A 144,179-nucleotide genomic window follows, 5' to 3' on the forward strand; every position below is an offset into this window, starting at 1 on the left:
CACCACAAAAAGGACTTTGACAAGTGACAAAGGGTGCAGTTAGTTAATTTTTTATTACTCAATGAATTTATTACATTTATCACAATCCAGTTTTATAGGATTTCCATCCCACACCTACAGCGCATCCTCCCACCCCCCAAACTGCCTCCTTTGGAAACCATAAGTTTTTCAAAGTCTGTGAGTCAGTGTCTGTTCTGCAAAGAAGTTCATTGTGTCCTTTTTTCAGATTCCGCATATCAGTGATAGCATTTGATGTTGGTGTCTCATTGTCTGACTGACTTCACTTAGCATGATAATTTCTAGGTCCATCCATGTTTATAAAAATGCTGGTATTTCTTTCCTTTTAATGGCTGAGTAATATTCCATTGTGTATGTGTACCATATCTTCTTGATCCACTCCTCTGTCGATGGACATTTAGGTTGTTTCCATGTCTTGGCTATTGCAAATAGTGCTGCAGTGAACATTGGAGTACATGTGTCTTTTGAGTCATGGTTTTCTCTGGATAGATGCCCAGGAGTGGGATTGCTGGATCAAATAGTAGTTCTATGTTTAGTTTTCTGAGGAATCTCCATACTGTTTTCCACAGTGGTTGCACCAATTCACAGTCCCACCAACAGTGTCATAGGGTTCCTTTTTCTCCACACCCTCTCCAGAAGTTATTGTTTGTAAACTTTTTGATGATGGCCATTCTGGCTGGTGTGAGGTGGTACTTCATGGTGGTTTTAAGGGTGCAATTAGAAAGTTGCTCAGGGTTTTTATGACCATTCTCATACTCCCACCTCAATGTTCTAGTCTGAATAAAAATAATTTCTTCTCATGACAGAGCTGGGAAGTAAGACAAATACAGAGGTACTAGAGGAATGGAAACCTGAAAGCTGCAAGGCAAGAGAAGGACCCTTTTTCATGATTCAAAGCCATCTGATGTCTGATAGACAAGTGGTGGCCACAGGAGGGGATGAAATGACATGCCCATGGTCTGATAAGACCATGTGTTTTGGTGTGCCTTGGTATTCCCAGGTCTAGGGTAAAAATAGGGAGATTGATTATGTTATTTTGGCTCCTTCCAGCTCTGCCATTCTTTGGGGTCTATACATTATTGGCTGCAAACTGCAGGGGTCTTTCTTTTTTTAATTTTTTAATTTTTATTTCCCCAATATGATTTTTTTCCTACTGTACAGCATGATGACCCAGTTACACATACATGCAAACATTCTTTTTTCTCACATTATCATGCTCCATCTTAAGTGACTAGACATAGTTCCCAGTGCTACACAGCAGGATCTCATTGCTAATCCATTACAAAGGCAATAGTTTGCATCTATTCACCCCAAGCTCCCAATCTTTCCCACTCCCTCCTCCTTGGCAACCATGAGTCTATTCTCCAAGTTCATGATTTTCTTTTCTGTGGAAAGGTTCATTTTTGCCATATATTAGATTTCAGATGTAAGTGATATCATATGGTATTTGTCTTTCTCTTTATGACTTACTTCACTCAGTATGAGAGTCTCTAGTTCCATCCATGTTGCTGCAAATGGCATAATTTTGTTCTTTTTATGGCTGAGTAGTATTCCATTGTGTATGTATACCACCTCTTCCTAATCCAATCATCTGTCAATGGACATTTAGGTTGTTTCCATGTCTTGGCTATTGTGATTAGTGTGCAGGGACCTTTCAACCTTCTGATTAGTCTAGGACCTCCCTGAACAAAGCAACTATTTCTTAAAACAACTGAGTCTTCTAACCTCCTGAGTTTTACAAACCCTAAACCCAACCCTACAGGGCTGCTTGGTGATTATCCAGATTAGAGAAAGAGGTGTCACTCTCCATTGTGCAGCAGTTTTAAGGTAAGATAGAACAGCTAAGATTCTTAATAACTTCCTCAGGTCCTTGGTAGAATGAAGTGGGGAGTGAACAAGTGAACACTTGCAAGCTTGCTAAAAAAAATCGGCCTCTATTGAACACAGTCCTGAGAAGCAGACATCCAGGTGTGCAATTCTTGGCTTCCACTGGCTATTTCTCCCATTGCTGGGGTTTTCATAATCTTCTTTTAATTTTTAAAATTTTTAACTTAATTTTATTGGAATATGTTTGACTTACAATATTGTATTAGTTTTAGGTATACAGCTGTCTTTATTGCAGGTCAAATACCGGACTTTCACCTTTTCACTGCTTCTTCACTGGTGACGCAAAGAGGACAACAGCTTATAGTAGCTGTACTGAAATGGCAGGTGAAAGTGCTTAATGGTTAAAGGCTGGAGAGCACTGTGGATGATGGACTAAATGTGAAGATCTTTTATGTTCTAAAAATATCTGACTTACAGATCTTCATTCCCTTCCACGGTAAACTGGTTTGGCTAACCCCTAACCATGAACCCATCTTGTATGTATGTCACTTTCCTTGGTTGCATCTGAGGCTCTTCTACTAAGAGCTTTCCACTGACTAAGTTGACTAAATTAACTGAGGCTTTTTGTTTCTGGGAGAGGGACCAGATTAGAGCAAACAGCAATGTAGGAGGCACTCAAAAAATATTTCACCCATGAAGTTGGCCTTTTTCCTTCACCAAGACATCTTATGTCTCAGGCTGGCATGGGTGAGTGGCTTCAGCCGCAGCCCAGAGTTTGCCAGGTAAGCTAAGAATGTTCAGCCTAGGTTCTAGGCTGCTTTAGTATATCTTCCTGAGGTATATGTGTCCCACGTGTGTCTCAGCAAGCACCTCATGAATGGATAACCAACTAATTATCCAACACATGCCTTGCCACCCACCAGCGGGGGTCTCAAAGAGCCATGCCCTGCCCTGCCACCCAGGACTTTTTTCACCTTACCTAATTATCCTATGGTCTGTAGCATCTGCCATTACCAGAATTCAAAATTGAATTTCCCTGGAATTTTTAATGATCTAGTTGAGTTGCCTGAACATAGAGTACATAGAAAATTGTCTGGAACTAAACATACCAAACCACTTACGGCATTAATCCTTGGGGTATTGATTGGAGAACTAAGGGGAAATCTTTCCCATTCTAGTTTATACATGTTGGTATTGGTTGAAAATTTGTCAACAAATATGCTTGTCTTTTGTAATTGAAATCATTTCAAGTAACTTAATCTGTGAATGTAAATTTGGTGCCAATTTAAATTGGTTGACGAAGGAGGGCAGGCTTAGGCCATAAGACACCTGAATGGGAGACATGCCAAGAGTACTTAGATTCCTGAGCCAGGGATGGGTGTGGTCATCCTGAAGCAAAGCAATGAGGGCTCTGCCCAGGCTGGGTAGGGGCTAGGAGTTGCAGCTGACCCCAGTGCCCACCAATGGACTTGTTTCACCATCTCACCCCACTCACACCATTCTCAGAAACAAAAGCTCAAAGGGGTGAGTGGTTTAGGCAGAGTTAGAATGGGGTGAGTTGTGAACAGGGAAAATGAGGAAGTCTATTTCCTGTCCCCTTTCTCCTATCTCAGAACCTATCCTTAAGTTATATTAGACTCAAAGGCCTTAGGGATCAGGAAACTCTTTAGATGCTCTCTTTTATTCACAAGGCAGCCTAGCTTTTACCCACCCCTCCCACCCTGTCCACCCCACCGCCCTTAAAATCTTTTGCAGAATGAAGTAGTAAGTCTCCTTTGGGGCATTAGCCAGTGGCTGTGCAGTTAATTCATTTGAAACGTTGGGGGAAAGCAGATTTGTTTTCATACTTCATCAAAGTAACCATGCCAGCATACGATCCCTAAAGGCATGCCCAGGTGATGGATGGGAAATGAATAAGAATCTTTGTATGTACAGACTATAGCACCTTTCACATAAATTTAATTCAGAGACTTCATCAACAGCTTGTTGTTTAGCTGTATTGCATTTGGGCTTGGGGTAGGTGAATATCCACCAGGACACCAAGATAGCTGGTGACTTCTGATGACTTGTTCAGTGTATGTCCATGGCACGCCAGAAGAGGGCAGAACAGGATGCCAAGAAAGAGATCAACTGCTTACTTCCTTGGGCCTAGTTATCCTAGGCCATTGCAGAGACAGATGATTGACCAGATCCTGAAGGATTAAGGGGCCTCTAGTCTGGTCCATGAGGTGACTGAACCAAATAAGTCATTTCTCTGAGTCTCTGTTTCAAATGTGCAGCTCATTCCCAGGACCAGTGCAAGTTTTGGCAAAGAGAATCAATTTGAATTCTGGCTTCAATTAGACTGGCCTTTTGGCCTTTAAGCACATTTGCTAAGGAGCAAGATTGGCCAAACCCATTGACTGGTAGCTTAATTGCTTTTTGTCCCTGGGGACTTATCTTAATTTAGGAATATAAGAAGACAGCACGATGATTGCATGAGGTTAAACAAGTAAAAATGGCTTCTCGCAGAAGACCTGCCCTCACTAGTCTGAAGGAAACATACACATATCTAATACCTTCTATTTTTCCAAGGACTTCCAGATATATTATTTCTTTTGAATCTCACAACATCCCCATGAACTAGGTAAAGAAAAAACAAATAGTCCCATTTGACCAAAGAGGAAACCTGATTTGTCCCAGACAAGTTAATGACAGAGCTTGGACTATATCACAGGTCTTCTGACTCCCAGAATTATGTTCTTTGGACTATGCCGTATATAATATGTCATATTTCCTATTTTTCCCCAAACATTTATTGAATACCTACCACATTCCAAGCACCATTCAAAGAACTAGGGATAGGGCAGTGAACACAACAGTCTTTCCTCTCATGGAACTTAGATTCTAGTGGTAGAGAGAATAAACAAGTATAAATACAGTATTCTTTTTCAAGTGATGTTGGATGCCACAAAATTTTGTTAAAAAAGATGAAAAGTATGATGAGTGTGATTTCAATAAGGTAATCATAGAAAGCATTGTCCATTAAGGTCACATTTGAATAGAGACATGAAAAAAAGGGAGGGAGCATGTGGAGGTAAATTCTTCCAGACCAAGGGAACAACAGCATGTGCAAGGACTAAGGCAAGAGTATACATGGTGTGTCTAAGGAACAGCATGGTGAGTTCATATTTTATAGTGATAGCCACATGCATCCTATTGTATTTGAAGGCAGACAGCAGTTCCACCTTAGTCTGTTGTCCATGCTCTCTCAAAACTTGATGAGATTAGAGGTAAGATGATGCAGGGGTCTTCAGTGAATTGCTCAGTCAAAGCAGAACTGAGCTATAAACAGCAGAGCAGGGCTCTAAGTCTGGTATCTCAGTGGCATCATCAATCAAGGACTGAAATGGACTGGACTAACACATACATCAATTAAATTCAGGTTTAAAATAAAGGTTGTGTACTCTGAAGTTCGGTGTTAGTTTGGGTTTGATCACTTTATAAAATACACAACATTGGTTCCAGTTTTAATCAGTTCACTATTTATAAAGGAAAAATAACAACAAACTTTGGTACAGGTCACAGTTCAGTGAATATATTTGGCTTCAGTTGGTGAAGTATGGATTAACCAAAGAGTATGGCTAGTCCCGGCATTTGGCTCCTGGTTTGGTTCCATTCAAATTCCAGTATTCAATATCAATCAGGGTCCCCTTCTGTAAGCAGAGGTAGACCATCTTGAAGCACTGATGGTTTTAGTGATGCAAAACTTTTTAAAAATTGATTCAGTGGATAGTTTTTCCTCTGACCAATGTTTTGAAACAAAACCTAAGAGGCTGAAATTTCAGTTAAGAGCAGTGTGACTTAATGGTTTGTGTTTGCTTATTTCATTTCATGTTTTGAAGGAACTTGTTTCTAACTACCCAGCCAGACAAAACCCAGGAAGCACACACTCCAACTCTGATTGCTGAATATGTTTGCCCCCCACCCTTGTGTGTGCTCCAGTAGCTGCCTCATCCATCACATGTCTGTCGAACCAAGCATCAAAGCTGGGAACCTGTTCCCTCAAGTGGGAAATAAATTCCTAGAATTAAGAATTCCAAATAGTCCAGTGCCTTGCAAAGTCTGCAGTGAAAATGTTATTTTTGTCTCCTTGGATAATTTCACATCATTTGAGGATAATAGAATGTGAATCTGGTTTTGATTCCACTTGCCATTTATGGCTTTTGTGGCCTCGGGCAGTTTGCTTACCCCCTCTGAGCCTCAGTTTCTTCATTTGTAAATTGGAGTTAATAATAGAGCCTGCCTCCCAGGACTGTAGTGAGGATCAGAAGAGATCACGTATGTACAGTTTCTGCCACATAGTAGGTACACAGTGACAGTGCTTACGATAAAGATGAGATTTTTTTTTTTTTTTGCTAAAAGGAATAGATTAGCAATTTCCTGATTTGAAAATGACGTGTTATCTGGCTCTTCAGAATGCTAATGATGCCTAGAGTTAATGGCCACATTTGATGTTTACTCCAAGGATGATGAGCTAAAGAGGAAATACGCCTTTACAAATTCCAGTTACTTGATTTCTCATAAATAGACAATCCAGATTCTTTCAGCACCCCTACTGCAAACAAAAATCCACTGTAGAGACCATTTATCTGGTTTGGCTGCTTCTGTGAACCTGATTAACAGGGTATTTGCCAGATCTCTTTGCCATATGTGCCATCCTTGCATTGATTCTTTGGCTCAGAGATCTCATTGGAAAGAAGCGGAAAAGAAACTCCAACTATTGCCCATCTGGCAGTACCTCCTTGACACTGTGATAAAAAGTGACTTCTAAACACATGCCCGGGATTGCCAGGCTATATGAAATATCTAGCTGATCTCACAGCATACAGACTAACCAAAGAGTTACTTTAATGAGTAACACCTTAGAAAGAATGTAGACAACAGCCTACTCCAAATTGTTCTATTGCAGTCAGGTCGGTGAATGGTATTTTAGACCTCTGGGTAAAAGTCTATTGACTGGTTAATATTCAACATATTAAATCATCTGGAAACTAAGTTTATCTCTATAAGGGACAGGAAGGACAGGTTAGAATAGCAGTTGCCCACTGGAGTTAATGTCACCATTGCCTACAACTGACTTTGAATAAACTCAATTTTCTCTTTCCCAAGATAGATAATACCACACTGATGAGTGTCATAATTGAGTTAGCACTCACTGGCATAAATACAGGATGGAATTTTAAAATCATTTAACCTAATATCACAAAGGCATTATTTTAAAAAGTTAGTCTGAAAAAACTGTTACGTGGGAGATCTGGCAGCTCTTAGCAGATACTTGTTCTCGTTGTAACCTTTCACAGTCAGAAGATTTGGGTCAGAGAATTTGGAAACTAATTGGTCGATACATGATCCTAAACTGATCCATAGATTGGCAAATTCAAGCCTCTCTCCCTTGTGGGAGGAGAAAGTTGGATAAATATATTATTCACATAAGCATGATTTACTTCCTTGTAAGGTCTGAAGACTAAGTCCATTTAGAAAGTATAAGTCAGGAAATTCTTAAGAGTGTAGACTAAATAATCAAAAGTTGGGGCCTTTCCTTTCTGTTGAGGTGATATAACTAACCAACTGAGCTCGTCCAAAAAAATAGTCTGTGTAGCTTTTTCAATCAGTGCCAAAGATGAAGAGAGAAAATGCAAGATCATGGAGCAGGCTAGAAATGATAGTGCCACATAAAGACCTAATTAACTGCTAATGATTCATCTGTTTCATAATGGAAAGGGGTCAGAATATATTGAAATGAAGTGCAGAAGCTATTGAGGACACTTGGTGCCAACAGCCAGTGTTTGAATTTAGCAGTAACTATGTACCTGAAATAGGGAGAAAGGAAGTTCTAGTCCCAGCTCTGCCACTAACCATCTGTGCAAACTTAGAGAGGGTGCTTTCTTCTCTGGGGAGTGTTACCCAGTCTGTGAAATAAGAAGTTGAACTAAATGATCTTTAAGGTCCCTTCTAGCCTTGAAATTCTATGAATCTATTTATTGGCACCATGAAAAATGAACAAGGTATGAAAACTCTTTTGGGGGGGTCTGTAGGTGGGGTGTTTGGGTAGATGATTAAGGATGGATATCATTTTCATCAGCCATTAAGCTTGACCTGCTTTTTCATTCATACATGCCAGAACCTTTGATAAGTGCTTTGGACAGTGTGCCAATACTACTATGAATCATTGAGTTATTCTCATTGCTGTGTTTATGCCAACTACTATTTCCCATATCTATAATCAGAGTGCACATCCCATCTGGTATTAGTAGCCCATGACTTAAATCAAATAGTAAGGTTAAAATGACCACCAAAGTGATTTATATTGTTAATCTGGGAGGAATCTTGGAAGAAACCTAGAAATTTAGACATAGTGCATACTTCTTTACCTTTCTAAAATGTACAAAAGCTGACATTTCTTTAACTCTACAGCCAGTGTTTTAGAGCCATAGATGAGAAAATGATGATGCTTTCTCCATACCTTTAAAGTGCTTTCAACTCAATCTTATATCTCTTAGCTAAAATCTTTGCCAGTAGAGAAGAATGAATGGTGTGATCAGTTGCCAAAATATTTACATTTGACTTTAGAATTTGGGGTTGGATTTTTGTTTGAAGAGGTATTCCTAACACTTGGGGATTTCATTCCATAAGCCAAACATTGAAGTTGCACTGCAAAGGGAAGACACAGGAAGCATTGGGAAGTTTAGCCGACTCTCCTTTCTCCCTCTACATACTAAAGATGACATCTCTCAGAATGATGTGTAACAACCAGTCCGAGAGGAACCCCAGCCCTTTGGGCTACCTTTTCTTACCACATCCACCAGGAGGTTTGGCTATAATTAACCATTGTTTCCAAAGGTCTTTGTTTCCAACTCCAGTGGGAAAATCTATAAATTGGACTGGAAAAACAAGGGAAATTGGACTAGTAATAAAAGGCAGTGAAAGTGAGTTATTCTGATGATCCATCTGTCCATAATGAAGAATTTACTAAATTTCCATGTCATAGTGTGATGAGGTGAAAATCATTAATGCATATATGTTAACAATCTTTTTCCTCTCTCAGTGCATCAAGGAAAAGTTGAGTTTTATTTTTTCAGATTCTCACCATTCTAACCTCTCCCTCCTATGTCTAACAAAATTGATTGCTTTTTGTGATACACAATTGAGAAGAGAGAGCAAGAATATGTGAGAGGCAGAGGAAAAGGATTTAGGCTGCATTCTAATATACATAATAAAGTGCTTAGAGAGAAGGAAATATTGAGAAAAGAGAATTGTTCTGCCTGGAGGCCCAGGAAAAGTTAGGAGTGGAGGGCGGCGTGGGGGATAAGGATGGAAAATAGAGACACTGGAGACCTGTGGAATATTATGAAAAAAAAGACATACAGGAGAAAAAGGGGCATTTGATGAGTTGTTCTGAATCCCCTTCATGGTTTTTGGTTAGTACAAGAATTTGAATCATTTTGAAATTACTTTTGGTTGTTAGACTATGTCTTTGACCAAGACCTACTCTAATACTGGACAATGAGGGTCCTTACTGTATAAAAGCTTCACTAATTTCACAAAATCATCTTTCTGTGAGGTTGAACTCCTTGTCCCTGTACATGTACAATGATATTTCACAGCAGATCTGCCAAATTGACTTTTCCAGGTAGCTAACCTCCAAAGCCCTGCTGGAGGCCTAGGCCCTGGTGAGATGTGGTCTGGTAGCAATAACACTATCCCTCATCCCTGACATTTGGTTAGAAATTTTAACTTTCCCCAGTGGTTTGACATCAGTTTTCTCTTCTTCCATCCTCATGGCATCCCCATTGGGTAGGTAGGACCAGGATGTATCTCTGTTGTCCTTTGCCACAAGTAATTGGCAGAGACCACAAATCCTTAGGCTCCTAATCTCAGTGTTCCATGAGAGACTCCTCAGAGAATTCAACGATGAACTATCTGTGATCCAAAGGATCACTTGATACAGAGGATACTTGAGAGAAAATAAGGTTTATGTTAACTGTCCATTCTTCTAGGTTCTCTGTGCCAGGTCTCTATATTAAGGCAGATGAACAGAAAGCAACTTACCTTAACCATGCTATCTTAGCTTTCTGAGAGAAAAAGACTCTTACTGCCTTAAGATTTGACATTTTACACACACACCCGTTTTTTTGAAGGGGAAGAAAAGACATTTCCATTTGAAGATTATATCTGTATCTTTTGTAAAACCACATTGTCCATTATAATAAATACTACCTATTATACAAGGAATTACATGACTAATTCCTCCTAGAATTCAATGGCAGGGGAAAAAATCTGTCTGGGCTGATGAACCCACAGGCTTTTTTTTTTTTTTTACTTGACAGAGAACCATGCAACTCAATTTTGTTGTTTTTTTTTTTCCATTTTTACCTTAACCGCCAAGAAACAGTAAAATTTAGTGGTCAAAGACAGTGATTTATCATAGGACTGTCTAATCTTTCTATCTCTGTTTTCTATAATTTTTTTCTGGTTTTAATTTTTTTGCAGTTTTAGAGCACATGGACTCTGATTATTTTCTTTTTTTAATGATTTTTATATTTTCCATTGTAGTTGGTTTACAGTGTTCTGTCAGTTTTCAACTGTACAGCAAAGTGACCCAGACATACATACATATATACATTCTTTTTCTCACATTACCCTCCATCATGCTCCATCATAAGTGACTAGATATAGTTCCAAGTGCTATACAGCAAGATCTCATTGCTTAGCCATTCCAAAGGCAATAGTTTGCATCTATTAACCCCAGATTCCCAGTCCATCCCCCTCCCTCCTCCTCCCCCTCCCTCTCCCCCTCCCCTTTGGTAATCACAAGTCTGTTCTCCAAGTCCATGAGTTTCTTTTCTGTGGGAAGGTTCATTTGTGCCCTATATTAGATTCCAGATATAAGTGATATCATATGGTATTCCTTTCTCTTTCTGACCTAGCTCACTTGGTATGAGAGTCTCTAATTCCATCCATGTTGCTGTAAATGGCATCATTTTGTTCATTTTTATGGCTGAGTAGTATTCCATTGTGTAAATACACCACATCTTCTTAATCCATTCATCTGTCGATGGACATTTAGGTTGTTTCCATGTCTTGGCTATTGTGAATAGTACTGCAGTGAACATAGGGGTGCTTTTTCTTTTTCAATGAAAGTTTTGTCTGGATATATGACCAGGAGTGGGATTGCTGGGTCCTGTGGTAGTTCCATATTTAGTTTTCTGAGGTATCTCAATACTGTTTTCATAGTGGTTGTACCAATTGACATTCCCACCAACAGTGTAGGAGGGTTCCCTTTTCTCCACACCCTCTCTAGCATTTGTTATCTGTTGACTTGTTCATGATGACCATTCTGATAGGTGTGAGGTGGTACCTGATGGTAGTTTTGATTTACTCAAATTTACTGGAGTTCCCGTCGTGGCGCAGTGGTTAACTAATCCGACTAGGAACCATGAGGTTTTGGGTTCGGTCCCTGCCCTTGCTCGGTGGGTTGACGATCCGGCGTTGCCGTGAGCTGTAGTGTAGGTTGCAGACGCGGCTCGGATCCCGCGTTGCTGTGGCTCTGGCGTAGGCCGGTGGCTACAGCTCCGATTAGACCCCTAGCCTGGGAACCTCCATATGCCGCGGGAGCGGCCCAAGAAATAGCAACAACAACAAAAGACAAAAGACAAAAATAAACAAACAAATAAATAAATAAAATAAAAAAAATTTTACTAATTACTCGAATAATCAGTAATGTTGAGCATTTTTTCATGTGCTTGTTGGCCATCTGTATATCTTTTTTGGAGGAATGTCTATTCAGGTCTCTTCCCCATTTTTCAATTGGGTTGTTGGTTTTTTGGCTGTTGATCTGTTTTTAATTTGAACTGATATGTTTTTATGTGTTCTTAAAATCTGAAAACTGCTTAAGTCTATTTCAAGGATACACATTAGGGAATCATAGAACCAAAGGCTCTTAGAGTGGAAAGATATTATAAAAGATCATTTATTCCAATCCCCCCAATACAATCCTAGAAATATTATCTGCTCTCTCCCCACCACATGGTCATTCAGACTGTATTTGAAGACCCCCAATAACAGAGAACTCACTATCTTTGAGGCCCAAACATTCATTTTTGGACTGCTCTGATTTCTAGAAAATTCTTCCTTATATTGACTTTAAATCTTTAGCTAATTTGCTTCATATTGTATTGCCCGAGACCACATAAAACAAAGTGAAACCCTGCTCCCCATTGTATCCTTTTGCGTATATCAAGAAAGCTCTCATGACCCCACTCCTAGTCCTTTAGTCTCCACTTTTCTTGGCTAAGTATAATTCCTAAAGTTGCCTCCTTTCAATGCCTTAAGAGAAAACCCTAGTAAACAATAAACTGGATTCTTTTCAGTGCATAAATAGGGAACACTTTTGCTATCAAAGGTCAATGGCCATCAAGAAAAAAACTGTTAACCAACAATGGCATAATAAAAATATGACTTAATTTATCTCTTGGAGATTTTATGGGGGAATATAAAAACACCACTGCTTTTCACATGAAAAACAAGATATTTAATCTCAACTTAATAAATACAACAAGGAGTTCCCTTGTGGCACAGCGGGTTAGGGATCCAGTGTTGTCATTGCAGCGGCTCAGGTCGCTTCTGTGGCCCAGGATTTTCCACAGGCCACAAGTGCAACCAAAAAAAAGCCCACAACAAGTACAAAATATATTTTGGCTTTTATAATGGTTAATTAAATTATATATATTTATATAGAGATACAGATAGAGAAAGGTAATGAGAGAAAGACAAATGAATGGGAACATGAGAAAAACATTAGATAAAAAAGGAAAAGAGGAGTTCCCACCATGGCAGAGCTGGTTAAGCATCTGACTGTAGTGGCTCAGATTGTTGCAGAGGTACAAGTTCAATCTCCAGTCTGGCACAGAGGGTTAAAGGATCCAGCATTGCCACAGCTGTGGCTCAGATTCAATCCCTGGCCCAGGAACTTTCATATGCCGTGGGTGTGACCATAAAAAAAAAGAAAATAGATGAAAATGTACAGAGGAAAGATACATACACAGAGAGGCATAGAAACACATTTATTCATTCAACAAATATTTACTGAGTGCCTTTTATATATGTCAGGCACTGTGCAGAGTACAAAAATGAATCAAACATGGTTCCTACCCTCAAGAAGCTTGTAGCATTTACTTTTTTCCTCTCCAGATTAGTGTATAGTAAGACACCAAGACAAGTATACAAATAGCTATAAAACAAGTTAATATTATATAACCATTAACAAAGTATAGGTAAAATTATCACAGGAATTCAGAAATAGGGGCATATCACTAGAGGGACCGAGGAAGGCTTTATGGAGGAAGTGATACTTGACTAGGCTTTGAAGGATTGGTAACATTTGGACCTATGGTGATAGCAGGCTGGGGGAGATTTCAGGTAGAGGGAAAAGCATGAATAAAGGTATGGAATCAGAAAAGGTCAGGGGAAAGAGCAAGCAATAGAATTGTGCTAGAAAATAAACTATAGAAGGATAGAGAAAATTACAAGATCTGAACTCTAATCCCAGAAAAGTACACGAAAATATAGACAGATATAAAAAGGGAAAAAATTTACTTCTCTGGATTAATATAACCACTTTATGACACCCTTTGGGAATACTGTCACTAAAAATCATTAGTGTTGCATTTTATAGGCGGAAATAAGGCTGTTTCATGTTAATGTTTTTTCTTTGAGGTCAGTGACCAAGTTATCCCAAGTCTGACCAATGAGACAGGTTCTGCAGGCTCATAACCATCCCAACAAATTAAATCTGACCCTAGATCGCTCCTGGACCACAGGATACCCAAAAGAACAAGAGGTCTTCCCTCTTGATCATACCAAATATGCCCCAATTAAGAAAATATACTGCTACTTACAAAGAACCTACCTCCATCCGCTAGGTCCCTAGAGGATTCTAAGCAATTGCTTGGGACAACTGCCTTTCCTTTGAACTCTCATTCCATAATGCCATGGTTATGAGAAATTCACCTGGGACTACTACCCATAATGGGTTCGATCACCCCAAAGTAGCTGGAACCAGTGCAGGGACAAAGTGCCTCCCTGACCAGCCTATTCCCACAGAACCGCACTCACAACTCAGATTTCATGGCTCTGGAAAGGTGGTGTCAACAGTAGTCAGAGTCAGTTCTTATCTTGCTTTGGAGCATGCGAGCTTGGTTCTCCTCTGACTCCCCTCCCTATATACTGGAGCTCTTATTTGGATGATGGACACAGCGAAAATATTCCTAAGATGTCCTCTGAAGTCAGGCCTCTTCTCAAGGATTTCTGAGACTTTAAAATGTTGTAGGAGTTCCCACTGTAGCTCAGCAGGTTAAGAACCTGACACAGTATCCATGAGGATGCAGGTTCAATCCCTAGCCTCACTCAGTGGATTAAGGATCCTGCGTTGCCTCAAGCTGAAGCATAGGCCGCAAATGCGGCCTGGAAACTTCCATACGCCACAGGTGTGACTCTAAAGAAAGAAACAAAAATTTAAAAATAAATAGTTCTAAAATTGGAACTAAGGCCATGTGCTAGCAACTACAAATGAATCCATAAGGCTGGGTAGAAATGGAGGTTCATTTTCCATCCACTAGAGCCAAATCAACTAAGGAACAGGTATGACTATGGATGAGATCCTGTCTGCATGATAAAGATGATTTAGTGATCAAGGAATCCGCAATCTCTTTTTTTTTTAATCTCTCTCTATCGACTGTGATGTCAGTGCAGTCTCCTAGCTCAAAACATCCCAAACCAAAGTATTCCTGCCAAGTTTATGCCTATAAATATAGTGATCTTTCCCCGGGATCTCTAAGAAGTGTTCCTAAGGGCCTGGGGTTATTCTTGATAACTCAGACCTCTTTTTGATTTGGTAAAACAGTTCCTCTTTTACTAACTAGATGGTGACTTTAAGAAGATAACTTCTCCTCTCTGGACCCTAATATACTTTTTCTCCACATTTCAATAGGGTCGATGGTCTCTAAGGCCCTGCCAGCTCTGAGTCTACATACAGGCCCATTCATTTGCTTGGAATTAAGTCACCTTTGAAAAAGCTTTAGTAGCTTCTGCTTGCAGTGAGCCAACGTGAGAATATAGAGTAATGGTCACCTCTGTTCTCAGTGTCTCTTTGAAAGAGATCCACTGTTGCTTGGCCTGCAGCATATCCAAACTAGAAAGGAGATGGGATAGCAGGATTGACCTGTGCACACTACTATATATAAAAGAGATAGGTTACAAGGACCTACTGTACAGCACAGGGAAATCTACTCAATACTGTGTAATAACCTATATGGGAAAAGTATCTGAAAAGGAATGGATCTATGTATATGTATAAGTGATTTACTTTGCTGTACACCTGAACCTAACACAACTTTGTAAGTCAACTCTACTCCAATAAAATTTAAAAAATAAAAATTTTTAAAAAAGAGTTTTTAGAAACCCATCCAGAGAAACACAAACAACACACAAATAACAAATGTATTATGTGTTTTTTAAAGATAACTTGTGTCCATGTCTGTGGTCTACCTGTCAATCATCTTGACCTGAAAGACGGCATGAACTAGAAAAGTGGTGAGAGAGAATTGTATTGCACAGATTCCATTATTTTAATGAGCTCGAAGCAACCAGCCAGGTGGGAAATGTGCTTGATTAGGTCAACCAGCTTTGGCTGGAGAAGAAGTTAAAATTAAAGGGCCAATTCATCGTGGTCTTTTGTCTAATTAATGCTTACTTGATTCAACTGAGTTTTCAAGTTACATTCAATTGTTTGATGTCACATAGATGTGACCACCCAGTATACGAAATATTACTATTTGGCTGTTTGCCACCTCCCACTCCTTGCAAGTTGATTCCACTTGGATTAAGGACAAGAATGTGATGAGATGAGTAGCTTGGTAATAAAGTTGTTTATACTAAGTCTAAGACAAGGTAGGCAGAATGGGAGTCCTTGGAACAACACTTTTTGGTAGAGTAGCTTTATGTAGTAAACCAAGTTACACATGAGGCAGATAGCCATCTGCTATCTCCTCCTGCTTAGCTATGCCAAGTGAAATAAGGAACAAGTGGGTCACTGAAAGCTGCCCACAATCTAAACAGAGTCAGCTTCTCGCCACCAAAAATATGAGTAACACTGCCAGCCATAAAATAAAATAAGAGTAAAGTGGACTAATTTGAGAATCGGGCTGACTTCAGGTATTCTTTGGCTGGATGGATGTTATAATAACATGCAATAATCTACTAAGTGAGCCCAAACAGGAAGGATAATATAGAATAAAGGATTTAAAGGGATTTTGAGCAGTTTTAATTTCCTTTGTGCCTTTCTGTGTTTTCTAAATTTTCTACAGTGAACATGTATTGCTGTTGAGGTCAGTAAGAACAAAATCTAAAGGAATTTAAATAATCCCCCATAGGATGACCACCTGAAGTAAGCAGAACCCAACTTAAAGTTCATTAACATCTGGCTTTCTTTTTCTAATAATCCAGTTTGAGAAGAGGCAAATCACAAGAAAACAAGCAGATATAAGGAGTGTGATGAAATTAATTGAAATATCCATTTGAAAACCTTGTTTAAATTATTTTCTAAATATTTTGTTCTGCACAAGGAATATAAGTTACTTAGGAAAACGTCGTCTTGAAAAAAACGTTTTGGTCTCCCTTAACCACCAACCCAAGCTAGTGTGTGAATTATTAGCAACAGGCAAATAGAGAAATGATCAGTTGTATCTAAGAATAAGGCTATACACTCCATTAAATAAATGAAATGGTACATGAAATTAGAGAGTGTTTTTCTCTTCCACAAATAATTAAAACACTACGGCAAATTGAGGAAAGGTTAGTTTGGGTCGATGCAGAAGGCCTTCAGGAAAAGGAATCCAACAAAGGATAGAGTGGTTGTAAAGAGAGGTTCATGATAGACTCAAAGGAAGATGTGATCATGATCAAGACAGGACTAGTAAGTTATGCAAGACTTGGTTGACATGCTGAACAAGAGAAATCTCAGAGAGGGAACTAGGAGAGAGGATTAGACACAGAGCTAGCAGCCACACTCAGTGGATCTGACGGCTCACTAAAAGACTGGTCAGTCTTCGCTTTGCAGGCCCAGCCCAAGGGGCTATACAGTTCCTTGGGCTAAAGCACTGCACTATATCTGGGAGAATCCTGATCCATGGAGCTTCCAACTGCAGCCTCTCCCCAATAATCCTTCCATAGTCATAGCAGAGGACAGAGCCACCTCGTCTGGAGAAGTGAAGTTACCCTTTGAGTTGGTCCCTTTTATGGAAACTTCCCTCCAGCTTTGCCTCTTTCTAGAAGTCTTTAAAAGCTCAGCTTTTGACTGAGACCTTGCCCCAAGTAAAGGATGATATGTCATGTCTCCTCCTCCTCTGCCATATCTAGAAAAAGGAATTAGAAACTCAGTTCAAGGAGGTTGAGAGGCAACTTGAGCCTTTTCTGCATCCTCTTCAATGGCTTTAGCGTAGTTAATAGACCCCCTCGAGGCTGAAAGAAGTTAGCTTCTGTGAAGGGAGAATAGTCCAAGGGCGCCTTGACTGAAGATTGAGGGAACACTGCTGGGAAGAGCTTTTGACTCTCAGCTCAGATTCAGGGTGAGTTGATAATGGAAAATTAAATATTAGTGCGAAAGGTATCAAATTATACCTTAGGCATTTCTTTCTTTAAAAGGGCTTGTTCTAAAAGAATTAACTGCTTTACTGGCTGATATGTTTGGGTTCAGCTGTTTTAATAAAGAGATTATTTTTTATAATAAAAGAGAGGAAAAGCTTGCTTAACTATTTTAAACATGCCTGTGTCTTAAGCCTTATTGCTTTGGTCCATGTGACTGTGGCAAGCCACTGCCAATAACCCCTTGAAAGTAGAATCTGGAAAACTAAAAGCATAAAGTAAAAACAAATGTTCAAAGGGATTTATTTTAAGGGCAAAGGTAAGGGCTTGAAAGGGAGGGTGGGCAGGGGAAGGGAGGGAAAGTACCAAACTTTAAGAGAATTGCTCAATTCAATCTATGACTTCTGCATCTTTTACCCTGGCAATATCTCTTGCATCTCTTCCATCATGTTCAGAATGTGACCCTGAGACCCAATGGGAGACTCACCTAGCAAGGACAATTCAGTTATGTTGCCTAGATTCTCCTTACTTAGACAAGAAAAGAGACCATGACAATTTTGGAACGATTTCGAGTAACAAGCAATAGTGAAACAAACTTCGTCCTAGGCCTCAGTTAACCACACAATTAACCAGACTCTTCGTCCCCCCTCCTCTTCTGTATGCATTCCAGCCAACTGAGGTCACAGTGGACCGGGATTCAGATGTATGTTTGCTACAAGATCTTTTTTTTTCCTGGCACTAATCTCATAGTATCTAAGTTATAAATTATGCTCATTAAATACTTTCAAGAGATTCAAGCAAAATGAAAAAGAAAACAAAGCACCTCCTACTTTTTTTTTCTGTGTGAAAAATCAAGGCCTTCTTATCTTAGTCCAAGGAGGGCCTGCTCTTTTGGAATGACTAAACTTGGAGGTGGTTTGTCTGCCCTTCCTTCACATGCGTGGTAGTTTACATTCAAATGGCCTTTTGGTGATAGCTACTATGTTGGCAGCAAAGCTTATTAGTTACTTCCCAGGGGTTGCTTTACACTGGAATTAGGCTTGAAGAACCCTAGAGATTGGTCATCCTCAGAAGTACAGTCATTCACTCATTTCTTGCCCAGGCAGAACACTTTGTTGAACTGGAGTGAGCTTTTCCATTGCTTCCAAGAGAAGATTCCAATCTTGGAACCCTTTGCTCCTAGGTGGGAAGAAGAGAAAATAGTAAGTGTACCTTCTCTATCCTAGGCCACAGGATTTCAATATAAATGATTCCAAGTCCTGAAACACCATGCTACTTCATGGACAGCTTACAAATTGCTAAACTTTCCTGGATCATTGAATAAATAAACATTATTGTACTTGTCAGGACTGCATAATTACAATTGCATACTATTGCTATTTACAAAGTTTTTACAGATTTAACTAAAAAAGGGGGGATATTAATATATAGATAATTCTCAACTTACTAATGAGATGTGTCCTAAATATTTGCAGGTCAGTGATTTGGAGTTTGGAACACCTTGTTGCATGGAAACTGCATTACATGCATGGTGGTCAGGTTTCTAGGCCTGTCTACAAAGGCTGATTTAACCCACATGAAGCAGAGTTTTATTAGGGCTCTGGCAAAGATCCTAGGTCCTGAGAGCAGAAGCAAAAGCATGTTTTCTTCTCATTCTTTGCATTCAAGGAAAAGCCGATGCAAAAAAAAATTCAAGTCAGAGTTTCCGTTGTGGCTCAGCAGGTTAAGAACCTGACATAGTGTCCCTGAGGCTGTGGGTTTGATCCCTGGCCTCGCTCAGGACATTAAGGATCCAGCATTGCCACAAGCTGCAGCTTAGGATTGCAGATGCAGCTCAGAGCCCGTGTTGCTGTGGCTGTGGCTGTGCCCAGAGGCTGCAGCTCCGATTTGACCCCTAGCCTGGGAACCTCCATATGCCCCAAGTGCAGCTCGAAAAAGAAAAACAAAAGTTTTCAACTCGGAGAATCTAAACTGCCTTTCCTACTCTCATACTTGTTTTTGCCCTTTTCCCATCTCATAGGGATCTGTTGCTCTTGCGTTGTCCCAAGCCCTCCACAGTGACCCTCCATTTTTCAAAACTGCCAACTTCCTCCCTTCTCCAAGTACCCCTCAAAATGAACCTTCCCAGTCTTCCTGGACATGTAACTCAGTTCCCCTTCATTACGATATGAGTGATGAATTACCCCTTACCCTCCAAAAGGTATCTTTGTGGTGGAAAGAGGAGGCTTTCCCTACAGAGAGAGCCTCCTGTTTCAACCCCAAATGAACCCCAGTTGGTAAAAGTCTAGGGAAGGTAACCAGATAAAGTAATAACCTCTTGGAAGTTTTAGGAAGCGACAGACATTGGAGGACAGGGGGAAGGAGCTACTAGGTAGACAGCAGGGCACAGCCTGAAAGGCAAGCCCTGCAGTCTGTTTGCCAAAGCTGTACCCCCTTTCATAGCATTTTTCCTTCCACCCTGTCTGACATCACAGCGCTCTCTAAAGGTTTTGGCTTTCTGCTTCCACGGTTGAGGCAGGGCATGAGAGGCATTCTTAGGTCTTGCGGGTCTTTTATAAGTTGGGTCTATATCACTAAGAGTCATTCTGAAAATTCATAGAAAGTTGGAAACATTCTGGAATAGGTGATGTTTCTGGGTGACATCAACATAGGGCATTTAAGGAGAGGCCCATGCGATGTCTGGGAGCTCTTGAATTTAGGTCAAGCCTCCTGAAATGTGTTAAGGGTGCTTTTTTTTGAGGATTTTTGTGATCTGCCTAGCCTGGCAAAGCCCTTGTGGTCCCTTTACATGTTGATTAAAGTTCACGTGCAAATGAGGCCAGGATCCAAGGTCAAATCTACTTTGAGGCCAGTTGGCTTCAGTTTGTTCCATATCCCATGGAATCTTGCCCTCTGTCAAGGGGATCCAGATGAGTAAGGGTAAACGGCCTCACCCACATGCATCTGCGATGCCAGGACAGTGTTCCCAAGCACACAGCCAGTGATGATGCAGTGTCTTCTGCTGCAAACTCCAACACATTTTTTAGGAATGGATAGTTTCTTGTACAGAACCCCCAGTGCCTGTGCCACCCTGCCAAAGGCAAATCCTTTAAGAGCTTCCAAACTCTTTCCTGCGTAAGAAAGAGTCAGAGAGACAAAGACCGAGGCAGAGACTGAGACTGACTGTGTGCTGTGTCTCTTGGATGTTTCCTTCCCCACAGGAAAGAATATCCTGGAGATTGGATGAATGAATATGTGTCCCAGCTGTTTATCTGCTTGTATTAGTCGATAGAAAAGAAGAGCCCAGTGCCAGGTGACAGGGTGGCAGAGGATGGTACAGGGGGCTCAGGGAAGCCACATGCTCAGTACAGAAGCTTTCTGAGGCATAATTGTTATGAATCATAGAGGGTACCTATGCTAGTTGCAGAAATGAAGATACACTGGGTTTCCTTGGGAGAAAAGCAGTCCTAGAGAGTTGACGAAGTCAACAGAGGTTAGTGGGAATATGGGAAGTATGTGGGTGCTTTTGATAGTTGCTGCTAGATTTGCGATTATTCTGGAACATGCCAAAAAAGAGGAGGGAGCATGAGTGTGTAGAGATGCCCTAATGTTTACTTTAGAATCTTTTGATTTCCAAGGATATGTGCAGGGAGCAATGGTACTTAGGGTCAGTATCTCCATGAAAGAGAGAATAAGAAAGCATGGTAAAGAAGAAAAGAGATACCGACAGGAGCCCAGTAGCGCAATGGATTCCTCAGAGATAAATACAAGAGAATTCTTGATAATTAGGCTATTGTTGCCGCTTCAGAATGATACCATTCTAGTAGGGGTGGAGGGATGAGGGAAATTGTTCTGAATTCAAGCCAGGTACTCAAGGAGTTGCCAGTTGTATTTTGGTTGGCAGTGCCAAACTCAGAAGCAATCAGGCAGGGCCTCCATAGGAAATGACTAAGCATCCCCTCAAAGATGATCTTGCCAATAGATCCTGAGGGAAAAAGAGATTGTCTCGACATTGCTGTGTGGCTTAGATAGATGTGAGTCTCTAAAGACCGGAGGTGGTTCAGCATGGTGGCCCAGGTGCTCAACAATGAAAGAGACAAGTGCACCTGCCTGATAACTGGATAACAAGGCCAGCCTTGTTAACATTCAAATATGTTATCAGAGCAGGAGGCAAGGATCTCTCTCAGGCCAGGGCAGCCAACCTCCCTCCAATGCAGCTTGCTCTGCAACAGGCATCCCTGCAAGGGTTTTGCACAACTCAGTGGAGTTTGGAAATTTGCCAACTCCATCACACTCTGCCAGCAGAGTGTAGGCTGAGACTGGTGCCCATGCCAAAGGGAGCCCCAGCTTTGAAAATTTGGCAAGCTCCTGGGCTCTGTTTTTCTGCTGGCCATTACCTTTTGGCTTGTTTCTCACTAGCTGCCTTTCTGCTCTTCTTCTTTGGAAGGCTGAGATCTCCGCTGGTTGCAGACCATGGCCCACTTGCCTGCAGGGCAGGAGAGACACAAAAATTAGTGAGGAGAGTGTGGCAGAAAGAGGTCATGGGAAGGTGCTTAATTAAGTGTGATCTCGTCTTTGTCTACTGGTGGGGGCACGGGAAGGGGCTTCGTGAAGCCTTTTTTCCCAACCAGCCAAAAGGTCTCTTCTGTGCCTTTACCCTTACTATAGAAAATATGGAAAATCACAAGTGTACTATACCCAACTTTCCTAAAGAAGCCCATCTGGTCAATAGGGTGCAAATATTCTGTTTGGATCAGAAACTGTCCCGGCTTTCCCCCTTGTCACCACTCCCTGGAGTCTTCCTTCCTGCATGGCTTCTTTGCCACTTATACCTAAGGCTCAGACAAGCTCCATAGGCTGCCACAGCAGCCAGATGAAAAGTGAACAGCATTTCAAGCTGTCATCCAGATGTTTTGTCTACCCGCTGCCATGCAGCTCCATCTTTGGGAATGTGTGTCTGTTTCACTTCATAGGAACCAAACATCTGCATGCTCAATTGCAGATTTTGTTTGTCATCAATGCCTTGAGCTTTTGGCATTAAGCCACCCATTGTCTTTTGTATCTGGAGTACTTATGTTCAGAGTCTACCTCCTCCCAACCCTCCACCTTCCATCGGCTCTCACAAAACCCAAAAAGAGAATAGAAATGGAAAGTACCCTGTGCAACTTTGTTCTTAAGCCCAAGACATCCTGGCCGCTTTGAGAAGTCTACACTTCTGCAGTGTTCTTTTCTTCCTGCCCAGGGATGCTTACAGGTAGAGACCCCAGAGAGGCCTCCATCTGTAGCCCAGTTAGTTGAGTATCAAGAACCAAGATTCTGAGAAGAGAAAGGGAATGTAAACTCAAGCTCATTGCCCCAGAGCCTGAGTGATGACCTCAGAAGAGCCAGATTTTCTGCCTCTGCCCTGCCCTCTCCTCTTTCCAATCAACCCTCCTCAACGGTGTGTTTCTCTCTCTGCCTTTCAATTCTCTTTTGTCCGTCCTCTCGATTTCTCTAATCCGTACAGGGGAAATGTGTTTACAAAGACTGAGAAAAGTAACAGGATGTGTTTCCAACTCATTAATCTGAAATATGGCCTCACACTATCTAGGCAGATCTCATTTGGAACAGTTTTAAATTGCTTAACTTAGAAATTTCAATTAGGTTTGCCCCCTTTAAGTATCAAATCTATCATTCTCTATTTTACATCACATATATCCATCCCTTAACAAGAATGACAACAACCATAATAATTAGCACATTTAATTGGAGAATCTCAAAACATTTTGCAAACATTTGGTTCAGGGCTCTGAACAAGCCCTTCAGGAAGCAAGTAGATTGAGAATACCACAAGAACCAAACTTCCATGAACAGGAAACCAGCCCACCCTAAACCTCAGATAACTGGACTATTTTGAGCCACTCTTTTCAGGAAATTATACTCATATCACTCATTTCTACATTTATCCCACACTTCTTATACCAAAGTTGGGAATACAGTCATGGCTCCATCCTTAAGGAGCTCATAGTATAGTTAAGTAAAAACAACTGTCAGGCCATGTCTTAGGTCCTAAACAGAAGCCCAAGTGGTCTGCCTCTGAAATGCTCCCTTTTCCTCACCACACCTAATACAATGTCTCGTATAGAACAGGTGCTCAGTAAAGACAGACTGTTCCATTAAGTGAAACTCTCAACCCTTGAATACTTGGAATACTCAAGTTGTCGTTGGACCTCATTTTGGTAAAACCTATTCTCAAAACTTGACCTCAAGCCCCAGCCATATTTGACTGCTTGTCTTGAGAGCTAGAGGCTATCAGGACAGCATGCCAATCCCCAAGGGAGCTTTGCCAATGCCAGGGTTATCCTGATATTTGGGTGAGTCCTGGGACATACCAGGATGCCAAAAATAATGGTTGCAAAATAGGATGGGAGTATTATGGACTCAGGCAAGTTTCCAAATCAAAGAGTAGACACGGGAGCTCCAGGGGCTCTCTGAGGTTTTGGAGCCCATCCAGGAGAATTCTTAGAATCCTAGCTCTCTGTTTACCCGACCTACTTCCAAAATTCTGCTGAAGGGAGAGAGGAGAGAAACAAGTATGCAACAACTAAAACCTAAAGCAAACTCTTTGACTCACTCTCTATCCCTAGGCAGTCCCAGAGACCCATCCCCCAAATAATAGCACCTTACTTTGGCCTTACTTGACATCTCCTGTCTTATTTAATCCTCACAAAAACTCTGGAAAGTAGGTTTATTATTAACTCATTGCACAAATGGGGCCCCTGAGGTTCATGGTGATAAAATGACTTGTCAATAGGCAGGCATAGCTGGGACTTGAACCTAACTCTACTGGACTCCAAATTTTATTTATTTTTTGCTATGACTTAGCTATATTTTATTGAGGCATAATTGACATACAACATTATACTAGTTTTAGGTATACAACAAAATGATTTGAAATTTGTATATATTGTGAAATGATCACCACAATAAGCCTAGTTAACACCTTAGACTCCGAATTTTAAATGTTCTTCCCTCGGAGTTCCTGCTGTGGGGCAAAGGATCGGCAGTGTCTTGGGAGCGTTGGAATGCAGGTTCAATTCCCAGCCCACCACTGTGGGTTAAGGATCTGGCATTTTGCTGCAGTTGTGGATTAGGTCACGACTGTGGCTCAGATCTGACCCTGGACACAGGAACTCCAGATGCTGTGGGGCAACCAAAAAAGGAGAAAAAATATTCTTTCTTATATACCACATAGCTTTTCCAACACACCGGAATCAAGGGGCAGGTCTACAGGCCAAAAAGCAACTGTTGGGACTTTTAAAGCTTGTGATCAATGAGCTTCCTGATAATCACAGGCCAAAAGAGGCCTCTATGCTGAGAAATGAAAGCACAGAGAGGATGAAGTTACCTGTCCAATGTCACACATTGAGTCATTGATGGGACAAGAATTGCAGATCAGACCTTCTGACCTTCATGACTATCAGTACGACCTCATTACTTCTTAGCTCAACTTCGTGCTTACTTAGTTGCTGGTATGTAAATGTCCACCTCGATAAGCAATGAGATCCTGCTGTACAGCACAGGGAACTATATCCAATCACTTGTGATGGAACAGAATGGGGGATAATGTGTGAAAAAGAATGTATATATGTATATGGCTGGATCCCTTTACTGTACAGCAGAAATTGGCAGAACACTGTAAATCAACTATAATGAAAACAAACAAACAAATAAATAAATGTCCACCTCTGGTAAGGACAACATAAACAGGTTGAGAACAACCATTTAGGAAAAAAACTTCTCAGAATGTAATTCTACCTAAGAGGCCCTGGCAGATATATGTGACAAGCCTAGATGTATACAAAGTCTCAGCAAGGAGTTTCAGATTTGTCCAGAAAACAGTAACTTACACAGGACTCATTCCCCATGTCAGAGAAGAGGTAATAAAATGACTTATCAGCAGGCCACTAGGAGAAAATATTGAAAAAAAGCAGAACTGGCCAGTTAAGCACTGATGGTTTGCTGCTAGTATCGTACAAGAGCAGGTTGGAGTGGGCAGCTGGATAGCCACCCAGAGAATGTGAGCTCTAAAGCGTCCTCGTTTTGGTCTCTTTCTTTGTATCCCCCACCCAGCCAATTAGTCAACTGCTCGGTGTTCTCTTCTCTCAGCCAATCCAGTCAACATCTTTGATTCCACTGAGGGAAACAACTTAAAGTGTCATCATTCCAATGAAGGAGATGGGATGAGAGAAAAGAGTATTGTTGCTGGATCCAAGCCTTGAGCTTAAGAGAAGAGGCTCTGATGAACGAATTCTAAACATCAGCCAGCTGGAAGGAGAGGATGTTTCTAACCATCAGTTTTGAAATCACACCTGGCTAGCCATCAAATGTGGTCCTTCTGACCTATGCACTAGAGGGATTCTTGCTTTCCAGCAGCAGGAAGTGGATGAGGGGTGGAGATGTTGAATTAGAATTTCTAAAGTGTGCTGATGGAGTTCCCATCATGGCTCAGCAGTAGCAAATCTGACTAGGAACCACGAGGTTGCAGGTTCAATCCCTGGCCCCACTCAGTGGGTTAAGGATCTGGCATTGCCATAAGCTGTGATGTAGGATGCAGATGCAGCTCCGATCCCACATTGCTGTGGCTGTGGTGTAGGCCAGTGGCTACATCTCCCATTTGATCCCTAGCCTAGAAACCTCCGTATACCACGGGTGCAGCCCTAAAAAGACCAAAAAAAAAAAAAAAAGTCTGCTGGTAATATCGTCTTACTGGGGATACTTGCATGCCGTCAAGGGAGAAGGAATCCTCTGTCGCCCAGTCCCTACTATATAATATCCAATACCTGCTTCTGGTGGGGAGGTGGGGGTATAGAGTCCTTTCTTTGAGTCTTACTTTCTGTTCTTACCCTTCTTCTCATTGGCCCTTCCTTTCCTCTGGGGCGCCCTCTATTCTTCTCTCTCAGTATCTCCCTCTCAATCTCTCTTGCTCAGGAGGTGCCTACAGCCCCAATAACCAAGGCCTGATGTGACCTTAGGGGAAGCCTCCCCCTGCCTCTTCCTTCAAATTCCCTGCGGTAGGAGAAACTGTGAAGCTGCAAAGGGCCCTTTTGTAGTCCTGCTTTTGTGTGTTAACCACCCAAAGATGTGATTGCTCCTGACTGGTATTTGGGGGAGGAGGACAATAAAAACCATGGAGGTGGGGGCGTATTTTTCTTTTTCAGTTTCAAAAATGGCACCTCTTCAGCTCTTAAATGAGGAAATCTGTGTCTAGTAATACAGGGAGTCAAATGCTTCAGGAAACCAAGCCACCTTTGTCCCCTGCTGAGAAATGACTGAATATATAGAGAGATCACAAAAGCCTTGGGTGATCTGATTCATTGCCCAAAGAATATTGCCACCCTCATCAGAGGTGAGAAAGGAACTTCTGTCCCCTAATAAGTGACCCATCCCCTCTGCTAGAAGATATTAAGGATCTATTAGAAGAGACAAACTAGGACTAGTCATAAAAGGAATTAGTTGATCAACTAGAATCAGGCCTTCCAATCTTTGACTTCTGAAATCCCTTTATAAGTAAATCACCCCATTTAAGGAAGGCATACCAGTGACAGAAACAAATTGCCTATCACTCAGTGCCCAGATCTTGCTTTGCCCAAGAATAATCACTGAGGAAATAATTTTCATGCACAATGGTATCATAGAAAGAGTACTAAGTGAAAATTTAGGTTTCCTGGGTTATGGCTTGATTCTATTATCAATTGGCTAGGTAACCCTGATCAAATTAACTTCACCTTTTTGAGCCTTGGCTCTTCATCTGGAAATGAAGGAGTTAAATTATCGACTCTCTAGGGTCTCTTAAAATGGGGACAGCTAGGGGCCCTGGGGTCATCCAGAGGAAGATGAAAAGAATCCAGTGGACATAGCAAAAAAAAAAAAGAAAGAAAGAAAGAAAGAAAAATGAAAATGACTCTAATCCTGAATCCCAGATCAAGTGATAATCCCAGCAGAGAAAAGGCACTACAAAATGTTTGTCTTTCATCAGAACTGACTTTATTCCTCCTGGTCCTTGGGGAAAGCTATAAAGCGTCTCTGTAAACATGGGGTCAGTGTTGTGAATGCAAAGTCAGAAAGGGAGGCCACCAAGCAGATGGACAGAAAACCCCAAATCGCCAATACTGTACCTTACTGAACAATGCCTGGCACTGCTAAGTACTAAATGAAATGGAAGTTAGAAAATGAAAATAATAGGGCAGCTCACTGAAATGCCAAATTCTGGGCATTTTTTAGGACAGAAAAAAAAATGCAACTCCTAGTCTAAAATGCGCAGAGGGACTTTTAACAATCCTCACTGTAGCCATGTTTTAAGGAAATGAAAACTGAGGCAAAGGGGAATAATCTTTTGGGAACCACCAACAGAGCTGGAAATTCTGTCCAAATGATAGCTCCATGTCTCAGACACTCAGAAACTCTCTCGGCAGACCGTGAGCTCTCTAGAAGCAGGTGTGTCCAAGTGGTTGGACTCAAAAAACAAAAGGACCTTATACTTTGAGCTCTGTCCTTCCTCTAAGCTCCACTTCATAGCCCTCCCTCAGGGTTCGGAGGATTGTCACTGTGCTGTGACTGACATGAATGCGATAAGCTGCGAAAGAAAGAGAGGCATGACTTTGGATCCTTTCAGATAAAATCTGTGAGAAAATATTAATGTAATAAATGCTCCTACTTCTAAATGAACTAGACCTTAAGCAAAATCCCTGGGAGAGCGAGCTTTCTGTTTCACAGGAGGAGGCGGGCAGTGATGACCTTCCTCTCCAGGCCCAAATAAAGCATTGGTTCTATAGCACCTATCAGCCTCCTAGACACTATCTCGGAGGAAAGGCCATGCAATAGAAAGGTGTTAATTTAACTCGAAGGTTGAAATGAAGAAACTAGCAACCACCACTTTCCTCTCAGCTGAAACGTGACCTCCTCTGAGGGAAGTTAGGCTTCAGCAGCCACCCTCACAGACCGTAGCTGGGGCTGAACTCTCAAGGTTTACATATCCTACTGACGAGACAAAAAGGGGAGTTCCCATCGTAGCTCAGTGGTAACAAACCAGATTAGTATCTATGAGGATGTGGGTTCAATCCCTGGCCTTGCTCAGTGGGTTAAGGATCTGGTGTGGTCGTGAGCAGTGTTTGTGGATCACAGATGAAGCTCGAATCTGGCGTTGCTGTGGCTGTGGTGTAGGCCTGCAGCTATAGCTCCAATTCGACCCTAACCTGGGAACCTCCATATGCCACGGGTTTGGGCCTAGAAAGACCAAAAAAAAAAAAAAAAGAGAGAGAGACAAAAAGGTGTCACTTAAACTCATAAAACTATCTTTTGATATTTCTGTACTTAAAACCTCAAGGAGAAATGTCCTAAAACTTCTGCCAACATTTTCGGGTGACTGTCCTTTGGGTGGGTGTCTCTAGCTATGTGTACACACATGAATGTATTATTTTCCAACTAATGATCCCAATCAGTTGGGATAAGAGCTTTACATGGCAAACTATGACTAAAACTTCTATTTAGAAATTAAGTGTAAATCTTTGCTGAAGAACAATCATTTAACTGAGGTCGGATCCTTGACTGTCCAGAAAAGTGTCATCCTATGAAGTAAGACCTCGTTCAAGTTGAGTGTTCAATAAAAGCCCTAGACATTCTCACACACACTTGAGAAAGTAATTCTTTTAGAATCAGAGTACAATCTGAGTAGGACAGCAGGGCTGAAAAGAACTGCAAGAAATTTCTGCTGGATGTTCTCATAATGACTTTTCGTCTCTTGACAACATAGTATTGTTTTCTGCGTCTCCCTCGTTAACTGATGGTTACCCATAATTTCTGCTCCAAAAGGGTTGTTCTATTCTTAAAAGTCACATGCTCACCTTGTGTGTCCCTAGCCATCCCTAGGTGTGCCATTCCACTAGCATCTGGTCATCGTCGTGAGGGAACCTTTCAGTAGAAGAACCTTACTGATGGGGAACACACAGCTCAAAAAAGAGAGAGAGTTCATTCCAACCACCATCCAGTTATGTGGCAAAAAAGATCACTCCAGGGCTGGATCACTAGTCACTTCCATTCCAGAATCAGTGGATTCAACTAAGCATAAAGGAGGTAGTGACGAAATTGATTTTTTAAAAATAGACCAATGAGTACCCTAGTCTCATATCCAACAGAAGGTTAGAGGCTACCTCTTTACAGATCTTCAATCAGTTGCACTGCTTAATGTCATATTCCGGTCACAATGATTAGCTTCCAGAAAAGCACTCTAACCAGTTCCTCTTGGGCAGAGACCACATACACAGGCTGCTTTTTATCCTTCGCAATGCCTTCCTTGCATAGTCAGTGCTTAATAAACACCTGCCATGCATGATTCACTCCATTTTCTCCCTCCTAGTTGATCACTGGATGAGGTGCTACCTGAATTTGAAAAATCACTTTCGGCTCTCAGCTCTATATTTCCAATGTGAAATGTGTGGCATTTCCCTGGTGCAGCCAGCATATGCCTTTAGTGTTCCACAAGCTTACATCAGTCCAGAGTACTATGCCAAATCTGCATTGTGGTTCCATGATCAATTTCACTTCATCCTGGGTTGCACTTCAAGAACAAAGTTATATGCATGCAGCAGTTCCTGTATGACTACTTTCATGGCCTCTGCCATGTCTGGGGAGTTCGAAGACTTTCCCAGATGTCAGAAAATTTATTCTGACAACAGCCTCTAATTTCCGTGCTGCCTCCTTAATCATGGCAGCACAGGCTAGATTGACTAAGACTGGACCCATTGTGCAAGCTTGTTTCTGCTTATGAGTGATGAGGAGTGGGGTCAGACAGGGCGCCACCCACTGTGACATAGGCCACCATATCATCAGGGACTACTTTGCGTACATTGCTGAAGTTTGAGAAGAGCTTGTCTTGCTTAGTAGCTGCCAGATCCAGGGCTGCAAAGGGACTAAGTGAGTTTTTTAATATAAAATCCATGAAAACTGTGTATAGAATCTATTGTTCGCTATGCTTTTTTAATACTAGCTTGAACAAATTGCTTGGCTCAGCCGTGATATAGGTAAAGCACATTGTGATTCTGACATTGCCTTAGTAGTGGCAGAAAATAACAAGAAAGGGTTGCCAGTAGCAGACAAATGGCATAATAGCTTGTACAGTTTTCTTTTCAAGGAAGTGGGGAGGAAATGGTATCTTTGATACCATGCCTGTTTTGACAGAAGCTAAGGGTTTTATATACAGGCAAGTTGAAATTAATTATTTCAGAATTCCAAGCTCCTTAGATTGAGGGATTATTGGTAGCTAAATTCGAGGGGGCTATTTGATGAAGCCAGAACTCCTGGGGTCCTAACTAGTTTAAAAGAGGACCAGAGGAGCAAACAAAAACTGGCTGGGAAGCAACTGGCTCTGGGTGTGTCTCCGCAAACTAGTTGAAAAACTAAAAATGTCAGTCCCTTATCTATTTCTTTTTCAACATGAGACCCCCAAACCCACCAGGCTGGCCAATTTTTTCCTTTACCAAAAGGATATTTTTTAGTTGTTTTGATCAAATTGTCTGGCTGTTTCAGTGTCACCTAACTACAGCTTCATTTCTGGAACAAGAAAGGTACATCTTCAATCCAACATCACCCCCTACTGGTTTAGCATTAGGGACCAAAAAAATATGTGTTAAATTTCCTTCATCTTCTCAAATTATCTTTTATTTTTTCTTTGAAACATTAAAATATCTCTCTGCTCTCTCCCCTCTCTTGAGGAAGAATCACTTTCCCAATAGTAGGAGATTACCATCCTATCCATTCCTCTAGAAGTACTCACGTAACCCTGTTGATTCCATCCGAGAAGCTGTGTTCACACTGTCTCCAAACAAGCAGTATATGGGCATGGTGAGGCCCACCACTCCAGCAACAACTGGCCCTATAGAATAGCAGGCAAATGGGATTACAGTCAACAGGTGTGCATCCAATGCTATGAGAGGAACACGGCCAAGGGAAGGAATGTAGCTGCGTAAAAGAATAAAGTTGCCACCAAATAGCTCTGAGAATCTGAAGAAAATCTTATAATGAGTAATGAATTCTTTGCCCTACAAGAAAGAAAATTTGTAACGAAGCAGAAACGACTAACCTTCTGATTTATACCTTTGTTCCAAGTAACAGTTACATCCAAGATGCTTATATCTGTCAACAGGGACAAATAAGCATTCAACCCAATCAGAAAAGCCTGGGCAGAGACTCAAGACCCAAACATGTTTGTTGCAGGGAAAAAATATGACTCTTTTTAATGCCTTAGGGTTGGAAGGAGGGATCTCAGAGGGCTATCTGTCTCCCAAATTGTATCTTTTAAGAGAATTATTACTAAGACAGTTGGAAAATCTGAGAAGTAGAGTTAACGTTCAATCATTTGTGTTAGGGACATGGAAGAGTAGTACATAAAGATAACCTGAGAATATTTTCTGTCTGCCTTTGGAATGGCTTTTGTTTTTTTTGGGGGGGGGGTTAATTTTTTTATAGTTGTTATTTCCCCAATACAATTTTTTAGGCTTTTGTTCTTACATTTAATATGGCCATGTTAAGTGTTCAGAGAATGAACATTACTTGAAAACATTACAGCACCCACACTGAAAGATAGTTCAGGAGGATCTAGAAATTTCTCCACCTTCACCTTTTTGGTCTCTGTTCTGTTTCTATGTGAAAATTGTTCAGCATTATCTTTTTGCTGTTTGCTGGGTTAGAGAAAATAATTGTCTTTGCTTTGAAAAGTTCTTTTAGAACATTAATTTTTAAGAATAAAAATAATAACTACAAAGGTTATGTTTCTCGTGTTAACTCATTTTTAACCCATTAAGAAGCATTTGTTGAGCACTGGACTAGGCACTAAGGGGAGAAAAAAAATAAATGTAGCACAGGGTCTCAGTTCTCCAGGAGTTTATAGTATAACTGAAGAGAAAAGACTACCAAACCAGAAGCAATTAGGCAACAACCCAAGACAATGTATGGTTGAGGCAAGATAAATGGTACAGGCGCAAGTGTTGTAATAATTTAGAAAATTTGGGAGGGTGCTTATTAAGACCTGTTTCAGTCAAAAAAACATCCAATGGAGAAGGTAAGATTAGGTTTGGATCTTGATGGGTGGGTAGGATTTGAGTAGGAGACAAGGGATATGAATCAAAGGTTTGTGGTTGGGAATTAACATGGAATTTTGGGAAGCTCTTGGAGAAAGCCATCTGCCTAGTTCAGGTGGCTAGGAAGAACCTGGAGACAAGGTTAGTGGTAGGATTGTACAAAATGGAAGACTGAAACACTAGAGAATTTTGAGCAGGGAATTACATGATGAAATTCTTTTTATTTTCCTTTTTTCTCAATCAGTGGTAGAATGCATTGAAAGGGGAGAAAGTAAAACCAGGGAAATCTGTTAAGTAGCTGTTGCAGTAATTCAAGCACAAGGTTGTAAGTATTGGAAAGGAGGTGATGATGGATGGGGGGGCAGCAAAAAGGAGTGATAAAAGAGAGACATGGAAGGAGAACCAAAAGACATGTTGGCTGTGTAATTGACAACCATGATGAAATTGTCATGGGCTTAAGAGCTAGCTTTTGCTGGTTTTTTGAGAAAGATGACTTGACGTTTTAGATATGCAGAATTTGAAGGAACAGTGAATCACCCAAGAAGAAATGTGCTGAGGGGGGTTGATGATATGAAACTGAAGCACAAATAAGAGGCAAAGGCTTTCCTTTAAAAGACTGAAATCTGCTATGTAGTAAGCATTCAGGATACAAATGTGAGTAAAGTCTGGTTCCTGCCATCAAGGAGCTTATAGTCTAATGAAAGGACAGGCAAGCAAACACAAATTATGATGATGATTATGAGAAGCATAGATATAAAGAAGCAAGAGTGGAAGCAAGAAGATGCTATTGCATATGCACAATGTGGTATGTGGAATGACTGGCCAACAGGGACCTGCTGTACAGAACAGGGAACTCTACCCAATATTCTGTGATAATATGTATGGGAAAAGAATCTGAAAAGAATGGATGAGCATGTGTAACTGAATCACTTTGTTGTACAGCAGAAATTTTCACAGTGTTTAAATCAACTAGACTTCAACAGAACTTTTTAAAATGAAAAAGTAAAAATGTACTTTTAAAAAGATGTTTTGCAGTAATCCAGGCAAGAGATGGTGGCCTAGACTTGAGTAATGAGATGCAAGAAGAGACAAGACAGAATCAAGAAATACTGAAAGGGTTTGCATTTCTCTAATAATCAGGGATGTTGAGCATTTTTTCATGTGCTTGGTGGCCATCTCTATATCTTCCTTGGAGAAATGTCTATTCAGGTCTTTTGCCCATTTTTTCCATTGGGTTGTTAGTTTTTTTGCTGTTGAGTTGTATAAGTTGTTTCGATATTTTAGAGATTAAGCCCTTGTCCGTTGCATCATTTGAAACTATTTTCTCCCATTCTGTAAGTTGTCTTTTTGTTTTCTTTTTGGTTTCCTTTGCTGTGCAAAAGCTTGTCAGTTTGATTAGGTCCCATTGGTTTATTTTTGCTCTTATGTCTGTTGCTTTGGGAGACTGACCTGAGAAAACATTTGCAAGGTTGATGTCAGAGAATGTTTTGCCTATGTTCTCTTCCAGGAGTTTGATGGTGTCTTGTCTTATATTTAGGCCCTTCAGCCATTTTGAGTTTATTTTTGTGCATGGTGTGAGGGTGTGTTGCAGTTTCACTGATTTGCGTGTAGCTGTCCAGGCTTCCCAGAAATTCTTGCTGAATATACTGTCTTTTTCCATTTTATGTTCTTGCCTCCTTTGTCAAAGATTAATTGACCACAGGTGTTGGGTTTATTTCTGCATTCTCTATTCTGTTCCATTGGTCTGTCTGTCTGTTTTGGTACCAGTACCACACTGTTTTGATGACTGTGGCTTTGTAATATTGCTTGAAGTGTGGGAGAGTTATGCTTCCTGCTTGGTTTTTGTTTTTCAGAATTCTTTTGTGGTTCCATATAAATTTTTGGATTGTTTGTTCTAGTTCTGTGAAAAATGTCCTGGGTAATTTGACAGGGATTGCATTGAATCTGTAGATTGCTTTGGATAATATGGCCATTTTTACAATATTAATTTTTCCAATCCAGGAGCATGGAATATCTTTCCATTTCTTTACATCTTTTTTAGTTTCCTTGATTAATGTTTTATAGTTCTCGGCATATAGGTCCTTTGCCTCCTTGGTCAGGTGTATTCCCACATACTTGATTTTGGGGGGTGCAGTTTTAAAAGGTATTGTGTTTTTTTATTCCTTTTCTCAAGTTTCTTTGTTAGTATACAGAAATGTGACTGATTTCTGAATGTTAATCTTGTATCCTGCTAATTTGCTGAATTTATTGATCAGTCCAAGTAGTTTTTGGGTTGAGTCTTTACCACCTCATACAAGTCAGAATGGCCATCATTAATAAGTCCACAAATAACAAGTACTGTAGGGGGTGTGGAGAAAAGGGAACCCTCCTGCACTTTTTGGTGGGAATGTAAGCTGGTGCAACCACTGTGGAGAACAGTATGGAGGTACCTTAGAAAACTATACATAGATCTATCATATGACCCAGCAACCTCACTCTTGGGCATATATCTGGACAAAACTTTCCTTAAAAAAAAAAAAAAACGCATGCACCCGCATGTTCATTGCAGCTCTATTCACAATAGCCAAGACATGGAAACAACCCAAATGTCCATCGACAGATGATTGGATTAGGAAGAGGTGGTATAGATACACAATGGAATACTACTCAGTTGTAAAAAAAAAAAGAATAAAATAATGCCATTTGCAGCAACATGGATGGAACTAGAGACTCTCATACTGAGTGAAGTAAGTCAGAAAGAGAAAGACAAATACCATATGATATCACTTACATCTGGTATCTAATATACAGCACAAATGAACCTTTCCACAGAAAAGAACATCATGGACTTGGAGAAAAGACTTGTGGCTGCCCGGGTGGAGAAGGGAGTGGGAGGGATCGGGAGTGTGGGGTTATCCCATGCAAATTATGCTCTTGGAATGGATTTACAATGATATCCTGCCGTGTAGCACTGAGAACTATGTGTAGTTACATATAACAGAGCATGATAATGGGAGAAAAAAGTATGTATACATGTATGCGTAACTGGGTCCCCATGCTGTATAGCGGGAAAAAAAAATTGTGTTGGGGAAATAACAATAAAAAAATTTAAAAAGAAATACTGAAAGGGTAAAATGTTCAAGACGTAGTAATTGGTTGAATGGTGAAGGTCAGCATGAGAGAGGAGTCAAGGAGGATAACCCCCAAACTAAATGGAATAACTAGGTGAATGGTCATAACAGCAACTGAAATAGAAAATAAGTATAGGTAGAGCATCAGAAACCAATGTTGTATAACCAAACAAGCATGGCATATACTGAAGCCTCAATCTATTTGGCAAAAATACTGGTTTAGAAAAATATTGACTCATGAGTATCAGTGCCAAAAATGAGAGCGACATTTATAACTATAGCGGGTTAAGAACCTGACTAGCGTCCATGAGGATGTGGGTTTGATCTCTGGCCTCACTCAGTGGGTTAAGGATCTGGCATTGCCGTGAGCTGTGGTGTAGGGTGCAGATGCAGCTCGGATCTGGCATTGCTGTGGCTGTGGCGTAGGCTGGCAGTTGTAGCTCCTATTCGACCCCTAGCCTGGGAACCTCCAAATGCCACAGGCGTGGCCCTGAAAAGAAACAAAAAATGAGGGCCACATTTATAATAAGAAAGCAGATGTCACAACAGAAGAGAGAATATAGGAAAAATACTGGTTGAAATGACCTAACTTAGTAATTGCAAATATAAGGGGATGCTTTCAAATATATTTTAATCAAGGTAAAACGCAATTCTGATCTTAGTGTCTTAAAATGACATTGATGGGAGAAACAATGTTTCAGAAAGAGACCCATAGATAAATTCTTCAGGACTAATGCTTTGTTAGTGTGAATATGCATACTTGGTGTGTGTATAATTTTGTATTTTTAGTTAAATTTTTTAAAAATAATGAATGAATAATGAATAACAACCAGTGCTATTATAAAATATAGGCATCAGATTTTAGTGCCAGCATGTGCCTTTGTGTTTATAATTATAACATTACCGGATGAAACCAGATGATATCTAGCACAGTGTGCCAGTAGGTGATTCACAATAATTTGAATATATTAAAAAAGTGGTAGAATTGAACCATAACATGGCACATTGTAATATACTTAAGTTGATTTTAAAGGAATGTGTAAGGTAGCAAGGTCCACATATGATCCATCATGCCAGGATACAAATTAACTGGGTAAAAATAAGAAACTATAAAAACATACAAATTCTGCGTCTAATACTTTTGATATTAGTGATATATTTTCAGTAGAACAGCATTGTTTGTCAAAACATTAAAAGTTGTCAGTTTGAATTTCATTGTTTTTATTTTTTGATGCTTTGTTCATTGATTAAAAGAATATGTATTTAACATACAAAACTCTAAGTACAGGAAGAGGAGGCAGGTTATGTGGGCAGAAAAATCATTCAGTTTTGAATGTGTAAAATCTGAGGTCCATGTGGAACATTTAAGTGGAAATGTCGGCAGCAAGTCTGATATATAGGAGTGAAGCTTAAGGGAGAAGACAGGTGCTGAAGTTGTAGAGTTGCAGGTCACCAGCGCACAAGTGGTAGTTAAACTATAGACACAAATGAGATTGCCTAGAAGAATATATAAGAGGAGAGAAACAACGGATGAGGGACAGTACCATGGGGCATATCAATATTTAAGGACCAGATAAAGACAGAAGGAATTATCAGACAATAGTAGAAAAATGAAAGCTTCGTTAGAGTGAGTTGAGAAATGAATTCCAGGGTCGGGACCTACCGAGAGCCAGGAGACCACAACTCAGAGCTTTGTAGAAAATGTGGGAGCAACCTCAGTTAGAGAACAGGGATTGCTAGGAGAGCCAGTACATGAAATGGAGAGGAAGCATTCAGAGAGTGAAGAGCAGGTCATAAAAGCCAGTTGAGGGAGAATTGTCAAGAATACCAAATGCTGAATAGATAAGGGCAGACTAGGACTGAGAAAAGTGGTGTGGGCCGAAGCCAGATTGCAAAGGGGCTGAAGAGGGAGTGGATAGTGAAGAAATGGCATACTGTCCGTCATTCTTCTCTGACATTTGGTAGAAAAGGGATGAAAAGGATGGGGAAGAAAAGGAGCCTAGAAGAGCAAAGCAAAGATAAAGAGGAGGAGGGTGGGGAGGGAGCAAGAGAGGCTAGTAGGTGAAAGATCTATGAAGATACCTGTGAATGTGTGAACATAGGTGGAAAGGGTGCAGTGAAGGGGAGTCCTGAAAATGTTCCAGCAAGTGAGGAGGAGTGTGGGAGAAAAACTATGCCAGGAGTTGAGATTTTAATGAATCGAATTAATTATCCTAAATACAACATACACAGGCTGATCCCGTCTCATAGTCAAACGTGGAAATGATGGCTATAACAAGAAAGATAGACTGGAAAGGTTCGGGACCTAGAACAGGGGCTGGGAAGAGAGTAAACTTAGTCACAAAGGAAGGATGCAGCACTTACACACCTGGATATTCCAGCTGCCAAGAATCAAGGGAGAGCTACCCTCTTCCTCCCGTTTTTAGCCTTCCCTTGAGGTGTGTGGGAACATCTTCTCTTGCGTTAGCTGGTGGTTGTTACCTGAGTGCAGGCCTATTGGAATCCGGACTGGCATCTCTGGCATGTGCTGCATCTTGAAGGTACCCACAGAGCTCAAGATGTCTAGGGACATGTTTGCAGTCTCAGTTGTGTGCCTCCTGCCATTCCTCTTTGGGAGGACTGAGGCCACCATGTAAGCATCGCCAGTGGTCTCTTCCTGGAAATCAAGGGAAAGAGAATTAGGAAGCAAATAACGTGTGTGTGTGTGTGTGTGTGTGTGTGTGTGTGTGTGTGTGTGTGTTCACAGAGCTTAAAGGATAAGATGGAGAGTAGATGTTCTTCTTGTAAAGTGAGGAAGCCCAAGAGAGGCTGTGATTGCTTCACAGGCCTGGCTGCACATTGAGATAACTTAAGAAGCTTCATTTAAAAAAAAAAAAATACTAATTCTAGGTCCCATACCCATAGATTCTGTAGTTACTTTGCAGGTTCCTGGTTGGCCCTAGAGAATGATCAGGCTCCAAGTAATTCCCAGGGCAAAGGAAAAGGGAGATTTCTGAGACTGACTGGGGATTTTGGTGGGGGATGAGCAGGCTTTCCCAGCAAGCATTTCTCTAGATGATGTCTGATAAATGAGCTAGGGCAGCCTTAAGGCAAGTATAGGTAAAGGAAGGAAGTCAAAGATTCTGTTCCTTCTGCTTCACCTTGCAAATATGATTGAATTAGTTTTGCAGTCTCCTTGGGTGTGAGAACTTGGCCTTTGCCCACCAGCTCCCTCCTCCTCTCCCAGTGCCAGTGCTCTAAGGAGCAGCAGTACCAGGCTGTGCAGGGGCCAGTTAGAACGGGACACTTGTACATAAAGTCAAGTCTGTGCTCCTCATCTTCCCCACAGAAGGGTGCTCACTCTTTTAGGTGACTAGTAAGGGGAAGTTTTTCCAGTAAATCCAAAAGATAAGTAAGGGGAATGGACTTCTATGAAGTGTGCCTGTCAGGATCTGCTAGTGCACGTTTAGATCCAGTTAATATCTGTGTTCTCCTAAAGAACTACACTCAGAAGGCCATAGTTAAGGGCATAAAACTCTGAAGTCACACAGCCTTGTTTAGAATCCCAGATGCACCATTTACAAACTGTGTGTCCTTAGTCACATAACTTATCCTCTCTGTGCTTCAGTATCCTCATCTGTAAAATAGGGATAGTGACAGCACCTACCTCATGGAGTTTTCTAAGGACTAAGTAACTTGATATACATATATCACAGCACTTAAAACCTGCCTAGTGGATGATGAATACAAGTCATTGCCGCCATCATCATCATCATCATCATCATCATCATCATCATCATCATCGCCAAACTGACATATACCTTGAAATAAGCCATAGGACTGCGGCTATGACTCAGCCCCAGAGAAAATTTAGCAATCAGCAATAGACTCCCTCATCATGACTTTCTATATAGCCCATCACTGTGATCCTTTGCACCTATGGGACTTTGTACCACAGGATGCTTCCATCCAGAGCCTCCCTTACCTGGTGCAATTTGAGAAAAGGACCCCCTGCCCTCAAATAAGCATGCATGCCTATGCAGAGGGAGGCATCAGCACAATGCAAATACTGTATGGGAGGAGGAAACTCACTGGTTGGCCATTATCAGAGACTGGCAGTTGACCCTTCAGCTTTCAGTCACCCAGGAGTCCCCAAGGATGTGGATGAGAAGATTAGAAGGGCAGGGAGCCTGGGCACTGCTTGGCCTCCGTATGACACTGCTGTGGGGAATTGTGGGTTGCATAAACCAGCGTAAGGACACAGAAAGGAGTCTGATTGAGATGGAGTGGTAGCTGGAGAACTGAAACTGAAGACAAATCACCAACTTCATAATTCTGCAAGTAGCTTTCTCACTTCTATTTCAGATTACCAAGTGCCTGGGGAGGTGATTCCAATTTTACAGGTAAGGAAAATGAAAACACAAACAGGTCTGGTGACTCGCTGCTGGTTCAATTTTTATTTCCTTTGCACTGTGCTGTTTTTATTAAACAGCACTGAAACATTAGATTCCGTTTTGGGATTCCTAGAGCCCTACTCTATCCTGAAATCAGCCCACTCACTTCATCCTGCGGCCATAAAGTACCAAAATACTTGACAGCCTCATTCCCAAGACCCCCCAACAATTATCTGAACAGTATCAGCTGGATTGATTAAACCAGTGGCTGTGTTGCTGCCCACACTGAATCATCTTTGATTTTAGTTTCAACTGAATTAGCTTTCAGTGATTTGTTTTTCTCTTCAGGCTGCTTGAGTTCAACAAGTTAAGACAGGTAAGTCTGATTCCATGGATTTTTCCTCCACCATGGTTTCCATGTGTGCTTCTTGATTAGTTTGCAGTTCCTGCTGATTGACAGGTATCATGTCTATTTCTGAGCCCTATTTAGGCAGCTTGGCGTAGCCCTGAGGCTCTCTGCTTGACCTGAAAGGGCCCTGTCTAATCTGAGATAAACACACTACCCTGTGTGTGATTTGAGAGTTGGAACGTTTCAGACTACTGTGAAGGATCCAATGAATGGAGCTACTCATTCTCCAGCTCTACCTTGGTTCCTGGGACAGAGGAGCTGTCTAAAGTGTGGGATGCCTGGGGCATCTTTCTCCATCAATAAGACAAGTATCCATGTTGCAGACAACATGGAAGTGTCCCTGCACAGCTGTGAAATTTTTAGTCATTTTCTGCCTAGACAAGACAACACGTACAAGCAAGCATGGCACTGAAATGAGTGAATGTAGTTATCTGTTTTCTACTCATCTTCTGCAACCTTTGATAGGAAGAGTGGAAATTGATAGGCTGGAGGGGTGAGGGAATGTGAGAGAAGCAGCTTGCAACCTCACAAGTAATCACTTCCTGAAACCTCAGACCAACAGGTGGGCTTTAAGTTACCCTGTGGCAATCCCAAAGAGCCTTGGGTCCAATGGCTCTTTGACATGTGTAATGCCAGAGTTCCCTCCTGTTTAAAAACAGTACCTGAAGGAGGAAACCAAGTTTTAACAGCATGTATTAGATGTACGCAAACTTTACCAAGACAAACTCTGTAGTAGTCATCAGCTATGGGCAAAACACCAATACTTCTGTAGCCCCTGGAGGGCCTTGCGTGTTATTGCCTGCACTATGAGTACTTAGACACTGAAGTGCAATAATGGGTTTTGGCCCCAACCTCTTCTTAGTCCCAGTTCTAGAAAAGAGCTCAAAAGATATCTGACCAGCAGTCTCTTGCCAGGTTGAGATTGTTATCTTGGAAAGTGTGAACTTACATGCATTCTCTCAAGTCCTTCAGTTCCAGTGGGAAACCAGTGGAAGTGGTGTCCTATTTAAGTGTTAATTCCTAAATGATGGCATCCAATAAAATTGCCTCCTTTCTTCAGTTTTGGAGTACACATAGATGTGCCTCATCTAAAAATTCCTCTCTGGACTATATTGCTCTGCTAAGTTATGTACCTTGTAGACATCATGACTGCCAATGATGGCATCAAACAGTGTGTACAGATCATTGAGAAGATCCACCACCTCAATGGGCTCCCTCATGGCCGAGATGGTGGTAAAGCCCACAATGTCGCTGAAGTACAAGGTGACCAAATCAAAGCCCTCAGGTTTGACTCTGCAGCCTGTTTTGAGGGATTCAGCAACTGATCTGAAAAGCAGACAGTTACTCCTCCAAGGACACAGACCTCCCTCCATGACACACAAAACATCTGCTAGAATACAACCTCTCCAAAAATCACTGCCAAGTAAAATGATAAGGAAGAAAATGTCAGCTGGATGAAAACATTTATTCTACAAATAGATATTGAGTGCTTACAGTGGGCCAGGCACTGTGCCAGGTGCTAAAAGGTCTGTACCTTGGTGGAGTTTTTTCAACTCTCTTTCTCAGCTTTCCCACCTCCGTCATCACCTGGTGGGGGTGAGGGGGGAGTGGAATGTTCCCAAGCGGTTTCCTTTGCCTGAGACTAGTTTTCCCAGTTATCTCCTAGAAGATCAGGTTACAACATGATAAGCTGCCTTAGAAAATTTGGAAATTGTAGCAGCACACAAGGCTTTCACTTAAGTGATGAAGGTAGAGGGAACCTAGAAGAACAACCTTGCTACTTTCCTCTAGGACCTCAAAGACCTGCCACCTTTTAATCGGTCAACTTCTAGGAAAAGTCATGAAGTGACACATAGAAAAACTGAGGCATCAAAAACTTAAATAACGAGCATGATCCGCAAGCAGTGGAAAATTAGGAAGTGTGCTCTGCTCCCTTGGTTTTCCAATTCTTCTTTGATTTGAAGGTGTGATTCAAATCTACTGGGAGTAGAGAGGGTACAGGACAGGGGGAGGGAGCAGTTAGTTGACCAGTAATTTTTTTTCCATTTTTAATAGAACACACTGATACAAGCATTCGCACTCCTCAGGTGTTCACACATACGGTGGTAGCATCTATGTTAGAAGCTTTTCCGCTTTCTGTTTTTCAATTTCCAGCTCTTCAGTCCGCTCCCAGATCAAATCTTCCAAGTTGCTAGAATATTGCTCCAGCATCCGAAACATAGAATCAATAATATTAGTCTTCTTCCCTTTATTGAAAGTTTTAAACTGAAAGTAAAACAGAGAAGAGAAGCCAGGGAATTCTTATTTCTTAAACTTAGAGGTCATGGAGCAGGACCCCCTTATCAAAAATCCCTTCCTCCAAAATGCCAGGGCAGGAGAGAGGAACCCAGGTATAAAGAGGAAAAGTCATCACCCATCCTTATGGTCACCTGGCCCATTCACAGGGCTTTTTTTCCCCAAGTAGTTCTTCCTCTACCCTTCTGGTTCTTTCAAGTCTGAGCTAAGGTGCTCTCCGGGCAGGATCCTTCAGTTCTGAGATGCTAGCATACAAATAGTGGCCCCGTCAAGGGCAACAGAATTGGGTCTTAAGCTCAGGCCAGCTATGAGTGGGGGTAAGGGGAAGAAGTCAGTTCTCTTATTTTTCTAGATCATCAACCTACAAAGTAATCCTTCTTTTAAGATTTTGATTTTTTTTCCATTATAGTTGATTTACAGTGTTCTGTCAGTTTCTACTGTACAGCAAAGTGACTCAGTCACACACACACACATATATATATATATATATATATTCTTTTTCTCAAATTATCCTCCATCCTTATTTTCTAATGCTATCATGTTGCCAGTTCGTGGACAGTGGGAGGTTTCTTGCCCTCTTAAATATGACACAAGATCTACATGATAAGATCTACCCCTATTTCTTACCAGGGGGTCTAGGAATAGTGGTGTGTCATAGCACTTGGCCTTTGTGTCAGTCAGGGTCATGTAGAAATTCAACTGGTCTTGCCCCTAATCCTTTAGAGGTAGCTGCGTGCCACAGATTTTCAATATACCCTCCCAGAACCCTGTTCCTCTACAGAGACAAGGAGCTTGGCATCATGAGGGGTAGCCCCTCCTTACTGCTGAATTCAGCATCCAAAAGGCTGGGTTGACACCCAGGAGAAGACTGGTAGTAATTTTGCTCAGCAGACAATTAGGAATCTATCCCACTAAATGCTTTTACATAGATGGGCCACACGTGTTCCACGAGGCACTTAATGCCCCAGGGCTAACACTAGGAGTTTCCTTCTGAGCCTTGTCCACATCTACATGGCCACCAAGGTCCTGCAAGTAATCTTGGTAGCCAGCTTACATGCTTTGGGCTCTCACTATTTCCTAACCCAGGGAACCTCCCTCTCCTCCTCTTCCCATCTAAGTTGTATTGGCTGCAGGGAGGTGGGAGGCTACCTTTGTCTTTCCAACAGTCCAAACTTCCACCGAAGCGTTTCAGTGAGGGCAGCCCTAGCAACGTCTTGTCTGAAGGCTGTATGATGTGCACTCCTTCTATCTATCACCAGCTTCTCTGCTGCCTTCTGAAATAACATCTCTAGCATCAACATGAGGGCAAATGCTTTTTCTCCTGCATCGTGGTAAGTTTTCAGAAATTTGACCTTCACGGTCCTTTGCCTTTTCCATACTATCGAACACCTGTTTGAGTGTCCTCGAGAAACTCAGCCGGGCTAATGGAAGCATTGTTAGCTGGGGATACGGATGACTTCATATGCAGGGCCCCTCAGGCTTTCAATCCAACTCTTTCTTTTTTCCGCCTCAGATACCTGCCACTCAGAAAGCATCTCTGCACTGTACCCCAGCCAGTCTCAAGAGCCTCTCCGCCAGAGATGACACCACGCTCCCAGACAGCACCCTCAGTTTCAGTCTCTTGTAGTTTTAACAAAGTCCTCAACTGCATACTCCAATGTAGGAACCACACCCTAGCTGCCTTTGCAGGGCTCTCTCCGTCCGCTCTTCATTCACCCCTTTTAATCTCCAATTCTAGGGAGTCAACCTCTTTAGAAATTCAGTATCTTAAGGAGAGAACTTATCGCTTTTCACATACTCTATTGCCTCAAGGAGCTCCCTAGGAACTAAGGAATCCCCTGCTTTTGTACTCCACATTTGCACTTCTTTCCCTCTTGGACACCCTTTCAAACACCCCATCATTTTCCTGAACCCTCCCCCAAAAAAACAACATGGCATCACTTAAATGGGATACACATCAGAGTTCTCTGGAATTTCCAAAGCAGATGGGGCTCTATGAGGAGTCCCATCCATTCCAAGACACATCTATTCCATTTTCTAATGGTCTTAATGTCATTGCCTTGCAAATGCCTCATGGTTCAATTCCATCTTTGAAAGATCAGTTAGGTCAGATCCTGGATGGTCTGGAATAGAGGTTTGGATCCAAAAGAGCACCAAAACCAACTCTTGTGCTCTTGGAGGATATACGGGGGATGCTCCAGCATCTAAGGTTTTCAAGCAGCCTATTCTATGCTTTTTTCCCAAGACAAATGCATTTTTTCATGCAAGGGGTGCTTTCCACAATAAGACGACAACCCAAGGAGATAGATTTGGGTAGGCTGGCTTCAGGATGGCTTCTGGGCAGTGCTAAGATTCACAGAGTACTTTTTTTTTTTTTTTTTCCTTTTTAGGCCGCACCTGTGGCATGGAAGCTCCTGGGCCAGGGATTGCATCCAAGCTGCAACTGCAGCCTGTGGAACACCTGCAGCACTGCCAAATCTTTAACCCAATGCACTGGGCTGGGGAGTGAACCAAGTTGTCACAGAGACAACACCAGATCCTTAACCCATTGCACCACAGCAGGAACTCCTCACAGAGTCCTTCTTACCTGGTTAAATATCTCATCAAATGTGGGTTGCTGTTCTGCAGCCTCAGCCCAGCACTGCTTCATCAGCTGGAGACGCTCTGAAGGGGCGTGCTCAGGAGGAACCACAGTTCTATAGACGGGAAGAGGCTTCTTAACTCTTTCTATGATTTCTGTCCAGAAACAAGAAGAGAAAGGTCTACAACTTTTGGGGAAAGCACCAACATTTGACAAAGATAACTGAGTTTTAGCCAAGTATGGCACTGGTCAGGAGAAATTGCAGAAAGGCCATCTCTTTTGCTTTCTCCTTAGGTAGACCTGAATATAAATTGTATCTGAGCAAAGCCTGCATCAGTCAATTCAGGAAGAAAAGAGAAACTAATCAATTGAGTTATTTGGTATTTTTTAAGCACGGCTTTATTCTGCTTTTGCTAGATTTTAGATACAGCCTAATTTCAGTTCTAATGCTACATCTCCAATGATCTGGCTCCCATCACCCACCCCCAAATCCTAAGCCTCTCGATTCCCACAGTAGACACAGCTAGCCCCTACTGAAGACCCAGGCCCAGCCCAGGTCAAGGCTATGGGCCCTGCCCGGCCCCTAGGGGAAGGGAAAAAAATACTCCAGCAAATAGTTTAGGGCCTCATTGGTATCCTCCTGGCTTCTGGTGCTTCTGGTACTTGTACTCCATGTTCAGTGGACTATTCACTGCATAATACACTTAGGGCTGAGCACTCTGCATGGACTCTCTGCTTCCAGCCTAGCCTTCTCCATATCACTCTGAAAACATGAATTTGGCCACTGTCACTTTCTTGCTTAAAATCCCCTTCATGGATTTTTCTTACCCACAAGATAAACTTCAAGCCCTGACTATCTCTTCAGCTCATTCTTTCTCCCTCGACCCCTGTCCACACCCCTGATTCTAACATCCTCATCATCCTCATCATATGCCAAACCTTACTTCCACCACCAGGGTGCCTTTCCCACCCATGCATTGGCTGTAACATGCCAACAGTATTGCTTTATATGATAATAAGGGTGCCCTTGCCTCCACGAAAGAATTTCAGTTGTTGCCTCTGACTTCTCAGCTCCTTTGACACTGCACCTTCTGCTCTGTTAACTCAGATTGGCCCATGCCAATAATGATTTCTCCATCATATCTCTCACCCTGCCCCTAGTGCAGTAGATTCCATGGAAATTGGCCCCTTGGAGTACAACTGCCACATCCACTCTCTGGTAGAGTCTCTTTCTCAGAACACCATCAAGTTCCTTTGCTCCATTCTCAGAATACCCATGAGTTAAATAGGTCCCATCTCTGCTTAGGCCCAGCTTGCTTCATGTCCTTGAGGAGCTCACAGTTCAATTGAGGAGACCAACAATGACCAGCACTCAAAGTGCTCTAGCTGATATATGCACTGGAGAGCACAGAGGGGACACCTGATAAACACTAAAAAGGTCAGCGAAGGTTTCCCAGAGGATGTGACATGAGTTGGATGCGGCAAAGTGGAGAGAAGTCAGGGGCACTCCATGTACTGTGTACAACATACGTAGAGGCACAGAGGTGGGAGAGACTGTGGTGCTTTCAGGGCACTGCCAGTCATGTGGCTTAGCTGGAGTATGGAGAGTGACAGAAGATAAACCTAGAGATGTGGCTTGGGCCTGGATCATGAAGAGCCTATGTTATGTGAGGAGACTGGGCTTCATTTAACTTAAGAAGAGGAGGAGTTTGGGGGGCTTTAGGGAGAGGCATGAAACAGTACTCTGAGTAGGGCAAAAGACAACTAAGTATTTAAGGTTCGGTTTGGTTTGATTTGGCTCTTTTAAAATCTTTTATTTTGGAGTTCCCGTCGTGACACAGTGGTTAACGAATCCGACTAGGAACCATAAGGTTGCGGGTTCCATCCCTGGCCTTGCTCAGAGGGTTAAGGATCTGGCGTTGCCGTGAGCTGTGGTGTAGGTCGCAGATGCGGCTCGGATCCCGCGTTGCTGTGGCTCTGGTGTAGGCCAGCAGCTACAGCTCCGATTTTGACCCCTAGCCTGGGAACCTCCATATGCCGTGGGAGCCGCCCTAGAAAAGGCAAAAAGACAAAAAAAAAAAAAAAATACGAATCAAAAAAATAAAATCTTTTATTTTGACATATAGACTTCTAGAGAAGTTGGAAAAAGAGCACACTAATTGCCTATATATCTTTCACTTGGCTTCCCCCTAATGTTAGTAACCTATAAAACCGCAATACAAAGGAGGTTAATGTTGGTACAATACTATTACTAACCTAGAGTCTTTATTTGCATTTCATCCGTCCTCCCCCTCAAGTCCTTTTTCTGTTTCACGATCCAATTCGAGATCCCGTGTGGCATTTCATTGTCATGCCTCAGTCTGCTCCAGTCTGTGATAGTTCTTCATTCCTTCCCTGTCTTTCACAACTTTCAGACTCTTGATGAGTACGGCTCAGTTACTTTGTGGAATGCCCCGCCATTTGGGTGTGTCCGATGTTTTCTCATGGTTAAACTGAGGTCATACATTTTTTTTTGGCAAGAATACCACCAGAGTGGTGTCGTGCCCCAGTCAGTGCATCATGGCAGGCAATACGTGATGCTGATGTACCTTGACCACTGGGTTAAGGTTGTAAGGTGATGTCTGCAGGATCCTCTGCTAATAAAGATAGAATTTTTCCATTGATAATTAGTTAATATCTAGGTAAGTTTATATCTTTTTTTTTTTTTTTTTTTTTTGGCTGTGCCCATAGCATACAGAAGTTCCTGGGCCAGGGATCCAACCCAAGCCACGGCAATGACCTGAGCCACATCGGTGACAATGCCAGATCCTTAACCCACTAGACCACCAGGGAATTCCAGGTTCATACTTTTAGCATATGCAAACATCCTGTTCCCCTCAAATTCTGGCCTGATAGCCAAAGATTTTGATGGGAGATAAGGCTAGAAAACTATGGCGTCTCCCCGAAAAGAATAGGAAGACTTCGACATACAGCAGCATCATGAGGGGGGACTGAAATATCTGGCAGGGGTGGGTCTCAAAGGAGTGGGGGGGGGTGCCGCAAAGAAAAAGGGACTAACACAAGTCCTGTGGGCCCTTGGTTTATGTCACAGTTTGGAAAAGGGCCAGCTTCTTGGGTGGGGGAAATTTCTTCCAAATGCCTAAAGCTGTCTGGCTCCCAGCCCCACCTGCTCACAACCGGCAGGCAGTTAGCACAAACAGAACCATGTTCACTCTTCTGGCCAATCGCAACAGCCTGGGTTGGCCTGATGAGCTGGGTCATGGTGGACTCCTGGTGCCCTCTTCTAACTTCCCACTTACCTTTGGCAGGCAGATCCATCATGCAGAAGGGGGTGCCCCGGACCATCACTTCTTACAAGATGATGGCAAAGCTATGGACATCTCCTGCAAAAGAGCCTAACCTGCTGCCCCTCGGGGCTCTCAACAGTTCAGGGGCCATCCACAGCAACTCTGAAAAGAAAGCATTGTGTAATGAATACAGGGAGGATTAACTGACAGCATTTGCAATGCCCTCAAGGGCTCCAAGGGTGCTGTTTCATTGACTGCTTTATATTTTTATTAAGACAGACTGGCATGCTAGCGCCGCCCCCTCTTCTCCCCAGGGTCTGAATCTATGAATCTAAGGAATTACTCACAGAGAAAGTATACTACTTTCCCCACCCCAGGACCATGCAGGCAGACACAGCAGAGGAGTGGGGAAGGCCAGAGAGGCTCGAAATAGAAAAACTGTCTGGTGCTGGCTTTCTTGCTCTCTTGAGCCTGCAAGTAGCAAGCAGTTGGCAGGTTTCCAAGGAAAGGCGAGTGCACTGTCAGATTGGTTGCCATGGATTTGCTGTGTGCTGAGATCTATATGTGTCTGATAATTTGACTGTGCCGGGCTCGGGGGTTCACAAGTTGCTTTCTCTTGGTCTTATCTAAGAGGATTAGAGGATCCCCAAGTCTCCTCTGCTCCTTGCAGAGCAAAAGGGTACAAAAGTTCCTTCAATTCAGTTCTGCAAATATTTATTGAGGGTTTACTATGTACCAGGCACTGTGCTAGGGACAGAGGCGGTGCCAGAGATGAATTAGACCTTGTCTTTGCCCTTGCAGAGTTCACAGACCAGTGAACTAAACATGTGTACCCCTAACTACAATACAACATAGTCGTGAGGCTCACTGTATAGCATAAGGACATGAATCCATTAAAAACCAATACTGAGCCCCCACTGTGTGCTCTGCTGCATTTCAGACCCCAACAGGGGGAAAATAATATTATCTCTTTTTAGAGTGGTATAGCAGTCAGAGACTCAGAAATTTAGGGAAAGGGCCCCGTAAGCAATATATAAAGACATACCAATTAGTAATAGAAATTGAGTAGGCAAAGGTTGGAGGGAGCGTTTTGTATTCAACCATATGAGATTGCCATTTCTGTAGATCCATGTCATTCCATGAGGGTCAAATTAATAAGAAAAAAAAAACTGATCTGGTGCAATAATCCAGGAAGGCTTCCTGGAAAAGTTAAATCTTAAAGGAGCTTGTTAAGAAGGTCAAGGATGCAGTTTCCTAGAGCTGAGAGGGTAAGGGCTTTGCAGGGGAAAAGAACAGTACGTGCCAAAGAACAAGAGGTAGAAAGGAGCAAATTGTGGATGGGGGTAGTGGTAAGCAGATTAGCTTGGCTGAAGAGAAGGGCTCTGTTAAGGAATAATGAGAAATGAGAAATGGGGTTGATGAAGTGGGGGGAGGGAGGGTGGCTGGAAGAATGAGGGCAGAAGGTGAGAGGCCCCCGAGAGCCAAATGAAGGCATTTGGAGTGAATACAAAAGGCGGTAGGGGTGCTGGAACTGGAGAGGGATTTGATGAAAGCCGTGTTCAGGAAGATTAATCTGGCAACCTGCACAAACTGGATTGAAGAAGGAGAGAGGCTGGAAGCAGGGAGAGCAGCTAGGAAGTTATTACAGTAAGAGCCAGAGGAGAGGGGAAAGGGGCCTGAATGGGGGTGGGGACGACAGCAGCCGGATGGGGAAGCGGATACATGGAGGAGGAAGTGACAGGGCTGGGGAGAGACCCAAAGTACTCCTGCCAGGGGAGAGAGTTGGAGCAAACAACAGGTTGACGTCCAGCTAGGGAGGCTGGAGAAGAGTGTCTGGCGAGGACAAGGGTGGCAGCGGGAAAGTACTGGCTAAGTTTTCATCTTGTCGGATTTGGGGTGTTGCGAAGGGAGCCCAAAGGATAAGATCCTATGAAGCAGGAAGGCGGATAAAAGGTCAGAGACTAGTTTGGCTTGTTAGTGAAACCCAAGAAAGGGAAACATACTCTGGAAATTCTTACTTGGAAGTAATGCTGATCAAAATGATGGACCAGGGAATTCTAGCCTCACCCCCACCCCCACCCCATCACATACTCATCTCTCTTTGTCCTCCAGGTGTCCCCAGCCTTTGTCTCCCAACTCCCCCACCCTCTGTCAAAGTCTCTGAGAGCACTCACTACAGTGGTCTTGCCCTTCTGTCTCCTTGCCTAAGAGAATTGATATTTGTAAACAAAACGTAAAAGACTGAATAATACTTTAATCAAAGGAAGACATTTCTGACTGTGGGATTTCAGGCATATGGTTTGTGGAGGGAGAGCAGGGGGGTATTTGGGAGCAGGAAAATGGTATGCAGCTGCCACTTCCTGGCATCCTCTCTCCCTACACATTTAAAAGCACAAGGAGGGAAAAGAGGACAGGACTCTCTGGTAAAAAGCTGGGTGATTAAATGCAATCATTACCAAATAGTATTTTCAGAGAGCACTTACATGTATGTTGTTAATGGCTAAAATGAGGCTTTATCTGCACTATACTTATGTAATTGAGAGTGGGCAGTAATGAATACACTTACAACCCGCCCCCATTTCCCCATCCCCACTCCAGAGCCAAGTAAGAGCCACTACCTACCATTAGACTTGAACTCTCAGGGAAAAAAAAAAACTAGAAAAATCACTTTGCCTTGTTTTGTGTCTGCTGGAGCCAGGACTAACTCCAAGCCCTGCTATGGTGATAAAATCAACCTCAGAGAGCCAGTGTAGTATGGCGCAAAAGAACACAGAGTACAAGAGACCTGGGTTCACAATCTCAACTTGGTCACTAATCAGCCCACCTTTCTAAACCTGTTTCCCCATCTGTAAAACGGAAATTGAACCAAATGATTTCCAAGAGTCTTCCAATTATAAGATTCTTTTAGCCCTGTCATCTAAGGTAGGAAGCAGCAAATTTATTTTATTTCAGCCATTCATTGATTCAACAAACATTTATTCTGCCAGGTACTAGGAAAGGCAGTGAGAGAGGCAAACCTGTTTCTTGCCTTCATAGAGCTTATAGTTTAGGGAGGGAGAGAAGACAGATAACTAAACATATGATACCAACAAAGTGCAGTATTACGGCAACGTGCAAAGCCTTAAAGGATCATAAAGAGGAGAATCTAGCCAAGCCTAGGGGGTCATGGAAAGCCTCTTGAATCAGTGGCATTGAAGTTGATGGAGCCCTGCAGAAGGAGTAGCATTTAGCCAGACTCAGATAAGTGGGTAACAGAGAGGGAAGAGAAAGAAGAGCATCTCGAGCAGTGGACATAGCATGTGTGAAGTTATGGAAGTAAGAGAGAGCCTGATGCAAATAAACAACTGGCAGGTGGAGCAGAGAGATGGGGGCGGGAGGGGGGTGGTCGTGGCCCAGACCACGAAGGGCTTGTAAGCCATGTAAAGGAGTTTGAACTTGATCCTGAGAGCAATGGGAAGCCATTCAGTGAATTTTGGCACAGCCACAACAACCATCAGATTTGCAGTTTAGAAAACTCCCTCTGGCTGCGATGTGTGAAGAAAAGATTGAGCATCTTGATTGCCCTTGCGGTTCAGAGAATGAAATGAAATGGTAAGAGGGAGAACCAGAGAAAGAGAGACAGAGTCTACTTAAAAAAAAATTAAAAAAAAAAAAACCACTACACCTATCCTTTCCTCACTCTAAGACCAGAGTTTCTCAAGCTTGAAAGCTGCCAACCTGTGAATTAAATAGAATTCTGGGAAGGTGGACATTGTGTTTTATCTCTTATAGATGAGTAATTTTGACAGGAAGCTAAGTACTTCCCACCCTGCAGCTGTTGTCTCAACATCCCAGTGCTAACACCAGGCAACTACTCTAAGCTTTCAAACTGAAATAAACCCGATAATAAACATATGACTAAGTCGGCAACAAGAACGGGTCCACAGGGAAGAAGAAAGAGAGACAGAGAGAGAGAGTCAGAGAGAAAAACAATATTACGTACTTCTATTGTCATTATCAGGAGTTTTAAATCCTTCAAAGCACAGATGGGCAGAGGAAAACAAAATTGTTATTAAATGTTTTCACTGAGCTAGTCTTCAGAAGATCTGAACTGAATTCCTGAAGCGGCGTGCTGCTAAGCAGCTCCAGGCAAATCTGGAGCCTCAGTTATCTCAACTGTAAAATGAACAGGTTGGACCAGATGTCTCCCGAAAGTTTCCCACAAGTATTGTCAAGTGCAAAGATAATGTCACTGATAACCGGACTGTCCATCTCTATCTGGGCATGGGTGCCTCTCTGTGTCTTTCATCTTCACTTCTCCTAGATAGTAACGTCAGCAGTTTTAAAACTTCTAACACCAAAGATTCTTTTAAGAATGTATGTTGTCATTTTGCATCTCTCCCTCTCCTTGTCTCCTTTGGATTGTCTGTTTCTCTGTGTCTTTCCATCATTCTGTCTCTTCTTCCCCTTTGCAATACTGGTTAAAGCTTTTAATGTGCAAATTTCCTATATGTATTTAACCCCATTCATTATCTCTCCTTCCTACTCCTTCTCTCTCTTCCTCTCTCCGTTACATCAGTCCATTCCCTCTGAGTTCTCACCCACTCGCGTGTCCCATCTCAAATTCCTCCTATTTCTTTGATCTGCTATGACCCCTACAGGCATTGTTTGGTGCTGCCACTGGGGCACTGAACATAAGACACAAACACAAAATGGACATTAGAGGCATGCCTACTGATCTACTAGAAGGCCATAGTTCTGTCTGAAACCATCCCACACAACCCATGGAGCATTTAGTTGCTGCGGGGGGTGGGTGGGGGCTCCTTGCTTCTTTCTCTCTGACGGAGACAGTGAGGGGAGGCTCTAGTGACATCCTATTCCAGAATGGGCTTTGTGGGAGTCCAGCTACCAAATTACCTTCCATTCAATCTGACAAGTATTTATTGAGCACCTACTGTGTGCCTAGCACTCAGCAAGTTCGTCCAGGGACACCTGGGGTCTCCAAACAATATAACCTAATCCTGCCACAGCAGGAACTCAACATTATTGCACAGGCTTTGTTCAGAAGGCTTGGCTGTGCTGAGATTACAGCCTGCAGACTTCATTCAACTCCTTTGGCTTGGAAATGAGGCTGATTTTCAACAAAAGTGGGGAGTTGAATCAGCCTGAGGCTTTAATTCAGGGCCTGTTCTCATTTGAACTTTGGCGTTACCTCGTGTGCATCAAAAGGGTACAATACATTGCTTACCTTCCGCAGAAGGTTCCTCTTGGGGGAGTCTTAGCATTTCCAAGATGTCATTAAAGCCATAATCTGTCACTTTTAGTACAAAACGCCCATCTACCACACAGTTCCGAGACTTCAGCCTCCCATGAGCAAACTCTCTGTGGTGTAAGTACTTCATGCCCTGCAGATGATACAAACAACTTTATTTAGCAACTTATTTAACTATTTTGTGCTTTTAGAGCCACTTTCTGAGATTGTTAATGGCATGAGCTATTATGCTCCAGAATTCAGCCTTTTTCTCTTAGATGCAGGCAAAGCAAAATTTTGACAACAAGAATTATTTCCAGGTCCCTGGAAGCTTTGATGAAGAATTTTGTACCTTGTAGGTATAGAGCATTGTGTGTTATCTGGAGATTTGTTGACATTTCAAACACAGGATAGATAAATATATATATCCAACTATATATATATATATATATATATATATAGTTTCCATTTCAAACACAGGATGGAGATATAGATAGATAGATAGATAGATAGATAGATAGATACACACACATGTATATATCCAACTATATATACATAATTGCCAAGAACTGGAAGATTCTGATTTTCCCCTAAAAGGTCTAGCCCAACTCCCATTCACTACTGGCAAGGATGAAAACTGGTAGAGCCTTTGGGGTGGGTAATTTGGAAACAGCTATCAAAATCGAAAGTATGCATACCCTGGGACTAAGAGATTCTACTTCTCCCCCAAAGAAATGTTTGCATACATGCACAAGGAGAAATATACAAGAATGCTCATTGCAGTTCTGCTTTATATTATGTAATTGGATCTATAATAAATATCTACCAAGAAGGGATGCCCAAATTGTGATACCTCCAAACTATGGAATATTCTGTTAAAAATAATAAGATAGATCTACATGGTCAGATAGGGAACCATATCTAAGCCATCAAGTAAGTGAAAAAGAGTGAGTTGCAGAACTGTGTGACAGCATGTATTTTAAACAACAAAATCTATCTATAATGAATGTAAATACACATAAAATACATTGCAAGGCTAATTAACAAATTGTTAGTGGTGATTAATTTGGGGGGAGGATAGAAAGGAGGATTGAGTAATTGTCAGTATTTTTCCCATATATATTTATATCATTTGATTTTTAATATGAGTGAGTACATTGTTTTTACAATTAGAAATATTTTATTTTATTGTGCATATAAAACATTAAAGTTATATAAATGTGCAAATTTTATTTTTAATTTTTATTTATAATTAAAAATAGGCAATAAAAAAGAAAGCTAAAAGGAAGAAAGCTGGAAGCAAGAAAGCAGAATACTACTGACTTCTGCATCTGCTTGGCAACCTTACATGACATTCAAATGTGTGATCTACCAGGACTTTATCAGATGGACTTAATCATGCACATATAAATACATCCATATTCTAATGCAGTCATCTCAGGACTGTTTACGTTGAGTCCTTTTAAGTATCTGGCTCTATCTTGCAGTGTGACACCCCTTTGTATTTGTATGCTTTACATCTGGCAACCTAGGGATGTTTGTAGTCCCCAGTACTTACAAGCAGAGTCTATAGTGGGTGAGATTTCTCCCAAGCTGTCTAATGCTTGGGTTTCATTCATCGTGGGCCTGAGAGGACTGTCATTTAGAGGTTTCTCCCTTAACTCACAGGACTTTGCTTACAGAGTGAGTGGAAAGAGTATTAGAATATGAATCAGGAGATTCAGATTTTCTTATCAGCTCTACCACTTAACGGCTGGCTGATAAATATTTATTGAATACCAACTATGTGTGGCAGACACTATATAAGAAAAGGTATCTCATTTAGCTTCTCTGAGCCTCTGTAAAAGGAAGCTAATCACACTTCTGTTATGGAAAACTGGAATAAGATAGTGTCTATAAAGCTGCCTTGAAGAGGGTTAGGCCACAATGCAAAGGTCAAGATTGTGATCAGTATATTAGAAGCTCAACCAGTCATTGATTTTCCAGATTGGCCCACTAAAATGAACATAGACACAATTTTCGTATCTCTCCACAGAGTTCATGAACTCCGCTGAAGCTCACCCATGGACCCATCTGTGAACCAACCCCCTTGGCTATTAATAGTCCTTGCCTCCGAGAATAAAGGCGCTGCCCGATGGACCCAGTGGTCTTTTGGCTTTCTGGTCATGCTGAGTTCCGCATCTATACCAATGATATACAAAGATCCATCACCTAGTTCTAGATTGAACCACCTTTTAGAAGGCGAAAGCCAGGAGATGGCTTTCAGCACCGAAGAGCCTGGGGAGGAGCACTTTCCCACATCCAGAGAGCAGAGAAATGGGATGGAAGAAAGGATTGCTTAAGGCAGAAGAGTGCTCAATGGCTATAGGAAGTAAAGACAAATGTGCCCCTCAAAATGGGCATTGAGGACAGAAAACAAATCCTTTCTGTATCAGGACCTTATAATAGATATGGACGAAGGGGCTGTTGAGAAGAGGTGGGGGCAGACACAGGGAAGAAAAGTGGAGGAGTGAGAGGATCACAATGATCCAAAGAAAATAAAACATCCCAAAATATTGAAGTTCTAATCTACAGGGAAAACCCATTTCCTATCTTTCCATTAACCTTGATGAGATCCAACAGGAGCGATGACTTAAACATCCTATCTAGTTTCACATCCTAATTTGTCATTTATGTCTTCCATGCTCCTTCCGGAACAGAATTCTGTCACAATGGCAAACTTCCCTAAGTCGTAGAAGAAGCCCGATAAAGAGTTAATATTCTCAAGACGAAGGTCCTTCATCTGGAAACAGAGGGAGAGAAGAGAGTCACAGCTGTCCTATCTCAATTGGAGCTAAGACCTTTTCCTGATTCTTTAGGGACTCTGAGGAGTAGAGCTCAGTGACCCAGGAAGACTGAAGAGGTTAGTACAGTAGGAGGTAGAGTAGATTGTCTTTCTGTAAATATTCATCTATGCAGAAGCTATTAAAATAAATAACTTACATAAACATCAGGCCAAAGTCTACTAAATTTGCTTCAGAAGAAACATTTAGAATTTTGACATTTTACCTTTGCTTCCATTCATTTTTTTCACTAGTGTGAGAAGCATTTAGTGTGTGCCAACAATGTCCAAGACATTGAACTGAATGCTAGTGATACAGAGATAGACAAAATGAAATCAATATCATAAAGGAGCTCACATTGAAAAAGGGGTGATAGACAAGCTGTATTTCCCTGTGAAATGGATTCTAATGGAAGGGAGAATGGGACACTGGTGGAGCTCAGATGGTAAGAATCTAATTAAGCCTGGGGGACCAGAGAAGGCTTCCCTGAGGAGGTAATGTCTGGACCAACATGAAGGGCAAGTAAGAGTTGACCATGTGGGTGTGACATGGTGGGAGGGGCTTAGACTGAGAGTATGCTATGCTGAAGAAACTGCAACAGGTTTAGGGTGGCTAGAACACAGTGCAAGGGGAAAAAAATATGAGACATGAGACCGAAGAGATAGACAGCAGCGACATCCTATGCGAACATAAGAAGCTTGCTGTGGAATTTTAATTTAATATTATGGGCACTCAATAATTGCTATCTATTATTACTACTGTTTAATGGGGGGTATGAGAGAAAAGAGCTCCATGATCACTTCTAGTTTTCTACTTGGATTCCTGGATAGATTGCGGTGATATACATCAATAAAAGGAATTCGGGGACGGTTTAGTTGTGGATATGTTGGTGTCCCACCCATATCCCCTTTTCCATGCATCCCCTCAGCTTCTGTGAATGTTGGCTGATTACTCACAGTTGCTCTGTTCTGGGGAAAATTGTCCTAGAGCCCAAGCCAAGTGGGATCCATCTTACCTGAAAGGTGGGGGCTCACCCACAGACCTCAGCCAATGATTGACTGACTAAGAATGGTGCAAAAGTTCAACTCCCTAGCCTCAAGGTGGAACTCATGGTATAACTTGTGCTCCAGCATTTCTCCCATAAGATCATAATGAAGCTAGTCTTAAGCTAAGATCACATACTTGCTGAGCTTTTACTTCTGACTTATCCTACATCCCTCACTCCCTTTCTCTTGAGAGCATTCTCTCAATGAGTAATTTGAACAAGAATCTCTGTCTTAGGCTCAGCTTTTAGAGAATCTGACCTAAGACAGTGGGAAAGCAAATTTTGGGTGGTAGGGAAGGCTGATTAATTCAGGTTGAGACATTAAGAATGAGATGCCTGTGAAACATCTTACAAAGATAGTTGGATACTCAGGGTTTGAGGCTCAGGAGAGAAGTGTGTTAAATAGACTTGAGAATTGTAAGAATGTGAACGGTAAGATGAAATTAATAGGAGTGAATGAGATGACCTAAGGAAAGCATAAAGAATAATAAGAAAAAGGGGGAAGTATCAACATTTAAAAGATGGGAAAGGAAAGAACATCCTGCGTGAAGACTTAGAAATGAGGCCAGAGAAATGGAGAAAGGCTTATTTATAACAATATTATGAACACCATGGGAAGAATTTCAGAAAAATAAGATAAATGCCAGAAGGGATTTCAGGAAAATATGATAAATACCAGAGAGGTCAAATAAGATGAAGACAACTATACCTAGATGCATCGTAATCAAAGTCTTAAGTCTGAAAATAAACTTTTATAATCAATCAGAGAATATACAAAAACCTCTTCATGATTAAAAAAAGTAAAAAAGAAAACCAGAAGTCAAAGACACATGTGAAAAAAAAAAACTTGGGTAACATCAGACCCAATTGAAAAACATTAAATGCTTTTTCTCTAGCGTCAAGAGCACTACAAGGATGTCTTCCTTCACTATTTCTACTCAATATTGTATAACAGCATCAAAAACATTGATGAGAAAAATTGAAGAAAACTTAAGTAAATGAAGATCTATCTGTACCACATTAATGGATTGGAAGACTCAATATTGTGTTCTTTATCGTGCAGTGACTTGATGTTGGATCTCAGTTTCCATATCAGGGATTGGACCCAGGCCACAGCAGTGAAAGTGCTAAATCCTAACCACTGGGCTGTCAGGGAACTCCCAATGTTGGTAAAATGTCATTTTCCCTAAATTAATTTATAAATTCATATAACCACCCATGAGAAATTCCAGAATGCTTTATTGAATAGACAAGTTGACTCAAGAACTTATTGAAAATTAAAATGAACTACCCTATCCAAAACAATCTTGAAAAAGAACAATTTGAAGGGAGCTTACCCTACTTAACTACAGAACTTACTCAACAGTTATGATAATCAAGACAGTGTGATATTGGCAGTAGGGTACACTAATGGGTTAGTGAAACAGAGTCCAAAACTATACCCACACATATATTGTCAGTTAATTTTTCACCAAGTTGTAAAGTTAATTAAATAGAGAAAGGAAAGCTCTTATTAAACAATTGTTACTGGAACACTGGATATATCTATGGAAAAAAAATTAACTATGATCACTGTCTCAGTCCATACACACAAAAAAATAATTCAACATGGATCATAATTCTAAATCTAAAATCTTGGATAGGTAAAGATTTCTGGGCCACAAAATAAATTATAAATTGAATTTCCTCAAAATTAAAAGTTTAATTCATCAAAAGACACCATTAAATGAACAAGCCACAGATTGAGAAAAAATATTTGAAAACATATATCTGACCAAAGGCAGTATATATATAAAGATGTCTGCATTTCCATAATTAAAAGACAAAATCCTCAATTTTTTAAATGATCAAAAACGTGAACATACAGTTCACAAAAGAATATATACAAATGAATTATAAAAACATGAAAAGGTGTCAATAAGTTTAGTCATCAAGAAAATGCAACTTAAAACCACAATAACATTTTTACACACTTGAAAGACAAATATCAAAAAGACCAATGTTGCTGAGAATTTAAAGCAACAGAAACATTTGTACATTTCTGACAGGAGTGTAAAATGTTATAACCAATTTGGAGAACTGTTTGGATAGTTCATATAAAGTTACACTTAAATCTACTCTATGACTCAGTCTATTCTTAAGTATTTACCCAAGAGAAGTGAATATGTTCACAAAAATACTTGTACAAAAATGTCTGTAGTTGCCTATGAAAATATATTCAACATACTAATCATCAGAGAAATGCAAATGAAAATTACAATGTGATATTACTTCTCACCCACTAGAGTGGGTACTCTGAATTTAAAAAAAATAAAACAGAAAATAACAACTGTCAGGAAGGATGTGGAGAAATTAGAACACTGTGCACCGTTGACAAGATTGTAAAATGGTGCAATTGCTATGGAAAACAGTATGGAGGTTCCTCAAAAATTAAAAATAGAACTACCATATGATCCAGTAATTCCACTCCTGGATATATAGCCAAAGAATTGAAAGCAGAATCTCAGAAAGATATTTGCACACTCATATTCATGGAAACCCAAAAGACCATCAATAAAGGAATGAATAACATAAAATGGAGTATTATTCAGCCTTTAAAAGGAAAAAAATCCATTCACATGAAATGCAAATCAAAATCACAAGATACTATCACACACCATTAAAATGGCTACTACCAAAACCATAGTCGTTAGAGCTCAGCAGTTAGCGAACCCGACTAACATCCATGGGGACACAGGTTTGATCCATGGCCTCACTCAGTGGATTAAGGATCCGGCATTGCCGTGAGCTGTAGTGTAGGTTGCAGATGCTGCTCGGATCCTACGGTGCTGTGGCTGTGGTGTAGGCTGGTGACTACAGCTCCGATTGGACCCCTGGCCTGAGAACCTCCATATGCCACAAGTGAGGCCCTAAAAAGACAAAAAGACCAAACAAAACAAAACACAGAAAATAATAAATGTTGGCAAAGATGTGGACAAATTGAAACTCTTGTGCACTGTTGGTGGGAATGTAAAATGGTACAGCTGCTGTATAAAACAGTATGGTAGTTCTTCAAAAATTAAAAATAGAATTACTGTATGATCTAGCAATTCCAGTTCTGGGCATATACCCAAAATAATTGGAAGCAAGGTTCTATGGGACATTTGCACATGTTCATAGCAGCATTATTTACAATAGCTAAATCATGCAAGCAAACCAAATATCCATCAATAGGTGAATGGATAAACAAAATGTGATACATATATATAGAACCTTGAGGACATTATGCTAAGTGAAATACACCAGTCACAAAAAGACAAATACTATGTTATTCCAATTATGTAAGGTGTCCAAAGTAGTCAAATTCATGGAAATAGAAATTAGAATGTTGTTTAACCAAGAGTAGGGGGAGGGGGAAAAAGTGGGTTGCTATTTAATGGGTACAGAGTTTTATATTTGCAAGATGAAAAAGTTCTAGGAGTTCCTGCTGTGGCGCAGTGGGTTAAGAATCTGATTGCAGCAACTTGGTTCACTGCAGAGGTGCAAGTTGTATCCTTGGCCTGGCACAGTGGGTTAGAGGATTTGGCATTGCTGCAGCTGTGGCTCAGATTAAATTCCTGGCCCAGGAATTTCCATAGGCTGTGAGGGTGGCCATAAAATTTTTTAAAAAAGTTCTGGAGATGCAGATGTATTTAACACTGCTGAACTGTACATTTAAAAATGTAAGGTTGTATTTTATGTTACGTGTTTTTTCATAATTATACAAATATTTATAGTCACCTATTCATAACACACACAAAAAATAGACTAGCCAAATGTTCATCAAGAAATTTGTAAACAAATTGTGATATATTCATAAAATGAAATACTACTCAGCAATTTTTTAAAATGAACTACTAATACATGCGAACATGTGAATTAATCTTTAAAAGGATGATATTGAGGGAGTTTCCTTCGTGGCTCAGCAGTAGCAAACCCAACTCATATCCATGAGGATGCACGTTGGATCCCTGGCCTTGCTCAGGGGGTTAAGAATCCAGACGTTGCTGTCAGCTGTGGTGTAGGTTGCAGACTCAGCTCAGATCTGGCATTGCTGTGGCTCTGGTGTAGGCTGGCAGCTGCAGCTGCAATTCCACCCCTACCCTGAAAACCTCCATATGCTGTGGGTGCAGCCCTAAAAAGACAAAAAAAAGTAAATAAAAATAAACATACTATGCTGAGAGAAAAAAAGCCAGACACAAAAGGGCTTATGCTCTACCATTCCATTTATACAAAATCCAAGGACAGAAAAAATACTAATTTATGGTGATAGATACCAGAACAATGGTTGCCTCTGGTAAAAGAAGTGACTGAGAAGGAAAACAAAGGAAATTTCTGGGGTAATGGACATACTCTGTACCTTGTTGGGGAAAGTGGTTACACAGATATATGGAATTATTCAAAGTTAATGAACAGACCACCTAATTATACCTAAATAAAAAATGTGTTTTAAAAACAAAGGAGACATTATAGCAAGTGAAATAAGCCAGTCACAAAAAGACAAATACTATATGATTCTACTTTTGTGAGGTATCTAAAGTAGTCAAATTCAGAGAAACAGAAAAAGGGATGGTGGTTACTAAGAGTTGAGGATGAATGGGGAAAAGAAGAGTTTTATTTAATGCGAACAGAGTTTCAGTTTTGCAAGATGAAAAATTGTGATGATCTGTTGCAAAATAATGTGTATGTACTTCATACTACTGAACTGTACACTTAGAGATGGTAATTTTTGTTATTTTTATCATAATTAAACAATTAAAAAACACAATGAGGGGAGTTCCCCTTGTGGCTCAGCAGTAACCAACACAATTAGTACCCATGAGGATACGGATTCAATCCCTGGCCTCACTCAGTGGGTTAAAGGATCTGGCATGGCTGTGGCTGTGGTGTAGGCTGGCAGCTACAGCTCTGATTTGACCCCTAGCCTGGGAACCTCCATATGCCATGGGTTCAGCCCTAAAAAAAAAGACCAAAAAAAAAAAAAAACCCACAATGAGATACCCATGCAAGCCCACCAGAATGACTAAAACCAAAAAAGACTGACAGTATGAAATATTGGTGATGCTGTAAAGGGAGCTCTCATAACTTGCATGCAGGAAATTGAAATAGGAAGGAAATGTTTGGTAGTGTCTTGTAAAGTTAAACTTATACTACACTTTAACATAGAAATTCCACTCCTAAGTACTTACCCAAGAGAAATTAAAATATGTGTTTTAAAAGACTTATAAAAGTAATATTCATATCAGTTTTATTCACAATAGCCAAAATTGGAACTAGTCTAAATATCCATGATCAAGAAAAGAGATAATTACATTGTGCTATATTCATACAATCAGTGACTACTCTGCAATGAAAAGAACAAGCTATTTATACATACAATAACATGAATGAATCAGTCAGTATGCTGTAGGATTCCACTTACATGAGGTTATAGGATAAGCAAAATTAATGCAAGATAGACCCAAAAAACCCAGAACAGTGGTTTCCTTGGCGGGGGCAGGGGTGGGGGGAGGCAATAATATACTAAGAACACAAGGGAACTTTCTTGGAAGAAAGAAATATTTTATATCAGGGATTAGCAATCTTCTGTAAAGTTACATATAATAATATCTTAGGCTTTGCAGATCATGTATAGTTTCTATTGCATAATTTTTGTTTTCTTTTTCTACAACTCTTGAAAATTATTTAAAAATATTCTTAGCTCCCAGGATGTAAAAAACAGGTAAGAGGCCAGATTTGGCCAATGGGCCATAGTTTCCCAACCCTTATTTTTATCATAATAGAAGTATAGTTTATATGGGATATCCCTTCATCAAAATTATGTATCTATGATATGAGCATTTCAGTGCGTGTGGTTGTACCTCAGAAATACAGAACTGCAAAATAATAACAACAATAATAATAACCAAATTAGAGATGTGGAAAGTTGGTGGAGGTATAGATGAAATAATAATGGTAGAATGTGATAATTATTAAAATTGGGTGATGGGCATATGGAGTTTGGTTATATTATTCTGTTTTTTTATGTGATTATTATTTTTCATGATAAAATTTTTTTAAAAAGAAAAGAAAAACTTCCAGGATGTAGCTGAAGCAGTACTTAAAGGGAATTTGCTAGCTTTTAGTGACTATATTATAAATTAAAAAGGGTTCAAATCGACTATTTAGCTTTCCACTCAAAAAACTAGAAAAATGTTTTCGATATCGCTTTGGCTATTCAGGGTCTTCTGTATTTCCATACAAATTTTAAAATACTTTGTTCTAGTTCTGTAAAGAATGTCATTGATAATTTGATAGGGATTGCATTGAATCTGTAGATTGCCTTAGGTAGTATTGTGCTTTTGACTATATTGATTCTTCCAATCCACGAGCATGGTTAGAACATGATGGAAAAATGAAAAAAAAAGAATGTGTATGTATGGGTGGCTGGGTCATTTTGCTGTACAGCAGAAATTAAAGGAACATTGTAAATCAACTATAATTTAAAAATTAAAAAAATAAAACTCAGTAATTAAAAAAGGAAAAACTAGAAAAAGAACAACAAATTAAAAACAAAGTAGAAGTAAGGAAATAATCAGAACACAAATCAATGAAATACAAAGCAGACACACATGGGAGTTCCCATGGTGTCTCAGCGGTAATGAACCCAACTAGTATCCAAGAGGATGTTGGTTCGATCCCTGGCCTCACTCAGCGGGTTAAGGATCTTGCATTGCTGTGGCTGTGGCATAGGCTGGCAGCTGTAGCTCCGATTCCACCTCTAGCCTGGGAACTTCCATATGCCGTAGGTGCGGCCCTAAAAAAAAAGAAAAAAGAAAAAAAAAGCAGACACACAATAGAGAGAAATAAACAAAGCCAAAGGTTGATTTTTGGAAAAGATTAGTAAAATTAATAATCTTCTAGCAAAACTGGTCAAGAAAAACACAAATTATCAGTATCAGAAATGAAAACAGGAGCCAAAATCAGATTGAAAAGCTATTTAAAAGATTGCATGTGGAGTTCCCGTCACTGCTCAGTGGTTAACAAATCTGACTAGCATACATGAGGACACAGGTTGGATCCCTTGCCTCGCTCTGTGGGTTAAGGATCCGCGTTGCCATGAGCTGTGGTGTAGGTCGCAGACACATCTCAGATCCTGCGTTGCTGTGGCTGCGGCTGTGGTGTACACCGGCAGCTGCAGCTCCGATTGGACCCCTAGCCTGGGAACCTCCATACGCTGTGGACACCACCCTAAAAAGCAAAAAACAAAACAAAACAAAACAAAAAGATGGCATGAGTATATTATGTACAACTTTTATCAGTAAGCTTGAAAACATATATGAAATGAACAACTTCTTTTTAAGCCATAACTTACTGAAACAGGCACAAGAAGAAACAGTTTGACTAGTCCAATATCTATTCAAAAAATTGAATATATATTTTAAAATCTACACACACACAAATAGAGATCGATTTAAGCAGAGAACTGACAAGATCAGGTTTGATTTTGATTCTGCCTGCAATGTGAAGAAAAGTTCTGAGAGTGGTAAAAGTGGATGTGCATAGTTAAAAGACAATTGTCAGTGGTTGCCAGGGCTTAGGGGAGAAAGGTGTGAATAGGCAGAGCATAGAAGATTTATAGGGCATTGAAACCATTCTGTAAGTTGCTATAATGGTACATATATGTGCATTTCCCAAAATGCATAGGATGTACTACCCTATGAACCCTAATATAAGCTATGGACTTCGGGTGATAATGATGTGTCAATGTAGATTCATCAATTATTACAAATGTACCACTTTGGTTCAGGATGTTGATAGTGGAGAAGGCTCTGCATGTGTTGGGGCAGAGTGTGTGTGGGAACTCTTTACTTTCTACTCAATTTTGCCATTAACCTAAACTGCTCTAAAAAATAAATTATCTCTTAAAAAAAATGGGGGGAGTTCCCATTGTGGCTCAGTGGGTTAAGAACCCAACTAGTGTCCGTAAGGATACATGTTCAATCCCTGGCCTCACTCAGTGGGTTAAGGATCTGGCTGGGATTGCTGCTGCAAGCTGTGGGGGTAGGCCTCTGATGTAGCTTGGATCTGGCATTGCTGTGGCTATGGCATAGACTGGCAGCTGCAGCTCCAATTCAACCCCTAGCTCAGGAAGTTCCATGTGCCTCAGGTCCAGCTCTAAAGAAGAAAGAAAGAAAGAAAAAGAAAGAAAGAAAGAAAGAAGGAAAAAGAAAGAAAGAGAGAAAGGAAGAAAGAAAGAAAGAAAGAAAGAGGGAAAGGAAGAAAGAAAGAAAGAAAGAAAGAGGGAAAGGAAGGAAGGAAAGAAAGAAAGAAAGAAAGAAAGAAAGAAAGAAAGAAAGAAAGAAAGAAAGAAAGAAAGAAAGAAAGAAAGAAAGAAAGAAAGAAAGAAAGAGAAAGAAAGAGGGAAAGGAAGGAAGGAAGGAAAGAAAGAAAGAAAAAGGCAATTGCAGTAGCTCTAGTGGGTGATGACGATGTCTTGGACTAGGATGGTAATAGTAAAAATAGAAGAGAAGGACATCAGAAGTTTAAGGGAAATGGAGAAGCTTTGAAATATGGGTTGTAGAAAGTGAATTAACCAGTAAAGTACTACAGTGGACTTAAAGGACAATGTTAAGGGACATTTTAAGATCAATTTAACATGAATTTATAGTGGAAACAATATACCTTGTTGCATGACTTTCCGCCATAATACTTGGCTGTTCCAGTACAGACACAAAGAGACTTAAGAGTTAGGATCATGCAGAATATGATTTTGTGTGTCTGACCAAAAAGGCAGAAATAAGAATGTATTCAACTGTGGAATCTAAAGTGGGCATGAAAGAAGATAAAAGAAGGGCTTGTGGGATGGGAGAAAGTAAATGTCAGTAGACTGGAAGACCCAACGTAACATAGATGCACAGTTGAAAGAAGAGAAGACTATAGTGAGGGAGTGTGATGTTTCAATCTATGATTTTGGAAATAAAGCATTTTCAGCAGCAATGCTAGATAATGACAAAGCCCAAGGTAAAATGATAGCAGCGGATGGTCAAAGTGGAATAGTAAAGATGTTTGGAGATTATATGGCAAGGAACTAAGTAGCCAGGTTATTAGATGGTACAGGGAGTATACCACTCAGTTCCAGATGATGGGAAAGAACATGAGACTGGGAGATAGATAAGCCTGATTTTCCTGCATACACTTTTGCAGAAGTTGCAACCCTAAAAGGTGTTGGAAGTCATCAGTCCTTTGGCCTTCTGACTCCAGCTGTTCCTTTTCAGGAACATCCATCTGATTGGTGCAGGGCTCCCTTCTATAGCTAGCTCCCCAAGATGTGCTTTTTTCCAATCTGGCCTCTGGTACTCATTCCCAACATTTTGAGATCATGAAAGCACATAAGTAGGCAAGGCAGTGTTGGACTCACCCTGGTAACATCATCAGATCCACCTCCTGCTTTAGAAAAGTGCTAGAAAGGAATTAGGAAAGTCCTTGCTGCTATGCAGCAGGTTAAGGATCCGGTGTTGCTGCATCTGTGGCGTAGGTCAGAGCTGCAGCTGAGATTCAGTCCCTGGCATGGGAACTTCCATAAGCTATGGTGCAGCCAAAAAAGAAAAAAAGAAAGAAAGAAAGAAGGGAAACAGGGTATTTCACATGGTAAATTCTGGGAAACTGACCTTCACCCTAGGATCGAGTTACTCTCTGCACCTGACATGGCAACACAAGTTAGCAAGGGTACACAAAAAGTTGTCATGAGGATAATGGGAACCAGTTTTTTAACTGCTGGAGAAAAGAGTTACAAATATGGAAAGGGAAAATACAGCATGAACTCTGTGGCATCCAATTACAGTTGGAAGTATTAGTATGAAGTCATGCTTTTAGATACATAGATACCTAGATAATTGAATAAAATTTAAACCACTGATATAAAATATGGATAAATAAATTATAGAGAAGGTGGGGCTCTTTCTTACAACACAATGCCAACAAATAAGCATAGAAAGAATGCTAGAGGTAGAAAATCATCAGTGGATGCTAAAATTAGTAGGTTAAAAATTGGATGAAAAGCAAGATATTGATACAAAGTATCTCTCTACAAATTATGTATTAATTACAATGGGGAAAAATAACAGTAACCCTACAGGGGCAAAATCTGTTAGACCCCACCTAAACCAAGTGATCAAAGGTAGTATCACTAATAATGGGAAAATTAACATTATGCACCTCCTAATACAAGGCACTGAAATGAATACCGCATCACTTCTGTAGCATTCTGGTTGAGGATGCCTAACCTAAATCTAGCCGTGAAGAACATGGGACAAACCCAAATTGAGAGATCGTCTACAAAACAACTCACCTGAATTTAAAAAAAAAAAAAATCAAGGAATTCCCGTCGTGGCGCAGTGGAAACGAATCCGACTAGGAACCATGAGCATGCAGGTTCGATCCCTGGCCTCGCTCAGTGGGTTAAGGATTCGGCGTTGCCGTGAGCTGTGGTGTAGGTCGCAGATGTGGCTCAGATCTGGTGTTGCTGTGGCTGTGGCATGGGCCAGCAGCTGCAGCTCCGATTTTGACCCCTAGCCTGGGAACCTCCATATGTCGCATGTGCAGCCCTAAAAACCAAAAAAAAAAAAAAAAAAAAAAAAATCAAGATGAAGAAAAACAAAGAAAGGCTGAAAATCTGTCTCAGATTAAAGCAACTCAGGAGACTTACCAACCAACTACAATGTGTGAACTTGGATTAGAAACTGGGAGAAAATTAGCTATAATGTAGTATGACCAATGACAAAATTAAAATATGGACAGTATTTTAAATAATATTATTGTATCAATATTAAATTTTCTGGACTTCCCTTGTGGCACAGTGGGTTGAAGATCCAGCATTGTCATTGCAGTGACTTGGATCACTGCTGTGGTGTGGGTTCGATCCCTGGTCCAGGAAATTCTCCATGCCATGGGCATGACCACTACTCTTTTTTCCGATTTTGATAATTATACCATAGTTATGTGCAAGAGTGTCTTCATTTTTAGGAAATATACACTGAAGTATTTAGAGGTGAAAGGACATGATGTCCAAATCTTATTCTCAAATGGTTCAGAAAAAAAAATATATAAAGTCATCTCTCGGTACACTGGAGATTGATTCCAGGACTTCCAAGGAAACAAAAATCCACGGATGCTGAAATCTCTCATGTAAAATAGTACAGTGGGCCCTGTGTATCCACGAGTTCTGCACCTGCTGATTCAACCAGTCTGAGGATGGTTAAATCGGGGGCTGCAACCCGTGGGTATCGAGGGCCAACTGTACATAAATACATAAATATAGAATAAAAAGCACTAGATAAAATGTAGACAATCGCTGAATCTGGGTAGGGTAGACAGGAGTTCCTTGAATTATTCTTGCAGCTTTTCTGTAAGTTTAAAATTACGTCAAAAGTAAAAATACCCCCCAAAAGGTATCAAGAACACACTCTACTTTGGGTCAATACCTATCTTCTTATTTCCATAGTTCTAATTCATCAGTTCCCTCGGGTGTGGTCCTGTTTGGCTCCATACTTTGGATCCAGCTCTCTGTTTAGCATCCCTCATCATCAGACCAACGTGGAACTGCCTGTTCTAGCTCTGACCTTGGTCCCCCTTCTGGATTCATCTCTCGCTGTTTTTCCTTCAGCTCCAGGCATCAAAACCATATGTTAGGGAAATACCAGGACATGTGCCAGATGCTTTACATGTATTATCTCAACACTGGGAAGTAGACAAATAAGAAAAGTCATGCTCAGGGAGCTTAGGTGACTTGCCTAAGTTAACATGCCTCTTAAGCGGTAGCGCTGGGAATTGAATCCTTCATGTCTTTTTTTTTTTTTTTTTTTTTCTGCTTTTTAGGGCTGCAGGTGTGGCATATGGAAGTTCCCAGGCAAGGGGTTGAATTGAAGCTACAGCTGCTGGCCTACACCATTGCTCACGGCAACGCCGGATCCTTAACCCCATGAGTAGGGGCCAGGGATCAAACCCTCATCCTCGTACATACTAGTCAGGTTCATTTCCACTGAGCCACAAGGGGAACTCCCCTTCATGTCTTTTTGACTCCAGAACCCATGCTTTTGCCACTGCATCATACAGTCATAACAAGTCAGTAGCAACCCTGTAATTTTCCTGCACTGATTTGTTGAAGGGTCTCCTAACAGCTGGCATTAGTTACTTAGAGAAAGGACTGGTTTCAGTAGGAATATATGTTAAGAGAGGGTTTCTCATACCATTTCACACATATTACTTGCACTCGACTTGATGGATTTAATGTCTCCAAAGTCTCCAGAGGGGAATTTTTTCAGCCATACCCAATCACCCTAGAAAGAAAAGGTAAAGAGTGTTGATGAGCCTTAGTTGCCAACAGCTTTAGACCAATGTCCCTTCCATATGAAGGGTCTATAATTGGACTATCAACCCAAACAAGCTTTGTTCTTCCTCTCTCACCCTTGACCCCATGGAACATTCTGTATTCAGAGCTTAAAAAAAAAAAAGTCCTACAGGGAACTTAAAAATTCCAATTAACTAAAGACAGGGAAACAATTGCAGGTATGCAGACCCCAGAAAAGGAAGGATACTGCTCTCTGCAATGACTTCCTTAACTAGCTGCAGAAAGTGCTAGGTCATTTCACTCATTCATAGCTGAGTGATGTAACACCACGTTTCCTGCAATGAATGGTGATGGTTGGTGGTTGCAATTCTCACTGCCTTGGGGCGTCTGTGGTAAGAGACGTAGGGCAGGAGATGTAGTGCAGCAAATGTTCCCTGCATTTACCTTGATCCATTTTTCTCTCGTGGGACAGGCCATGGTGGGGGGGGGGGGCTTGTATGCTTTAATCATAAACCAATTGGCTTAAATACCGATTAAACTTTTTTTATTTGGATGTATGAATGCAGTACTATAGGAATATGCATAGTCTAGACTCTTTCAGAAGTCTGTTTCTGACTTTTTAAGCACAAAACAACTATTCTAAGGCTGCTGTCAAGTCAAAAACAATTATTTTATTGTCTTCACTTTAACTGCCTGATAGATAATTTTCTTCTGCGTGCATAGCCTCAAGGACTCATCAGTCACCAAGCCCTATTTAGTTTCTGTCCAACCCAGATTTGAAAAAAGCAATACATATATAGATTCCTTTTTCTCTGTAATAATAATAATAATGCCTTACATTTGCACAGCGCTCCCTACCCTTCAAAGTGCTTTCACATCTATTACCTATAGCCTGGAGATTCCATTTCAGGCTGCACCAATTTGTCATCAAGTAGAGATAATAAAGCAGAGAGCTCTGTACAGTCAAATTCCAAGAAGAAGAGAGTGTCGCCACTCTCTTATTGAGGAATATATCCAGCTGTGGCACTGCATCTGGAGACCTGCCGGAGGCAAAGGCTAATAATGGGAGCTGCAGGTATCTGAGTTACTCACCTGTACTTTGTGTTAGAGGGCATCTTCTAGTCAAGGAGCTCAAAACTTTTTTTTTGGCCATGGAGTGCAGCAGCTTAATAGGGGATCTCATTTCCCAGGCCAGGGATTGAACCTGGGCTGCAGCTATGACTGAAAGTGCTGAATCCTAACCACTAGACCACCAGGGAACTCCCCAAACTCTTTGACTAGGAAGTGACTTTCAGAGACCTTCAGCAGCAGAACAAAATTGTGCCAGCCAGACTCATGCCCAAAAGTTTAGAAAGGTAGTCCAGGAGCAGTGCCTGCCTGCAACAGAGTGGTCAAAGCACCAAAGGCAGCTTTCCTAGTCTCTTGCCCAGCAATTCTCTGACTGTGGCCCTGGACCAGCCCCATTGTAGTCACCTAGGACCTGGTTAGAAAGGTTAATTCGAAGGCCCCAGCCCATACTTACCCATTTGGTCTTGGGAGTTGTGCATGAGTGCCTGACACGAGCTTGAAGTTTTAGTCTTCAGAGAACTTTGCCCTTTAGAGGGATCAAAGGCTGAGGTTTAAGCTGAAAGAATAAACTCTAACTGGGAATTTATAAATTCAGCCAATGGGTGGGTTATACACTGATGGGCAATAAAGCCTTCTCAACACCTTTCCAATTACATTACTTAGACCATGGTCACTGCTAGTCACTATGGCACCTTTGTGCTGATTAGAAAAGGGCGTTTTCCTGCAAGTAAAAAAAAAATAGCCATTATGTGAGAGTATTATTTTGCAGCCCGGGGTGGCCTATGATGTTGGCAGCAGCCCCAGCTGTATATGTGTGTGTATGTACCACACTCTCATTTACTCCTACATCTCCAAACGCCAGGGAACACATTCCACTAGCAGCTTCAATACTTTGCATACCGCCAAGCCTGCCTGCCAGGTGAGGCCTCTTTGTCAGGTTTGGAATCAGGCTGTAGAGATGGAGGTGAGAAGCTGGAATTAGGCCTCCAAGAATACTAGGCAGGAGAAAGGAGTAACCTCAAGAAATTCCCGGGGCATTGTCAAGGCAGCACAACGCCAAGTGCACATACATTTATTTACTCGTGACTTCGTATGTGCATAGTTAGGATGCTGGTATAAATGTAGATATGAGGTTTCCACTGCCATCTCACTCCAGAACTAGGCTGGAATGCCAGAATCACTTTGCCCTTTCCAGCACCACTCTCATATAAGTTAGTATATGTCTACAATGTGAATAGTACCATCTTAGATGTGGTTCCCTTGTGCAGTGCACAACCTGAACATCAGTACTGGAAGCCCTGACTCTGCCAATACCCAGTGCCTGAAATCTTCTTCCTGGAGCCAGCCCTATTACAGACATGAGTTTGCTCTCTCTCTTGCTTATTAATTTTTACAAGCAGTTAAGCAGAGCTTTTCTTCCTGCCAAATCACCAAATTCGAGAACTAGAAAGGGTCTTTGGTATTTCCTAGTATGAACCCTTCCTGTTTAAAGAAATTAAAGCCTAAAGAGATTTGCCCCAAGGTCAAAAGGCTAGATAGTAACAGAGCCAAGGTCTTCCATCTCCCACTTTTGTTGCTCTTTCCTCCCATGGGCTTTCTTTGCTTTGGGGGATTTTTATATGCTTAAGATTTAAATAATTCTCACAATGTTTGTTTATAAGCAAAATTTTATTAAGTCTGTTTGTGTCCTACTTTATGAATAATGAGGAAAAAGGAGGATATGGGCAGGTTTTATCTTTACCACACATGCACTATTTGTTGTTTTTTCTTTTAAGAGAAAGGATAATAAAATACTTCACTCATCATTCACTTTTTAATTAAGAGGAAGAAACATCAAACTCTAGCCACTAAGGTTTTTAGAAGTAAATTAAAGTCCATCAGTTTTGCACCAAGGCCATGTTGTATTAACTAAGAGTCGAGAGAATTAGGTTCTAGACCGGGCTTTGCCTTAAATTCAAGGGTGGCCTTGGAGTAGCCATTTCATCGGCCTGAGCCTCAGTTTCCTCACTGATAGAGCTGGACAACTTAGATGATTTCTAAGGTCCTTCTCTGCGTTGATGATCTGATTCTGTGATGAGAGAGAGAGAAGAGGGTTGATAGAAAGGAGAAGGATGGAGAAAAAACTATGTGGGCTGTTTCTATAGAGAAAGAGGCTCTGGGAAAGAGAGGTGCATGGGGAAGGTGTGTGGTGGAGAGCCAAAAACGAGACAAAGAGAAAAACATGGGGAGAGATGGAGAGGCAGAAGGAGTCAGAGAATGAAGAGGGAGGATAGTAAGTTCGATAGGTTCTCTGTGAGTGTGTCAGGGTTGCACCACTGCTCACCTCACCCCTCTCCCCTAGACACTGGCTATTAGAGCAGACCCTGACATGTTCCCATGGCATCTGCCATTCATAGGGGTTTCTCCCCAACAGTATGCTCATCTGGCTTGCTTTTTACAAATCACAGAGCATCTCTGAGATAAGGGCTGACTTTCCTGTACAATTCCAGGGGCTGTGCATCTGTGTGTACAGTCAAAGTGTGAATTTGCGTCAGAGCATGACAGTGTAATTGCAGGTCCTAGAGAATCTTGTCCTGTGTTATTGGGTGTCTGCTATTCCAAGCACATTGTCTGGAACTTCTAGATCTTCCAATAAAAATTCTTACAAAAACTCCATCTATTGTAAACAAAAAGTAGATAATGGGAGTTCCCTTTGTGGCTCAGCGGTTAACGAACCCGACTAGGATCCATGAGGATGCAGGTTTGACCCCTGGCCTTGCTCAGTGGGTTAAGGATCCAGCATTGCCGTGAGCTGTGGTGTAGGTTGCAGATGCGGCTGGGATCTGGCATTGCTGTGGCTCTGGTGTAGGCCAGCGGCTGTAGCTCGGATTCAACCCCTAGCCTGGGAACCTCCATATGCCTCCGGTGCAGCCCTAAAACAATAAAAATAAAAATAATGAGTATTCTTTAAAACACTCCTACTAAAGGGTGTTTCAGAAGGTACACTGGACCGCTCGTGTTTGGTCTGTTGATTCAATTAACTTCCACTCTCTCCCAGCATCTTCTTCAGCTCTAGCTAGGCAATTTTCCAGCTTCAGCTGTCTTCCTTTGCACCGTAATCTTGACCTCATGGTGTTGTATTGCTCTCGCTAACACCCTCCTTTTGTGCAGATAAAGTCCATCTTTGGCCTGCACAGTTCAAAAATACTCATAATCTGGTGACCAGTGGTCATTATGGAAACTAACTCAACTGTCTGCCCCTTTCCAAAATAAGGAAATATCCGATAGATTCTCTAAGGCCAATTACATACAGATGGTTATTTTGTACCTGCTTATTTCTAGACTATAACCTTCCAGTTCCACCAAATAAAACATATCATAATTCAACACATAAATTCTTCCACAGAATCAGAACATCACTTGTGCCTTAGAAGAGGCCTTAGAGTTCCCTTAGTCTAATAATTCTCAACCCGGGCTACACATATAGGGGAACTTAAAGAAACAAAACAATGCCTGGGCCCACCCCATACCAATTGAATCAGTTACTAGGGGTAGGAGCCTGTGCATAGGTATCTTTTTAAGTTTCCCACAGAGATTCTAATGAGCAGCCAAGATTAAAATTTAGTTCAGGGAGTTCCTGTTGTGGCTTAGTGGTTAATGAATCCTAGGAACCATGAGGTTAAGGGTTCGATCCCTGGCCTCGCTCAGTGGGTTAAGGATCCGGCATTGCCTTGAGCTGTGGTGTAGGTCACAGATGGGGCTCGGATCCCAAGTTGCTGCGGCTGTGGTGTAGGCTGGCAGGTGCAGCTCTGATTAGACCCCTAGCCTGGGAACCTCTATATGCCATGGGTGCGGCCCTAGAAGAGGCAAAAGGACAAAAAAAAAAAAAAAATTAGTTCAACCCTCAATTTACAGATGAAAAACCAAGAGACTTCTTTAGGTATCAAGACTCACTTCAGAATCTTATAGAGGTGTCAATACATTTATAAAGCCATCAGCCCCATTCCATTTGCCATTCCAAAGCTATGAGATTATCTTATCTTTGGTGTTTGAGAGAATAGAACTGTCAGTTCCCCAATACCTCGTTTACACTTGAAACAAATCTCCTCTTTGACTAAATTAAGTTCAAGGCAAGATGCAGAGGTTTCCTGCTACAAATTTAAGTCAAAGCACTTCAGGTACACTAAGCAAATATATACCGTGCTAATCTTGGTGGTTTAAGTAGCTGTCAAATATTTATCCAATGGAGGAGAGCATTCACTTGAAAAATCCAATGGTGGACAACTAAAAACTCATTCTGGCCTGTTTGGGACTTTCTTTGCAGTTACTGTTGAAATTGAGAGTATTCGCTGCTTTGGGGAGTATCTTCAAACAAAACAAGGAAACCACACTGGGAAGGCCTCACTTTAGAGGGACAAAAAGGCAGTCTAGTTTCCCTTTTACCCCCTGCTTAACTCTTTCCTGCTGAGACGAGACAGGTCATCTCTTCAACTGATGCAAGATTTGTTCTGGTTGCCAAATTCCAGTATCTGAGAACAAGAGGTTGGGGGTGGCCTCTTAAAGCTTGAAAGACAGAAATTTAAGTGAAATAAAAAGGATTTTTGTTTTACACAGCAGAAGGCAACTTGTTACTCCATGAGGCAGTACAGGCTGAGAAAAGGAAATAAATGAATTAATTTTTAAAAGAGTTCAATACTATCAGAGCATAACAGGTATAGGAAGAGCAACCAGAATTTGAAGGAAAGCGTTTGCCCCCAAACATGTCTTACTCTATATAAACATGTCTCTAGACATTCCATCAAACCGTTCACCCAGGAAGTCAGTTCTTGTATTATTATTATTATACCTAAATCCGCTGGAATGGGTGACATGGTTAAGGGTTTGGGTCTCATGGACTTTTTTCCCACGTTCATAGTAAATACATGCTATTAAAAGGGGCAATGAAGTTGTGAGTAGATTAGTTGCTGAGGAAAATCATTATCAAAAATGTCACCCAAACAGGTCCCTAAGTGGCTAATGGACAAAAAACTTATCAAAAGGAAAGACTTACCAAAATTCTCACTATTTCTACCCAGAGACTAAGTCCTAAATCTCTGCCTCATTTTAAAAGCCAAGAAGGCAGCAAATTAGATAGCTGTTGGATATCCTACCTCATAAATCGCTATGTTGGAGTTTTTGTAGGTAACCAGAGTAAGACTCCCTGAAGAAAAGGAGAGCCTTGGGGACCTTCCACTTTGGACTTCTGAGGTGATCTGGACGCTTACACTGGCACGACTTCCTCTCTGTGAAAGGATTAGGAAAGAATGTTTATGAACAAAATTATCATGATTAAAGACAGAGCACTGAGCTATTCTGTAGATACTGGCTTATCTGGTTTTTTTTGTTTGTTTGTTTGTTTTGTTTGTTTTTTATTCCTAAGAGAGTAATGCTGATTTGAGCTCTATAAACATGAAGTTGATTAATTTTGGGTTTTTTTTGTTGTTTTTTTTTTTTTTTTTGCTTTTTAGGGCTGCGTGTGCGACATATGGAGGTTTCCAGCTAGGGGCTGAATCAGAGCTGCAGCTGCCGGCGTACACCACAGCCACAGCAACGTGGGATCTGAGCCGTGTCTGCAACCTACACCTCAGCTCACAGCAATGCCAGTTCCTTAACCCACTGAGCGAGGCCAGGAATTGAACCTGCATCCTCGTGGATACTAGTTGGGTTTGTTTTTGTTGTGCCACAGTGGGAACTCCCTATTCCCTGCATTTTTTTTTATGCTAGGATTGGTTCTGTGCTTCACTTCCATATGCCACAAAAGAAAGGTAAATGTTTAAAGAAACTTCCATCTCCTGAAGAAAATTAGAGTCATGGATTTGAGGGGGCAAGAAAGAACACCATCATGATTTAATCTGAGACTCTCATTTTATAGACAAAATTAAGAAAAAGATGAAAAAATAACATTTGAGGAGTTCCTCTCGTGGCTCAGAGGAAATGAATCTGACTAGCATCCACGAGGATGCAGGTTTGAGCCCTGGCCTCACTCAGTGGATTAAGGATCCAGCATTGCCATGAGCTGTGGTATAGGTCACAGACATGGCTCAGATCTGGCATTGCTGTGGCTGTGGTGTAGTCCAGTGGCTACAGCTCCAATTCCATGCCAGCATGGGAACCTCCATATGCCACGGGTGTGGCCCTAAAAAGACAAAAAAAAAAAAAAGAGAGAGAGAGAGAGAGGGAGAGAGAGAAAAGAAAAGAAAAGAAAAGAAAAGAAAAAATGACATTTGAAAAATCAATAGCAGAACTAGGACAGAATTCCACCCTTTTGGCTCTTAGGCCTAGCTCTTTTTGTTATACCATCTTCAATGGCATCCTTTTTGGTGCATGATTAATAGCAGAAGGTAGGTCAGAAAGCAATAAGATGGTAGAGAGTGACTGTATCATCTGCCTGTGATTTATGAGTCTGATGCTTAAATTCCTTATTTCTTGATTTGTTAACTTGTACATTTAAGTCTGGTAAGAGGGGGCTGGAAAGTGCACAGTTGAATGACAAAAGGAAGGGTTATCTGTAATCTGTGTTAACTTTTAACGTTGACCATCTTTAACTGAACTTAATATCTTCAACCGAATCAGCAGATTTATTTCAAATGAAGAAATGATAAATCAACAGGTTATCAGGTCATGATGATCATTGTACAACTACAAATGTAATAAAATTCGCTGCATAATTAAAAAAACAAATATTTTAAAATTAAAAGAAAATCAATAGGTTCCTCATATTCTTCTCTGTGTCTTTCTTAGAATTATAGCAATTCAGAGTTAGAACTTATATTTGGTATTGTCTAGGCCATTCCCCACCCCCAATTCCAACACCCTCATTTTACAATGGAGAAAGAGAGACCTAAAGAGGAACTTAGGGACTGGAAGAAGGATGTAGATGTTATATTTCTGGTCTTGTGTTCTTTTTACCACATCCTGCCTTGTTTCATTCTTGCTTGCCAATAAAAATTAATCTTAAGTACTTTCACGCACTCTGCCCTTAACAGTCTTTGATAAACTAAAGCTCTCTAGTTGATTGAGCCCCGAGTTGAGTTCATCCTACCAAGACAAGACTATCACAAAGTTCTAAGGCAATAATAAACTAGACCCAGCCCCTAATGTGTTGAAATCCCAACAGCTCAAGGTTCAGGCAAGATGGAAAACTTGATTCTTCACATAACCCTTGCATAAACCTGAACTCTGCTCAACAGAGCAAGGCCAGAGAGGAATCTACTTCCTTTTCATTCTTTATTTTCGTATCTCAACAGGAGCACCTAACTCTGTATTATTGAGATTAGACCCCTCCGTGAAGGACAAAGGAGAAAGCAAGAGAATCTGCCAAAATCCACATACATTTGGGCTTCAGCTTCACTTTCTTCTAAAAACTTCCTTTCCTGACTTGACTTCTACTGACCTGCCAATTTTTCTAGACTGAATTAATTTTATATTCACCAAGAGTTTACACTTTCAGACATTCCATTTGGATGGAATTCTTGGCTTGGCTTCTTGACTGATTAGACACAGCCAGCTGCAAGTTTGTGACTACACAGCAGTTAAGGAAAATGTATGCTTCCCCTATCTTTTCTCATCAGAACCCCTGATACAAGCCAATTGCCAAAAGGGATCCGGAGGCCAAGAGCTATGTTCTTCTATGTTAATGTCATCCCTTGCCACCTGGGCCAATAGAGTAAACAAACAAACAAACAAAAACAAAACAAAATTCCCTGTAAGTCTCTCCATCTCAGTTGCTCTTCATTTTTATCATTCATATAGTGAGAAGCGGTGATGATTTTTTTAACGCACATCATGTCCAAATTTATGCACAAGTGATAGAAAAGGTCTATTACCATGAGCAAAATTTTAAAAACTGTAGACACTTTGTTCATCTGAAGGTAGCACTATTCCGCTATTTATGGTGATTTTGTGAGAACTGCTATGAAACAAACGTTTTGTGTCTCAGGAGGAAAGAAAGAAGGTATGGGGGGAGGAAGTTTTAGTTACTGGACTGTAACTGCAAGGCCTGTGCAAAAGGAAAGGCTATTTCAGTCCAAAATTGAGCTATGTTTATTGTTTTGACACTTTAAACCCAAAACATCTAGGCAATCAACATGAACTATCATTTTGACATGGAAACCACTGAAGAAGCAGGGATTTTAAAAACAGGTTTGTTGCCCTTAACCAAAATTTTACTATATATTGCTACATTTGGACAACGACTTCTAGCCATCTGCTTTTACCACTAATTACCCATTATTGGATAAAATATTTTGTCACAGAATTGAATACTTGTTTTCTTAGTATTAGGTTATCTGTTGGGATTGCTTTAGATCTTGTACCTACCCTTTCTAATTGAGGTGGGAAATTTCATACAAGGCATGTTGAGTATGACAAATCCAGACAGATTCCACTACATGAGTCCTAGGTGGCTTCAAAAATAGAGACTGACATCAATAAGTTTTGATGGCGTAAGGACAGGATGTAGCTTTCAGCCACAGTGATAATTTTGGCACTCAGCGATTCATTTCCAGGAACATGATATCAACCTTACAAAAGGACCTGGTGATTTAAACAAGTCAAGAGTTAGGGTTATAATTGAGACTGAACCAAACAGCTGAACATTGATTAATTTGATTCCAGCTGTGCAGAGTATTATCATGTAAATCCATCTTCACCCAACCAACTAGTTAAAGCACACATTTTAGTGTCACATGGAGGCAAATGATCAGTTCTGTCCCAGAGATAATTAAATCCCAGATCTGCTATGCTGGTGTAGCAAAAGTAAATAGCACCTGGGGACAATGTGAGGTGTTTGCATCCTTTCCCTATACCCTACCACCACCATACTAGAATTTGCAAAGTCTAGTGTCTTCATTTTGACCACATAGACTGGGCACAAAGAGACACACTCTCCTGTTAGAGTTACATTTGCCCAAACTCTTCCTCACACATTCCTTTCCCAAGCTCTTGTTTATACTGTTTTCTCTGCCTAGGATGCCTGTAGGGGCCAGCAGGTAATATAAATTGATGAAATAAGCTGGTTATAAGACAATAGGGAGTGTCAGGAACTGTATCAAACTACAGACACCATTTTTGCAAACTTTTCCGAAAAGGGCAATTACTGCAGAGTTCCAGCCAGTTACCACAGTGATGCCCAAAGCTGATAGAGCTTCCAGCCCTTAAAGAATACCCAGAAGTCCAGGTTTTTATGTGTAATCTCACAGTTCCAAAATTCTGGCCACAATTTTTATAACCATAAAGGTCATACAAAAAGAGTCACCAGTTTGTGACATCAGACCTAGACAAATCCTATCCTTTCTTCTTTAAGACCCAGATTTGGTGCTGGGTCCCAAAGAAGCCTTCCTCTTCTGATCTATCTCCTCTGAAGTTCTACCATGTTTCTAGTGTCTTTTGTGCAATATGGCATCTATCACCTCTTTTGTGTGGTATTATTTGTCTGTCTGACTTGATTGTCATCTCCATGAAGGCAAGGACTCTGGGCCGTCTCTTACAAAGCTCAGCCCAAGGCCAGAACATAGTAGCAGGCACTCAATGAAAACTGCCAATTACAACATAATCACAATCAAAACAGAGCCTCTTGTGACATTTAACTCCCTTTCACAAGTCGATTCACTCACTAAACTTTTACAAGCAACTGTTACACTATCGGTACCACATCAGGTGATACTAGCTAACATTTAAAAAAAGAAAAAGATAAAAAAAAAACCTGGCATTCCTGTCGTGGCTCAGTGGAAACGAATCTGACTAGCATCCATGAGGATGCAGGTTCAATCCCTGGCCTCGCTTAGTGAGTGAAGGATCTGGCGTTGCCGTGAACTGTCGCAGACATGGCTCGGATCTGACGTTGCTGTGGCTGTGGCGTAGGCTGGCAGCTACAGCTCCGATTTTACCCCTAGCCTGGGAACTTCCATATAATGCGAGTGAGGCCCTAAAAAGCCAAAACAACAACAACAACAATAACAACAACCAAAGTGATGTACCTCTGGCCTTAAGGAGCTAGCAATCACATGTTGAGTCCAAGTGTATAAAGAAGGGCTATATGTGGTCCAAGCTACACTACAGCTCAAAACTGTTCTAAGACAGCACTATCCAATAGAAATGTAACATGAGCCACATTATGTACTTTTAAGTTTTCTAATAGTTACACCAAAAAACCTAAAAAGAAATGAGTGAGATTAATTTTAGTAATATACTTGATTTAACCCAGTATACTAGAGTACTATCATTTTGATGTGTAATTAATATTTTTTAAAAATTTAATGAGATTGGGGGGAGGGATGGACTGGGGGTTTGGAACTGGTGTATGCACACTGAGGCATATGAAATGATTGGCCATTGGGGACCTGCTGTATAGCACAGAGAACTCTACCCAATATTCTGTGATGATCTATGTGGGAAAAGAATCGGAAAGAGCATGGATGTGTCTACATGTGAATCACTTTGTTGTCCAGCAGAAATGAGCACAACCTTGTAAATCAACTAGACTTCAATAAAACTTTTTTAAAAAGTTTAAAAAGTTCTTGCCTCCGTAGAGTGAGGCTGGAGAAGAAAGGAGAAAGGAGAAAAAAAAAATAATGAGCTATTTTATGTGTTTTTGTACTATCTTCTAAATCCAGTGTGGATTTTACTCTTACAGGACAACTCAGTTCAGACTAGCCACAGGCCAAGTGCCCAGCAGTCACTTGTAGCTTGTGGATACCATGTTAGAGAGTGCAGTGAGAGAAAAGGATACTCTTTACCTTGCTGCCAGACTGGGGATTGATAAATGTCACATCCTTCAAAGTCAGTAGAATTCCATTAGGTCCTTTCATCAACTGCATTTTATTTATACGACGTCTGAAACAAGCATAAAATCAGAAGGTCACAGGATGCTGGATGTTTTGCAAACCAGGGGTTAATTTCCCCTATGACAGAAGTTTAAAAATATATATGAGATAACAGAATAACATCCACACATGGATGTTTACCATTGTATCTACAGCCAAGAGAGACAGCAACCCTGGTCCTTATAGCCTGCGGTACTACAAAGACCAAAAGAGACAAGTGAAAATGCTGTGAACAAGGTATCAAAAGGGAGGGTGCTGCACAGGGATGGTATCTCAGACTAATAAAACGATGGTCCCACATCAGGGGCACATTCAAAACAACACTTCTGAATATTTTTAAAGAACTCAACACCTTTTCTCATATGCCATAGTATATATTCTATTTATAGTAGGGTCAGGAATCATTAATCTTCATTTTACAGCTACGAAAAACACAATAAAGACACAAAACAAAATTAAGCAAATTATGTGAGATCCCATAGCCTGAGGCAGAGCTGGGGCTCACATCCTTGGTGTCTGGCTGTGGGCCCAGATTTCTGCCCGCAAGACCACTTGTCTTGCAAAGTTGCATCGATGCGTTGCCAAAGCAACAGGTTGAAAAGTGGAAAAATTCAATCAGTTGGTTGCTTTGTCTACATGATTCCAAACAAGTGGGCTGACTGGGTTTTTTTTTTTTTTCCTTTGACTGAATTGGTCTCTTGTCTGAGCATTATATAGACACAGTTTAAACCTGATTCTCTCCAAACATGCCCATTAATTTGCAGTGAATGCAATTATTTCTTATAAATCAATTACTAGACATGTAGGAGTATATGATGTCTACCCACACAACCAGGTAGGTCCTCAGCTGAGCTAACTGGGCAACTTGAGGGAACCTTGGATTAGTCCATGTGGTTGTTTTGTTCTGGTCTGTCTTGGGAGCTCTGATAACTACAGTTTGGCTACACTTTTTCCATAACCTCTTCATGGTCACACCCTGTGGAATGTATTAAATCCAACAGCCAGAATGGAGTAAACAACCACTGAATCAAAATGCTTTGTCACAATGCTTTAAGAAGTCTACAGTGTCACTGTAGCTTTAAGTACCAGCAACCCAGTCCGTTTTTCTCAGTGATTCCACTGATTTGTAAACAAACAATTAATGTGTTTCTAATTGTCTGCCAACAAATATGTCCCTTATCACTGTGGGAGCCGCTGCCCTGCAGAGAAAATTAAAAGAGCCCTGTAGTGAATTCTTGGGTAGAGCGCATGAATCTTTTGGCAAAGTAAAGCCCCACTCCCTAACTTATCTATTGCATATGTGTAGTGAATTGTCTTAAAGCAGGCACACCTGTAAAAATATTCATGCTACAGGATACACTAATAGAAAGAAAGCTGGACTCCCCATTCAGAGACCTGGGGTGTAGTGCTGATTCTGTCATTAATTAGCCAGATGACCTTGGATAAATAATTTAACCTCTCATGCCCCTGTGTCCTCATCTATCTCGCAGGATAATCGTCCTTGCATTACTTGCTTTATAGGGTTGTTTTGAAAATCAAATGCGATAATATATGTGAAAGTGCTCTGAAAAGCATGGAGCACTATGAAAGTATAAGAGCTCATTATTATCATTATCATCATTAGTATTACAAAGCACGAGAGAGCTTTATAGAAAGGCGAGGCAATCTGGTTCGGCGTAGGGAGAAAGGAGGAGTTCAAAGAATCCTTTGTTTTGGGGTGGTTGGGTTCTTTGCACGTCTTTCTTTCTGGAAAAAAAAAAAAACTTAAACAATCAAAACACAGAGAAAAGGAAGGAACAGAGAGCCACTCTCCTGCAAGTAATCACCATCTATTACAGAAACTCATCAGCCGCTCGGCTCTTCTGATTGCAGCCGTGGTGGGCAGAGAGAGGGAGGAAGGCAGCAAAGAGAGGGCATCTTTTGTGCTTTGTTAGCTGAAGAACCAAGGCCCAAGTGACTCTGGGAAATGATGTGCCTCTCTCCCGTCTCTGAGTTTTCTGTGACCACTTGAAGTACCAATTGTCTCAAACTCATTTTCCTCTCCAATCATTTTCCTCTCTAATCATGTCCCTCTCCAATCATTTTCCTCTCCAGTCTTCTTTGCCCTTCAGCCCACAAGCTCCAAACAAACGCCCCCCACCCCCACTTCATGATTTTTTTTTTCTTTTTACCTTCTCTTCCTATGAACTGCAGGTGGGGCTTACTCTATGCCCAAAGAATGAGTCCATTCCTTGGGAAAGACCAATGAGGTCAGACATTTGGGGGGTGGGGGTTGACAAATAACATAAGCAGCTGAGTGACTCCATTTCCCACCTTGCCATGGGGTGTTTGGGCATTAGGGAGCCAGATTACTATAACTCTTCACCTCTCCCTAGAAGGGGAAGAGGGAAGATCTTGATTGGATAGCATTTATTTTCACTAAGTATCTAATGATGTTAATTAAATACTTTATTCTTTGGCAGCAGCTAAAGACATTAAATTTCTGTTCTGAGCAGGGTTATGTCACAGTTATAGAAATTAAAAGAAAAACTTCCTTTGAACTATTGTCTTTATCAAGTGTGCTTTAACAATTCACAAGCTACCTAATGCTTCATGTGGCTTTATCAAGTTCCTAATACTGGGGAGATTAGATAAGAGTGGTTTTTCACAGCAATGCAAACATATTAAACCCTGAGTGTGACACCTGTTAGAGTTTCAATCCAGGATTCCACAGACTCATTAGAATATTGGAGCTGGAAGGGCTCTTAAAAATCATCTAATCCAATTCCTTCATTTCACAAGTGAGAAAATTCTGGCCAAGAGAGTTTCAGGTCTGGTCCAAATTTACACAGACTACTTGATACATTCTAGACATTCTTCCTTAGAATTTGCCAAAAGAGCTACACTCCATTCCCTACCAAGTTCATGTCATATGGTTGTCAGGACCATTCTTACAAGGAGATAACAAAGACATGGTTTGCAGGATGGAAAGGGTTAAAGTGGGAGGGTTGTGGTTGATTTCGTTTTTCATTTTTTTCCCAAATCATGCTGATACAGGGAAGGTCCAACTGTTCAAATGCCAAGATTATAAGAAATGGGTGTCATGTTAAGCCATCTTCAGCCATTTATCCTTGACCCTGAATTAGTTCATTGTAATAGTTGGTCACATGTTAAAGGATCTGAGAGAGGAAGACAGAGACTTGATGATAATGAGATGTTGACGATTAGCTGGGATAGCTTTTGTCCAAGGAAGAAGGACAGTAAAAACCTGGAATGTGATACCCTGGGCAAAAGGCATGAGTGCCAAAGAGAGGATCCTAGGCTCCCAACAATCATCAGGAGAGTCCCATGTGCTTGGGCAGGAGTTGAGATTTACCGTTTCTTGAGCACTGACTGTGAGTCAGGTGTTGTTGTAGGTACTTTACTTGCTTCAGTTTATTTAATCCACACTATAGTTCTGTGAATTAATATCATTATCCCTAAATCTTAGATTCTACCCAAAGTCTGCTTAATTCTTGGAACTCGTTAAAATATCCCAGTCCGTACCTACCAGTCCATACCATTTGGGGAAGGAAATGGTTATAGGAGACTCTGCTGGTGGAAAGGGGAGCACAGAGAGGGAGTAGGCAGGCCCTAAAGTACTAGTTTTCTTATTTCCCGATAGTGTTGAGAGCCAGATCTGCTCACAGGCAACAACACAGCTGAGGAAGTTATTCTTGGCATCATGAAAACACTTCACTCTAAATGGGGCTGGTAGGGTCGGTAAATCACTATGGAAAAAAAGAAAATCAGTGGGTCATGTAAGGAGGCACTTGTACTGAAACATGACTTCCCAGAAATCAATATTAACAAGGTTATTACGAGATGTATTTTTATATACAAAAAGAGGGGAAAAAAGTACCTTATAAAGTAAGAAAATCCATTAATAGCAGAGCTACAAGCAAAGCAAGGCAGATCATCACAGCAAAGACAGGGTCAATGCCTGCAGAGAGGAAGAGGAAGGGGAAGAATGGCATCAGAAAGAAGCTGTAAATAAACAGCACCACAGAGCGACTCCTCATGCTTTCTGATGACTCTAAAATCAAGCCACATCTACCTAACTTAATTCCATTTTTCTCCAGAACAGTCTGTCTTGTTGACTTTATGGACACAGAAAGCAATTTCACTGTTCTGAAGCAAAACCACTCACGACTCTGACAATAACAAATCACATGAATTAAGGCTGACCCGGGTGTTTATTTGGAGAAAAAAAAAAAAAAAAGTCCACGAATGGAAAACTTTGAGTACCTTAATTTAAGTTGGACAGCAATAGAGTTCTTGAGACCAAATACGTTATCTCACCTGTGAAGGGTATTATGTTGCCTTCATAAAATAAAAGACTTTTTAATTCACCCGAGCCCATAGACCTCATGAGTTATAGATGAAAAACATAGCACTTGTCCTTCAAGGGTAAGTCTGGTTTTGATAATTCGTGGTTTCACTAGGATATAAATTGTCCTCTTGAAAATCTAAATATGGATGGAGTCTGAAGATTTCAGAGGAAAATATATGATGATGCAAGTGAAGAGGTTGCTAGGTATGTCATGCTAAAGCAAAAATAAGTCAAAGTCTATTTCAAATGGATGCCTTTGGTTCTAGAAGGGTGTGGGGTATACTTGCATAGGGATAATATTATAGATCCTTCCAAAGTTCCCCTCTGGCCCTCAGAGATTGGATGGAGTTTCCCCTCTTCCACAATCTAGAGGCATTCCATCAGTCAGTCAAACTGCATGTATTTATTGGATGCTTACCATGGTGGGTGGTTGGCGGGGGGCGGGGGGCATAAGAGTTATTAGCCATGGTCCCTGCCCTCAAGGAGCAGTCTATATGGGAGGAAGAGACACAATCAATACCCAAGAAATAATTGAAAAGCAATTTTGTGCTAAGCTGTGAGGGACAGATTTTTTAGTTCAGGGGGAGATCAGAGAGGAGAGGGTATAGATATGGTATTTCTGAAGGGGAAACTGATTGACAGGATTTGGATACATTAGGGGAAGGACAGGTGAATTTTCTAGCAAGAGAAACAATCACAGATCATAGCCTACCAAAGACCAAGGAGAAGGGTCATCCTCTTATTAGAGGGCTCTTTGGGAGTGGGACCCTTTTAAAAATGAGTGGGGACGTCTTTAAATTATAGATGATTATTCAAGGCTGCAAAGTACCTCTCATTTTCCTTATTATTTTAAATTAACTACATAAAGTGCCAAGATGTTTGTGTCACATGAATGCAAATGATTGATTCCACGAATGTCCCAATCTTAAAATATGCCTTCCCCTAAAGAGGTTCCCTGTAACCCAAGCTGAGCCAAATTGACTACTGGTGATTTTCCATTCCCTACCTCCTTGGCAGATCTTCCCTTCTGCAAACCAGCATTTTGTGTCTGCCCAAGGGGGCCTGCCACCAGGGAAGTGAATGGGGGTCTCCCTGAACCATAGCAGCTCCGTTTCCATGCCCACAGTGTAAGTACTGTGGAGCTCCCATTCTTTCCAGTTGGTGTCCAAGATTACATATTCTGAAATTCCATTTCCATTTGAATCTGTCCTTATCAACTGGTTGAATCCATAGAGCTGCATGTTTCTGGAGTGCTGAACCAGGCTGGCAGCACTAGCCCGTCCATTTTCTTTCATAGCATTATTCATGGCTTGTGCGATAAAGTAAATTGAATTGTAGATGGTTCCAAACAACGGTGAAACCTATTTTTAAAAATTACAATTATCTTGAGCCCTAGTTGCCCTAGAGCAATCTCAGAGTGTATTCCAAGCCTGTGTTCATTATTATGGCCTGCACGTCTGAGTGGAGGTGAGCTATGAAGACCCAGGGGGGGAAAAAAAAACAATTGTTTCTGAGGACTTGCTTGGTTTCTCCCCTGAATTTTTCTCTTTTTCTCCCCCAGGCCTTCACATCTTTAAATATATCAAATATGACAATTTTATGAGCAAACCAAGTCATACACAATATATTTTTACGCTCCTAAACTGAGAAAGTGATTTAGAGCTATAAAGGACACTAAAAAAAAAAAAAGTACGAAATAGACAAGAGACACTCAAAAGAAATTTACCGGGTTAATCACTGGTGCATTATGCATGGATAAAATCATTTGGCTGGCCCTACTAGAGTGGTAGGTGTGTGTGGTAAGACTATAAATAATGTCCCCACACTCCACATCTGTGTCCTTAGTTCAAAATGGCCATTTTGCTAGACACATGATCCCCAGAAAAAGTGAACACTAGAATACAGTTTTAAACACATACCCCCACACATACACATGTAGACATGCATACTGACACGTACACAACCTCAAATATAGAGCCAAATGTTGGACTATATGGAGACCGTGGGTTTTAATCAAGAAATCCTATATCCTAGTGGTGTGCAAAGTGGCAAGGCTTTGGTGAGAAGCCACCAAAAAGCAGTAAGGCTGCTACAATGAATAGCATGACCCTTCCTGCTATATAAATATGGTAAAGGCAACAGCATCTGTGTACTGTGCCTGATGCTCTGCTCATTAACCTTGTGAGTTTCGTTTTTGGAACAAACCTTGTATCCTTTTTTCCAAAAATGTGGGAAAGAAGAGCCAATGTTCTCTCTCAGCTTCCCCCGCCCCCACACTGGCCATGGCTTCATGGTTTTTCATACCATTTCACTTCTAGGATGGAGTTCAAGAAAGCTATGGTCATGTCATTTTCCTAAGCTTCAGGGAAAGCTAATACTTGCTACTTTGGTTTCACAAAGTCTAGAAAGCTATCCTCCTGTAACAATCTTTGTCAGAATAAAAGGGTTTAAAATTGAGCGAATCATTTTGTGTTGGAAATGATTCAACAAGTCAAGATGCAGAGAGGTGTAGCAGCTAGCAAGACACTGCCATGCCTTATTAATGTAGAGCAGAGGGTTTTCAACCCTGGCTGCACATTAGAATTACCTGAGGAATTTCAAAAATACTAATGCCAAACACAATCCAGCCAAGAAAAAGAGACACTTTAGGTTGGGGACCCAGTAATCAGCATTATCAAAAGCTCCTTAGGGAGTCTAAGACCAATAGTGTAGAAGAAGACATACTGGCCTAGGGTCTGTTCCTAATGCCAGGATGTTGGCCAAGTCTGTTATTCCCTCTCTCTGGGCTTTAATTTCTTCCTCTCTAAAATGAGGATACAGAATCATGAATGTCTAAACCTTAGGGATCATCTGGTCTAGCTATCTTACTTTCTAGATATGAAAGGGAGACCTAGAGGCGTTAAATGATTTGTCAAGATCAGTTAGCAGGCATAAGAGCCTGTACAAAATAGTCATAAGATTTTGGTCCACATCAAAAGGCCCTTGATATTTTCAGGACCACTAGTTCCTGCCCAAAACATCCATAAGACATTTGGTCCATGCCAAAGTGTCCTTGATATTTGGTCACATTTATGCAAAATGTTCAGAAGACATTTGGTCCACATCAAAAGGTCCTAGAAACTCGACCCTACCCAAAATGTCCATGAGAATATTTGGTCCATGCCAAGTGGTTTTGGACAGGACTAAATATCAAGGACCTTCATTTCTCTGATCTTTTACCATGGACATGCCCCACAGCTCCGTCCTTTGTCCTCTTCTCTATCTACACTCACTCCCTTGGGCTCCTCTTCTCTCATGGCTTTAAATATCACACTTATCAAACTATACCGTAAATCTCCGATTTATACTTCCAGCTAAGACCTCTTCCATAAATTCTGGACTCATATAGTTAACTGCTTACTTGGTATCTCTGCTTGAATATTAAATTTCAGTATACCCCAAGTCAAACTCCTGATCTCTGCCTCAAATCCTCCTGTTCCATTTCCAATGAGTCTTTCCCATTTTTGTTGAAAGCTACTGCTTGATACCAGTTGTTCATGCCAAAAACCTTGCCCCAGTAACACAGCTAATCAACAATAGAGCAGAAACATCTTACTCTCCTGAGTTTTATCCCAGTGATCTCCCTTTACCACCCTGCCATTGCACACACTATAGAAATAGGCATGGTGAATGGGTGCCACATCCTGCCACCAAGTCATCCACACTTAGCTGCCTAGCACACACTGAGGTCCCTTAAGGCATCTTCACTAACTCTTCTTCCTGAGATTCTCAGGTGCTGCATTTACTTGTATTTAGGATTTCTGCAAGAGTCTTCCTGTTTTCGGGGGTTTTGGTAGGCTATGACAATAAACAAAGGCTGGAAGGTGGAGTATAAAATCAATACTAGTAAAACAAATGAGTAAAAAAAAAAAACAAAACGGGGTAGCAAACCCCTGAAAGCAAGGGGAATGCTAGTATTCTGTTTAGAAAGGCACAGAGCCTTCTGGGAAAGGGATTGTGTCTAACCTACAGCTAAATGCAAAGATTAAAACTCTTAAAAACAACACCCTCACCTCTGAGTTGACCCATCCCACAGGGTTTCCAGCTGGCCAAGTTATGCTGCCCTTTGTACTCTCAGACTGACCCCTGTTAGAGCTGACTGACAGCAACTCAACAAGATGACTGAACCCTAAAGCTTGTTCTTCAGAATTCTCTAGCTTCCACCACATATCATATGCTACACACACACACACACACACACACACACACACACACAGAGCCGCAAAACTATGGGAGAGGGACTTGAAGCTAAGGGAAAGAGCATAGCTGTAGCAACAGCATTCAGTTGCACAAGAGGGGATGGTCACTATGTCCCACTCCCTCTCTGTGAGGGTTTAGATTTGTGTTCTAGCTGGTTTGTGTTGCTATTTTACCGCTGTGCCCTTCAGCAGCGGTAATTGCCCCTTCTCATAAGCCAAAGGCATACTCTGTTAGCATAGGTAACAAAAGCTCTGTAGTTGCTTGCAGCTGCTTCAAAGAAAAAGAAAAAGAAGAGGTAGAGAGTGGGTCGAGAGAAGTTAAGGTCACTCTTTACAACCCTCTGTCTTAGCTTCTGACTATAGTTCCAAAGAAGCAAGATTGGCAGGACCTTCCATCAGACAGATGACCTTGTTACATCACAGGCCAGAATGGACCAGGAATGATGCAGTCTATTGCTTTTGACTACTGTATAAACCTGAACCTGAATAAGTGAATGAATGAATTGCAAATAAATGAATGATATTTGAAAATTGTCTTTCATTGTTATTCAGTAACTTTAGCTAGCTCTACCCTAGGTTTTTGGAGCTTGTATCCAGGAGAACAAGGTCTGGGTCAGGAGTGGTGATATTTGAATTTGTTCACTTTAATGGTTCATGCTGTCATTAAGTTGACTATCAGCAGTCTAGATTTACTGTGTTTGAAAGACCCAAAACCGGCTTCCAAAGAATTCTGTCCTTGGAAGTGTACATTAAAACATACCTGGCTTGGCAAGCATCACTTAAAGGACAAAATGGCAACATCACTTTTGACCAAAAACCCAGGCTCATGCAGCAATCAGGAAACCAAAGGGCAATTGAATTCTTGCCATTAAAGGTGGTACCTCCAATAATGCATGATCTCAGCCCTTGGACTTTGCCAAGAACTGGCTAATAGCCTGATTTGTTTGATATGATATTCATGAACATAACACTCTTATTTTATATAGAATGAGATACAAAGACAATTTGTAGCCACTCTGAGCTGCAAGCAACCTTTTCTGACAACCTGTCTGGTGGGCCCCATCCTGGAATGTTCCAGTCCTAACCGCATCCCCATCAGCCTAGCATCCCCCTGCCAAGCACCCATATTTATAGTAATGGAAAACAATAGGTGCAGGAGCTTATGGTCCCCCAGGCTTGCTGAGAAATCCAGAGGATTTCCTTTGCTTAGCCAAATAAGGCTACACTTGGAAAAAATATCCAAAATGTGTGTTCTAGCAATGTGCATTTGTATCCAATAGAATTTCATTGAAAACAAACGTTGGGAATACAATGAAAGTGAAGAATGCAGGAACCAAACCCTTATTTCAGAAGCCTTTTTTGTGCCAAAATATAAAGGTGCAAAGTGATAATCTTTGCCCAATCATGCCAAGGCCAAATTAGGAAGTTTGTCACTGATGTCCCACCATCTAATCTCTTCATTCTGATTTATTTTTCTCTTTTCATGGGTCCTCATAAAGCCCTACCACCTCCTATATGAGAAGAAAATAATTCAATAAACCCATTCAGGTCAAAGTATTAGTCACTTAGTAATGTTACCTTACGTTAAGCACTAGACATGGAACACAAAGAAAAATTTTTTAATGCTAATGTGTGGTTGAATGGTCAGGTTCTGGTACGTCTGGTAGTAGATGTGAGTTGGAATCCCAGCTCTGCCACTTGCCATCTGTATGACCTTGGACAAGTTACCTTGAGCCTCAGTTTCATCATCCATAAAATGGAATTGATAATACCTAATTTGTAGGCTTGGTCTGAGGATTCAGTGGGATCATTCATATAAACTACCTGGTACAGAATAAGCACTGAATACATGATAGCTGCTATTGTTTGTATTTCAGAAGAGAAGCACAGGCCTCTGGTAATATCATCCTGGAAATGTGGTGTTTAAGACCATTGTCCCAATCTTGAATTTGTGACCAATAAATAAAAGAGTCCCAATTATAGACCCAGCATCTTTAGCACCATGAAATGGTAAAACTGTTCCCTTTCGTTGGGTGAAAGATCTTATTTCTATTTTGTTTTCTGTTATATTGCCTGCAAAGTTCCTAGCCCATCATCATAATAAAAATAACAACATTAATAATAATAGTAAATATTTATTTAGGAATCGTTAAGGTGCCAAGCAAGCCCTTTATGTGTGTTAACTCATTTAATCCTCGAAACTCGATGGGGTGAGTACTATTATTATTCCCAATATAAAAATAATGGAGATAACAGACAGCATAAGTAAATTTACAGCAGTCTGCCTTCAGAGCCCATGCTCTTAAATACCACGTTATAGCTGAACTTAATAAATATTTGCTAAATTAATTAATGAACTGTGGTTAAACCCCCTGATAAAAGAATATCATATCTACCTTTTGTAACTTCTTTTTTCTTTCATAGCTTCCTGATTTTAAAAATAGCAAAATTAAAATTTTTTTCTTCATTCCCTTCCTCCTCTCAACCATCACTCCCAATCAACAAGGAGCACAAGAAACAGAAACAATAAACCTCCATATCTGATGGTATTAGGAGACATCTATAATCCTGAACCACACAATAGGAAGATAGAAAGCTGCTACAAGAGTGGTAACTGATTTAGCTGAGTGGAGGGTGATTCCATCTAAGTGTCTGAAGAGGGGACTATTGGTAAGCAACAAACAGATTCGCACCCTGTGAATCCTAGAAATGCTTAGGAATTTGAGGCAGTGTATACTAAAGAAGTGTGGACAAGACAGAGCACTAAGAGAGAGATTGCTGTTTGAATGTCTGTAAGGAGCACTTAGACTTCTGCCATCCCCCCCTCTGCCAAGGAGAGCCAGATCTCGACAGGAAACAGGTTAAACGGATTCAGAGAGGCTCCAGAGCTGGAACACTTGATCAAAGGGAAGGTGAGAGTGAGGTGGGCTATAAAAAAGAAACATGGAGTTAAAGTGTTCATACCTAATGATGAGAATCCCTGTCTACTTCCCCTAACATGGCTTCTAGAAAAGTGACAGCCAGGATTACGGCTCCCAGGAAGGAGAGTGGAACATTCTTCTCTGAAAAAAGGGACTAGCCCAGGAGATAAGAACTACAGATATTGACAAAAAAAAAAAAAAAAAAAAAAAAAAAAAAAACACCAAAAACGAAAACAAAAATACCACCAAAAACAGCTGGCAAGCCAATTGCCCTATATTGAGACCCACAGGTCAATATACCCAGCATGTACATACACTTTCATATCCTCCTTTAAATCTTCACTCTCAAATATGAACAGACAGTCAGGATCATCAGACATTTCAAGAAAGCATCCAAGATTAAACAGAAAGATCAAAACAAAGAATCACGAACAATTAGGAACTGAAGAAAACTCTAAGCACAGAAAATGTTAAAGAAATGATAATGAATATTTTCAGAGAAATAAACGAAGATACTACATCCATGAAACAAAAGCAGGATGATATAAAAATAGAATAATCAAACAACAAGAATCAACTCTTGGAAGGTAAAAATATGATAGCAAAAAAAATTAATCAGGAAAAGAGTTAGAACACAAAATTGAGCCACACCTCCAGAAAGAAAAAGTAAAAACAGAGATTATGAATGATAAAAGAGAACTAATAAGACAATTTAAAAAATTAAACCCAGGCAGTTTTATATCCAACTAATAGTATTTCCAGAGAGAACAAAGAAAAATGTTGAGGAAATTATCAAATAAATATCACAAGAAAATTTTCTAGGCAGAATGAGCTTCTAGATTGAAAGGTCCCACCAAATACACAGCAGATGTCAAAGATCCAGACATAATCATGAAATTTCATTACATCAAGAATAAAGAGGAGTTCCCGTCGTGGCTCAGTGGTTAGCGAATCCGACGAGGAACCATGAGGTTGTGGGTTCGATCCCTGGCCTCGCTCAGTGAGTTAAGGACCTGGTGTTGCTGCAAGCTGCAGTGAAGGTTGCAGATGCAGCTCGATGAAGGCTGCAGATGCAGCTCGGATCTGGTGTTGCTGTGGCTGTGGCGTAGGCTGGCAGCTGCAACTCCAATTAGACCCCTAGACCAGGATCTTCCATATGCCACAGGTATGGCCCTAAAAAGAAAAAAAAATAACAAAAAAATTTAAAAATAAAAAAAACGAGTAAAGAGATAATCTTAAAAGCTTCGGGGGGGGGGATCAAGGAGGAGTGAAAACAGGTTGCATCAAAGGATGAGGAATGACATTGGAGTTCTGAACACCAAGAGTAGAAATAAGATAATATGCCATGTCTTCAAAGTGCTAATAGAAAATACTTTTTAACCTAGATTTATATACTTAGTCAAACTATCAATCAATAGTGAAGACAGAACAAAGACTCAGTGCAAAATTTCAAATATCTAACTCCTGGGTACTTTTCTCAGAAGCTACTAAAGGATGTACTCCACTAAAGTGAGAGAGTAAACAAGCAAATGGGAGTTATGAGTCATGAATAGTGAATCCAGCATAGAACAGAGAGAAAGGAAATTTCTAGGGTGATAAAAAGTGAGATCCTACCAAAATAGCTGTACTGCAGCCTAAGGAGCAACAAGTTTAGATTGGAGTAGGAGGCCAGAGAGCCTCAGGGAAAACAAATGACATCGATAAGGGACTTAACAGGTTTTACCATGTATAAAATTGTTTTCGAGAAGATTCTACAGCTTTATCAGACAGCATAGAAAGACTTGGATATCCAAATTAAGGTAAAACAAAGTTAAAAATAAAGCAATTATTAACTCCAGGAAAAATCAAGTTATACTAGAAATGAATTATTACTATAGTATACCACATGGGTCATCTATGAATGATATTTAGATAGTATAATTTTTTTTTTGGTCTTTTTGCCATTTCTTGGGCCACTCCCTCGGCATATTGAGGTTCCCAGGCTAGGGGTCTAATCGGAGCTGTAGCCGCCAGCCTACGCCAGAGCCACAGCAACGTGGGATCCGAGCCGCGTCTGCAACCTACACCACAGCTCACGGCAATGCCGGATCCTTAACCCACTGAGCAAGGCCAGGGATCAAACCTGCAACCTCATGGTTCCTAGTCGGATTCGTTAACCACTGAGCCAGGACGGGAACTCCTAGATAGTATAATATTAAAAAGAAAAATATGGAGTTCCTGCTGTGGTGCAATGGGGTAAGGATCTGGGGTTGCTGCAGCTGTGGTGTAGGTAGGGTTGGATCCCTGGCCTGGGGACTTCCATATGCCATGGGACCAGCTGAAAAAGAAAAAAAAAAAACCACAAAATAAGAATTTAACTAAAAATTGTGACATAACTATATTGAGGGCCTGAAGGAGTGTAAGTATATAAACACTAATAATCCTCAACTATAATGGGAAGTCAACAAATAATGTCCAAAATTGAGTAATCAAGAAACCAGTAGTCGTAAGGTATTTAGAAACATGAATACCACAACAAAGAACAAAAAGACATGCAAGTGGTTGCTTCTGATGAAGGGTGGAGGAAGGCCTAGGGACTGTGTTGTTGTTGATATGAAACTTTTAGCATTTCTTAATTTTTCTAAACTATGGGCATGCATCATTTTGATAGTTTTTTGTTTGTTTTTATTTTTTGAAGAAGCAAGTGTGTAAACTAAAAAAAGATGCAAATCACTGCCGTGAGCAATATAACCTATATGTAGAAATTTCAACTCTACTGGAAGTTATTGGGTAAGGGAGGAATATAGCCATCTTTTTCGTATATGTGTTTACTTATTTACTGTCTCTCTTTCACTAGAATTTGAGCCCCACAAGAGCAGGAACAAGCAATGTGCTAGTAAATGTTGGCAACAGTGTGAGGAGGGAAAAAACTCTTATTTGTAGCATTCACCAATGTCTGTGATGTGAATGCTCTCAAAGCCTGATTTCAGGCAACCAACATGATGCCACCGAATGCAGAGTTGGGAAAAGAGGCACACAACTGGCTTTTATTAACTGGCTCCACCAGACTACTAACAAAAATCCTGTCTTATTTACTGTTCTATCTGGAGTTCAGCATAGCGCATGGCACATGGCAGGTGCTTAATAAAGAGTCGTTGATCTATTGACTGAATAGGAAAAACCAATAGGAGCCCAGGGATAAGCAAACATTGAACTACATGATTGGATATGAGAAAATACCAATTGGAATTCTGAAAGTGAAATAATTTTGAAAACTGGAGTGGTTGGGGGACTCTGTGCCAGTAATCAGAAAACCTCAAGACAGTAGGAAGCTGAGGTCAGACAATAACTTAGATGCTAGATCGCCATCAACCCATAAGGTCATCCTGGCCCCAAAGGAGAAAAATTGGAAATGAAGTAGCTGTAAGCCAGGCACTCTGCTAGACACTTTACACATATCACTTTGTTTAATCTTTCACAATAATCCCAGAAGATGTAGATTGCAAACCCACTTGACAGATGGAAAAATTGAGACTCAAAAATCTAAGTGACTTGCCGAAAGACACGCAGCTAGTAAAAGAGCTGAGGTTTAAACCTAAGTGTGTCTTTATCATATGTTCTTCCTGCCATACGTATAGCTGCCTTCAAAAGTACCTTTCAGCAAGGTAATTTAGGGAAGGGGGGTTTGTTTATCAGAGATGTGAAAATAATTGTCTCACTCTTCTATTATTCTTTGGTTATGAAGGTAAAGCCGAGGCACCTGCAAAGTGGGGGTGGAAATGCATCCAAACAGGCTTTTTTATAAGCTCTAGAGTCTTTGTTTTCGCTCTCTCTATTTCCTTGTCTAAAGCAGAGTACATGCTGCCTAGCAACCAAACTAATGGCGTCTTTTTTTTTTTTGCCTTAATTACCTTATGTTCTCCACAAGCTCAAAGAGATTAGATAAAATATTAAGAGTAGAAGGTCTAAATTTTTGTATCAAAATATCTGCTTATATATATGTATAATACACACACACAGATACACACAGACCCTTCCATTCCTCTCAATTCTGTGATTAAAGTAAAAAAAGATGGCTTAATCTCAAATCTCTGTGATGCTGTATCATTGGCTAAAAAAGCACAAAAGAATCACCACCGGCTTGCTTGTCTACAAATATACCAAACAACTGAATTGAGCAACCATTCTTAGCAGTTTGAGGGATTCTTGCCATTCTTGACCAAATCAAGAAATTGTTTTCAATTCAATATGTGGGTGTGTCTCCTAAAATGCATATTGATTCTAAACATATCGGTGGTAATACAATTCACATTCAATGCTGTAAATATCTCTGCTAGTCACTTTTTTTTATTAGAACAAGAATCAGCAAATTCTGCTATCAATATTCAGGACCGAAAGGGATAAGAAAATCTAAGTTTCATCTGAATCTTTTATTCAGAGAAAGAGGCAGTGCATAGGAGAAAGGAATGAACTGTATACAAAGAGGAGAAGATCACGGAGAATGTGAGTGTCAGACACAATCAGTTACCTACCTGACAGCTTTCTTCCTTGCTAATAGAATCTCAATTTTGTTCGCACTTTTGCAACAGCCATAGGGTCAGTCACGTGGTCTCATTCTTCTTTCTAAATTATTAGTTATATGGGTGTGAGACACCATTGTGACCAGGAAAATGTGGGGAGAAGTCTGCCTGAGGAGCTTCTGGGCAAGATTTCCTCACCCTTAAAAAGAGTCACAGGGAGTTCCCACAGGTTAAGATCCAGCATTGTCTCTTTGGCAGTGCCTGTTCGATCCCCAGCCCAATGTGGTGGGTTAAAGGATCCGCTGTCGGTGGCAGCTCTGGCCCCAGTGCAATCCCTGTCCTGGAAACTTCTATATGCTGTGGATGCAGCCATTAAAAAAAAGAGAGACACTCACACACACATAGACACACACACGAGAGGGACAGTCCCCATTTTTGTCTGTAGACACTTCCACCCTGGAAGTGATGTCTGGAACCGTGGCAGTCATTTTGAGACCATGAGAGCAACCAGATCGTGGAAAGTGGAAAGGTGAAAAGAACCTGGTTCAGTGATAGCATCGTTGAGCAGCTGAATTAACTGACCTTAAAGCTCCCATACCTTCCAGTTTTGAAAAAAATATATACATTACTTGGGCCATTTTGTGTCTGATTACTTATAGCCAGAGCAGTATAACTAATACAGTATGCTAGCAAGTGCTAGAACTTGTAAACTTATTTGTCATTCTAAATACTTCTGAAAATGGCTGCCTTCCGTGTCTGGCCTCTAATGTATAAAAACCCCCTCTGTATTTTTTCTAGACTAACTGGCATCTTTGGCCTTCCTATCTTCCTCTCATATTCCTTGTCTTCTTTGTATTTTTCCCTTTGTTTTTGTCTTTTGTCCATTTTTTGGCCATTTTGTTTTTGTCCATTCATTTCTCTGCTTGCATCCTGTCCCCACTGCTTTTCCTTCCCCTAGTTCTCAAGTGATTTCGATTTGAACCTGAAATGTTTATACATATATTCATCTTACATACCTTAAATATAATTTCTTATATATTCTTAGGGAAGAATTCTTTGCTATTCCAAATGATTCCTTTCATACAGACAGAGCTCTACTAGCAAGAAAGGCCTGATCTCTTCACCTCCCTTACTCATTCCTTTCCACAAAGGAGGGGCGACTTAATCGGACGAGTTAGTTTGGAAGAGAGCTACACATATTTAGCAATTTCCAAAATACCCCCGGGAGTAGAATATTTCAATTAAGAACCACTGGTTTATTCCAAACCACCCTTTGTACAGATCAGAACGCTGAAGGAAATTACTTTGGTCCAATCACACTGCTAGTAGGTAGACCATACCACTTCTGACCCTAATACCTCTCAAGACCAACCTCAAGTTGGGAGCAGACTACCTACAGGGAGTCATGCTCCACTGTGCTCTTCCAGGCTATACGTTTTACAAAAGTCATGCCCTCATGGGGAAAGAATATAGGGGTCCAGCAATGCTGGTGACTAGATGGAGAAGTCAGATCATCCTCAGATTCAATATTGGGAAACTCAAATACAGACAGGCAGACGCCACATTCTTCAACACCAGCTTTATCAATGCTGAAGGTAGTACCTTCTTATATACCAGTTCTCTTACTGTTGAATTGGTTCAGAACTTGGATCAAAAACAAGATTTCTTTTCCCTAGGCCCCCTCGGAACAGCACTGGTATAAAAGTTTTATTTCCCTATTCTTAAATATATTTTATGTCTTCTTTATAGCCATATGCTGTCATTGCAGGTTGCTTGAAGATGAAAAAAAAATTCTCCAGTAATGTCTTTGTTTTATTAATGTTTCCTTAGAAAGAAAGGAAAGAAAGAAAGAAAGAAAGAAAGAAAGAAAGAAAGAAAGAAAGAAAGAAAGAAAGAAAGAAAGGAAGGAAGAAAGAAAGAAAGGAAGAAAGAAAGAAAAGAAAAAAATAAGGAGTTCCTGTTGTGGCTAACAAACCTGACTAATATCTATGAGCATGTGTGTTCGATCCCTAGCCTCGCTCAGTGGGTTCAGAATCTGGCATTGCCATGAGCTGTGGTGTAGGTCACAGAAGTGGCTGGGATCCCTCATTGCTATGGCTGTGGCGTTGACCAGCAGCTGCAGCTCCGATTCAACCCCTAGCCTGGGAACTTCCACATGCCACGGGTGTAGCCCTAAAAAGACCAAAAAAAAGTTTCCTACAAACAAAAGGTGTTTTTAACTAGTGTGTGGTTGTCTTTGACTCTATGGAATAGAGGCACTTGATAGGAAATATAGTTCTCTTCCTGACTTTTGAGCTTTTCGGCTTCCAAATAACCTGCGAATCTACACTTGCTTGATCTGATTCCAGCTTCTAGGAATTTCACCTCTAGCTGCTGCTTCTATAAAGGCTTGATAGAAGGTCTTTTCCTTGGACTCCTTTGTAATGGTTAACACAGCATCATAGGCTTCCTGGGAGTTTAGGATGGTTTCTCAGAACCTGGTAGGGGGCATGCTTATAAGGTAAACTGTAGAGCACGGCGGTGTCATAGGGAACAAAGACATAGGTTCCATCAGTCATTTTCAGATCGTGAGCCCATTCCAAGAGATGCGTCTCGGTTTCTCCCCCAATCAGGGCTGAATGCATACACATGATGATTACTGAAACCGACAAAGCAGGGAGGTTATGGCAGCAATACGTTAGTAAAATGTGGTACCAAAAACTACAGATTGGGAGAAATAAATGTATTGTGACCGATTTGTAAATGATTTCTGTCTGATGTCTTCAAGATGAGCAAGATGTTGAAGCCTTGAGCTGTGGCTAAGGTATATTCAGGGCCCCTGATTAGGAGATAGGGACAAACCAGACATGTCTACAAGCTGCAGAGGCTTATACTAGACTGGAATAAGAACTCATATAGCAAGTGGGAAGTAGCATAATAAAGAGGCTTTTGGGGTTGGAAGACCTAGGTTTATATCCTAACATCACCAGTTACTAGCTATATACACCTAAGTAAATTACTTAACCTCTCTGTGCCTCAGTTGTAAAATGGAGATAATAAATATATGCTTGTGTTCAAAAAGCATATATTTATTATTAATTTATACCACCCCTTCTATAGTGTGGTATTGATGATTGAAGGAGCGATGTTTATAGTGGGCTCAGCATACCGCCACTCAATAAATGGTAGCTATTATTATGCCTAAGAATAAGAAGGCTAGAGGGAGAAGATGGGAGATATTCCCATAGCCACTGCTACTTTTTATTGCCTACCTCCTACCAACATACATTCTACGAGATGTTGACCAACTGTTCCCACCCTTGGCAAGGCCACTGTCGGGTATGAATGGCACTAACTCACACTCTGTTATAAATGCTACTAATATTATGGGTGATATGTTCAACTTTAGAATATCTAACTTCCCTGTAATTGGAATTACTTTGCACTCAATTTAATTCTTCCTAGACTTATGAAACTATGTTGTTTGGCAAGGCTATGCTAGAATAGAGTGGATTAGAGGAGGCCACGGTTGAAGAACGGCAGCTAGATCATGAGGCTGAAAGTCATATCCAATTTCGCCCTTGGCATGCTAAATGAGTTTACTTTAAGCCCACTTGTGCTTCAGCACCCACATCTTTAAAATGTAGATTCCAATGCATTTCACAGGTACATTGAGTAGTTTAATTTGATAATGCCTGGCAAGTATTCTGAGCTTCTTGAAGAAAGGCAAAGACCCCACTGCCAGTGGTAAATATTAATTATACACGCTTACACGGAAACTTTAATCTCAGGAACTGAGTCTGCTTAAACTGCGCTTAATGACTGGTCTTTGGTATTTACATATTGCTTCATCTATTTTCAAAAACCTTTGCACTTGTTAAATATCCCCAGAAAATGTCCCCGTTTGGGCTAGAGCTGGTATCCTTCATTTTTGAAGGTGTAACTAACTAGTAAGTTATGAAGTTGATTTGAATCTCACACACACCATAACTTTGAATTTTCAAATGACCATTGGCCCCTTCAGTATAATTACCCTGAGAGTTTCTACATGTGCAAAGCTTCCTTTGAATAGTCTAGGGCTAACCTTGGGGCTAGTTTGTGAATCACGAGGAATTCAGCCTCCCTTGTTCATCATCGTACATTGTGTAAATGGCAAAATGGAGTGCCAGAGAGGTCTGACAAGGCAATGATTGGATTTAGAAAGAGAAACTGGAACTGAGGGCCCCTGACTCCCCAGATTTGGCAATACCATTAAACATGAATCACTTTGGCCAAATTAGTGCAGTAACAGGTCCATGAGGGGAAAAACTGAGTTTAGTCAGGGGCTGCTTCAGTTCGGCAGCCAGTTCATCCAAGTCTTCTTGGCAAGTAAGTCAGTATTGGCATCTTCTTCTATAGAGACAGAGATTAGATGACATGACCAGGGTTACCCAATGGAGATAAAATTCCATTTAATTAACTTAAAGGAATATTAAAATTACTTAGATGGATGGAAAATGTTCAATAGAACTCAGTGCTTTGTGTTGGATGAAATACTGCAAATAGTTTCAATATTACATAAAACATACTGCGTGTATTGGGCGCTGCAGTGTGCCAGCCAGATGCAGCCTTCAGAAATGAAGTATTCATTCTCTGAGCTGCTGGGAATGTTAGGAGATAAGAGCTGATACTGGGACTTGCCCTTGGCCGAGGAAAACTACCTCTCCCAAGGCTGCACCAGCTTAGTAGTGTGCTAGAGCGGGCTTGCGCTTCTTCACAAGACCCTGAGGTTACATTTTCAAGGATTTTATGAGCTAGTTATTGTCATGTCGGAAGCTTCAAATTGGCTACAGTGGGCATTATAATGCCATGGAAATCACAAACGCTAAAAATCAAGGCTATCCCCTTTCCTCAATAAATTGGCTGTTAAACAATTATTATCTGGCTCAGTAGTTAACGAACCCAACTAGGAACTGTGAGGTTGCGGGTTCGACCCCTGGCCTCGCTCAGTGGGTTAAGGATCCAGCTTTGCCGTGAGCTGTGGTGTAGGTTGCAGACGCGGCTCAGATCCTGCGTTGCTGTGGCTCTGGCGTAGGCCCGCAGCTACAGCTCCGATGAGACCCCTAGCCTGGGAACCTCCATGTGCCACAGGAGCAGCCCTAGAAAAGGCAAAAAGACAAAAAAAAAAATATTATCGCATTGCACACCTGTTTCTGCATCAGCCTGTACCCAATGACTGGTCAACATGGAGGCATAAAGGCCAATTCTCCTTACCTCAATTCTGGACAAATCCAAAAGGCCATCCCAGCTTCAGAACCCCCACTGGGGCTGGCCAAGACCTTTGTTGTGACAGTTGAATTCTTCTCTCTTTCCAGTCCCAGTGCCACCTCTCCCTCACGGGTGCTGTCCTTGAAAGCATTCCCCCAATAAGCTCCCTGCACACAAATCTCCATCTTCATCTGCCATGCTTTTTTCTAGGGTACCAACCTGTGACACTGGTTTAGAGCCCCACTGTACCCTGAACTGACCTCTATAATGGCACTTAGAAGATTTATTGCCCTTATTCATTCATGTCAGCCTCTACTATGAAACCATGAGCTCCTTGGGGTCAAAAACTGTCTTATTTATTTCTTTATCCTGGTATATAGTATGTATCCAATGAGCAATGAATGTTGGGAAATTTCAGAAAGAGAGGTTGTGTACTTGCATATCTTTTGTGAGTTCCTTGAGATGTGCGATATGGGCATTTGGGATTATTCATATAGAAGAACAATTCGAAGGGATATTTGCTGAGCAGATACTAACATGCCTGTCTTTAATACTTTGTGCTCAAAACCTTACTCTCAACCCGAATCTCTCCTATTCATCTTCCTTTCAGTGGCCCACCCTGAGGACCAGGGAAGGACGAAGAACTTTTATAACTAGAAAGACCCCCTTTGAGATCAGCTAGCCCATCTTACTCCCCCATTATTTTACAGATGAGGAAAGGGAAGCCTCAAGAGGGAATGGTCACAGGCTCCTCTGGTTTTTGTGGGGGTTTTTTTGTTTTTTTGTTTTTGTTTTTGTTTTTTTTTTGGTTTTTTTTGCATGGTAAGACTTTGCCATTGAACACAATGGAAATAGCATAAATACTGAATTCAAACAACATTGTCTTCATTTAATAGATTGAGTGCTTTGTGAACAGGGATTTGTGGATGCATCTGTTCTACATGATTATTTTACTAAATAGCTTCATTATCTCAAAATGACATTCATTAAAATGGGATTTTACCTGTAAGTTGTCAGGAAAGGATTAGTGGACAGAAACCTTAAATCCTAGACAAGGCCTGGGTCAACAGGTGATCGTTGAATAATATTAATTTGTGAGTTTCCATCCCGATTGTTAACAGTCAAGCCACTCTATAGCCTAAACAAAGACCAGGAGATACATCCTCCTGAGATCCCATCTCAGCAGGATACGATATTAGCACTTTCCTTGAGCCACCTGAACCCCACTTGAGCTGTCTAGCATCTGTGTCTTCATACTGTGGCAGGCTGTCCAGGACCCTCTCTTTCACCCTCAATGCCAGCAGCAGGAAATGTCATGAAACTCTAGGAGAAGCCAATTCCCAAGGCACTCAACTCCCACTTCCCTTCTTATTTTTGAAATGCTCTCTCCAATACTTCCTCAAGGGAGAGGAACTGTGTTTCTCCAAAAGCAAAGCGTACTTTCTTTCTCCCCGATTCCTGGCTATGGAGTTCCTGGTGGAGGAACCTGGTCCCGGACTCGTCTCGCACCTTGCGAGATGGAAATGGTTTCTCAAGCTGGCGCTGAAGAAGTTCTTAGGAGTCATATTCAGGTTGTGCACTCACAATATTGCTTCCAATCCATGGAGACTCCGCATTCTATTGTCATTGATTTGCATGTTAACCCTTCTGTGACATTTCCTACCACCAACATTCCTTTTAACCTAGTTGATGTTAACAAACGTTGAGAGCGATGGGAGAGGAAGCCGGCTGGTTGGGGGGTGGGGGCATACATTGTGATTTATCCCAACTCTCACGTTCCCCCAGGATGCACCCCATCTGGCCACACTGTGAAAGAAGGAGATTCACATACTCCTCCTCTCAGTTCTCCCCCACCCACTCTATTAAATAGATAACATAAGAGGAGGATGGGAGGCTCAGGAATATGCATATTTCCCAACCCCCCCCCAAAGTGTGATTCAGCGCAGGAGGCCCTCAAACCACACTTTAAGAACACTGCAGTATATGGGAGTTCCTGTTGTGGCTCAGGGGTAAAGAACCCGACTAGTATCCTTGAGGACGCAGGTTCGACCCCTGGCCTCGCTCAGTGGGTTAAGGATCCGGCATTGCCATGAGCTGTGGTGTAGGTCGAAGATGCAGCTTGGATCTGGTGTTGCTGTGGCTGTGGTGTAGGCCAGCGGCTACAGTTCTGCTTTGACCCCTCGCCTGGGAACTTTCTTTTTTGTCTTTTTGCCTTTTCTAGGGCTGCCCCTGTGGTATATGGAGGTTCCCAGGCAGGGGTCTAATCAGAGCTGTAGCCACCGGCCTACGCCAGAGACACAGCAACAGGGAATCCGAGCCACATCTGCGACCTACACCACAGCTCACAGCAATGCTGGATCATTAGCCCACTGAGCAAGGGCAGGGATCAAACCCGAAACCTCATGGGTCCTAGTTGGATTTGTTAACCACTGCGTCACAGTGGGAACCCCTAGCCTGGGATCTTTCATGTGCCACAGGTGCAACCCTAAAAAGCAAAAACAAAAACAAAAACAAAAAACACTGCAGTGCATGATGTCTGGCTATTTCTCTGGACTGAGGACACCACACACATTTTTGGCCTCAAATTCTAAGAACACCGTGTACTTATCTGCCACTAGTGCTCAACTGGTCCAAGTAGCTCAGCATGATGTCAGACACATAATACATTCAAGGGCCATGAGTGTGCATCAGATCACATTTTTTCATACTACAGTAAAACTGGTATTAAAAGTGCATTTAGGAGTTCCCATCGTGGCTCAGTGGTTAACGAATCCGACTAGGAACCATGAGGTTGCAGGTTCGATCCCTGGCCTTGCTCAGTGGGTTCAGGATCCGGCGTTGCCGTGAGCTGTGGTGTAGGTCGCAGACGTGGCTCGGATCCCATGTTGCTGTGGCTGTGGTATAGGCCGGTGGCTATAGCTCCGATTAGACCCCTAGCCTGGGAACCTCCATATGCCGCAGGAGCGGCCCTAGAAAAGGCAAAAAGACAAAAAAAAAAAAAGTGCATTTATTGTCTTCATGTTGCTGCTTAGCCTAAGATAATTTTTTAATATTTCTCCATACCTTGCAACATAGGTTTTCCTTAACTTTTCCTAAACTGCTATCCAGATAAGGCCTCTTAAATGCCAGAAGCCTAGATGTTTAGAGATTCCCTCTTGGGCTGGGGCCTTGATAGTTACATACTTACTAATCGTGGACTCATTCATGAGAGCAAGTTGTCGTTTTAGCATTTATATCGACTTGCCTTTATTTATACCAAATTCCCTATCAACACTAAGGCTCCTGACTAGAGCATATTACAGTATCACTATTGTTATTACTGTAGGAAAACTGGGCCAACACTTGTTACCTTGAGGCAATTACAAGAATTTCATCAGTGGGCTCAAAAGTTAAGAGAGGAAAATGGAAGGGCTGGCTGAATTGTACACCGTGGAACATAAGATGTCAAAAGTATGCTTTAGGGGCACACCTCAAGTAGCCCGGAGGCAATAGATCCTAAGTCTTTCATTAAACCAGTGATTCTCAAAGTTTGATCCCTGAACCAGCAGCATCAGCACCACCTTGAATTGGTTAGAAATGCAAATTCTGAGGCCCTATCCCTGCCCTCCCAAGTGGAAACTCTGGAGGAGGGACCCAAGCCCTCCAGGGGATTCCAGTCACACTTAGGTTTGAGAGACACTGCTTTAGATCAACCTGAATACATAGCTTGGCTTTGCCACTCACTAGCTGTGTGACATTGGGCAAGTTATTTAACCTCTCTTAGCCTCATTGAGAAAGTGCATTAAATAGTAATCAGCCTTACTTTACAGGGCTGCTGTAAGAATTGAATGAGATGTTCATATAAAACCCTGGCAAAAGGAGTTCCCATCGTGGCTCAGTGGTTAACGAATCCGACTAGGAACTGTGAGGTTGCGGGTTCGATCCCTGGCCTTGCCCAGTGGGTTGGGGATCCGGCATTGCCGTGAGCTGTGGTGTAGGTTGCAGACACGGCTAGGATCCCGCATTGCTGTGTCTCTGGCGTAGGCCGGTGGCTACAGATCTGATTTGACCCCTGGCCTGGGAACCTCCATATGCTGAGGGAAGCAGCCCTAGAAAAGGCAAAAAGACAAAAAAAAAAAAAAAAACCCTGGCAAAATGACTAGCACATAATAAATTCTCCATAAATATTAGCAATTAACATGTTTTCATCACTATTATGGTTGGGATTTTTTTTGTGGGGGGCGAGTTGGGTTTCTTTTGATTTACAAAAATCTTTAAGATGGGAAGAGATTGGCCAGGTCCCTGGCAATAGATAGTAATAAGATATCGAATTCCGAAAGAACAAAAAAAGGACATTCTGACTGTGTCCTATATTCTGAACATCGTATTGTAATGAAGCACTCCCATTTTGGAAGAATTTAAAGGAATCCCCAAACGGTTCAACCACCTGGTAAACCCAAATTGAAAGGATTTCACAATCGGCCAAGCATTGATAGGCAAAAAGGTGAGGAGAAGGGAGGAGGGCTCGAAATAGCCATTTGAAAAGTTCTCTAAAGAGCTTTTTAGTGGGGCCTCCTGCTAGCTTTTGTGAGAATTAGCAAAAAACCTCTTCTGGATCATTGCAATCCCACAGGTGCTGTGCCTGGTGAGTGATGTTCTTTTATGCCATTGGATCAAAACTTTCCAACAGGACTCACGGTTTAAGGAGCAGAGGGTGGAGCTGGATTCTGGCCCTCATAGCCACTCATCTAGATTCCCTTGAGCAGGGCACAACCTGCAGAACTGCCTATGGTAGCCCTGACCATAAATTGAGGCCTTTGTCTTTGATTAATATCTCCTCTACATGACTGTTTCCAGGAACAAAGAAAATTGGTAATTTAATTGCTCCTGAAGCTTAAAGCTGACAGTCTTGGAGAGGCTGAATCCCCCCTTCTCTGGGACTTCATTGACTCCATTCTCTGGTGGTAGTAATGCCTACACCTACCTACTTGTTTTGTGAGATTCCCAGGTGTTGTAAGACTTGAAAGAGAATACCTTTCTCCCGGATAACCCCGAGGATTCAATGACATTATCTATATGCAAATACCTTGTAAACTGTAGAGAGTTGTTCACATGTAAAGTGGTATTATGGTTGCTTTCATTGTCTCAATGGCCGCCTCTAATAACACCCCTGCTGTTTCCCCTTCCCAGAGCCCACAACCATGATGATTGTTCTAATCATCTTTCCTATTAAATTTTATTATTGTCCTGGTGTTGTAGAAGCAAAATTTAGACCAGTTTTTGAGAAAGACATTCCTTCTAACTCCAGGAAGGTGCCAGTGGTATTTCCTAATTGGAAACATAAATTTACAGGGAAGACAAGTGGCATACCCACCAGTAACGGGCCAGCTTTCTCTAGCCTCCATCCCCGTCACTATCCCTCACTGCCACCACCACTGCCACTGCCACGTGTGGCTGTGGTCACTGTTATTGGGAGCAGATCAGACAAAACGAATCTTCCAATTATTTCTTACTTCCGAATATTGCCAGTCCTCTCCAAAGGAAGGGATCCCTTTCCACTGTATCTGTTACATCACAAAAGGTCCTTCTCTGAAGGTTTGCTTGGGGGTCCACGATGTTGAGAAGTAGCCTCATATCTAGCCGCATAAGGAAGAGACCACGCACCCTCCTCGGCTGAGGTCACATAAAACCTTAGTGCCTTTGCAGTCACAATAGTTAGCAGCTAGGAATACTTTAACAGGCTCAGTCCCACCAGTTGAAAACAGGGCTAGAAAATCAGCTAGAAATTTGATCTACTATGTGCTGCATCCGGTATGTTGTCACTGTCCTCATTGCGCTCTTGGCCCAATCCCTGCTCGCTGGCTTCTGGCCCAGTTTCTCACCAAATCCCCTATTTTCTGATGGAACCAGAGATGTGCCCTGCGCTCCAGGCTCTGTGGCTCAAGTTCTGATACTCTGTCTATTTATATTCATACTCTGGATCCTGCTTCCCATAGTCCTATTAGCTGGAGCCCTGCTCTCAATGGATGGTCACTCCTCTTCTGCAAGTCCTACTGTCACATCCCACCCGCCTCTTGGAGTACCCTCAGATACCAACAACTGGCTGTGCCAGGTGTGAATACCACACACTCTTTTGGCCCCTGCACACTGAGCTGCCAGAGGTCGTACTCAAGCTACAGCTCAACCAATGGCTCAGTTTCCTCACATCCACCCCCAACCCTTGTACATTCTCACTCATGTCACCGAGGTCCCAGCATGCCTTACCTGAGTCTGCTTACATCTTGTCAGAAACCAGGGGCAAAATCCTGGGGAGCAGAGCTTTGTCTTTACTCCCTTTGACCTCCCTTTCTGTGTTCCTCCTGCATTCTCTGTTTTTGTTCTCCCTACCCAGGCTCTTCGTTTGCTCCATAACCACATACCTCCCTCTCCAGGCTTCGCCACCCCCACTCCCACCCTTATCCACCCCCTCACTCCCCATCTTAAAATGTCCATTCCCTTAGTGGGCTGATCCACACTGTTACATAGAACCCAATCTGATTCAACAAAGTCAACCGAAGACAAAAACTGACTGGCAACTTAAACTAAGCCACATTTATTTGCATCTTCGCCAACTCGAAGCCTTGGTGCTTGACTCTGGCTGCATTTTACAAGCACCTGGGAAGCTATTTAAAATACCTTTGCTGGGAATCTCTGGAGGTGGTATTCTGGCAGCAATCATTCTGAAAAGATGTCCAGATAGATCCAGCATGCAGCCAGCGTGAGAACCATTGACCTAAAGGAATGAATCTCCAATAGTAGGGCAATAATATGTACATTTGCTTCTTCCCTGCCTCAAAAGAGTTGTGGGTGGTGAGCCCTCAATCCCAACTTCTCTCAGTCTGACAACCCAAAGAGCTTTGGGGCCTGGATTTATTTAACATTTCATGGTAGAGCCCCAAATGTCATTTCAAAGAGTATCCTATTTAGAATGGGTGGGCTGGGAAACACTCACGGAATGTAAACTTGCAGGAGACACTGGGCTTCATGAAGATTTGTAACATATTGTAAAGTTATGATATGAAATGTTAGACTGTTTCTGGCATGACTCCTCCCTGGAAATGGTTTTATATCTTCAAAAATAATTCTGTGCTCTGCTTTGAAAGTACCAGGCTCTATTATGAAGTAATCAGAGCCACACTGATTGCTTAACATTTATAGGATCTTATAGACTGGAGCTGGAAGCAGACTACTGTAGTTCCTGGAACTAAAAATTCTTGCCCTCATCCTCCCTTAATGATCATAATTAAGATCCAATACTGGAGACACTTGAAACTTAAAATGGGCTTCTGGGTATAGGCCAGCCCTAAGCTGGACCATTCTCTAACAAGCCCATTGTTATGTTAAGGAAATGACCAGGACCACGACTAATCCTAGAAGTAATCAGTTGGACAAGTAGTTTCTGAGCTGTTTGTCCTAAAGTGATGGAGTGGCTGCAAGAGAGGATGAGCAGAATTTCCACAAATCGCTGCTACTTTCCGGAAAAAAAAAAAAAAAAAAGTAAAGTGGAGATTAACAAATTAGAATGGAAAAAAATCAAAATCACGTGACACAAAGGCTTGCAGGGAGTGTATGTAAAAGGCAGCCATCTGATAGAAGAGGACCAGGAAGGGCTCCCCTTTCCTGAAATGCACCCGATTTGTCCTGGGTTGGTGGGTCAGTCCTCTGCTTCACACCTGGCCCAATGTCCCTGCAAGAATAGTCTTTGAACGTGCAACTTTCCCTTGGAAGGGAAAAGGTTACCAAACTTAGGTAGGCTTCTGATTTTAATAGATTTTCATTTCTCAGCTAGGTCTCTCCATGGCGGTTAGTTGTTTGCTGCAGAGAGAGAAGCCCTGATTTGTTTTGTTTTGTTTTTTGTTTCATTTGGGGGAGAGGGGATGGGTGGAAGCGAGAAAGAGTGTGTGCATTTCAGAGTCCAGAAAAGACAGTTCTAAGAGAGATGTGATGACACAGGGCACTGGGCACTTATGAAGGAAAGTACCCAGAAAGGAAGAAAGGTAAATCTCTCTCCAGTGACTAGACCAGACAAAAATAGAGCCACAAGAACACCTCTCTTTGGCTGAGTGGAAACTACTAGGATCCTAAGGGTGTAGAGGGTGTGTGGCTACAGTTACCTGATGCTCACCTTCCGCTCCCAGATGCCGAGCAGGCACCGGCACCCAAGAGCATTTTAACCACCGAGGCCCCTGTGCCTTTATCCAGTTCATAAAATAGGCTCTGTTGAAGCAGGACAGTCTGGGGGCTGAACGTGGTTGAAAGGGGGTGAAAGCATGAAGAATTGGGGGGCAAGGTGCTCTCCTAGGGTGTGAGGGTAGGAAACCTTGTGGACATTGTAATAGCTTTTCCCTGAAGCCTCCTTTAAAGCTCAGCCTTGAGAAAACACTCCCTGCCAATTCGGTCTGCCTGGCCAATCCGCTGGAGAGCTTTCTGGATGCGTTGGCTGTCTTGTCCTGTGGTCAGGACGACCCCTACAGGTAAGCCGCGGCTCTGGAGAGCACTTGCAAGGCATCGGGCTGTGTGTACCCAGATGTCTTTCCTCCAAGGAATTAACTCCTGCGTGAGCCCACTGGAAATATGTCACGACAGTTACCAACACCCGGACGGGAGAAGGCAGGGTCCGAGAAAAGATCGGGTGGCGATTTTTATTGTCTAATTCATAATTCACACAAGCCCAAGAGAAAACCCCTTTGTGCCAGCTGTTTGCCAGCAGCGAGGCTGCCTCGCAGTAGCCAGGGTTGGCAGGTCCAATAAATCCTGAGGCCATCTGCTGGCGGGAAATGAAACTGGAGAGGGCCCGGAAGTCTGGCAGTCTTCATGAAGAATCACATATTCAAAAGAGTAACCCAGGTCCAATGATGAGTCCCTGTTGACCCGCTCAGCGACTAACCAAGCAGCAACCTCAGGCAGGGCCTCAGAGAACAACGGATCACAATTCCAAGGGCCCACCACCCCTATCTTGGGGCAGGGGGGGGGGGGTGCCACACCTGCTGCAGGAGGGATGTGAGAGCCAGGAGGCACCAGCAGCACAGGAGCTCGAAGGATCCTTGCTGTCTTCTGGGAGCCGCACGCCAGAGCATAAGGTGAGAGAAAGGCCAGGGTTCCAAGAACATAGCCCTCCTGCTTCCAGAAGGCTAATGAAGAAATACTACAAGGTTAATCTGCTTGTCCTCAGACAGACAGTGGTGCTTCCAAATGCCTGTCAGTCAGAAGAAAGGGTATATTACTCACGATATTCCTGAAGCTTCTGTAAATAACAGTTATGAAAGAATAGCAAAAGAATGGCAGTCCTTGAACTGAAAATTTCTTTTGTAGATTTATTTTTTATTAATGTATAGTTGATGCCAATTTCTGCTGTACAGCAAATTGACCCAGGCATGCATGTATATACATTCTTTTTTCTCATATTCCATCATGTTCTGTCTCAAGAGACTGGATATAGTTCCCTGTGCTATACAGCAGGACCTCACTGCTTATCCATTCTAAATGTAATAGTTTGCATCTACTAACCCCAAGCTCCCAGTTTATTCCATTCCCTTCCCCTCCCCCTTGGAAACCACAAATCTGTTCTCTATGTCTGTGAGTCTGTTTCTGTTTTGTAGATAGGTTCATTTGTACCATATTTTAGATTCCACATGTAAGTGATATGACACTGTATTTATCTTTCTCTTTCTGACTTACTTCACTTATTATGAGAGTCTCTAGTTCCATCCATGTTGCTGCAAATGGCATTATTTTGTCCGTTCTTTTTTATGGCTGAGTAGTATTCCATTGTGTATATGTACCACATCTTCTTAATCCATTCATCTGTTGATAGACATTTAGGTTGTTTCCATGTCTGGCTATTGTGAATAGTGCTGCAATGAACATAGGAATGCATTGTCTTTTTGAATTATAGTTTTGTCTGGATTTATGCCCAGGAGTAGGATTGCTGGATCATATGGTAGTTCTATATTTACCTAGACTGAAAATTTCTTTTCCCTACCCCAACCCAAACTCTTCCTCTTCCTCTGCATCCTATAATCTTTATCTCAATAGATGGCATCTCCATCTACTGTTCGCCTACATGCTCTGGTCAGAAACGCAGTAATCAGCTAAGACTCCTCCTTCTTCTCTGTCCCCTCATTCAGTCCATCACCAAGTCTCTTGATTCAACTTCAGTAAGAGCTGTGCATCTCACAGTGTTGTAAAGATTACATGGATTAACATACAGCGAACGCTTATAACAATCTGGCATGTCATCAGCATTATATTAGTGATATTATTATTACACTTTCAAATATGTGCATTTTTCTCCACTGTACTGCCCTCTTGGAGACAGACACAAACATAAATAGATTGTGGCTCAGTGGTTAACAAATCCGACTAGGAACCATGAGGTTGCAGGTTTGATCCCTGGCCTTGCTCCGTGGGTTAAGGATCTGGCGTTGCCGTGAGCTGTGGTGTAGGTAGCAGATGTGGCTCGGATCCCGCGTTGCTGTGGCTGTGGCATAGGCTGGCAGCTGTAGCTCCGATTCGACCCCTAGCCTGGGGACATCCATATGCCGTGGGAGCGGCCCAAGAAAATGGTAAAAAGACAAAAAGACAAAAAAAAATAGATTATGGCAATGCAGAGTAAAAAGTGCTATTATTGAAGTAGTCCAGAAAGAGGAAGGCAGAGCGGGTCACTCAAACCCAAATCTCAACAATAGAGAAGAGGGAGGAGCAGGAATGTCTCTCTGAGTTGAGTATTGAAAGAAAAGTTAACCAGGTGAGTAGGGTTGCAAGGGGAGGTTGGTGCCCAGAGCCTTCTAGGCAAGAAGAACAATATGCAGTAAAGCCCAGAGGTTCAAAAAAAAAAGATGTTTTAAGAGTTCCCATCGTGGCACAGCGGAAACGAATCCGACTGGGAACCGTAAGGTTGTGGCCTCGTTCAGTGGCTTCAGGATCCAGCGTTGATGTGGCTGTGGTGTAGGCCGGCAGCTGCAGCCCTGATTCGACCCCTAGGCTGGGAACTTCCATATGCCTTGGATGCAGCTGTAAAAAAAAAAAAAAAAAATCTTGTCCAACCTCCCTTCTCCAAAATAGACTTATTCTGCATGCTATGTTAAAGGCACGAGGGTGAGATAGAAGATGGAAGAGTGTGGACTCAGCCTCCATAGAGCTTCCAGCCTGGCAGGAGCCACATGCCTCTCTCTCCAACCTCCCCCCAGCCCCAATCCTTATTTGTCATGGCAAAACTTGGGAGCCAGGGCATTCTAGGAGCAGCCCCTTCTCTGGAGTAGCATAGGAGGGGTCCCTATTTCTGGTCCGTTTTGTGGCAAGGATATTGAATTGTATGCAATCTCTGTCTTTATAGAACCTCACTCGTTCAACCACTAGGTGTGAGCATCAGTGAAAGCAACTCTATGTGGGGAACAGAGCTCTGTTCACAGCAGCAAAGCCGGGAGACCAACAGATTGGCTCTTTTCCCCTAAACACACTTATTTTGATGCATCATCTCCCAGAAGTGGTACATTTACATCAGAAATTAGCACTTGCATAACAAAGGCTAAGACTTCCTGAGTTCTCACTGCGTATCAAACATTGAGCTAAACTTTGCATATGTTATCTTATTCTAAAAACTCTATTTATTTGTTTATTTTTTTATGGCTGCACCTGCAGCATATGGAAGTTCCCAGGCTTGGGGTTGAATCAGAGCTGCGGATGCCAGCCTACACCACAGCCACGGCAATGCCGGATCCAAGGTGTATCTGTGACCTACACCACAGCTCACAGCAACGCCGGATCCTTAACTCACTGAGCCAGGCCAGCAATGGAACCCACATCCTCATGGTTACTGAGCCGCAATGGGAATTCCCAAAACTCAAATTAAAATCAACTTGTCTGGTTACCAAAGGAGACAGATTGCAGGAGGGAGGGATGGTCTGGGGATTTGGGATGGAAATGCTGTAAAATTCGGTTATGGTGATCATTGCACAACTATAAATGTATTGAAGTCTATTGAGTTTTAACAAAATCAACTTGTCACAGCCCTTTGAGGTAGGTACTGTTATTACCCTCATTTACAGATGATGAAACTGAGGCTCAGAAAGGGTAAGTAACTTTCCTGGGGACACATGGTAGTAGGACGGGGCTTTGTACCGCAGTTAATTAAGCACTGCCTGCCCACAGCCACTAATCTGCGAGGTCTCGGAAACCATCCTTACTATACCTTCTATGCTCCCCAGATTGAGTTTGAATGATTGATTGGTGCTTTGTTCTCCATGACATAATAAATTAGGTAATGAGGGGGAGGGATGGAATCAACTGGGAGAAATAGACAGAAATTTATTAACCAACCGGAAGGCATTTGCCACTCGTGTTCCAACCAAACCTGGGGACCCCTCGCTCAGGGGTCAGTGTTGCAGAACTGGGGGGTGCAGGTCTCCGATCACCTTGTACTCTCTCTGAAGCTCATCCCAGTGTTTGAGAATGGAGGTCTCGGGACTACAGTCTTTGGCACGTTCGTGCAGCTTCTTCCTCATCTGCAAGATGCAGGTACATTTCATATAATGCTTTTGAGGTAAGGGATTACATAAGGTAGAAGGGTGATCACACGCTTGTCTTTCAATAAATGCCAGTTCTTCCTGGCTGTTTGGAAAGAGGACTACATTGGGAATCTGAAGGCCCGGATCCTGAACCCAATTCTGCCACTGACTCACCATGTCGCGTTGAAGATTCCATCCCCCCTCCTAGGTCTCTGAAGCTCCCTTTCTTCTCTGTTATGCATTGATCCTGGGATTCTGTACTTCTTCCAAGCAGTGACTTTTCTAAACCTCCGTGCTTTTACACTGAATTCGTTCAATGTTCTCTAGGCTTTGCTGCTCTAGTTAGCTTTTGGCTGCAGTGGTTTGCACTTGCTTCTATCTGGCAGATCCAGCTCCTGATCATTTAAAATTTTGGTCTAGGAGTTCCTTTCATGGCTCAGTGGTTAATGAACCTGACTAGTATCCATGAGGTTGCGGATTTGATCCCTAGCCTTGCTCATTGGGTTAAGGATCCAGCGTTGCCGTGAGCTGAGGTGTAGGTCACAGACACTGCTCGGATCCCACGTTGCTGCGGCTGTGATGTAGACCAGCAGCCATAGCTCCGATTCGACCCTTAGCTTGGGAACCTCCATATGCCATGGGTGCAGCCCTGAAATAGAAAAAAAAATTTGATCTAGACTTCTCTGCCAAGTACCTATAATGTGAAGTCCCACCCACTCCCTCACCCCACCCCCCCAATGCTAGAGTTATGCTACGCTGAAAATCTGGATTCCTAAAACCATTCACTATCTTACCACCGTTTTTTTTTTTTTTTGCTTTTTTTTTTTTTGCTTTTTTTTTTTAATGGCAGCATATGGAAGTTCCCAGGCTAAGGGTCAAATCAGAGCTGCAGCTGCCAGCCACAGCCACAGCAACAGGGGATGCAAGCTGTACCTGCCACTTACACCACAGCTGGCAGCAATGCTGGATCCTTAACCAACTGTGCAAGGCCAGGGATCGAACCCGCATCTTCATGGATACTAGTAGGGTTTGTTACCCAGTGAGCCACAGTGGGAAGTCCATATCACCATTATTAACAAGCATACATTAAGAACCTGGTTTGTGTAGGCCCATAACAAAAAAAAAAAAAAAAAAAAAAAAAAAAAAGCGGGGGTTGGGGGCGGAGGTGTAGGACCTGGCCAAGAAATCTTACCAGAAAAGAAAGTATGTACATCAGGAGAAAAAGAACAATAATGTCCACCAACATAGCTCACATGTAGGGTCAAATTTGCAAGTTTCCTGCTTGCTTTTGCTCACTATGGTATCTCCAGTGCTCCGCACAGTGCCTGATACATAATAGGTATTCAGCAAACGGTTGTGGAATAAAGAGCAAAGAGGAGACAGGGAGCACAGATGAAATGGTTTATATTACCATGTTTTTTGAAAAAGCCTTCAGGCCTTGGTCAGGAACCACCTTTGGCAAATTATCCAGTAGGCAAAGTCTGTATTCAAACTTCTAGTCCAGCTCTATCCGCCCTATTAATGGAGAAAAAAACAACTCTAGAGAAAGAAGCTCTTTAAGCTATTTCCACTGATATGAAAATAATAATATTTGACACTTTCCCCTCCTCCCCGCCCCCACCCCGCAACCAATGGTGTGTGTTTTTAATAGGGGGTAGGGAGAAGTTTATGCCAAAAGAATTAATCTATAATATTATCCTTTCAATTTCAAACATCAGTTGCATGTAGGCAAAGGGGGTTGAACCCCTTTTTAACAGAAAAATAAAGGGCTGTTTGGTGCTCCTTAAATCAAATTGATCAGCTGTCTATTCTAGTCGTAAGGTCGGCATTCTGAGTTATACTCCAAGTCATTCCCCCTAAGCAGAATGCTTACCCATTCCAGGTTCTAAAAAGTTTGTTTTTCATAGGACTTTAAAGGATTATAAACCATGATCAAGTGGGATTTATCCCTGGGCTGCAAGGATGGTTCAAAAATATATAAATCAGAAGTTCCCATTCGTGGCACAGCAGAAACAAATCCAACTAGGAACCACGAGGTTGTGGGTTCGATCCCTGGCCTCACTCAGTGGATTAAGGATCCGGCGTTGCTGTGGCTGTGTAGGCTGGCAGCTGCAGCCCCAATTCAATCCCTAGCCTGAGAACCTCCATATGCCACAGGTGCGGCCCTAAAAAGAAAAAAAATACATAATAAAGGCCATACATGATAAGCTCACAAGTAACATTATACTCAATGGTGAAAAACTAAAATCTTTTCCTCCAGATCAGGAACAGAATAGGGATGCCCTTTCTCACCACTCCAATTTAACCCAGTACTGGAAGTCCTAGCTAGAACAATTAGGACAAAGAGATAAATACATAAAAAGCATCCACATTGGAAAGGAAGAAGTAAAATTATCTCAGGTCCTAGATTACTTGACCTTATACATAGAAAACCCTAATGACTTAAAAAAAAAAACCCTATTAGAACTAAAAAGTGAACTCAATAAAGTCACAGGAACAAAATCAACATACAAAACTTAGTTATATTTCTTTCTTTCTTTTTTCTTTTTTTTTTTTTTTTGTCTTTTTGCCTTTTCCAGGGTCGCGCCCGGGGCATATGGAGGTTCCCAGACTAGGGGTCCAATCAGAGCTGTAGCCACCGGCCTATACCAGAGCCACAGCAACACGGGATCCGAGCTGCATCTGTGACCTACACCACAGCTCACGGCAACACTGGATCCCCGACCCACTGAGCAAGGCCGGGGATCAAACCCACAACCCCATGGTTCCTAGTCAGAACAATTGAGCACTGAGCCATGACGCAAACTCCATATTTCTATATACTAAAAAATGAACTATCTGAAAAGGAAATTTAAAAAACAATCTCATTAAAAATAGCATCAAAAATGATACAATATTTAAGAATAAATTTGACGAAGGAAGTGAAAATCTTGTACACCAAAAATTACAAAACATTGATGAAAGAAATTAAGGAATACATACAAATAAATGGAAAGACATCTCAGATCATGGATTAGAAGACTAAATATTCTTAAAATGTCCATACTGCCCAAAGCAATCTATAGATTTAGTACTGTCCCCATCAAAATCCCAATGGCATTTTTTTTACAGGAATAGAAAGAATTCTAAAATTCGTATGGAATCATAAAAAAACCTGAATAGCCAAAGCAATCCTAAAAAAGAACAGCAAAGCTGGATGTATCATACTTCCTGATATGAAACTACACTGCAAAGCTATAGTCATAAAAACAGCATAGTATTGGCATAACAATAGACATATAGGCCAATGGAGCAGAATAGAGAACATAGAAATAAACCATGCATATGGAGTCAACTGATCTTTAACAAGGGAGCCAAGAATACACAATGAGGAAAGGATAGCCTCTTAAACTTTTTTTTTTTTTTTTGGTCTTTTGTCTTTTTTTTGTTGTTGTTGTTGTTGTTGTTGTTATTGTTGCTATTTCTTGGGCCGCTCCCGCGGCATATGGAGGTTCCCAGGCTAGGGGTTGAATCGGAGCTGTAGCCACCGGCCTATGCCAGAGCCACAGCAACGTGGGATCCGAGCCGCGTCTGCAACCTACACCACAGCTCACGGCAACGTCGGATCGTTAACCCACTGAGCAAGGGCAGGGACCGAACCCGCAACCTCATGGTTCCTAGTCGGATTCGTTAACCACTGCGCCACGACGGGAACTCCGCCTCTTAAACTTTTAAATGATAATGGGAAAACAATATCCACACAAAAAGGGGTGAATCAGAGTTACTTTATACTGTATACAGAAATTAATTCAAATGGACCAAAAATCTAAATGTGTAAGAGCTGAAACTACAAAGCTCCAAGAAGAAAACAGGGGGAAATCTTCTTGGCATTAGTCTTGGCAATGGTTTCTTGGATTTGATGCCAAAAGCATAGTAAACAAAAGTAAAAATAGACAAGTGTGACTACATCAAACCCAAAAGCTCTGCACAGGAGTTCCCATCTTGGCTCAGCAGAAATGAATCTGACTAGTATCCATGAAGAGCAGGTTCAATCCCTGGCCTCACTCAGTGGGTTTAGGATCTGGCATTGCCATGAGCTGTGGTGTAGGTCACAGCCACGGCTTGGATCCCGCATTGCTGTGGCTGTGGTGTAGGCTAGCAGCTACAGTGCCAATTCGACCCCTAGCCCGGGAACTTCCATATGCTAAGGGTGTGACCCTAAAAGATTAAAAAAAAAAAATTCTGCACTAAAAAGGAAGAAATCAAAAGGATGAAAAGGCAACCTATAGAGTGGGAGAAAATATTTGGAAACACTATGTCTGATAAGGAGTTTATACCCAAAATATATAAGGAACTCCTATAACTCAATAGCATAAAACACCAAAAATGTGATTTTTAAATGGGCAAATGACATGAATAGATGTCTCTCTGAAGAAGATATCCAAATGGTATGTCTTTGAGTATAGACAGAAGGTGTAGGAAAAGGTGCTTGACATTGCTAGCCATCAGGGAAATGTGACTCAAAACCACAATGAGATATCAACTCACACTTGTCAGGATGGCTTTATTATCCAAAAAAATATATATCAAATATTGGCAAGCATGTGGAGACATTGGAATCCTTGCACGCTCTTGGTGGGAATGTAAAATGGGGTAGCAGCTATGGAAAACAGTAGGAACAGTCCTCAAAAACTTAAAACTAGAACTACCATATAATCGAGTCCTCTACTTTCTGGAGATATATCTAAAAGAATTGAAATTGGGCTCTTGAAGAGATATACGCACTCCCATGTTTATTGTGGCATGATTCACAAGAGCCAAAATATAGAAACAACCTAAATGTCCATGCATGGATTAATGGAAAAGAAAATGTGATATATACATAAAACAGATTATTATTAAGCCTTTAAAAAGAAGGATATCCGGCCACATACAGTAACATGGGTAAACCTGGAGGATATTATGCTAAGTGAAATAAGCCAAGGGAAACATTGTATAAATGAGATATCTAAAATAGTCGAACTCAGAATTCCCACTGTGGTGCAGAGGAAACAAATCCAACCAGGAAGTATGAGGTTGTGGGGTTGATCCCTGACCTCGATCAGTGGGTTAAGGATCTGGCATTGCCATGAGCTGTGGTGTAGGTCGCAGACACAGCTCGGATCCCACATTGCTGTGGCTGTGGCGTAGGCTGGCAGCTGTATCTCCGATTGGACCCCTCGCCTGGGAACCTCCATGTGCCACGGATGTGGCCCTAAAAAGCAAAACAATAGTAATAATAAAATAAAATAAATAGGTGAATTCATAGAAGCAGAGAATAGAACAGTGGTTGCTGAGGGCTATGGAAAGAGGGAAGTGGGGAGTTGGTGTTTCATGGTTATAGAGTTTGTTAAACAAATTGAAAACTCTAGAGGTTTGCTGCACAGCATGGTGTCTATAGTTAACAATGCTGTACTTTGCACTTAAAAATTTGTTAAGGGAGTTCCCGTCATGGCGCAGCGGTTAACAAATCCGACTAGGAAGCATGAGGTTGCGGGTTCGATCTCCAGACTTGCTCGGTGGGTTAAGGATCCGGCGTGGCCGTGAGCTGTGGTGTAGGTCACAGATGCGGCTTGGATCTGGCGTTGCTGTGGCTCTGGCGTAGGCTGGTGGCCACAGCTCCGATGAGACCCCTAGCCTGGGAATCTCCATATGCCGTAGGAGCGGCCCTAGAAAAGGCAAATAGACAAAAAAAAAAAAAAATTGTTAAGAGGACAGATCTCATGTTAAGTGTTCTCACCATAATTTAAAAATTGCTTTTTGGGGCAGCATTTTGTAAGTTTACACATTTACAACATGGGTCTTTCCTCAAGTCACAGGTCAGAAAGGACCCCTTGCTGTTGGTCTCGGCTGTTGTTGCCCTTTGTCAAATAAACCCCAAGCTGAAGGTTTGCTCCTCCACTCTTCCTGGGCTCTATTTCATACATTGGGTGGTATTTCTCACTCTGCTAGGACTCCCTTGAGAACTGCAAGGCGCTGGGTTGCTCTTGAATTTAGTCTTGATGCCTGACCCCAGGATTTTATGGAAGGAAGCTTAGTATGAAAAAAAAAGTAGGAAGACAGAGAAGAGAGGAAGACAAGGAAGGGAGGGAGGGAGGAAGGAAGAAAGGACTTCCCTTAGTGTTTCAGATGCTATATCCATGAGGATGCGGGTTCGATCTCTGGCCTCGCTCAGTAGGTTAAGATCTGGTGTTGCTGCAAGCTGTGGCATAGGTCACAGCTGCAGCTCTCATTTGACCCCTAGCCCAGGAACTTCCATACACTGCAGGTGCAGCCGTTAAAAAAAAAAAAAAAAAAAAAAAAGGCGGGGGAAGGAAGGAAGGATGGGAGGGGAGCAAGGGAGGGAGGGAAGAAGAAGGAGAGGGAGATGCCCTAAGCCTTCACCTGCTGATTTGAGTTTAAAAACAAAATTATAAAGCTCTCGTGTAAAAGACACTGTCTTCAAAACAAGCCAACCGAAACTTTCCTTGGGGTTAATGGGAAACGTGGACATAACTAAGAGTTTGAAGGTATGAAATTTTGAAAATAATTTACTACTGACCCACAGCTCTTCTGGGGCCGTTGCCTAGGTAACTCAGGTTTGAACACCTGCATGGAATGGGACTTCCATGGAAAGTAGCTAGAGCAGAGGGATGCAGTGCTTCATTTCAGGTGGCTTTCGCAATGTGATGGGAAGCCCGATTTCACAAGGAAAATAACTGTTCTTTAAACATGTGCAAAGAAAGACTATGACAAATAGCTGTGAGTAAAATGGTCTCTCATCCTAACTTGTCAAGCTGAGGACTTATACAGATGATTGATCTTTGCAGTTACCGTCGGAATCAAGTTAACAGCTTGTGTGAAACAACATCAGGAAGAAATAAAAAGAATCATGAAAGAAACTGGAGTTCCCGTCGTGGCTCAGTGGTTAATGAATCCGACTAGGAACGATGAAGTTGCAGGTTCGATCCCTGGCCTCGATCACTGGGTTAAGGATCCGTCATTGCCATGAGCTGTGGTGTAGGTGGCAGACACAGCTCAGATCTGTTGCTGTGGCTCTGGCGAAGGCCGGCGGCTACAGCTCCGATTAGACCCCTAGCCTGGGAACCTCCCTATGCCGCGGGTGCTGCCCTATAAAGACAAAAGGCAAAAAAAAAAAAAAAAAAAAAAGGATCATGAGAGAAACTAAACGAAAGCTTGGATGGGAGCCTTTGAGCCCAAATCTTGATGTAAAGTGTCTTGAAAGTTCTCCCGTGGCCACCTTTCTCTCCTTCCTTCTTTCTCTCTTGCCTTCTTGCTTTTTGTCCCACTGCACATTGCAGTAAAACTGATGTATCTCAGTCAAAAGTCTGAGCTCCCAAGTGGGCTATGTTTTTGCCCCATTATAATCTTTCTAATAAACAAGAGTTGTCAATTACTTACCATGTAATTATTCACCGCTCAACTGTCTTCAATTTACTGTCTGTGCGTGCACATCTCTGGCACGGCTACTGCCTATGTCCATTTCAGCGCATCCTCTATGCCTTCATAATCCTGCCAAGGACTCTAGTCTGTTGATAAATTCCATTAATGGGGTAAATAATTGAGAGCTATAGTAAATCTTTTTGTAAGTCACTCTTCAACATCCCCTGACCAAGACCGGGATTAGGATTTACGGAGTCACTGCTAATCCTTTAAATTGATCCCACCTGTAACAGAGTTAGTACTGACCTAAAGGCACTGACCCAGAGATTAACAAACAATTGGAGTCCTCTGGATAAATACGTCCTCCGAGAACTACTGCCTTCTTCTACCTTTCCAACTTGGACTCACATGCCCTCGGATTTTGCCTCTGTTTTCTTCCTTTTGCCCTTCCATCTAATAACTCTGCCTGCCCTTTTTCCCAGGACAGCTTTCAATGCTAGCATATCCGTCATCAGTCCAGGATATAAAAAATGATCCAGGCTGGCTCCCTGCAAAATTCAAAGTCGGCAAAGCTTGTCTCCTTCTTCTCTTTTCCTTAGATGCCTTCAACTGCCTTTCCTTCCAAGAGAGACCCCTAACTGCCCCCCTGCAACTCTGCACACTCCCCCACCCTGGTACTTTGAATCTGTGCCTTTCCCCCTTAGCAATCCTTTTGTTGTGAGCACCATTCATTCAGGGACTTGTCCTGGATTCCTAAGGTAAGGGCTGAGGTGTTGGGGGCAAAAAAAAAAGATTTCCGTTGAATGTTAGCCACCATATGGCAGACATTTTAAAAAATAACAGCTTTATTGAGACATAATGCACATACCATAAAATTCACTCTTTTAGAGTACAATTTGGTGCTTTATTTTATTTTTGCTTTTTTAGCGCCGGACCTGTGGCATATGGAAGTTCCTGGGCTACGGGTCAAATCAGAGCTACAACCACAGCCACAGCCATACGGGTCAAATCAGAGCTACAACCACAGCCACAGCCACACGGGATTCAAGCCGTGTCTGTGACCTACACCATAGCTCACAGCAACACCATATCCTTAACCCACTGAGCAAGGCCAGGGATCAAACCTGCATCCTCATGGATACTAGTCAGGTTCATTAACCCCCCAGCCACAGTGGGAACTCCCTATTTGGCGCTTTTTAATATGTGTAATCACAAGGTTGTACAACCATCACCACTATCCAATTCCAGAGCATTTTCTAACCTCCTACAAAGAAATCCTGTACCCATTTAGCTGTCATTCCCTATTCTTCCTCTCCTCCCAGCCCTTGTCAACCCCAGTCTATTTTCTGTCTTATGGACTTGCCTCTTCTGGACATTTCATAAAAGTGCAGACAATATGTGATCATTTGTGACTTGGCATTTTTCAAAAGTCATACATGTACTTACATCTTTCTTATGGCTGAATAATATTCCACTTTACTGGCTATACCACATTTCACTTACTCATTTATGAATGGATAGATGCATAGGTAATTTTCACTTTTTAGCTATTATCATTCATGCTTCTAGGAACAGTGTGTACAAGTTTTTGTGTGGGCATATGTTTTCAGTTCTTTTGAGTATATACCTAAACATGGAAACATGGAATTGCTGGGTCGTGTGCTAATTCTATAGGGGTTTTGGGGAGGGTTTTTTGTCGGTTTTTTTTTTTTTTTTTTTTTTTTTTTTTTTTTTTTTTTTTTGCTTTTTAGGGCCACACTCACAGCATATCAAGCTTCCCAGGCTAGGGGTCGAATCAGAGCTGTAGCTGCCGGCCTCCACCACAGCCACAGCAACTTGGGATCCAAGCCACATCTGCGGCCTATGCCACAGCTCACGGCAATGCTGGATCCTTAACCCGCTGAGCAAGGCCAGGGATTGAACTCTCAATTTCATGGTTCCTAGTCGGATTCGTTTCCGCTGCACCCCTGTGTTTAGTTTTTTGAGGAGCTGTCAAACTGTTTTCAAAGGGGCTGTACCATTTTGCATTCCCATCATTAATATATGAGAGTTCTTGTTTCTCCATGTGTTCTTGCCAACTCTAATTTGCCTTTTTTTTAGTATGGTAGGCATTTTCCCATGTACATTATCTCACTTTATATTCAAAGCAACCATGAAAGTAGCTGTCATTCCCCCCATTTTGTAAATGAGGATACCAAGCCTCAGATAATCAATAATAATAATCATTGAGTACTGATAATAGGACTGGCATTCTTGGAACCCCTAGCTCTTTTAATCTGCACAGTGATCCCATAAGGTAGATATTGTTTCAATTGCGGACATAAAGAGATATTAAAATACAGAGTTCTGTCATGGCTCAGCAGAAACAAATCTGACTAGCATCCATGAGGACACAGGTTCGATCCCTGGCCTCGCTCAGTGGGTTGAGGATCTGGCGTGGCCGTGAGCTGTGGTGTAGGTCGAAGACACAGCTTGGATATGGCATTGCTGTGGCTGTGGTGTAGGCTGGCAGCTACAGCTCTGATTTGACTCCAGCCTAGGAACCTCCATATGCCCTGATTGCAGCCTTAAAAAAAAAAGAGAGAGAGAGAGAGATTAAAATAATTTATCCAAACAGCTATTGATCAGTGGAGATAGAATTCAACCAAGAAAGTCTGATTCTGGATAAATGGTGAAATCAGAATTCAAACCCAATGCCATTGGCTCGAACAAAGCCTATTCTTACCCTTGCCACATTCCTCTGATGCATCTCTTGGGCATCCCTCCAAGGCCGCTTGTACTTTAACAGGGACACTGGGAGAACCTGATGACTCCCCAAAGGAAACAATCCCTAATTGTAGAATGTTGGGTGACCTGATAGAAATATTCATGTAAGCGAGAGCCCTCTTGGCTTCTCTACCTATGGTGCCAGCATATACTTCACAGGAGAGTTCCGAGGAAGGCTAGGATGCTCAAAGGACCACATTCAAGGAATACTTCAAAATCATGAATAAGGCATGAAATTCCAAATTTATAGGCAGGAGTAGTTGGGAATTAGCATATAAATAAAACTTCTAAAGTGATACTTTTATTAAGAGTTCCACAAACACTTGTCTCTATGTTAATAATTATAGCTAACAGTGAAGATTCACTATGTGCTAGGTACCACTCAATGGGCTTTACATATATTAAATCAATGATTCATCACAACAGCCCTATAGAGTTTGTATTATTATCTTCCACATTTTATAGATAAGGAAACTGAGGCACAGAGAGGTCACGTAACTTGCCCAAGGACACACAGCTGGTATGTGGTGGAGCCAGATTGTGAAAATAAATGGCCTAGTTTTAAAGTCAAGGCCCTTAACCACTGCCTTTTCAATTGCAGGATGGGGCCATTGAGTTTATCCATAGACTCAAAAATACCCATTGGATCTCTAGACTTCAGTGACAGTATAATTAATGGTGAGAACTTATAATGATTCAAAACTATTTGAGTTCCTTGTGAGTCTAAAAATTACAAAAACTTCAAATTCATTCATGAGTATAATCTTAGGGATCATTCCTGTGGACCTTCTAGAATTTCTGTGTCAGAAACATCAGCGACATCGTCTGGTTAAATATTGTCCTTCAGGGGGTCTCGCTGAAGAATGTTCATGGGATTCTACTGGATTTTATTGAAACTTATGTCACTTCCCATTCTATGTTCCCAATATCAAAGCCTCACAATTTACAGAAACTTGGGCATCTCTGAATAATCTTTACTTCCCAAAGAGCCATGGGGCAAAAGGATCCAAAATGGCACCCTCTTTCCCAACAAGACTGTGAAGCCAGACCCATCGCTCTAGATTCCCTCTTCACTTTAGCTGCAAAACAAAAACACAGTCCCTTAATATTTAAAGATTTTTTTTTAAACTACTAAACACTACAGGAAGCATCCAATTATATACACCATGGGAAAGTGGCAAAGCGTTTCCACAACATTAGCCTGGGATCTATGTATTCTTTTTGAGACTGAGACACAGGATGAATAGTTCTGCAGGGCTGGAGCCTGAGCTATAAAAATAGGTCCAGAATGGTGTGTTCCTAGTTAATCATCCAGAACAAGGCTTGGACAAGTAGCTCCTTGCAATCAGGAAGTCACGTGAGAATGCAGGGAGCAAGGAAGGTGGGGAAAGATGACTGAGAGCGGGGGAGGAAAACTACAAGAAAGAAGGTTAGACAAACATCCACATTTTGCCACAGGGGCTACTGTGTCACATATAACCCCACTGAGCTTGAGGAGGAAAACAAAATTTAACAGTCGCTATGAGCTCTACATGCCAGTCACTGTGCTACAAGCATGAAAGGCACTCCTCTCCTTTCAATTGTCATAAAAACTCTATGATGCATGTAATATCGTTTTCTCCATTTTTGACAAATGAAGCTTAGACAGAGCAGTAATGTGCTCAGGGTCCAGCCAGATCTTCCTGATTCCAGTGCAGGCTCTGAACTGCAATTTTCAACCCTCTCCTTGAATGTTTCATATAGGAGTTCCCGTCGTGGCTCAGTGGAAACGAATCCAACTAGGAACCATGAGGTTGCGGGTTCGATCCCTGGCCTTGCTCAGTGGGTTAAGGATCTGGTGTTGCCGTGAGCTGTGGTGTAGGTCACAGATGTGGCTCGGATCTGGGGTTGCTGTGGCTGTGGTGTAGGCTGGCAGCTGCAGTTCTGATTCAACCCCAGCCTGGGAATTTCCATGTGCTATGGGTATGGCCCTAAAAAAAGCAAAAAAAAAAAAAAGTTTCATATAAACCCTACCCCATTGAAAGTTCTTTTGTAAATTCTCTAGTAATAAAAAATTTCTCCCTTTGCTTATAATACTCAACAAGATATATATTGGTTATTAAAGGAAGGATAGCTTTGGGCAGCAAGCAATATAATAATCACTTATAATTTAGCATCTACCCCAACCAGCCCTATATCATTTCATTTATTTCTCACAAAACTCTAAGATGGAGGGGACAATTCTTATACTCACATTAGAGGTGAGGATAAAGTCCAGAGAGGTTGTACCACTTGGCCAAGATCACACAGCTAGGAAATGGTGGAGTCGGGGGCCCAAATCAAGCAGCATGGCTCTAGGGCTGGGCGCTTGATAACTTTGATATATTGCTTCAGGATGCAGAGGCACTATTAGAGGATAATTTGTTTATCTATTTATTTATCCATCAATCTGTTTATTTATGGCATTATAATTGAAGTTGTTTTTCTCCAGTTTTGAAAGGAAAGGTGGACTCCTGACCTAGTTTTCTGCCGCATTCAGCCCAGAAATCTTGACCAGACTTTAGGTCAGTGCTGCCCTCTAGCAGTCAGCTCCCAAACTGAAATTAAAAGCTGAAGTTGTAATGACCCCACGTAGTCACAGGATGTCGCTATTATACAAATATTCTCAAACTCCTGCTAATTTTTTTCTTCTTTTGCTTTTTAGGGCCGCCCCCGGGGGCAGGTATATGGAGGTTCCCAGAGCTGTAGCCGCTGGCCTACACCACAGCCACAACAACGCCAGATCCAAGCTGCGTCTGTGACCTATGCCACAGCTCACTGGCAACACCGGATCCTTAACCCACTGAGCAAGGCCAGGGTTTGAACCTGCATCTTCATGGATGCTGGTCAGATTCGTTTCCGCAGAGGCATGACGGGAAGTCCCCTGAATTTTTTTTTAATTACTTCTGTTGCACGATTTGTAAAAGTATTTTAGAAAATGCAGGACAGTAAAAATCAGAAAAATTGTTTTTAACGAACACGGTATCCTTCTAAAATCAAAATCAAACAACCTATACAATTTTGTAAGCTCCTTTAAAAAAATCTGATACTATAACATATATAAATTTTAGGGCTCAGGGAGTTCCTATTGTGGTTAAGAACCCGACCTAATGTCCGTGAGGATGTGGGTTCCATCACAGTGGATCAAGGATCCAGCCGTTGCCGCAAGTGGAGGGACAGATCGCAGGTGCAGCGCCCGTCTAGTGTTGCAGTGGCTGTGGTGTGGCTCCAGCTGCAGCTCCAATCCATCCCCAGCCCAGGAATTTCTGTATGCCGCATGTGCGGCCCTGAAAAGAAAAATACATAAATAAATAAACAAACAAATAAATATAAGGGCTATTGCTTTTGGAATGGATAAGCAATGAGATTCTGCTGTACAGCACTGGGAACTGCATCTAGTCACTGATGATGGAGCATGATGGAGGATAATGTGAGCAAAAGAATGTACATATGTATGTGTGAGTCATTTTGCTGTACAGTAGAAAATTGACAGAACACTGTAAAACCAGCCATGACGGAAAAAATAAAAATCATTTTTAAAAAAAGATTTAGAGTCAAGCGAACCTGCCTTCAAATTCCAGCTCTGCCTTTCCTAGACATATGACCTCCGGCTACTTGCATGGGTTCCTTAAAGCCTAAGTTTCCTCTTATGAAAGAAATTTTGATTAAACAGAGCTATAACCCACCACTCTTCTGGAGATTAAAGAAGCTGATGCATGTGAAGTGCCTGGCACACAGTAGGTACTCAAAACATGGCATTTCTTAGCCAGAGCATTTTAAGACCTCAGCTTGCGGCAGTGGGATCAAACCTGCGCTACAGCAGCATCCTGAGCTGCTGGAATGACAATGCTGGGTCCTTAACTCACTGAGCCACAAGAGAACTTCTGAAATAATTTTTAAAATTCTGCTTTCAGGGATTATAGTTTGACTTCTTAGCAGAAATTGTATATACTCAGGAATTCTTACAAGCTTATATAATCCAACCAACAATCTTTCGAATGTTTGAAATGTTTCTGAATACAGAAACAAATAATTTATAAAATTGATGCATTACATTTTTGACATGTACTTAAACATTTATTGACTTTAATTTTACAGTTACCTACATATTTTCGAAGCCAGTCACTTTCATCAAGTGTCAAACACCCTTGCAATTCCTTTAAAAGTTCATAGACTTTAGACATTATGCCTATAGTGCTCAGTGGATTAAAACAAAAGTTTCCGGGAGTTCCTGTCATGCCTCAGCAGTAACGAGCCTGACTAGTATCCATGAGGACTCAGGTTCAATCCTTGGTCTCATTCGGTGGGTTAAGGATCCAGCATTGCTGTGAGCTGTGGTGTTGATTGCAGACCGGGCCCAGATCCTGTGTTACTGTGGCTGAGGCGTAGGCCGGCAGCTGTAGCTCCAATTTGACCCCTAGCCTGGGGACTTCCATATGCCACAGGTGAGGCCCTAAACAGACAAAAAAAAGAAAGAAAAATAAAATAAAAGTTTCTGGAGTTCCTGTTGTGGCTCAGTGGTTAACAAATCCGACTAGGAACCATGAGGTTGCGGGTTCGATCCCTGGCCTCACTCAGTGGGTTAAGGATCCGGCATTGCCCTGAGCTGTGGTGTAGGTTGCAGACACAGCTCGGATCCCGCGTTGCTGTGGCTCTGGCGTAGGCCAGTGGCTACAGCTCCGATTAGACCCCTAGCCTGGGAACCTCCATATGCCTCTGGTGCAGCTCTAGAAAAGACAAAAAGAAAAAAGTTTCTGGCTAACATTATTATCCTTTTACTTATGCATTATTTTATGGCTGTGGAATATTAATTTTGCCTATGCCCCAAAATGTATTCAACCATTCCCCTATTATTATATATTTAGGTTGTTTCCATTTGTTTTCTATGATAAATGATGCTACAATTAATATCTTTTAATATAAACTTCTTTTCCATATCTTAGGATTATTACCTTAGAACAGATTTCCCAGAAGTGAAATTACTGGGTCAGAGTATATTGAATATGAGTAACAATTTTTGACATATATAGTCTAGGTATTTTCCAAAATCTTTGGAACAATTTATGTTCTCTCCAACAGTAAATAAAAATGTCCATTTCGTTGCTCTGTCATCAGCTCCAGATTGTCTGAAATTTATATCTGTTTATTTCACAGGCCAAAAAAGATGATATCTGGTTTTAACATGCATTTTTGGATTACCGGTGAGTTGTTTAAAAATTCTTTTGCCATAATTTTGTAAGTCATATGCATTTCCTGTTTTGTAAAGTGTCTGCTTCTTCCTCCACTTCTAAGGTCCGGTGGTAGACAGAGAATAGCCCCAAAGGAATATTTTGCCCAGCATTCTGCAGAATCGGCAGTTAGTAATGCTATAGAATCACTATAAACTCTGGCTAACACCATGGACTGGTTTACTCCACTTCCATTCCACCCCAGAGTCCCATCCAGCTGGGGTTTTGCATGGGAATTAGATATCACTAAGTAAATAAACATCTTACGTATTTCATTTCTAGAAGATAACACAGAAGAAAATCTAGATAACCTCAGGTTTGGCAGTGTTTTTGGTTTTGGGGGCTTCTTGTGTGTTTTTTTGGAATGGCCACACCCTTGGCAAGTGGAAGTTCCCAGGACTGGGATCAAATCCCAGCCACAGCTGTGGCAATGCTGGATCCTTTAACCCACTGAGCCAGGCGGAGGATGGAACCCATACCTCCACAGAGACTTGAAGCACTGCAGTCAGATTCTTAACCCACTTTGCCATGGTGGGGACTCCTTGATGTGGTTTCTTATCACAGCTATGGCTGCTCTTCATCTAGCTCCCTGGGTGTTCATTCAGAGAGAGCTGCAGCAGCTACAGAGGTCACAGTGGCAGGTCCTTGATTCTGGCAGGGCTCTCAGGGTGACATCAGAGATAGTAATTCCCTTGAGGTTTCAATTGAGTATTTTGGGGAACCATCCTTTCTTCCTTCCTTCCTTCCTTCCTTCCTTCCTTCCTTCCTTCCTTCCTTCCTTTCTTTCTTCTGCTTTTTAGGGCCGTACCCGCAGCACATGGAAGTTCCCAGGCTAGGGGTCAAATCGGAGCTATAGCTGCCAGCCTACGCCACAGCCATGGCAATGCGGGATCCTTAACCCACTGAGCCAGGCCAGGGATCGAACCTGAAACCTCATGGTTACTACTCAGATTTGTTTCCACTGAGCCATGAAGGGAACTCCGGGAACCATTCTTTTAAATCCAGCCTATACCCCACTCCTTTAGACCTTCCAGCAATTCTGTAAGTTCTCAATTCTGCTTTAAATTTGTTCCTGTAAATCGTTATAAACTTCCTGGAATGTAGTCTAACTGTATCTATTATAGATTTATGTATACCCTTTGACCCAGCAGCCTTTCTTGGAAATCTACTGTAGAGAAATAGGAGCATCAATAGCCCAGGGAACTATATCTAGTCACTTATGATGGAACATGATAGAGGATAATTAAGAAAAACAATGTGTGTGTGTGTGTGTGTGTGTGTGTGTGTGAGAGAGAGAGAGAGAGAGAGAGACTGGGTCACTTTGCTGTACAGTAGGAATTGACAGAACACTGTAAACCAACTGTAATGGAAAAATAAAAATCATTAAAAAAATAGAAATAAGAGCATCGGGACTCATTGCCACAAAGACATTTACTGCAGTGTTATTCTTAGTGGCAAAAAAATCTAAAAAAACAAAAACAAAAAACCAACCCTGGAGACAACCTGTATTTCCATCAATAGGGGAATGGCTAAATTCTTTATGGTACATATACATTATGAGATATTTTAGATCAAACTGGAAAAAAGTGCTGTGTGTATATTGATATGTGTGTATGTGTGTCATGATATATGATATATTTAATGAAGCCGGTTGTATAATTCTATTTTTGGAGTAAAGAGGGAGGGACATCCCTTCCTGGTTAACTTCTTAGAGTGGCTCGTTTCCTGCACTAAATTCTGACAGATACACACTGTCACGCTGTCACCATCATCAGTAAACATCACAAATTTAAGATGTTGCAAATACCTGGTTTGCAATCCAGTTATGGACCACATAAATGAGATAAATACACAAGAAAATTTGGGGAGGCCAGTACTTCTTAAAATATTGTACCACACAAGGGGCTTTTGCTTCAAGATGGGGTAAAGAGACCAGACCAGTGTTGCTGAAAGCGACTAGAAAAATCAGGTAAAATTCCAAAAATCAAAATCTTTTTCCCCACCTTTTTTTTTTTTGGCCACATATGGAGTTCCCAGGCCAGGGAACAGATCCGAGCCGCAGTTGCGACCTGAGCAACACTGGATCCTTAACCCACTATGCCAGGCCTGGGATTGAACCTGTGTCCCAGTGCTCCCAAGATGCTGCCAATCCCTTTGCACCACAGCGGGAACTCCTCGAAATTCCTTTTGAAAGCATCGGAAAGCCAGGACGTGAGAAGTGAGTTTCCAGAAAGAAGGGAAACATCAAAGTAAGCCCAGCTTCCTGCAGGTCGTTTTCCCCCTTAGGTTATCTGTCAATTCTTGACCCAAACACTGGGTAGAGAATGGCTGTGAAGAGGCAGAGAAGCCACCAGAGTTTTAGGTAAATATCGCGGGACCAGAGGAACAAAAATTAGAGTTTAAGTTCTGCCGAAGCCAGCTAGGTTTGAGTGGCCACCATCTGGAGGGAGAAGAAGCACAGAAACGTGAACCTGACACTCAGTATAGGCTTTTCCTTTCAGGCAACTGTCGATTAAGTTGCACAGGGCAAAAAAAATTAGAAGTCAAGCAGAGTAGCTTAAAAGTAGAATGGAGTTGGGGAAGTTTCAGAGAGCTGAGGAAACAAAAGATTGGAGTCCATCACGTCTCAAGGACGAAGGTTCCCTAGGAAACGTGCACTTGGGACCCCTTAGAGAGTTATAGCCTAGGAATGGGGCAGACTAGAGGCAGGCTGAGTCTAGCACACAATGTAAACCAGCCAAAAGTCGCTTCAGTGGCTGATTGGATTAAGATAATTTGCCCTTCTGCTGCCTTGCAGAAAGTAGGGTGAAACCTCCTTAGAGGGACACATAATCATCTAGAGCCTACATATCGTTTCAGGCACCAAATCTGCCAGTCAGTAAAAAGTTAACTGGGATACCAAGAAACAAGCCCAAGAAAGGGAAAACAAAACAAAACAAACAAACAAAAAAAACAGGCAATAGATACAGACTTTGAGTTCCCACTGTGGCTCAGCGGTTAACGGACCTTACTAGCTTCCACGAGGACGTGGGTTCGATCCCTGGCCTCACTCAGTGGGTTAAGGATCCGGCATAGCCATGAGCTGGGGAGTAGGTTGCAGACACAGCTAGGATCCCGCGTTGCCGTGGCTGTGGCGTAGGCTGGCGGCTACAGCTCCAATTCGACCCCTAGCCTCCGAACCTCCATATGCCACAGTTGCGGCCCTCAAAAGACAAAAGAAAATTAAAAAAGAAACAGACTCACAGTGATCTGGTTATTGCCGTTATGTGACTTGGACTCTAACACTCAGAAAATAAATGACAACATGGTGAATTTCACCAAAAAAGCTAGAATCTATTAAAAAAAAACAATCAAATGAAAAATCTAAAATTGAAAAACACAGTAACTGAAATTAATCATTCTACATGGACCACATAAAGCTGAAGGTTTACTGCTACTTTTCAGGACACAGTGAGTTTAAGTGCCAGCTGTGTTATTCCCTTTGGGAGACTCCACTCCCTCACTGTGTGTTGCTTTTGAAGGACTGCCAATCAATATGCTCCATGCTTCTCTAGTCAAGAGGCGGGAATGCAGTCCAAGCCAAATTAATTGGATCTTCTTAGGAATTAGAAGTTTGAGCTGAGCAATGCAAAGATGGAAAACAGTCGGAGCCGATTCATAGCGCTGGTAGTGCCTGGAAAAATGGTCCATTAGTTCTCTCTATCCGAATCCCAGAAGATGCCTTGTTTCTGAGACCTAGTTGCTTAGTATTTCCTTCTGCAAGGTAAACTCTTGCCTTCCAGATAAATCCCTTTATTTGCCAGTATATTCATTTAGGTAAGTATTAAACAAAATCTTGTGGCTTAAAAAACATGTTTCTCATTCTTGTCCAATCCAAAGTGGGTCAGCAGAATGACTATGTTATTCAAGGACCCAGGCTCCTTCCATTCTTTGGTTCTAAATCCTCTAGGTCTTAGGAGCTGCTATTATTGAATATTTCTGTCTCCTGCAAAAATTCATGTGTTGAAGCCCTAATCCCCAATGTGATGCTATTTGGAGGTGGAGCCTTTGGGAGTTAATTAGGTCATGCAGGTGGAGCCCTTATAAATGAGTTTAGTGCCCTTATAAGGAGAGCCACAAATGAGATGATCTCACTCCACCATGTGAGAATACAGCAAGAAGGTGGGACCTCATCTACAGACCAGGCAGAGGGACCTCATCAGGAACTGAATCAGCCAGCACTTTGATCTTGGTCTTCCTGCTCCAGAACTGTGAGAAATAAATTTCTGTTGTTTATGTTACTCAGTTTATGGTATTTTGTTACAGCAGCTTGTGTTGACTAAAACAGGCATCCTCTGCATTCAGCTGGCAGGATCAAATGTGGGAGCTTTTTATGAAATATGGCACATGTCACTTCTGTTCATATTCCATTGGCCAAAACTCAGTTACATGGCTACAGTTCATTGCAGGGTGGGCTGGAGGATTCAATCTAGATGGACATCCAGAAGGAAAAGAACACTGATACTGTTGAACACCTGCAGTCTATACCACAGCCAAAGTTAGCTCTGTTGCTTGCAAAGGACCCTCATCAATACAGATACATAGGATTTTAACAGACAGAACTTGAAGAGGGGGGCAGTTAAGATAGAGAAACTAGTAGAAACAAAGAGAACAGAGCATCATGTGGTTTGGCTGGAGTGGTAAATGGGTGATTGGTGTTGGAGGAGGTCGTGGAGAGAACATGACCACCAGTTGGCCTACAAACTGGACTTGGGCAACTGAAGGCTCTTCACCCCCTCCCTCACCCTTGGAATGTGCTTTCTGCTTGCCTTCCTCACACTAGAAGCTCTCTCAAGGACACAGCCTTGAGATAACAATGTGTCGTTGAGACCATCTGGACCATAAATGTGACTGAACCCAGTTAAGACCTCTATATAAACTTTTGAGATTCTGAAAGATAGATGCAAAGACCTACTCACTTTGCAGCCACTCAAGATAAGCCTAGTATGTAAGCTGCCTTGCTCATTAAACTTGCCACCTACCAATTTGAAGGGCTCTGGCTCTTTCTTTGATCTCTTCTTGCCCTCTGTGTACAGGGGCCAGTTTGTGAATCAGCAGCTGAGAGTAATAGAGGCAAAGTCGTAAGAAGCAGGTAGGGTCCCAAATGTCAAATTAATTCTCTAAAAAAAAAAAAAAAGTTTGCTGTGGCTCAGCAGTAACAAACCCGACTAGTATCCATGAGGACTCAGGCTCAATCCCTGGCCTCACTCAGTGGGTTAAGGATCTGGCATTGCTGTGAGCTGTGGTGTAGACTGACAGCTGCAGCTCCGATTCAGCCCTTACCCTGGGAACTTCCATATGCCGTGGGTGCAGCCCTAAAAAGACAAAAAAAAAAAAAGTCTCTCGGCCAAGGGTTGAAAAACTCTGGCCTATGAGCCAAATCCAGCCCTCTCCAGGGTTGGTTTTGTAGGTAAAGTTTTCTTAGAACACATCCACACTCATTGTATTATGTATTCTCTATGAATGTTTTTTACTATACAATGGCAAGGATGAGTAGTGCAAAAGAGAACAGATAGCCCACAAAGCCTGAGAATGCTTACTGTCTGGATGTTTACATGAAACATCAACCTGCCCCTGCTGTAGGCAATTGGGAACCATGGAAAGATTTTGAGCAGGTAAGCAGTATGGAAGATGACAATGGCACCACTGCATAGAGGTAAATGGGAATCTCTGAGCTGGTTGTATGGTTTGGGTTAGGGGAAGGGTACGGCTGGAGAGGAGTCAGATAGGCCAGTTAGGAAAATATTACAATAGTCTACAAGAAATAATAGTAGCTGCCATCTATCAAATGGCTACTAGGTGACAGCCACTGTGATATGTACTTCGCAAGCACTATAAAATTTTATCCTCACAATAGCCTTGTGAAGCACATACTTTTTTTTTTTTTCTTTTTAGGGCTGCACCTGTGGCATATGGAGGCTCCCAGGCTAGGAGTCCAATGGGAGCTACAGCTGCCAGTCTATGCCAAAGCCACAGCAACTTGGGATCCAAGGTGCACCTGCGACCCACACCACAGCTCACAGCAACGCTGGATCCCTGACCCACTGAGTGAGGCCAGGGATTGAATGCACATCCTCATGAATACTAGTCAGATTTGTTTCCACTGAGCCACAGCAGGAAACTCCTTAACCCTATTTTTATCCCCACTACCTTATGTGAAGAGCACTAGTGGTTACCGTTGTTTTAGGTTTCAGGTGGAAATTTGCCTGAATTGACATCACTCTGTGGTCACCAGTAACTGGTGGGACTGTGTGTGTCTCTATGCTCATGGTATAAACTCTTCATCTAGATGAAGGATGCGTGGACACTGAGGGGCATAAGCAGTGGACTGCATTCGATAACTTCCACTTGCTCCTCCAGATCCATCCCTCTACTTTTCTCCCCCCAGCTCTCATTCCTGGAAAAGCTGACCTTTGTGGATTACATCAACAGGCATCCTGCCCTTTAGTTAATGTCTAGTTATAGCTGTCCACTGGGGGTCCATGGTAGGATATCATAAAGAGATGGAGGAGTGAGGTTAGGCTGTTTATTACCCCATCTCTTTCCTGTGGGGTCACGTGGAGCTGGTTGTGTCCATCTACCAAAGGTCACATTTCTTTTCAGAGTGGTCCCATTACATTAATCTTTTTTTTTTCTTTTCTTTTTAGGGCCACACCCACGGCATATGGAGGTTCCCAGGCTAGGGGTCGAATCGGAGCTACAGCTGCCGGCCTACGCCAGAGCCACAGCAATGCCAGCTCCGAGTCACATCTGTGACCTACACTACAGCTCACGGCAACACTGGATCCTTAACCCACTGAGCGAGGCCAGGGATTGAACCCGAAACCTCATGGTTCCTAGTCGGATTCATTTCCACTGCGCCACAATGGGAACTCCCTACATGAATCTTTTTGAGTTCTTGTAATCCCTTCCTTCCCTGGTTCCTTCCAGCCTAGGGGTTTTAACAGCTCCAACATATAATGTCATCCCTTGTGGTTTTGCTACACCCTGCCTATACCTTTATAAATAATCTCTTTATTGCATCCTTCCTGAATTTTCCTATTTTGAGTGTATCATCTGTTTCCTATTGGGACCATAATATGTCCCTTCTCCTTATTTTCTCCCTCTCTCTGCCTTGTCCCTTTCCTCCTCCAATTCCCTTCATTGTAGGTATTTGCTATCATTCCAGCCATTTCCTGTAAGTGAATGACACCCAAATCCATAGCTTGGTGCCCTCTAGGCTTAACCTCAAAATCATATCTGACTCAAAATCTTCTCCCACTTCTACCTCCACTGCTATCAAACCAGCTGCTGTTATCTCAATTTTACCTCTTAAATATTTTTTCCATCTACCTTCTCCTTCCTAGTCTCATAGCTATTATACTATATAGCATGGTGATGAAGAGCATGGCCATTGGCCTCAGTCAGACTTGGGTTTGAAATCTGTATCTGCCACTCACTTGGATAAGTTTATTCTCTCATTCAGTAAATATTTATTGAGCGTCAACTTTGTGACAGGTGCTGTTCTAGTCCCTGGGGATTCTGCAATGAACAAGACTAAGTCCTGCTTTCCTGAAGCTTACATTCCAGTGTGGGAGACAGATGATAAATACATGAACAAAGCAATAAATAAGATAATTTCAGATTGTACCCTGAAGAAAACAAACCAGACTAATGGGAAATAGGGGTCATAGGAGGAAGAAATCTTAGAGTCATAATGGAAGTGTGGTTAGAAAAGAGAAGAGGGTCTTAGACTGAGCTCTGGGGCATGCCAAGATTTGGAGATTTGCAAAAAAGAATGTGTTTATGGTCCTTACTAAATGCCAGGCACTGTTCTAAGTGCATTCCATACAGTAATCCATTCAGTACTTGCCAGAACCTTAGAGAATATCATTTTCATCTTACTATCATTTTGCTAAAGAACAAGCTGAAGCACAGAAGGTCAAGTAACTTGCCCAAGGTCACAGAGAAAGCAAATGGTAAAACTGAGATTTGGATTTAGGCAGTCTTGTTTCAGAATCCATGTTCTTAACTTCCATGAAGAACACTGTCCTGCCCTCCCTATCCAGCCAAGAGGAGAGATGAGGAAGAGGGTGTAAGAGAGACTCTGAAAAAATATCAATTCCATGACTTTCAGTTTTCTCATTTATAAAATGGAAATAAAAAATTGTATGTGCTGAAAGCTCCTTTGGTGGCTCAGCAGTTAACAAACCCAACTAGTATCCATGAGGATGTGGGTTCGATCCTTGGCCTCGCTCAGTGGGTCGGGGATCCAGCGTTGCTGTGAACTGTGGTGTAGATTGCAGATGAAGCTCAGATCCTGTGTTGCTGTGGCTGTGGTGTAGGCCGGCAGCCGTAGCTCTGATTTGACTCCTAGCCGGGGAACTTCCATGTGCCATAAGGGCAGCCCTAAAAGGCAAAAAAAAAAAAAAAGGGGGGGGGGTTTAAAAAGTGACCTGAAACATAGCAGCTACAATCTGTGTTTTTGTAGTTTGCTTAGGTTACTAATCAAAGATGCTTTCTTCCACCACCCATTCCATATGGCCTTTACCCTCTGCCAGCATCCAGGCCTGATAGGGTTCTTGAATTCATGGGAAAGACAGGTTGTGTCTATAGCATATGTTCTTTCTGATATTATCATATAATTGGGCTACTTCGGTTTCCATTTGTACAATATAATTGAGCAAAGGAGTATAATAAAAATTCAGCCAATCACCTGGGTTCTAAAAATAGTCCTCCTTTCTCCCATTGTGTGTCAATCTCAACTGTCTGTGTCTCATCACATTCAGTCCTAAATCCTGAGAGAGTTCACCTCTTTCAATTTATTTGCTTTAGTCGAACTTACATTTCCTTCCCTTTGGTCTGATAAATTTAGAAAGTAGTAAATATGCAAGTAAGCCAAAATAAACATTAAATGTATAAAACAATAATAATGTCTAATTTGTGGGGTAAAAATATACAACCAAAAGGCTGGTCAAGGAGTTCCCATTGTGGCTCAGAAGTAACAAACCTGACTAGTATCCATGAGGACACACATTCAATCCACTCAGTGGGTTAAGTGGCGTTGCCATGAGCTGTGGTGTAGGTTGCAGACAAGGCTTGGATCTGGTGTTGATGTAGCTGCGGTGTAGGCCAGCAACTATGGCTCCGATTCACCCCTTAACCTGGGAACCTCCATAGGCCACAGGTGCAGCCCTAAAGACAAAAAAGAAAATTCGAGTCAATAAGTATTTCTATAAGTCAGAATAGGGCAATCTGAGTTAAAGTGTTTTATGGTCCTTGCATCATTTGGGAGAATGGCAAATACATTGATTTACTAAACTTCATTATATATGCTTAACATTTCTAGGTAACCACTGAAAGAACAAAAGCATAGCATTTAACTTCCAAATAGAAAATACAAAGTAGTTGAGATAAACAGACACATACTTTTTAATATCAAATGGAAGCAAGAAATAAGGTAGAGGAAGAGAAACGAGAGGAGCAGGACAATGAGAAATAACAAACTAAGACGTTAGCATATATAATTAAGAGTTCTCACTGTGGTGCAGCAGGTTAAAGACCCAGCACTGTCTCTGCAGTGGCTTGGGTCGCTGCTGAGGATGCAGGTTCAATCCCCAGCCCGGTGCAGTGGGTTAAGGATCTGGTGTGGCCATAGTTGTGGCATAGTTCTCAGCTGCAGCTCGGATGTGATTCCTGACCCAGGAATGTCCATATGCCTTGGGGTTGGCTAAAAAAGAAAACAAAAATTAACTATAATCATAAAAGTCACTATAGTGGTTACCTTTGGGAAGTACTGACTGAAAGAGGACAGAAAGAAGCCTTCTGGGTCTCTGAAAATATTCTCTGTTTTGATGTATTTGGTGGTTAGTCATATGTGTGTATACTTTCATAAAATACATGAAGCAGTACACTTAAGCTTTATGAACATGACTGAAGGTAAATTATACATCTCCTTTTTCTTGCTATTTACTTTGATCTCTCTCTTTCATATGAGATACTTCGCTCATATTTGTCTGCATTTATTTATTTATTTATTTATTTTAGGGTTGCACCTGTGGTATACGGATTTCCTGGGCTAGGGGTTGAATTGGAGCTTCAGCTGCCAGCCACAGCCACAGCCACAGCCACAGCAACTCGGGATCTGAGGCACATCTGCCACCCACGCTGCGGCCTGCAGCAATGCCAGATCCTTAACCCACTGAGCGGTTCCAGGGATCAAACCTGCATCTTCATGGATACTAGTCAGGTTCCTAATTTGCTGATCCACAATGGGAACTCCAAATTACGCATCATTTTAAAAATACAGATTATCAACCAAAAAACCCAGATATATGCAATTTTCTTTTCTTTTCTTTTTAAGGCTGCGCATGCTGAATATGGAAGTTCCCAGGCTAGGTCACAGGTTGAATTGGAGCTGCAGCTGCTGGCCTACACCACACCCTACACCACAGCCACAGCAACACTAGTTCTGAGCCACATCTATAACCTATGCTGCAGCTTGCGGCAACGCTTCATCCTTAACCCACTGAGCAAGGCCAGGGATCAAACTCATATCCTCATGGACACTACGTCAGGTTTTTAACCCGCTAAACCACAACAGAAACTCTAGCTATGTGTAATTTACAAAAGACACACCTAAAGGTTGAAACTAAAATGATGAGAAAAAGTTTTGTCAGGCAAAGACTAACAAAAATTTTTGTAGATCTATGTTAATATCAGGAAAACATACACTTAAAGGTAAAGAAAATAGAGAAAAATTGAGTGACTACATTAAGCCCCTAGCAACATTCTCTTTACCTTTTTTTTTGGCAGGGGAGAACTTTTTATTTATTTTTACCGAATTCACGGGAGCCAAAAAAAAGGTTGGAACTAGACAGGAGGAAGAAGTTAAGAAAAAAATAGACATGTAGTAGGAAGGAGGCTTCTTAAATAGAGCCGAGTAAGGTAAGAAAATGTAGGAGTTCCCATTGTGGCTCAGTGGAGGCAAATCTGACTAGTATCCATGAGGATTTGGGTTCGGTCCCTGGCCTCACTCACTGGGTTAAGGATCCAGCATTGCCATGAGCTGTGGTGTAGGTCACAGACGCACCTCGGATTTCACATTGCTGTTGCTGTGGCTGCAGTGTAGGTCAGCAGCTGCAGCTCTGATTTGGCCTCTAGCCTGGGAACTTCCATATGCTGCAGGTGCAGCCCTAAAAAGCAAAAAAAAAAAAAAAAAAAAAAAGAAGAGAAAAAAGAAAATGTGCAGATTTTAGTTTCTCATCTTGTTAATTAAACTATGCCCTGCCTGTACCTTACATTATGATGTCTCGACAATGATAATTCACATTTCTAAGAAATTTTCGGACCGTGTGAGCCAGAATGTTGCAAGACTTCCCCAAACCTGAGAGCTCAACCAATATAAAAGCCTTATTGTACATTTTGCTTCTGAAAATAATTACTTGAAGAAAAAGAAGTTTCCAGCAGAGAGTTGAAAGAACTGTTCTACCCTGAAGATAAGACTTGTGAACACCCCATAGAGGAGGCAGTTGAAAAATAATGAGGTGAAAATGGATTATTCTCTCACTTCTATCATGATAGGAAGAAAAAGTTCCCTTTATAAGAAATTAGGTCATATCTTCACTTCCTTGAGAATGGATTCAGAATGGGGATAAAGGAGGAGGGAGTTTCATTTGGTTATTCACTCTTAACCACGTATTCCATGTAAGGTTCTTACTCAATGCTAGTGGTACAAGTGAATGTTTAATATATGAAAAGCACATAATGTTAGCCCCAGGAATTTAAAATCTAGTAGAGAATATAAATATGTAAATAATAAAAGGCAGGAGTTCCCTTACAGTGCAAAGGGTTAAGTATCCAGCACTGCCACTTCAGCAGCTGCTGTGGCTTGGGTTCGATCCCTGGCCTGGGAATTTCTACATGCGACGGGTCCATCCAAAAAAAACTTATAATAATAACAAGAGATATTAGACCACATTAATATCTTTTGAAAGATATGCATAAGTGGTGGCTAGGCAGGGCTTCTGAAATAGCAGTGTGTGGGCCTCTGTAAATCCATATGACCCAGCAATTCCACTCCTAAGTATCTACCCAAGAGAACTGAAAACATGCCTACACAAAAACTTGTACACAAATGTTTATAGAAGCATTATTTATAATACCCCAAAATGGAAACCACCCAAATGTCCATCAATGGATTAATGAATAAATAAAATGTTATATCAACACAGTGGAATACTATTCTGAAATGAAAAGAAATGGAGTACTGATACATGCTACAACATCGATGAACTTTGAAAACATCATGCCACAACAAAAGGGACCACATTCTGTATGTGTCCACTTGTATGAAATGTCCAGAACAGGCAAATCCATAGAAGTAGGACGTACATTGGTGGTGCCAGGAGCTGAGGTGAAAGAGAAATGGGAAATGACTGCTAATGGGAAAGGGATTTCTTTTCAGGACATTGAAAATATTCTAAAATTTCATGGTGATGCTTGCACAATTTTGTGAATATACTAAAAACCACTCAATGCTTCACCTTAAATAGGCGAATTGTATGGTATATGAATTACATCTCAATAAAGTTGTTTTTAAAAGCACTATCTGGGGAGTTCCTGTTGTGCCTTAGTGGTAACAGACCCGACTATTATCCATGAGGATGCAGGTTCAATCCCTGCCCTTGCTCAATGGGTTAAAGATCCAGCATTGCCATGAGCTGTGGTGTAGGTCGCAGATGCAGCTTGGATCCCGCGTTGCTGTAGCTGTGGTGTAGCCTGGCATCTGCAGCTCCAATTTGACCCCTAACCTGGGAACTTCCATATGCCACAGGTGCAGCCCTTAAAAAAAAAAAAAAAAAAAAAAAAAAAAAAAAAAAGACAAAAATAAATAAATAAATAAAACACTATCCAATGTGAACAGGCCAAAGATGCCTGGCTAAGTTAGTTGGTAGAGCAAGAG

At 41.6% G+C, this 144,179-nt stretch overlaps 1 protein-coding gene across 1 annotated transcript; it reads right to left on the reverse strand.

Annotated features, from left to right (window-relative positions):
• GUCY2F (guanylate cyclase 2F, retinal) lies at window positions 20,422-115,961 on the reverse strand. Its single transcript, XM_021079862.1, is given in 26 exon segments — window positions 20,422-20,636; window positions 21,903-21,992; window positions 22,076-22,163; window positions 28,026-28,120; window positions 31,316-31,414; window positions 38,210-38,384; window positions 41,644-41,836; window positions 42,612-42,775; window positions 45,393-45,541; window positions 48,686-48,835; window positions 53,901-54,057; window positions 56,508-56,573; window positions 56,575-56,685; window positions 70,016-70,105; window positions 76,314-76,445; window positions 81,939-82,035; window positions 85,906-85,933; window positions 85,936-85,986; window positions 87,383-87,737; window positions 100,364-100,486; window positions 100,488-100,672; window positions 111,660-111,810; window positions 111,812-112,077; window positions 112,080-112,239; window positions 112,242-112,409; window positions 115,692-115,961. Coding segments are annotated over 26 exon segments (3,828 nt in total).

This window comes from Sus scrofa, chromosome X, assembly GCF_000003025.6.
Source record: "Sus scrofa isolate TJ Tabasco breed Duroc chromosome X, Sscrofa11.1, whole genome shotgun sequence".
NCBI lineage: Eukaryota > Metazoa > Chordata > Mammalia > Artiodactyla > Suidae > Sus > Sus scrofa.